Source organism: Rhincodon typus, chromosome 26 (genome assembly GCF_021869965.1).
Source record: "Rhincodon typus isolate 14 chromosome 26, sRhiTyp1.1, whole genome shotgun sequence".
Lineage (NCBI taxonomy): Eukaryota > Metazoa > Chordata > Chondrichthyes > Orectolobiformes > Rhincodontidae > Rhincodon > Rhincodon typus.
The window spans coordinates 23,354,806-23,498,984 of record NC_063357.1 but is presented as its reverse complement, the minus strand read 5'-3'; the positions used below and the strand labels follow the sequence as shown (position 1 = coordinate 23,498,984).

At 39.7% G+C, this 144,179-nt stretch overlaps 3 protein-coding genes and 2 long non-coding RNA genes across 18 annotated transcripts in view; 2 read left to right on the top strand and 3 right to left on the bottom strand.

The window, feature by feature from the left end:
- LOC109937108 (protein-tyrosine sulfotransferase 1) overlaps window positions 1–8,153 on the bottom strand; it is a 95,262-nt gene extending 87,109 nt beyond the window's left edge. For 4 of the 5 annotated variants that reach the window (XM_048612454.1, XM_048612456.1, XM_020535718.2 and 1 more), the window contains exon 1: window positions 8,044–8,151. The gene's annotated coding sequence lies outside the window, so the exon portion shown is untranslated. Of the gene's footprint in view, window positions 1–1,316; window positions 1,488–8,043 lie in introns of all 5 variants that reach the window. The other variant, XM_048612455.1, reaches the window with a different exon arrangement.
- Window positions 7,316–9,708, top strand: LOC125486136. Its single transcript, XR_007264811.1, has 3 exons — window positions 7,316–7,692; window positions 8,432–8,709; window positions 9,590–9,708. It is a non-coding gene; the product is annotated as an uncharacterized LOC125486136 (long non-coding RNA).
- Window positions 9,709–30,781: 21,073 nt separating this feature from the next.
- On the bottom strand, window positions 30,782–109,309 carry LOC109914538 (calcitonin gene-related peptide-receptor component protein). 2 transcript variants are annotated; one of them, XM_020514132.2, is made up of 6 exons: window positions 109,222–109,309; window positions 94,995–95,031; window positions 94,021–94,119; window positions 84,726–84,820; window positions 37,319–37,376; window positions 30,782–31,502 (listed from the first exon to the last, which is right to left on the bottom strand). In XM_020514132.2, exons 1-6 carry the CDS (start codon window positions 109,227–109,229, stop codon window positions 31,347–31,349), a joined length of 453 nt encoding a protein of 150 aa, XP_020369721.1. In that variant the 5' UTR covers window positions 109,230–109,309; the 3' UTR covers window positions 30,782–31,346. The 2 variants fall into 2 exon arrangements, with proteins under 2 accessions (XP_020369721.1, XP_048468609.1); XM_048612652.1 differs by lacking the exon at window positions 109,222–109,309 and adding an exon at window positions 108,619–108,635.
- LOC125486159 lies at window positions 109,308–113,985 on the top strand. Its single transcript, XR_007264847.1, has 2 exons — window positions 109,308–109,428; window positions 113,381–113,985. It is a non-coding gene; the product is annotated as an uncharacterized LOC125486159 (long non-coding RNA).
- Window positions 113,986–121,974: 7,989 nt separating this feature from the next.
- usp32 (ubiquitin specific peptidase 32) overlaps window positions 121,975–144,179 on the bottom strand; it is a 201,969-nt gene continuing 179,764 nt past the window's right edge. For 7 of the 9 annotated variants that reach the window (XM_048612806.1, XM_048612808.1, XM_048612807.1 and 4 more), the window contains 11 exons: window positions 143,087–143,238; window positions 142,605–142,716; window positions 141,658–141,869; window positions 138,601–138,785; window positions 135,954–136,040; window positions 134,579–134,699; window positions 134,153–134,344; window positions 132,770–133,013; window positions 132,007–132,479; window positions 125,414–125,506; window positions 121,975–124,105 (listed from right to left, as the gene is read on the bottom strand). In XM_048612806.1, the coding sequence (XP_048468763.1) occupies window positions 123,932–124,105; window positions 125,414–125,506; window positions 132,007–132,479; window positions 132,770–133,013; window positions 134,153–134,344; window positions 134,579–134,699; window positions 135,954–136,040; window positions 138,601–138,785; window positions 141,658–141,869; window positions 142,605–142,716; window positions 143,087–143,238 (2,045 nt within the window). In that variant the 3' untranslated portion in view covers window positions 121,975–123,931. Of the gene's footprint in view, window positions 124,106–125,413; window positions 125,507–132,006; window positions 132,480–132,769; window positions 133,014–134,070; window positions 134,345–134,578; window positions 134,700–135,953; window positions 136,041–138,600; window positions 138,786–141,657; window positions 141,870–142,604; window positions 142,717–143,086; window positions 143,239–144,179 lie in introns of those variants that run through there. The other 2 variants (XM_048612813.1, XR_007264892.1) reach the window with 2 other exon arrangements.

Below are 144,179 nucleotides of genomic sequence, written 5' to 3'. Positions count from 1 at the left end.
AGCTATCGTTCAGTCACTTGGCACTTCACCTGTGACCAGCAAGGTATTAAACAGTTCCAACAGGGCCCCAGCAATCTGTTCCCTTGCCTCCCATAATAGCCTGGGATACATCTCATCAAGCTCTAGGGATTTGTGAACCTGTATGCCTGCTTAAACATCTAATACTCAGTCTTTATTAATGGGTTCTAGAACCTCACCACCCCCAAATTAAATTCCAGGCTATAATGTCTTTCTCCTCTGTGAATACATATGAGAAGCATTCACTTAAGACCTCACCAGCGTCCGCTGGCTCCAAGCACAGGGTGCCCTTCAGCCTCTAATAGGTCCCACCCTTTCCATGATAATCCTCTTAAAATACTTACAAAAAGCCTTGGGATCTTTCTTAATCCCATCTAACAAAGATATTTTGTGGCCCATCTTTATCCTCCTAATTTCCTTTTTAAGCAACTTTCAACACTCTCCACACTTTTGAAGGGCCTGCCCTGCATTTAATGTACTGTACCTGACATTGGTTTCCTTCTTTTTCTTTACAAAACTCTTGATTATCACTTAGAGAATTCCGAAATTTGACTTGAATACCATGTCAAAGGGCTATGGAGGCTCGCACTGAGTATGTTCCAAGGAGACATTAATATATTTCTACACCTTAAAACTGACAAAGGATACACACACTGCTGGAAAATGGTGTTGAGCCAGAAGATCAATATTGATCCAGCTGAATTGAGAGGCAGGCTTGAAGAGTCAAAAGATCCAGTCCTGCTCCTAATTACTACGCTCCGACTAGGACAATGTAGCCTACATGATTCTTGCCCCATGCACTACTTTAAGCATTGACTTGCCTCACCACTGATGCACAGTGGCAGCAGTCCGTACTATTTACAACTTGCCCTGCAGCAACTCATCTTTTTCAACAGTCCCTCAAGCGTTGGGTTCTGTGGTTGCTGAACAGTCAATTCCTGAAGAAGCAAACTCTGCAACAGGTGGGGCAGGTGGGGAGGACTCTCTTTTAGCTACTTGTACTTGGCTTCTACGGACTCCGCTTGGTGATGTTCAAAGTGGTTGGCACCTTCACGGATGCTTCTTCCCCAGTTTTTGCATTCTAGGGCAAGCAATTCCCATCTGTTGGCAATGTCTCAATTGCTTCAGCTTTCAGGGTGCCCTTACAGCACTTCATGGGCCCTCCTAGTGATCGTTTACCATTAGAGAGTTTGGAGTAGAGCTCTTATTTAGGGAGTTGCATGAAGCATGCAGACAATGTGGCCCATCCATCACAGCTGGATGTTTATGACCAGTGCCTTGATACTGGAGAAACGAACCTGGGAGAAGATGCTTCCATGGCCAATTTTCTGCTCATCCTATAGGTTTGCTCAACTCTGGTGAAAGCTTTACAGAGATGGAGTGGAGTGTTGCAATAGTGAAGGAGAATGTTGGTGTGATGGCGTGGCCTTGCCTGGTCCCAGTTTCTACTCTTACTGGATCTGGTGAATCTGTTGGTGAGGATCACAGTTTGCATGTCATCTGCATCCAATTTTAATCTTTGTACCTGTACCTTACCCAGTAACTATCTCTCTTTTAAAAGTCTATAACTTTAAGCAAATGTCATACAATAAACTAACCTTGGTCTTGTTCAACTAATAAAGATTTGCAGTTGATTATTTTTAAACAGGAACACTAAAAACTGAAAAAGGGCTTAAGGGGTTATTTTAACTTACAGTTCATAGAGCATACTCTGGACATGCCTGGCAGTCACGATACATGAAAAAGCATTTCACAAATTAGTGTTCTATTTAGTGAATGACTGCTCAAAGTATGGGTCATTTCAAAAATTTCTAAATTAAAGATTATCCAAATGAAAATTAAAATTATGTACAACTAGCCCCCTTTCAGTAGAGGCAGAGTTTGATTCAAATTTTAGAGCAGATACTGTGCAACTTTCAAGCAAAAATTTCTGTTGATACTTACGTTTCCCTTCATACAAAACTAACAATTCAAATATTATTGAGGGAGCTAAATCATTTCCCAGCCCCTCAAAGGGAGAGAGAAACTCAATTTTCTCACTGCTAGGCTTCAGAAGATTCTTTAACATTTTTACTCACTTTAAGTTACATGATGCAGTCATGTAGTGATATTACTTGCATGTTCGTTGAATTGTTTGTAGGGGCTGTTTATTTAGAGAAGTAAGCTAGCAGAAATATCAAATAAAAACAGAAATTGCTCGAGAAATTCAGCAAGTTTGGCAGCACCTGCGGAGATAAACAATCAACATTTTGAATCCAGTATGACACTTCAGATCTGCAGTGTTTTGGTTTTATTAGCGCAGATTTCAGATTTCAGGTTTATTCCTCATGGATAATTAAAGTTGCGCAAACTGCAAGATATTTTTAAAAATTCACTAATTGGATGTGGGTATCACTGGCTGGACCATTTATTGCCCATTCCTAGTTGGGCAAGAAAGTGGTGGTGAACTGCAGTCCATGTGCTGTAGGTAGACTTAATGTCGTTAGGGAGGGAATTCCATGAGTTTGACTCAGCAACACTAAAGTAATAACGAGAAATTTCCAAGTCAGGACAGAGAGTGGTTTGGAGGGAAGCTTGCAGGTGGCGATGTTCACATGTATCTGCTGACCTTGTCCTAGCTGGTTGTGCTTATGAGTTTGGAAGGAGTTGTCTAAAGATCTTACGAGAATTTTTGCTGCACATCCTGTAGATGGTACACACTACTACTACTGGGCATCAGTGATGGAGAAGTGGATTTTTGTTGATGTGGTGCCAGTTAAGCTGGCTGCTTTGCCCCGAATGGCGTCAAACTTCTTGAATCTTGCTGGAGCTGTGCTCACCCAGTCATGTGGAGAGCATTTCATTATACTCCTCACTGGTGTCTTATTGATGATGGACACCATGGTTGACAAGATTAAAAACATGTTTACTGAGGTCTGAGGTACCAATAACAGAACATGACTTTGTTGGGTTAAGAACATCATTGGCAGGGAAGTTTCAGTAAAGGGGTAAAGTATCACCAGCCATGAATTAAGGCTGCCTGCAATCTTAAAGTCTCTATTAATTACCTACTTCCCAAATTGCAAGAACAAATCAAGATCAGATGCTTCTCAGTTTCTAAATATATAGCACAATGAAACAGACAGATAGAAGAAGTAGATTAACAATTGACCAAATGAATTTTTTGCATGGCTCATCATTTCTCTTTGCAATTACCATTAACTTCCCACCATATAACCACATGATTGCAGGGAAATTAAGACACAGCAGACTTTCTCTCCTCCATCTGCTGCTCTTGAAGGCATTCTTGTCACAGGCGACTCCACAAGCTTGTTCTTGACCTGGCCACACATCATCTATCTCCACCCTCTTTATTTTCCTGATTCTTTGCAGCCTCCTGTAGGACAAGTGAGTCAGACTAGTTGTCAAGAATAACTACTTTCTGGTCTATTATCACAGCTTCAATCCCTCCTGCTCTGGCTTTCCTACAAAGCAGATTTTCTCTTTCACAGAACCATGTGTGGGAAGGAGAGAATAGCTAACTGGGACACAGAATGTAACTGAAACAGCTCCTCAAATTCTGTCTCTCACTCGTTGATCCAATAAAGTTCTATATTATTTTCCTGCTCTGAGATGCCAGTACGTTTACTCAGGCCCTTTTGGAATACAAAGCGGTCATACTAAAAGCAGGAGATATATGGAAGTGACCTCACTTGAATTTTTCACCTTGAGTATGGTGGTTCAAAAAGATACCTCATTACCATCGTCAAGAGCAAATTAAGGGCTACAGTAACTGCTTGCTTTGATAGAGATGTCCAGAACCCACAAACAAACTCAATTTGTTTCAGTTTCAAAAACAAGTTATTCACCATGTCATAATTACTAAAACTATTAAAATGGCAGTAACCACACAAGTGCAGTGCAGATGCCAAATACAAAAGCTGCCAGCAAGATTTTTAAATATCCAACAAGTACGTATCAAGCTCATATAAACTAACAAACCTTTCTAAACTCCAAACCATCTGAAAGTATATCAGACTATTTTCACTCCTAAGAAACTATCATTTATTCCCCAAGCCTTCAATTTTGTTCAAGAATCCTCAATCCATCTGATACATACCAGAATACTCATTCCAACTTATAAAATGAACCATAGCAAGTGATTTTGTGCAAAAATGCAGACTTGCATAACTCAAACAAAGCCAAACTGGACTTTTTTTTTTAGAAAACGTTGTTACCATTGCAGCTGCAAGAATGCATTGTTGCTGTAGTCCCATGACTCCATGGGTCAAATCTAAAATAAAAATGCTTTTTCCAGTTACTAAGAAGATCAATTAAATAATTTACTGATATCTAGTTTTGTGCAAAAAGACCTATCAACTAGATTTCTTTAAGAAATTCAATTACTAGTTAACTGATTAACATTCATTGTCAGAAACATAAATTAAAAGCAGAACTAAAAAAGGTAAATTGACACAGGATTGACAATATTTAAGACAAACATGTGGTTCAAAGATAGTGTCAGAGAAACAGGTTCGAATTCATGGGACATTGGCATCAGCACTGGGGAAAGAGGAAATTGTTCCAATAGGAGTCTTGGCAAATCATATAACTAGGGCTAAATAATGGGTTTTTTTTGGGGTGGGGGGCAAAGTAGAGGTTATTAAAGTTTCCAAAACAAGTAATAGGATAGAGTATGGAGTGGGTCAGGAATCTAATTTCAGGCACAGTAGATTAGGGCACAAATATGACAGGGGAGGGGACATTGTACTTAAATGCACACAGTATACAAAACATGGTAAACAAGCTTGTAGGACAAATTGAAGTTAGCAGGTATGATGTTGGAGGTAACACAAAAGTGGATGCAAGTGGATCCAGGCTGGGAACTCAGCATCCAAGAATATATATCCTATTGAAATGGTAAGCAGATGGACAGGGGGAGCAGGGTTGCCTGTTATATGAGAAATGAAGTTAAATCAAGAGCAAGATGTGATATAGAGTTGAAAGCAGAGAATCTGTGAGCAGAGTTGAGGAACCACAAAGGAAAAAGGTCCTGATGGGAGTTATGCACACGTGTCCTATCAGGTGTCAGGATGTAGGGACAAAAACATCTCAGAAGATAGAAAAGGCATGTTAAGAAAGACACTATTATGATAGTCATGAGGGACTTCAATATGCAGGTTGACTCTGAAAATTTAGGTTGGGTAGCAGTCCTCCAGAAAAGGAATTTATGGGACATCTAATCAGATTTTTTTTTTTGTTTTTAATAAAAACAGTAGCTTGTGGTAGAAACCATGAAGGAATAGACAGTTCTGGATCTGATGATGTGTAACAAGGCAGACTTGATTAGGGAGCTTAAGATGTCCTCGGTGGCAGTGACCATAATACAGAGTCATACAGCACAGAAAGGGAGCGTTCGGCCCAAACAGTCCTTGCTGACCGTAATCCCAAGCTAAAACTAGACCCAACTGCCTATGCTTGGCCCATATCCCTCCAAATAGGTCTTATTCATGTGCTTATCCAAACAATCGCATTCACCCTACAGTTTGAGGAGGAAAATCTGGAATCAGATCTAACTGTATTGAGTACTACAAAGACATGAGGGAAGGGCTGGCCAGCATTGACTGGAAAGGGAGTCTAGCAGAGATTCATCCCAAAGAAGAAGAAAAATACTAAGGGGGAAAAGCAGGGCAACCATAGCTGACAAGGGAAGTCAGGAGCAGCAAAAGCAAAAAACAATATGATGAAGATTAGTGACAAGCCTTTAAAAGTCAATACAGGACAACTGAAAACGCAATGGGAGGTGTGGGGAATGAAATGAGGCGAACCTAGTTAGTAATAAAACAGAAGGTTGCAAGAGCTGTTTTTAAGATATAGAAATGGTAAGAGAGGGGCAAGCGTGCACATTGGACCACTGGAAAATGAGGCCAGAGTAGTAGTAGTGGGAAACAAAGAAACTGCAGAGGAACTGAATAGGTACTTTGAATCAGTCTTCACAGTGGAAGATACCAGCAACATGCCAGAACCTGAACAGAGTTTCGGGACAGAACTGAGTATAGTGGTCATCATGAAGGAGAAAGTGCTGGAGAAGTTGAAAGGTCAGAAGATGGATAAATCACCCACAGATGGATGACACCCCAGAATTCTGAAGCAGATAGCTGAGGAGATTGTGGAGAAATTGGTGGTGATTTTTCAGTAATCACTGGAGTCAAGGAGGAGCCCAGAGGACTGGAAGTTGGCTAATGTAATACTCCAGTTTATGAAGGGAGGGAAGCAGAAGACAGGAAACTATAGACCAGTCAGTCTGACCTCATTTGTTGGTAAGGTTTGAGTCCATTATTAATGATGAGAACCAGAGACTTCAGGACAAAAAAGAAAAACATGGCTTGCTCTCTGTAGAGGTTCATTTTAAAAACTCATCCAGAAGGCTAAAAGGATAAGTTGCAGACTGTTCTAAAGTCCGTAATTTTGATGTTATAACACAGGGTGAAGTCACAGCCTGCTCAGGAAACAATATTGAGAGGTTCCCTCAATCACTCTGCCAGATGAACGAACAAGTTTCACCCAAAGCTCAAGAGGTTCATTTTCAGAAAGTGGAAAGATCAGTCAGATCCTTCCTCGTCGGCTTCTTGCTCCCCAACTAATTTCAGACACCTAAACATTATTTAAACAGCTCTATACAAGGGTCTATAGCAGAACAAGCAGTTATCAGCATTCATGGGGTTTCTAGGAAACTTTGTTCAAAAGAAACTCTACTTCCACAATAAACCTTTAATTAACCTCTAATTAATAAACCACATTCGTATATCCACACTTGAAATATATCCACTCTTCCACAATCTTTCAAAACCTAATCTTCCAAGAAATAAAGATGCAGCATCTTCTGAACAAAATATATTTACACATTCAAATTAGATATCCTGATAATTTAATATCTTAGTCCTCCAATAAAAAGTTGTTAGTGCATTAAAATATCCTAAACTACTAGTGCCCATTGACTGTTAATGAATATGGCATTTGTAAAAATTAAGACAATTCCATCTACATGCAAATCACAAACACAAATGACAGATACATAAACTGCACTTTCACATATAAAATGAATGCTAGAGAAAAAGCAAACCACAAAAATAAACAGAGCAGCTGAGTTTCACTAGCATAAAGTACTCCCATCGAAATCAGGTGGTTTCACGATTTAAAAAAAACAAACCTACAGCAATGGCAGATATCAGAACATGCGGTATTATCCCTCTCAACTTATGGAACTGACAGTTAAGTCATTAAAAGGGCGAATCTCTCAAAAGGTGGGACCTCTAGTTGGTGCCGAAATGGTTAATCTGCAAGAAAATGGTGAAAACCGACCTCGACAACCCTGGGTTGATGAACCAGACTGGAACACCTACTAGATAGTTATCCAGACAAACGCATATTGGAGAGCAAGGAGACAGATACGAACAGGGTTCAAGAGTGATGCCCTCTACAGTCGAATTGCGTAGTCAAGTTAGAGTTACGGCTCGTACATAGAAGACACCTCAAAAGCCGCATCACGGCGCGCAACGAAAACACAGGCACATACAAAATGAGTACACAGAAGAGAACGTGCGAGTGAGTTTGTGTTTCGGTTCTTAAGAGGTGAAGGCAGCAGAAGAAAAGGAAACCGGGTGGGAAGGGAAGAAAAAGCACAGAAACCGCCAGGTAAGCCGTTCCCAGCTCCAGCTCAGGGACCCCTGCCCAAAATGCATACAAACTAGACATACAGAGTGACCAGGACATGAAGCCGCTCCAGCCCAGGCGGTCGGGGATAACAGACGGAGCTTGGTTAGCTGGTCTGACTGTGGTGGGCGGCGGCTCCCAGTCATCTCAGCACCAGGGTTTATTTATTTTGGAGGCGGGTGGGAATAAAAGAAGGAAGCGGCACACTCCGCCGTCTCGAGCTGTCGCCCGTTATCATCACTCAGAAAATAAAAGGACCAACGGTCGATTGACAATTCAGCAATCGTTATTCGGTTATCCGTCGGCCACCAGTTCGACTCTATGTTCACCCACCGGGAACAGCCGATGAATCGATTCCGATTTATCGTCCCCTGCCTCCCCCTGAGTGAGCGGCGACTCTCCTGCTGGCCGCCATTTTCCACCGGTTTGCTGGCCCCAACAACCGCCCGTCCTCTGCTGACTGACAGCCAGGCACAAACAACCACGGCCTCCTATTGGCCCAATGCCAAGGCCAAATATCATTCGGCTGCTGATTGGGCGAGATGTACATAGGGGCGGGACCAATGTCATTCCCCCCTCCACCCGCAAAACCACCGGAGTTTAACTCTTCGAAAACTGATGAAACTTCAATAGAGAGTTATCTAGACTCGAGAGGTTAGGTTGCTCTCTCTCCGGGCATCGTGCCTGGCCCGCTGTGATTTCCAGCACTTTTTGTTTTCAGTACAGATTCCAACATCAGCAGTTATTTGTTCCTACGTTAATTCTTCGAAACCTGCCTCCCGAAAGACTCGTCTTTGTGGTAATCGCCCTACCTCTCGACCAGGAGGCTCAGGTTCCAAGATCCATCTGCTCTAGAGGTGTGCAACGGCGTTGATTTAGAAAACATCTATCATACTTTTCTCCACGACCCACCTTCCACGTATATCTGCGCAATTTACTTTTTGGAGTTTAATTTAGGAAATGTGGCAGCAATCAACCACAGACATTAATGTGTTTATGGTAGGTAATCCCTGCTGTAATGTCAGTTGAGCATTTGGGTCATTTACACGCGGAAGAAAGGCTTTTGTATTCATATAATGCCTTTCATGATCTCATAAACTCATTGCCTGAAAGAGTGGTAGAGGCAGGATGCATCAAAACTTTTAAGGGACACTTAGATGATTACTGCTAACGCCAAAGCATATAAAAGATTATGTGCCAAATGTTGGAAAATGGGATTAAACTTTGATGACTGCCACAGACATCATGGGCCAAATGACCTCTTTCTGTGGTGTAAAAAGCTACGATTCTTGATGTCCCAAAGTGCTTGTCAGCCAGTAAAACACTTTAGTCACTGTTGAAATGAAGGAATAGACCATGTGCTATTTTGTTATCAGTTGTGGCTCAGTCAGCTGCATTCTCACCTAAGTCGAAAAGATTGTGATCGAAAACCCACTGCTGAGACTTGAGCAAAAATATGTAGGTTACCCCTGGGGAACTGCTACATCATTAGAGATGCTGTATTTTGGAGACGTTAAATCCAAATCCCAACCTGACTTTCATAAGAGATTCCGCAGGACTACTTCAAAGAAAAGTATAGGAATTATTTCTGGACAATATTTATCCATCAGTAATTATCACAAAAATGACATACATGGCCAATTTCATATTGCTGTTTGTAGACACTTACTGCACATACTAGATAAATAAAGTCTGTGAAAATACATGCTTGTGAAAGGCACTATATGTACAGTACAAATCTTTATTATTTTAGTTAAGCAATTCAGTGTTAATTGGAAGTACTAAACTTGTCAGAAATGATTATTCTCATTTCAAATGCTTTGAAGTTAATTCAATAAGGACTTAACAATAAATAAGATAGCTTTTCATTTTTTTAAAGAACAGAAACTATAATGTACAATTGATACTACACTGGAACATTGTTTACTGGAAGGAAGATGAAAGATGTGCCTCAAGATTTCTGTTGTAAAACATCTGCAATAAAGGTATTCAATGAGACAAAGAAATACTCTGATTACTGCAATACTATACTGGTGAAGTCATATGCCAACTCACTGCAAATTAAATAAATCTTTGACTTGGATATTTGCACAGGGTGCTTTTTTGTTCTCAGATCAAATACTTTGCTCAAAGTTGTTGCAAGTATATTTTCTTTTAGTTCTACAAAAGTAATTGAAACCTCCTTTCTACAGTTAGTTGCTAACTACTTTGAAATTCACTTATGGACTTAATATGGCAGATATTACTAACTTCTAAATCTGCCAAACACAGTACAGAATAATTCCAAAATGACCATGCCAGCAACAATAACAATTATTTTACATTACTGTACTTTACCATTAAAGGAGAAAGGTATTTGACATTCTGAAAATCTGTAATAGTGTACGAATATTCCCTGTATGCTTCTTAGTTTCCCATCAAAATGTATATGCTTTAACAGTCTAGCAACATCTGAATAATGTTCCCTTTTTTTTGCACTCATCTTGTAACTTATCCAAATGAATTTTCTTTATATATGACCCTTGGCAGTTAGCGTCAATGGGTTTTATTGACAATCGAGAACATCATCATTACTGCCACAAAAGGTTTCCCTGCGCCAATTCTTTTCATTGGCCTGCTATGGATTTGGCTGTTTTTCAGGGTCAGCATTTAGAGAATAATTCCTACTTGAATAATAGGACCCAGCACCATGGGTGGTTGAAAAATTACTGCTAAACACCTCAGGCGCTTGCAGCAGTGGACTTAAGCCAATTGTTTTCGTGGCAGCTGAAAGAAGAGCTTTTTAAATTTAGGACTTAAATTTGGAGCAGTATAATTGATCACTCTCTGTTTCTCACCGCAACATGACATGCTAACAATATGGTATTAATGAAGTGTGGTACATCAATATGTCATTTTAACACAGAGATACATGTTGAAGTGGGAAATCCCAGATGGGATACTGAGCATTGGGAAACTTCCAGTATATTTCCCTGGTCATAATCACTCCAAATCCACAGAAGCTAGTTTTGAAAAATGGACAAAGTCCTTCAGAAAATTGTCCCTCATGTTTCTTTATCATAAATGTATAAATTTACAGAAAGGCTTTGAATTGTCTTTGAGCATTTACTCATCAATTTAATGCATTTTAGTTCACTAACTCATTCGAAGTTTGCTTTGTTCAAATAACATATTGAAGTTTTAAAATTTGGTCATCTATTATTTTTGATTCACATATGTGAGTGTCGCTGGCTCGGTCAGCATTTATTGCCCATCCCTAATTTCCCTTGGGAAAGTAGTGCCTTCTCAAACTTGTGCCATCCTTTGGGGTTAGGTACAGCCACAAAACTATGAGGAAGGGATTTCTAGAAGTCTAACACATTAGCGATGAAGAAATGACAATCTAGCTCCCGAGTGAAGATAATGCGTGGCTTGGAGGGGCATTTGCAAGTGGTGGTCATGCTCTTCTAGGTAGTAGAAGTTGCAAGTTTGGAAGGTGCTGTCAAATGAGTTTGTGGGATATTACAGTGCATCTCTTACTGTAGATGATACATTGCTACAACTGTATGTCAGTAGTGAAGGGAGAGACTGTTAAAGAGGGTGAATGAGATGCCAATCAAGTGAGCTGCTTTGTCCTGGTTAGTGTTGAACTTCTTGAATGTTGCTCCTGCTACACTTGTTCAGGCAATTGGAGAGTATTCCAATATAATCCTGACTTGTAGATGGTGGACAGACTTTAGAGAGTCAGGAGTGAGTTACTTGCCACAGAATTCCTAGCTTCTGACCTGTTCTTATCACCACCATATTTATATGGCTGCTGTAGTTAACTTTATGATCAAAGATAACATCCAGGATATTGTTACTGGGAGATTTAGTGATGGTAATGCCATTAAATGTCAAGAGGGCATGATTAGATTCTCACTTGTTGGAGATAGTAATTTCCTGGCACTTACCTGGAATGAATGTAATTTTCCACTTGTTACCCCAAACCTGGATATTGTCCAAGTCTTGCTGCATATTAACATTGATAGTTTCAGTATATGAAGAGACCCAAATGGTGCTGAATATTGTGCAATCATCAGCAAACAATCCACCTCTGGCCTTGTGGATGGAATGAGATTAATGAAGTAACTGAAGATTTTTGGTCCAAGGACACTCCCCTGTACTGATGTTCTCGGACTGAGATGATTGACTTCCAACAACCAGAACTATCTTCCTTTATGTTAGGTATGACTTCAAGGCTGCATCTTTCCAACAGAAAGTTAAACAATTAAACAAAGTCCAAATCCATCTCATTCATCCTGGAAGTGTGTTGAAATTAAATTATCTCTGGCTTCTCAGGCTCTACAATGTGTCAAATAACATCAAGCAATGTGGTTGTCCTGTCATGCTGTCTTGGACATTCTTTCTGGTCAACATGCTGATCGTCAATCTCATAAGATCGTTAAAAATAAAACAGGGAACTGTGGTCTCAGCAGATTGTCCTTGTTCCCCCTTATTGTCTGCATTCAGTTGCTCATTGAAATGAGCAATTGGCATAAAATGTCAGAGCAGCTGTGACCTGATAGCCACTGGGATTGGATTTCCATCTTGTTCTTTTGAACCCATGTACTCCAACAAAACAGGAAGAAAATGACACTGAGGCCTATAGTATGAGGAGTCTCATCATAGTCCTCCACCTCCTTGATGGATCTTCACCTGCCTTAGAGTAGCACCAATGTCACAAAGACTCCACAATAAACCCTCTGCCACTGCACCGTGATCTCCATGTAAGAAATGTAAGCAAAAACATCCATGGGGAATTTCAGAAAAGTAATACATTTCATTGAAGAAACTCCTGAGCCTTCAGAACCAATGCATTGAAGCATCATTTAAAGCCTTGACACAGTGTGGAATAGAGGCTTCCCAAAGTGGTAATTTTCATAACTCCAAAATGATCACCCATGTATGTCACTTTACCCAAATGTACATTGTACAATCTAACTTATCATGCTACGTTAAGGGAGTAGACAATTAGTATTTTGTTTTGACTTGATATTTTGGTTTTATATTTTCTCTGACTTTCTGCTTTAACCTTGCCTTCTAATTTCTCTGTCGTCAGCCTTGTCACACTCTCTTCTCTTTATGCATTGTGTGTACATCTCTTTTCTCGCTCTTTTCCTCACAAATGTATTCATCCATGCTATCTGAATAATATTTCATTGGATTCAGTAATCCTGGTCAACTGGAGCTAGGATAACAATTACCTCATGGTGCGTCAAGTAATTTGGGAGTATAGCTAACCTTGCTTAAACCTTTGACTCGTCACACTTCCTACACGATTTTTCTTTTGACTCCTCTCACTTCCTACAAACCAAAGGGGTGGCTATGGGCACCCGCATAGGTCCGAGCTATGCCTGTCTCTTCGCAGCTCCCCCCAACAACAATAAGGATAGAGTCCCCTGGTCCTCACATACCACCCCACCAATCTCCAAATCCAACTCATCATTCTCCACCATTTTTGCCACCTGCAATCAGACCCCAACACCAAAAGATATTTCCTTTCCCACTCCTGTCTACCTTATGTAGGGACTGCTCACTCTGCAACTCCCTCGTCAGCTCCACACTTCCCACTAACCACACCACAACCGGCACCTTTCCCTGCAACTGCAGGAAGTTCTACACCTGCCCCTACACCTCCCCTCTCACCTCCGTCCAAGGCCCCAAGCAATCATTCCAAAGCCGGCAGGGATGCACCTGTATATCTTCTAACCTGGTCTATTACATCAATTGCTCCCGATGTGGCCTCCTGCATATTGGAGAGACCAAACACAGACTTGGTGACTGATTCACAGAGCATCTGCGCTCTGTACGCTCTATTCAACACCACGTTATCGTTGCCAGCCATTTCAACTCCCTTTCCCACTCCCTTGGCAACACGTCCATCCTGGGCCCCCTCCACTATCAAAATGAAGCCACACATAAACTGGAGGAACAACACCTTATATTCCACATTGGGAGCTTACTAACCAATGGCCTCAACATAAGTTCACCAGCTTCAAGATCTCCCCACTCCCAGCCCTCCCTCTCATTCCCATCTCCTTTACCTGACACAACCTGTCCATCTTCCTTCTCATCTATCCGCTCCACCCTTCCCACTGACCAATCTCTACAACTCCCTACTTGCATCCACCTATCACCATCCCACCTACCTTTCCCACAGCCACACCCCGCTCCCTTTATTTACTTCTGACCTTCCCTCCCCCTCCACAGTCCTGATGAAGGGTCCAGACCCAAAATGTCAACTTTCCCATTCCTCCGATGCTGTCTGACCTGCTGTGCTTCTCCAGCTTCACATTTTATCGACTCATAACTTAAGCATGTTCATCACACGTTTTCAATGTATGCAGAAAACACAATGTTTGGAAAGAGTGAGGAGTTACAAAAATACTGGCTTTTAAGAACTTTACGCTCTATTTCAACTCAATTTTTTGTTTTGGTGCAGAAGACTGGCAAAGATAAATAAAAGTATCTCTACATTATGAAGTCCAAAATATAGTCCATTGTCTTATCAGAGAGAGTTGACTGGCGGTGGTTTAACCGGGGGTTCACCACAGGCGAGAGGAGAGGTTGGGAAGGAGAGTCCTTTATGGTAAGCTCAGCCGGCATGGCAATTGAGCCCATGCGGTTGGCGCCACTCTACATTGCAAACCAGCCAATTAAGCTAACTGACTCCTACAATAACCACAGACCTGCTGCAGAATTCTCCTCTGGCCATAACAGCATACATAGTAAGAGGTAGGTGAATGTATTAACGATGTCCTCATAACCTTTGGAAGCAGAAATGCAAGAAATTCGTAGGCTTAAGGATGGCTCTCTGCAGTCTGATTCCACGGGTCACATTTAAATATGTACTATACATGCTGTAATCATCATTACATAAATATTGTGATGCCTTAATATCAGAATTTCTTGCATCTATCATGCCTACATTTTCCTATCCACAATGCTTCAGATTTAAATTTGTGACTGATGCTTAATGTCATGCAGCATATTGTAGCAATCATACTACCATCAGAAACTACTTGTTGTTTGTCAAGTGTAGTACTTTTATTGAATAATGTGAACTATAGGTGTGCATTTGTCAACTCTTAATGTTCTTTAAAATGTTAAAACCATATGTTTTGTCTCTCTTTAAAGAATAACAGGAGTGAGACAACGTAGACTGATGGAATTGAGCCAAGAGACGTTCAGTGAGAGATATCTTGTGGCCTGTTGGTAGGCCAATAAGAAAATGTTTTTTTCTTAACTATTGCCTCTTCCCCACCAAACTTACTTACTAATTTGAAACCTCCTGTGCCGCAGAAAGACAATATTCAATTAACTATTACCGTTTGTGTGTGTCTATTCCATACATGCACCGTTGCAACACAGCTTCCTTTTCTCTACGTATAGAGATCACCAAACATGAATAGTAAACTGGATTATCTCCCAAGAATGCTTCATATAAAGCTTTCGCTCAAATATATACCTTTTGGAGAAATTGTACCAAGTAATGAGGAAAAACTGATAAAGGACACTATATATAAGTTAGATCAACAAGAAGTGGAAGAGCAGCAGGAAGAGGAGCCCTCTAAATTGTTCCTCTGTTCTTGTGGAACCTCAGGCAGTATTTTGACAATGTTCATGTGAAAGCCATGTAGAATGTCAAATACTTTTCAGAAATACTATTTTATCAGAAATGCAAATATGTTTGAGAAACCTGCAAATCACCGCAGCAACAGGCATAAATTTATCCATTAGGCAGTTTCCAAGGATAGAGGTCATTTGGTTAAAATCCTGGAATTCCCTCCCTAACTGCACTGTGCACCTATAGCACATGATCAACAGCAGTTCAAGAAGGCAGCTAACCACCACCTTCTCAAGGCCAACTAAGGACGGGCAATAAATACTGTCCCAGCAGCAACACCCAGGTTCCATGAGAGAATAAAAAAAAGGACAGGATGGAGTATCCATTGAAAAAGCAGCTAATAGGGACTCCAAAACAAAAACTCCTACCTTTGGTGTTAGATTGAAGGATCGCCTCAAGGGAACCTTGACACTGCTAAGTAGCAAAAGGTTAGGTCCCACACAAATCCATGGCCTTTGGGAAAGGACATTCAGGAAAGTGGATTTTGGAAGATTAAGGCCAGTGTGGTCTTCAGTTAGACTACCCATTGCAATATATATTTTTTCCTTTATTCATTCAGGGGATGAGGGTGTCGCTGGCTCAGCAGTATTTATTGCCCATCCCTAATTGCCCAGAGGACAGCAGTTAAGAGACAACCACATTGCTGTGGGTCTGGAGTCACATGTAGGCCAGACCAGGTAAGGATGGCAGTTTCCTTCCCTAAAGGACCGTAGTGAACCAGATGGTTTTTTCCCAACAATCGACAATGGATTCATGGTTATCACTAGATTCTTAATTCCAGATATTTATTGAATTCAAATTCCACAATCTGCCATGGCAGGATTTGAACCCGGGTTCCCAGAACATTATCTGGGTCTTTGGATTAACAGTCCAGCGATAATACCATTAGGTCATCGCCTCCCCTGTACATTTCTTATATCCTGTGCTCATTCTCATGTTATATAAATATATTTTATCATTTTTTTCCACTGCTTTTTGTCATTTATATAAATGATTTGGATGTGAACATAGGAGGTAGGGTTAATAAGTTTGCAGATGACACTAAAATTGGAGGTGCAATGGGCAGCGAAGAAGGTTACCTCAGAGTACAATGGGATCTTGATCAGATAGGCCAATGGGCCAAGGATTGGCGGATAGAGTTTAATTTAGATAAATGTGAAGTGCTGCAGTTTGGAAAGGCAAATGAGGACAGGACTTATACACTTAGTGGTAAGGTCCTGGGGAGTGTTGCTCAAGAAAGAGATTGCAGGCTCATAGTTCCTTGTAAGTGGAGTCACAGGTAGATAGGATAGTGAAGGTTTTTGGTGTGCTTGCCTTTATTGGTCAGTGCATTGAATATAGGAGTTGGGAGGTCATGTTGTGGCTGTATAGGACATTGGTTCGGCCACCTTTGGAATATTGCATGCAATTCTGGTCCCCCTCCTATAAGGATGTTGTTGAATTAGAAAGGGTTCAGAAAAGATTTACAAGGATGTTGCCAGAGTTGGAGGGTTTGAGCTACAGGGAGAGGCTGGGGCTATTTTCCCTGAATCATCGGAGGCTGAGAGGTGACCTTATAGAGGTTTATAAAATCATGAGGGTCTTGGATAGGGTAAATAGTCAAGGTCTTTTCCCCAGGTTGGGGGAGTCCAAAACAAGACAGCATAGGTTTAAGGTGAGAGGGGAAAGATATAAAAGGGACCTAAGGGGCTACTTTTTTGCGTAGAGGGTGGTGTGTGTATGGAATGAGTTGCCAGAGGAAGTGGTGGAGGCTGGTTCAATTACAACAGCTGAAAGTCATCTGGATGGGTATATGAATAGGAAGGGTTTAGAGAGATATGGGCCAAATACTGGCAAATGGGACTAGATTTATATAGGATATCTGGTTGGCATGGATGAGTTGAACCAAAGGGTCTGTTTCCGTGCTGTATATCTCTATGACCCTATGACTCTATCCTCCATTGTAAAATCTACAATACTGTTAAGAGGGTGCTTTGAGTTGTAGAATAATCTAGCTTGGTCTCCATTCCTCCCCACCATCTGAAAACAAGGCCTGGTGTGTGGGGGATTGGGGTAATGATATGGGAGACCTCAAGCCTGAAAACTGTTGAACTCAATATTGATCCCAGAAGGTTGTAGAGTTTCCAAGCGGAAAATAAGATGCTGTTCTTCCAGCTTGTGCTGAGCTTCACTGGGGCACTGCAGCAAGCCTGCAACAGAGATGTTGGCCAGGGACCAAGGTGGTGTGTTGAAGTGGTGGGCAACTGGAAGCTCAGGGTCATTTTTGCAGACAGAATGCATGTGTTCTGTGAAGCCAGCACCGAATCAACGCTTTGTTTCACCAATGTAGAGGATACCGCATTGTGAGCAGTCAATGCAGTAGACTAGATTAAGTGAAGTGCAGGTAAAGCACTGCTTCCCCTGGAAGGTGTGTTTGGGCCCTTGGATGTTGAGGATAGAGGAAATAAGGAGATTAAAGTAAAGAGTAAGGAAGTAAGCCTGAACTTTATCCACTCCTTTCTCTGTCCAACTGTTCTTCCCTCTCTTTGGGCTCTATTTCCACCTTTTGTTTGCTCCTTAAACCCTCCCCCTACCCTACATTCTGCATAAAAGCCAACTTTTTCCTAGCTGCCCCAGTTCTGAGGAAGGTTCACTGGACCCAAAATGTCAACTCTGATTTCTCTCCACAGATGCTGCCAGTTAGTATAGTTGGTATATATTATTTTGTTAGCCATTTCAATAAAGTTACAATTAAGCCAATTCTTTCCTTTTATTTTTACTTTGTATTTTAACTGTTGTATGAAAATGAAATATGTTTTGCTTAAAGTCGAGTAGTTTGACCAATCGATTTGCATCAGAATGTAATGCCTTACATTCTCCTTTAAAATAAGAAAAAAATTAGGGTCTACGCTATCTTCTTCATTTGGCTTGAGGGCATTTGGTCTGGTTGATAACAAATCCCCATTTATTTTTTCAGTGTTAGGGCTTTACTAGTTTGCAGATTAGTATTAAATTTGCCAGATTTTAGTTTTGTTTCTTTTTGTTGGAATTAGTAAAGAAAAGAATGTTTATATTAGGATTTCTTTTCAGCTAGAATTAAGCTACATCTGGCATGAGTTCCAAAACCTACGTACCAGCCAACAAATACAGAAACAATGGAAGATTGCACTGAGGCTAAGAACAGAGATGAAGAGTTACACAACAATTAATGCTCACTCAATATCAATCTATGATTTAGTAGAATGAGTTGGTTTGGGGGGTGGGGGTGACAGTAGGAAAATATGATTAGATTAATTTTGCTAAAGTTCTTTTTTGAGTTATATTCATGAGGGCTTGATCCTCTCTCAGTGTAGAGGACTGAATTAAGGTTGAGATAACAGGATGAGAAAGGTACATGAAGTGAAACCACAATGTTCATGCAAGATACAAAGGAAATATAATTCTCAATTGTGCATTTTTTACAACAGCTTAAATACTGTAAAGTAGTCATGTTCATGTCTAAATGAAAGTTATGATGGTTACCAATATGAGTCAAAGCCAGACAGCATGCAGTGATTAATAAATTTCAAATTATGCGGTATTATTTAAAGCATTAATTAACAAATTATTAACTGCTTATGGTAGATTTCTTTAACTTAATTAATACATTTAATTTTGTACAAGTGGAATAATTTGTAGAACAGCGGAATTTATAGCAAACTGAAAATGGTTAAGGTCAAAGAAAATTATGAGAATATACATATAAAACAATCCATCATATATTAAAGGACCAGAATTCAAACTATCTAGGACAAAGCAGCCCACTTGATTTGCATCCTGTCCACTATTTTCAACAGTTACTGCCTTCAGTACAGCAATATATTTTCTAACCAACCTGTTCACTGACGTTATTTCATTCCTCAAGAGTAGGTGGGACTTGAACCCAGGTCTCAAAGCTCAAAAAGCAGGGATACTACCAGTGTGCCACAATTGGAACAAAGTATACAAGAATAGCATTCACCTGTGTGACTTCAGTTGAACACTAATCACAGGTCTCATATACCAAGGTCAATCAGCATAAGTGGAAAAGCATAATTTGGATTCTAAAATGTGCTATTAGTCAAATCGGCATATTGGGAAGTTGAATCTGCAAGATATTAAGCAATAACTTACCAAGTCTTCTTCGACAGTACTTTCCAAACCCACAATGTCTACCACTTAGAAGCACAAATGCAGTAGATGAGACTGGATCAGCACTACCTGTAAGTTCTCCTCCAAGCCATACACCATCATGACTTTGAACCATATCGCCATTCACTCATTGTCACTGGGTCAAAGTCCTGGAACTCCTATCTTAACAGCATTGTGGGTGTACATATACACCACCACCACCACTGCCCATCACCCCCACCCCCACCTCCCCCTCACCCTGCCCCACCATCCCACCTCACCACCACCATTACCATGGACTGCAGTGGTTCAACAAGACATCTCACCAGCACATTCTCAAGACCATAAATATTGTCCTAGCCAGCAACACCCACATCCCACGATAATGAAAAAGCTAAATAATTAAGCTTTTAATGACATTGTGGACACCCTGGAGTTGTGAAAGGCATACTAACACAGTTTTTTCTAAATCCTTGATTAGTGATGACAAACACTTTTTCCAAATTATGGTTCCACTAACAGAGGCTGCTCACTGATATTTTGTCCAAGTTGTTCACCAGCTTGTACAATACTGCTTGCCAGAGGGAGAGCCGTTTGCCCACGAGGATATTCTAGTAAAACTCATTCTTATCTTCATCTAATGTTTAGACAGGTAAAATCAGTGGTGGCTACTAGTGAAATGCTCTTTTTTTTTGTCATTTTCCTCATTACCACTGAATGCCAAGACCAATCAGCTTTTACAGCCAATATTAAAGATCAAGTCTCAGAAAGTACTGTCATGTTTGGTTTACTACAATACCATTTACTGCTTGAGGCATCATCTGGGCTGTAAAGTTCAGTATTTAAAACAAAAAGCATTCTGATCAAAGGAATTAAGCATTCTGCCAATATTCATATATGCTTTGGATTGTTTTGTCAGCTACCAGAACAAATAATGTGCAACCAAGGAGCAAAAATAACCCAAGAACTCTTAACTCCGTCTTTACAAAGCGAAGGCTAAGCAAAGAAAAAATGTTAACATTTAGATTAATATGAGGATTCTCAGTGACACCTGTAGTAAAATAATGGATATGATCGGGGTTTTTTTTATTCATGGGATGTGGGCATTGCTGGAAAGTCAGGCCCATGCCGAATTGCCCAAGGGCAGTTAGGAATCAACTATATGGCTGTGGGTGTGAAGTCATTTGTAGGACAGATCAAGGGAGGACAACAGATTTCCTTCTGGAAAGGACATCAGGGAAGAGAGAGGTTTTTACAACAATTGACAGTGCTTACATGATCATCATTTGACTAGTTTTTTATTCCAGATTTTTGTTCAATCTAATTCCACCATTTGCCATGATGGGATTCAAACTCATGTCCTCAGAACATTAGCCTGGGTTTTGGGATTGCTAGTCCAGTGATACCACCACTACAACATGGCATCCCCTCTGAATAAAGTGGAAATTCTGAACACTCTGATGGGGTGGAGTATAATGCAGTTTTGGACAATGAGACAATTCAGGCAGGCTGTAATTGGAATCTGACCCAAACTTCTGAAGAAGACCTGTCTTTACCTACCTCTTGTTAACAATAATTAATATGTCTAAGAGTTAATGTAACCCATTCTGAGATGTAATAACCTGACTTATTTTGTGTAAGATAAGGGCCTGTTCTGTGAGACTTATTTGTGGTTCATCCTTCACCACAGACTACTAAAAAGCTCCTAGACTAGTACAAGTAGGATTAGTGACAGCACTATACCCCAGCCATAAATGTTTGGTATCTAGCTTTCCCATCACTCTTATTACAACAATCAGTTTTCACTGCTTATTTCAACCATGCTGCTCCTTAGCAGTTATTTGTACTTAAACTCTGAAAGCATTAAAAGATTATTTTTTGCAGTTGTAATAACTTAAGTCAGAATCCTGTGGCTCAGGACAAGAAAATGACATTGAATATGACCTCCAATTCTGATGCTGTTTGAGTTTCCATCACAGCCTTTGCTCTAAATTCAGCTATTAAATTGAGCTTTAAAACCCTCAAGTGATTTATTTGAGCAACAGATAGCAAGCTCAGTCAGATTTTCAGCTCTGTGGACAAAACAATTAGGAAACGTATCCTGATGAATATGCACATCCAGAAGGCAAAGAGCTGAACTTTCTGTACATATGGCTAAACTTACCAAGCAATGGAGAATTATCAAAACTTTTAGGAAAGCAGACAATATAGAAAACAGAAAGAGCAAATAACAGTCTGGCAAATTTGCCTGAAAGCACTCAGGGTAATTTCTTTCTTTATATCTGTGATTACTAAGCTTGTAGCCCTTAAGGAGTTGTCTGGGTTGGAAACAGACTGTGCTTATTATGCTCTTTTTCACGTTCTGGCTCAGGCTACATTTATGTATCTGAAAGCAGAGCGTGCAAGTAAAGATAAAAACATTGACATTGCATAGAAGCACTTGATTGTTTTCTAAGCCTGTCAGCAGACAAATTCTAAATAAGTTGAAAAGTTGGGCATGCGCTATTTCATACCCAGAACAGATTCTATGTTGAATTCTTCTTTTGCAACTCGAAGCCTTGAAGTTTGTTGAAATTGTTTGAGAGGGAGAAAGCATAATTCCTCTTTTGTTCTTTATTTGATTTCTGCTGCCTACATTACAATATCAGAAGCAGCCTACTTTGCCCAAGTTAATGGTTTTAACTGGATGTGACTATAAATTTTTGAATGGGAAGGCCAACATAAATCTTCAGTGAATTTAATTAATTGTTTGCTTATTGATATCAAGGTGAACTAAAATTCCATGTCTGGAACATAATTTGGCTATATTCCATAATAACGTCACACTAGCTCATAACCAGTATCTGCAAGGAAGATTCAAAATGTAGGGTTAAAGTTAAACTGTACAAATGCTAACAATGGTAGTTATTGTTTATTCTAAAATGTATAATGTTGCTTGAAGATGAAAAATAGAATTCTGCACCCTGAATTTGCAGTGTCTCCCCTCACCCTTCATCTTGGAAAAGATGTTGCCCCTACTGCAAGTTTCTGGAAATTGGATAAGCAGCTGAAGAGAAAAAAAATCTGCAAAACTACAGAAACAAAGGGTGGAGAGAGGGAGCAGCTGAATTGCCTTTCAGACAGTTGGCATGGTCATGAAGGGCCTATTGGCCTAGTTCCATCTTGGAATCATTCTATGTTCTACACGCAAATTGGCAATCACATAGCAAGGGCAATGGGCAATGGGAAACCTGACAAGCAATGGAACCTACAGTCTCTCTCTTTAATCAATCAGGCGGAAGAATTGAGAAAGAAACAGGCAGGGAGAGTGAATTACAGTGAGTGAATTAGAACCAAATCAGGTACACAAAGTGAAATAAAGAAGGGGTAAGTACGTTTAGATTAAGTGGGAAAAAGCAAATAAGGCAGAGAAATTTAAAAATACAAAATTTTAAATATCTCAAAATATCTATCACTCACAGGAATGTAACTGCTTTCTCACCTGGAGATGTCAAGTGAAATTGTAGGTATTTGAATCTTGACATTAAAAGAGTACTTATGTTGGAAGTACTAACCTTAATTTTTGGATGAACTTAATTTTTATTTACTGTGCAGAAATTTCGTGAGATTGATAATTCCATGAGGCTAAATGGAAAATGATGCAAATTGTTTAGAAATCTGTGGCAATTCAATGGACAAGATATTTCTTTGCCAATTTAGTGAATGACTTACAGATTAATAGAAACAGCTTTTTAAAATTCTCCTTAGCAAATTCAGGCCCAATATCACTTTGACAATTAATGTTGGACTGTACAAATGCTAACAATGTTAGGTATTGTTTATTCTAGACTCATAGTCATACAGCATGGAAACAAACCCTTTGGTCCAACTGATCCATGCTAACCAGGTTTCCCAAACTAAACTAGTCCCATTTGCCTGTGCTTGGCCGTATGCCTCTAAATCTTTCCTATTCATGTTCCTGTCCAAATGTCTTTTATATGTTGTAACTGTACCTGCATCTATCACTTCCTCTGGCAGCTTGTTCCATATACAACTACCCTCTGTATGAAAAAGTTGTCCCTTACGTACCCTTTAAATCTTTCCCTTCTAACCTTTAACCTATGCCCTTTAGTTTTGAATTCCCCCACCCGAAGGAAAAGACCTTAGCTATTCACCTTATCTATGCCCCTCACGATTTTATAGACCTATATAAGGTCACAACTCAATCTCCTACACTCCAGGGAAACAGGTCCCAGCCTATTCAGCCTCTCCCTATAACTCAAACCCTTCAGTCTCAGTAACATGTTTGTACATCTCTTCTGCACCCGTTCCAATTTAATAAATCCTTTCTGTAGGAGGGTGACCAGAATCATACACAGTACGTCAAAAGTGGCCTTGTCAATCAATCATAGATCATAGAATCCCTACAGTGTGGAAACAGGCCCTTTGGCCCAACAATTCCACACCAACCCTCAGAGCATCCCACCCAGGCCCATCCCTCTATAACCTACCTAATCTACACATCCCTGAACACTATGGGCAATTTTAGCATATGCACATCTTTGGACTGTGGGAGAAAACCAGAGCACCTGGAGGAAACCCACGCAGACACAGGGAGAATGTGCAAACTCCACACAGACAGTTGCCTGAGAGTGGAATCAAACCCCAGTCCCTGGTGCTGTGAGGCAGCAGTGCAAACCACTGAGCCATCATGTCGGCATGTCCTACGTAGCCTCAATATGACGGCCTAACTTCTATACTCAATGATCTGTTCAATGAAGGGGAGCGTGCCAGAAGCCTTCTTCACTACCCTGTCTACCTGTGACATCACTTTCAAGGAAGAATGTACTTGAACCCCTAGGTTTCTTTGTTCAACAACATTCCCCAGGGCCGTGGCTGTATAAGTCCTGCCCTGGTTTGTCTGACCAAAATGCATCACTCACATTTATCTAAATTAAATTCCATCTGCCACTCCTTGGCCCACTGGCCCAGCTGATCAAGATCCTGCTGTATTCTTAGATAATCTTCTTCACTGTTCACTAGACCACCAATTTTGGTGTCATCTGCAAACTTACTAACCGTGCCTTCTGTATTCTCATCCAAATCATTTATACAAATGACAAGCAACAATGGACCCAGCACCAATCTATGCAGTACACCACTGATCACAGGCCTCCAATCTGAGGAACAACCTCTCCCACCATCACACTCTATCTCCTACCATCAAGCCAATTTTGTATCCAATTGCAAGCTGTCCCTTAATCTCATGTGATCTAACTTTACCAACCAGTCTACCATGTGGAACCATGTCAATGCATTTACTAAAGTCCAAGTAAACAACATCTACCACTCTGCCCTCATCTATCTTCCTGGTCACATGCTCAAAAACTTAATCAAGTTGGTGAGACACCATTTTCCAGGCACAAAGCCATGCTGACTATCCCTAATCAGTCCTTGTCTCTTTAAATTCATGTAGATCCTATCTCTCAGAATCCCCGCCAACAACTTACCCAACACTGAGGTTAGACTCATCAGTCTATAGTTCCGTGGCTTTTCTTTGCAACCTTTCTTAAATAAAGGCACAACGTTAGCCACCCTCCAGTTTCCCAACACCTCACCCGTGGCTGTGGATGATACAAATATCTCTGCTAGGGGCCCTGCAATTTCTTCCTGAGCTACCCAGAATATCTTAGGATACACTTGATCAGGTCCCAGGAATTTATCTACTTTTATGTGTTTTCGATCCTCTTTTCTTGTCATGTGGACTGTTTTCAAGACATCAATATTTATTTACCCAAGTTCTCTAGCTTCCTTGTCTTTCTCTATAGTCAACAGTGATGCAAAATATTTGTTTAATATCTCACCCATCTCCTGTGGTTCCACACACAGACATCTCATGTCTATTTTATTTGAATTCTATAAGGAAGTCTTGGTGTGAGTGTTTTACTAAAACAACATCAGGAATCCCTGTGGACCTCTCTCATCCTCAGACAGACTGTAGAAAGCTTCTGTCTGTATCCTCCATCTCTGTGTGATGTGTGAGTATATGTCACTGAGAGACATGCTTTTATGTTTGTGTGCATTAAACTACTGGTGATATTTATTGAAATCATTCTTTACTTATTAACTTCCCTTGTCTTCTATTTAATAAATTTATTTACCTGTTTAAAAATAGGCAATATTTACATATTTCAATCCAGCAAGGCAACAAGTGATACAGTACAGTTGGTTTCCGAGGATTTGAACAAAACTGATGTTTTGACAAGGTTGACACTTTGAATAGAACTCTTATCTATCTAAAATTCTTCATTGCACTTCATGTATTTACATGGAATATTATTCCTCCAGAAGTATTTGTACTACGATAGTACTGGTAACCAAATCTTGGTTCATGTACTGTGGGAATTTCATGATCACTGTTAGAATGCTCGCTACATTCTTTATTTAAATCATTTTTGATTTAAAGCTGTACGTTGACCTTCAGCCTGTGATCAGCAGTTGTTTGAAAAGGGGAAGAACAAACAAACTTATATTTGTTTATGAGGTCTGGCTTAGGAGGCTTATTGTTGTTAAAGCATAAAAACTGAGAGGAGTAGGTAATTTAGCCCCTCAACCCTGCTCCATTATTTGATACGATCACAGCTGATCTCATCTCAGCCTCAAGTCCATTTTCCTACCCACTCTCCACAGCCATTCAACCCATTACTAAATAAAAACCTGTCTATCGCCTTAAATTGACTCCTCATGTCCGCTGCACTTTTAGGGTAGTGAATTTCATAGATTTGTGATTCTTTGAGAGAAATAATTCCTCCTCATCTTTGTTTTAAAACTGCTATCCCTTATCCTGAAACCATGACCTGTTATACTCATTATTCAAAGAACACTGTAGACATTTCAGTCTCAAGCGCAAGTGTTGACAGATGCTTAGATGTTAACAAGGGGCCATCACAGGGATGCCAGTGCCAATTAGTCTAACAAAAAGCATGTTGAAAAACAAAAACCAAAGAGAAATCAAATGTTGAATTGGCTTTTAGCTGTGTTTTTTATTGGTTAGAAAGGTGTGGCTATGAAAGCTGCGGTACAAAGGTTTGCTCCCTGGTTATCCTCCCAATATCAACTTATTAAAATGCAGAGAATAGAATCTCAGTCATAAGAATTAAATGAATATTCCTTGGGGCCTACTGGAAGCTATTTGGATTGTCAGAAATAAAACAAGATGTAATCCCAGGTGTCTGTGATAATTTGCATCACGGAAACTGCTTAAGTGAAGTTACAACTCTTCTATTTTTCTATTACTTTATCCCTTAACTATGTCAGAATGGGGGCTAGAATCAAAAAGATTGTATTTAAACCATAGACATTATTAGATTACCTTGTTGTTTAACTTTGCTCTGTAAGGCTACTGTATTAATAACATAGTTAATTTTTGTTTAAACTATAAACTTGGTATTTGATATCTGTTATTCAGAAAGTCTGATTAGGAACCATTGGGGCAGTTTGAGAGTTATTAAATGCTTTAATTTTACTGTGTTGTGAATTCAGGGATAGGAAGGCTGATTTGATTTGGCTGTCTGTCTCTGTGTCACAACAACTAGGTTCTGCTGCAAGGTGAGCGATGTGTTACAGCATGGTGTTGCCATATGCACCCCATATGTTCTGTGGTTATGATGATCAATCTGTTCTTAGTGTCCTTGGTTCTGACAGTTTTTAATCAAGGAGTCTTTTGACTTGGAAAGAATATATCCTGACAGTCACTGTTTATTTGCCAGATAAACAAAAACAATGAATTTCCTGTAGCTTAATCATGTCCACAGAGCTAGCTAGAAATATCTAGACTGTTTTGAAGAATTGGAGGCACGCAGCCTCCTCCAGCTATACATCACGACAGTTCCATCATTCTCCATTTCTTGTTTAAAGTCCAACTACTCTGGAGGAGGGAATACTCTGCTGTAGTCCCCACAGCAATAATGAAAGCATTTCTATGCCACATGACACAATTATAAATATAAATAAGAATTTCTTAATTTGTGTTTGAAAAAAGGTACCAATACCTTGTGTTAGATTTCCCCATCAGTGTAGAAACAACACAATTTGATGTTGGCCGCAAAGAAGCTTCTTACAAAGATTTAGTGATTTCAAGCATATGGACTTCCTCTTTCCCAATGACAGTTTAAATCTGGCACCAAATCAAGGAAATCTCCATGTGTCCAGCAGCAGTGATTTTAGCAATCAGTCATCATAGTCAAACATTCTCAAAGATAGCAAGCCTGGAAATTAGTAACACTGATTCTCTTTTTATTTATATGTTCAGGCAGTGAACTAAATAATGAAAGATCTAAATTAAAGTTAAGTTAAAAATGTGGAATTTTATAATTGAGAAGTTTGATTTTTCACAAATATACAATTAGCTTTCTAGAATCAATGAGGGTGTTTTGTAGTAATTATGAATTTAGTACTCTATTACACCTAGTTATAACTACTTATTAAGGTGCAACCTTATTGGACCACTTTATAGCAAGATTCAGTGTACAAGTGGAAATTTCTGTGGATGAATTGATTACTTAGAGATTGCAGTCTAGAGGGACCTCAACAATGCATCTTCGGGAGAAGCACAGTATCACTGAAAGCAACTTCTGGATTTCCACATTTTTCTATGCATTATGAATGTCTTAAGTTGCTACTTCTGTTGAGTAACGATGACCATCAAAGAGCTTGGCTTACATTGTCCCTCCAAAATCCAGGCCATGGCTCAGAAATTGAGGTCAGCAGATGACCCTCATTACTGTACATAACCTAAAGTGTCCACTTATGTTATCCAATGGTGGGGGCAGGAATCTCCTTTTGAAGCCAAGAAGATTTCCTCATGGCATAGTCCTTAACTTGGCTCTGCAATGTTCTCTAACATGTACAGATCACTCTATAATAATTTGAAGCAATTTTAGAGAATTTAATCAACTGCGATACTTGGCACATGTAAGTAAATACGGTTTTACATAAATTTGAATGAAAAAGTATTAAGGTATATTGTAACAGGATTTTAAATTGAGATAGACGAGCACAATTATTTTAAAGAAAGACATATGAAGTAAATCAGTGAAAAGATCAAATCAATATTCAAAATCCCTGCCTCAGCCATTTTGAAAGTTGAAATGTCACCAAGTACTAATTTCCTCATTGGGCTAAATTTTAAAAAAAAATTGTAAGCTGACTCCAGACATTTTCCATTGGAAAACACCAACCTATAACATTGACCAAAAAATCTTCATTAGTGGTGAATTTGCCTACAATTCATGCTACATCAGGATTTCTGAACTCTACTGTGCACATATATGCACTCCGAAATTGTGGGTTATAAAGTGTCATAACAGCACATATTAACAGTCCATCATGAGCGCAGTAAAGTCTGGGTTAATATATTTTCAAAGTTCTATTGATAAGAAAATAAATATTCAAAAGCAGATTATATTGAGAATCTATGATACTTGGTTACCTTTGACTGCATGATCCTTTCACATAAACTTTCTTTCTGTATTCTCAATGAGGAACTTACTTGAATAGCTAAATATTCTATACAATATTCCTAATGGAAGTATTCCAAGTATAGTTAAGCACAGTGTAATCTTAATTTTCACATTATTTTGCCACAAAGAGAGAGTGAAAGTTACTATCATAATTCCAGATTAGCCTCTTAATTCTACTGATACATAAGTATGATACCGCTGATGGAATGACATAGTGTGAACAATCTTGATTACATGGTAGACTGATGCATCTGCCATCCAGATTAATGCAGAATCAAAAAAAGCAGAATTCCGATTAGTTTTGCTTCTATAATTATTTCTAATTTGCTCCGGTTTATTTTGCAGACTACTATACATCAACAATGTTCTGCAGACATTAAAAACAAGAACAGTGTAGAGGCCAGTCTTCTGTTTCTCTCTCTCCACCATGAACAGATGTTGAATGATTGCCTTTCCATGAATGGAGCTTAATGCAAATGTGAATGGTTAGTTCAGGTAACTTCTCTACTCCTTTCACATAAAGCAAAATTGGAGACATGCAGGGGATTCTTTACCTCCCATCTGGCCCTGCACAAAATTTGCAGCTGTTTCTTCCACTCAACATGGATGAATGTTGTAAACAGCGATAATCATATAATTACATTTTCAAGTGATTTTGTGCAATAAGCACCAGATGCTATTGAACGCTTATCTTCCTTAAGGATCACGGATTTTGATAGAATATAAATAAATGTCATCATTATTTATTTGCTGAAGTTGTTCACCCAAGAATGAAAATTTGTTTCATAATTTATAGAGAATTTATATTCCAAGGTTGCTGTTACTCAGAAAATAGGAGCAGGAGTAGACCATTCAGTCTTTCGACCCGGTTCCTGCTTTCTCCTCATACCCTTCGATCCCTTTATCCGAAGAACAATATCTAACTTTTTCTTGAAAGCATTCTATGGTTTGGCCTCAACAGATTTCTGTGGCAGAGAATTCCATAGGCTCACCACTCTCTGGGGAAGAAAAGTCTCAGCTCTGTCCTAAATGCTCTACACTGTACCATTAAATTGTGACCACTGGTTCTGGACTCCTGGTCATCAGGACTATCCTTCTTACATTTATGCTGCCTAATCCTGTTAGATTTCTATAGGTTTCAATGAGATTTCCCCCCACATTCTTTTAAACTCAAGAGAATAGTCCTGACCAATCCCTATCACTCTTCATTCATCAGTCCAGTCATCCAAGGAATGAGTCTGGTAAACCTTTGCTTTTCCTCTGTAGCCAGAGAATCCTTCCTCAAATAAAGAGATCAAAACTGCACTCAATACTCCAGATGTGGTCTCACCAAGGCCCTGAACAAGTGGAGCAAGTCATCCCTACTCCTGAACTCAAATCCACTTGCTATGAAGGCCAACATACCATTTACCTTCTTCACTGCCTGCTTCATCTACATGCTTACTTTCAGTATCTGGCATACAAGGACATCCAGGTTTTGTTGTATCCCCCCACCCCCCTTTCCCAATCTATCACCACAGTAATAAATTCAGATAATAATCTGACCTCCTGTTTTTGCTACCTAAGTCGATAACCTCACATTTATGCACATTATACTTCATCTGCCATGCACTTGCCCACTCATTCAACTTGTCCATATCACACCTCAGCATCCTCCTCACAGATCACGCTCGCACCCAGCTTTGAGTTGTGTTGCAAACTTGGCGATATTACGTTTAGTTCACTCTTCTAAATCATTCATATATGTTGTGAATAGGTACTTTGAACTAATTCCTCCTTGATCTTTAAAAAAAAATTGATATAACAATGCACATTTATTTTAGCAGCTTTACAAAATGCTTTCAAACTTCACTTTTTGGCAGAATATTTTTAGGGACTTATACCAGATGTGTTGTTTCAGTTTATTTAACGATACAGTTTCCAATATAGAATCTTTAATATGTTTATAAAATGCACAATTAAGCATTTCTTTCTCAATTCTGCACATATGTCCCTTTGTAAGCTAGTTTAGAAAAATTTCTTTCATAGACTAACTATAAGTGTGTAAGGTACACATTTAGTCAGTTTTAACCAAATTTATAGCTATGCAGGTTTAAGTATTGTGGTTTTTGCACTATTTGTAAAGTAAAAACATTAGTTCTGGGTTAAGATAAACACTCATCAGTCATAGCTTATGTCTCATACTGGATAGTATGAACATAACTGAAAACATCTGTACAGTATCTGAAATTACTATTACGGTATGCTTGAATCCAAGTACAGTCAATGGGGTTTAAATACCAAAGCCAAGGTAGATCAATCATCAAAACATTTCCTGAATAGGAATAGTGTGTATTGACTGGGTTCTGTTAAGTTTCTGTCTATTGGTTTCCTTTCTCTTCAGTGACCATATCCACATCTTCCTGCTGCCGAGTTGCAGCTTGCTCATCAGGGTCCCCTGGCAGAATGCTATTGATTGTCTGTAGAAGCTCCTCTATCTGTTCTTCCGTTAATCTTTCTTCACTCTCTTCTACCATCTGGAATATTAGAACAGATAATCTGACATTTGCTTATGAAAATTATTAAATTTTATTAAATTAAATTTTAATTTATTGTCAAGAATTTCTACAAGCACTATCTGGCAACAGGAAGTCCCAAAATACATTAATTTAAAAGTTCAATATCTAAAAAATTTAAACTATGTTGAAACAGTTTATTTTCAGTAACTAAAGTATTTCTGAAATGTTAGCAAAACCAATTATAATATTTCATAATTATTTTGAGCTATCACAGACTCCTAGATATGGTCAAGTAGAAAAAAAAAGTGCTTGATTCCAAGATCCATTTGTACAATAAAGGAGTCGTAAGGATTAATGTGATTTTCTGAAATTCCTCTTGCAACAATTTTCATTAAAACATTGACTCATTCAGGAAAGTATAAGGTAATGCAATCATTAAAACAGTAGAAAGGGAACATCAGACATATGTGATAAATTTCTGTGACTTCCCTGTCACTGAATTTGTTTATGGAATAAGTGCAGACCTAGTGTAAGAATATAATGGAGGTGGAAACAGGATAAACATTTGCTCACTTTTCCTTTTACTTGACTATTTGGCAGCCAAGCAGAAGAGCAGTAGGATTTGTGCTAGGACCTTCTATAGACCAGACAGTCTGTTGGGGTTTGGGGCAGAAGGAGAGTCTAAGACTCAAATAAGAAAAACACACTCAGTCTTTGTACAGTATTTCCACATTTAAAGAGCAGCAGTAAAATATCCCGACATCAGTTGCCAGGAAAATCCAGCTTTTCTTTAAAATTAAAGTTTTGTTTAAAGATTCTGAGGGCTCAAATCAGCAGACTGATGTGCGATGGAAAAGGTAAAAAAAAAAATGTGGTGAGTAAAAAGGGGCATGAAAGAATGATTGTAGGTAAAATAAAGGAAAATCCTAAGTTATTTTACAAGTACTTCAAGGATAAAAGGACAACTAAGGAAAGAGTAGGGCCCATTAAGGACCACAGTGGTAATTTGTGGATGGAGCCACAGGATGTAGGTAGGGTTCTAAATGAAGACTTGGTGTCGGTGTTCACAGAGAGAAGGGCAGTGTGATTATAGAAATCTGGCAAACGGACTTTGATATGCTTAAAGAAATTAGTATAGACAGAGAAGAGGTTCTGAGTGGTCTGCAAACACTCAAAAATCTCCAGAGTCAGATGATGCATATCCCAGGCTGTTGAGGCAAGGGAGGAAATAGCAGGGGCATTGGGAATAATTTTCAATTCCTCCCCGGTCACGGGAGAGGTGCCAGAGAACTGGCGGGCAACCAATGTGGTACCAGTATTCAAGAGATAAAAACTACAGGTCAGTCAGACTAACTTCAGTGGTGGGGAAATTACTGGAAGCAATTCTGAGGGTCAGAATTAGTCTGCATTTGGAGACGGAAGGATTAATTAAGAACAGTCAGCATGGTTTTGTTAAGAGATGTCAATTCTGTCCAACTTGATTGAATTCTGTGAACTGGTAACCAAGAACACAGATGAGGGCAATGAATTCAATGTAACCTACTTGGGTTTCAGCAAGGCTTTGATAAGGTCCTGCATGGGAGACCGATAGCCCATGAGATCCAAGGAAATTTGGCTAACTGGATCCAGAATTGACCAAGTAGCAGGAATCAGAGGGTGATGATTGAGGGCTGTTTGTGTGACTGGAAATTGTGTCCAGTAGGGCTCCTTAGGGATTAGTGCTGGGGCCTTTGTTGCTTGTGGTATATATAAATGATATAGACTTGAATGTTGGAGGGTTGATCATCAATTTTCAGGATGAGACAAAACTTGGTGGAGTGGTAAATGGTGAGAAGGATAGCTTTAGGTTACCAAGGATGTGGATGGGCTGATCAGTGACAAACAGAATTCTATCCAGGTAAGTGTGGTGATGCAATTGGGCAGGACAAACAAGGCAAGGGAATGTGGGGTGCACCGAGAATCAGCGGGATCTTGGCATGCATGTTATACGGTTACTTAAGGTAGCAAAAAAGGTGGAAAAAGTGGTTAAGAAGGCATATAGATACTTGCCTTCATTAGCCAAGGCAGAGATTTTAAGAGTTAGGATGTTATGCTGGAATTGAATACAAAATTGGTTAGGCCACAACTGGAGTACTGTGTGCAGTTCTGGAATCACATTATAGGAGGGATGTGATTGCACTGGAGAGGGTGCAGAGGAGATTTACCAGGAAGCTGGAAAATTTTTATTTATGAAGAGAGATTGGACATACCGGGATAACAAGGATAACAAGGATAACAAGAAATCATTTCTGAAGAAGGGTCCAGACCCAAAACGTCAGCTTTCCTGCTCCTCTGATGCTCCTCGGCCTGCTGTGTTCATCCAGCTCTACACCTTGTTACCTCAGATTCTCCAGCATCGGCAGTTCCTACTATCTTGGACATACTGGGGTTGTTTTCCCTGTAGCAGAGGTGACTGAGAGGCTACATGATTGAGATATGTAAAAATTATGAGGGTTATAGACAGCAAGAAACCTTTCCACTTGGTGGAGGGGGCATGATCAGGGGACACAGATTCAAGGTAAGAGCCTGGAGGTTCAGAGGGGATGAGAAGAAAATTGATTTCACCTGGAAGGTGGTGGGAATCTGGAGCTCACTGCCTGTAAGGGTAGAGGCAGAAACCCTCATAACATTTACCAAGTATGTGCACTTGCGATGCCAAGACATCCAAGGCTTTGGGCCAAGTGCTTAAAAATGGGATTAGAATAGTTAGGTAATTATTTTTGACCTGAGTTGATGCGATAGCTGATGGGACTTTTTCTGTACTGTAGATATCTATGATTTTAATCAAAAACCAACAAATGATTTGATGTTAACGGCATTGACAGCACTTTAAAAAAAAGTCAAAATGAAATTATTTTCCACAGAGATACTATTCACAAGAAATGTAGAAAGAGATAGAATTTTTATAATACGAAGATAAACATAAGCTACAGCAGCAGTGTACATTGTACCACATTTTTTAATCTACCCATATCAGACACACATGCACACAAATATAGACAAGCTTTATACCTAAACCAGAATAATAAAATTTATCCTCAAGTTTTCTTCAAAATTAGTTTAAAAAATAACATAATTAATATAGCTGGAAGCTTATGAGGAACACTAAAGGCAACTAAATGCTGCTAATGATCCGTGGAAACTGCACATTGTACATGCTCAGCTTTGGCACTAGAGCTGAATCATAAGAAATGCAAAAGTATCACATTGAAGCCCAGATGTTTGTGAGAATGTCAGATCTTCAAGTACAAATATCAATGAGATTATTAAGAAGCACTTAGACAATTTATGATGTGTTATGACGAAGCTATTTCTTTTAACATTTATTTGGTTTAAAACTTCGCAAAACAAGCTCCAAGAAATGACTGATAAATTATCTTCCAAAAAAAAAACTATTGAATGATTTGATTGGCACACAAATTTTTTCTTTATTAATATTGTTATGTTTATGACTTCTTCAGACTGGTTGTTCAAGAATTACTGTTTCATAAAACCTAATTGCTAACCATCTTCTTAACTGAATTTATACATATCCTTCCTTTACAATCTGATTTAATGCTGTTTTACTCAGCCAAAATTGTCATGACAGGGTATGTCTGAAGGGCTTAAATCAAAGACAGAGATTAATGCAGCCAGTCGCTATTTTTCACCACACCAAATGTGGGCTGGAGTTCATGCTTGGATTGAAGAGACCGTAATTGTGAGGGTCTTAAATACATCCGGAAGATCTATCTAACTATGTCTAGAGGGAGGGATCTTCAGCGTAGCACACGCTATGCAAGTCAGTTCAAGTAATGAAGTTAGCTAGCTGGAAAAAGGATACGGAGTTAAGAATTACTTCAGACTGGCTCCTGCACAACAAAATGCCCACTCAAATAACAGAGTAAAGCATAACTGCAGGGGGAGATTTCTGATCTAAAACATTAAATGGGAAATCTTTTCTGTAGTTACCTATTGAAATTAACTAAGCATTAATACAGTAGACAACTTATGTAACACACAAATGAAATGCAACAAGAAAGTCTTAAAACTTGAAATGTTATCATATGATCTTTAGCCATTCCCTGGACGTTTGAATTTTTTTTTTTTAGAAGTTATCAGTCTCTTTGGATGGACTGGGGAATGATTCAGGATGAAGAACCAAGACTGCCATGGGTCAAATTAAATTGATGTTACAAAACAAGAAGTTAAGAGCACATGCTGAGTACAAATGATTGCACAAAAAGCTGAGAGGATTGACTATCACAAAATGAACGAGTAGATCTGAAAGAAAAAGCTGAGATCAAAGTGGAATGTATTTGAAGTCAAAGCAGGTGCTGAGAATGGAGATATGGCTGTAAAAGTAGATCTTGGCAAGTAGACACAAGCAAGAGAACGGAATAACACTGATGATGAATAGAATAAAATAGATGTGATGTCAAAATATAAAGCATGAAAAGCTAGCACTTGAGGACTAAAGCTCCTGGAAGGCAAATGTTATGCTAAAAATGACAAAATGAAAGAAAAAACAGCAAATTCTGAAAATACTAGACAGTATAAATCCAGTTTCTATAAAAAGTAAAGATGAGGTAAAGTTTTAGATATAAATTCTCACTGGAGTGAAAACTGAAAACATGCACGGCTCTCAGAAAGGTTGAATAAATGTAGGGTGAACAGAAGAAACACAAAACACTGCACTCTGTGAGAAAGTAAATGAAAGTGCAGGCAATGCAATCTAAGCTGTCTTCAATTCAATGAACCAGACAAAAGTCAAGAAAACACTCTTGCTTTAGCTTTAAGAATGTTTATTCTCTGACTAAGAGAAAAGTTGATCATTGTCATTATTTTTGCATACCTTTGATTTCTTGTCCAGTCCTGTTGAATTCTTACCAAATTGAGTTCAAAACTAAAAGTCCTGATTTCACAAATGAGTGAAGGAATTAAAAGACTCACCTCCTCAGAGGATTAAGCAACTGCATCATCTTTATAAAACTCAGACTGACCAGTCCGCATTTACAGTTTATATTATTTTAATATAGAACATACAGAAGCTACTGATTAAAGTGGGTCATTTAGCTGACAATTTCAAAACTTTCCATCAATAGTCAGGTACTCTATTTGTTATCATTTTCAATATACTGAACTGAAAAACACATCCTTTGAATCTATACGCTTTCTAAAGTTTCGAATTGGAAAACAGGCCCGAGAGGTCATTGAACTGGCTCAATGCTCACTGACTTTGCTTTCGAAAAACAGATGTATCTGTCATAAAATTGTAGGAAAGCTTCCAATTTAATTTTCTGAAAACAGTGACACAGGATTCTAGAAGTGGCTTGAACCCCTATTGCAGAAATCAGTAATAATAGCTCAAAGTTGTGCTTCCTTTTCGGAAATGTAAAGGAACTGATACACATAGCAATTAATTTGACTGTAGATTTATCACACCCTCTTTCCTTAAAGCAGTGTCTTATTCTGGAGGAATGTCTCACATGTACTCTTTATTCTCTGATGCAACCAAACCTTGACATTCTTTTTCTAAAAAAAATCCATCCAGAAGCTGTTTATGGCTTTGTTTTGGAGCAGGAACATGACTTAGATGAATACCATTATCATCCTCAGTGATCTGTTTTCATTATGGACTTCTGGGGGCCATCCTGTCTTATGACTCAATATGACACTGAGTGACACATGTATATACCGATCCACTGTGTGAATTTCACTTTCTTTTCTCATAGTCAAAGAAGTATTTTTTCTGAAATTGTGAATGATTTTGCATTTTTTCTATCTTTTGATGAAATTAAATAAATTTAATTTACCAACTGTATCTCCACTGCAGTTAATGGTCTGTGATTCAGCAGCTGAAGCTTTTCTGCCCTGAAAGATAAATGACAGGAAATGAGTACTATGAAAGAATAACGCTAAAGATATTCAATAGTTCAAGCTGTTCAACAATGTGACATTTGATTACAATGTCAAATAATTGAATTAGTAGGATTTTTGAAAACACATCTCCCTACGGTCTTGTACTCAAATAATGGGTTATTAAACAGGATAATATTTACATATAAACTGGTGTCTCTGCATTTTAATAATATGAATTAGAAGTCTTTGCATAATGAGTTTGGCTGAGAGTGACTCATCCACTAGAGTGTTGAAACAGTTGGGCCACAGGGGAAAATTCCTGGCTAGCTCTCTGACATGTTCTGTCATTAGTGCAATGTTTATTCATACAAGATAAAGAGGTTTTAGGTGCTTATAGTTTCTGTTATTGATAAATGAACTGGTCTGGATGATTGATATTTTATTAACTATTGTAAAAATAATTTTTGTGGATTAATGAATTTAAAAAAATTACCTTTTCAATACATCCTACAGTCACCATCGGGATTATTGGTTCTATAATGTGTATACTGGCTGAATGGAATGGAACTGCCATAGCTTGGCATGAAAACTATGAAGGGCCAAGAGGGGTGGATAGTGTGCACAAAGTGGCATAGATGGGACATGAGGATTCAAAGAAGGCTGAGGGATGTTAGGAGCACTGAGGGTTAGAGGACATTACTGTTTTATTAAAAACTAAGATCAAAATCCAAAGGCCTAAGGTTGGCCTTTTAAACAGTTAATTTTGGTACCCAGCAGCTCTGTGGCAGCCTCCAAATCTTTCTGGAAGCACTGGGACCAATTCCTACTTACATTCCCCTCCAAAATCCTATCCTTGCGGGCACTCTCCTGAAATTTCCTGACTCTGTCTGCCCACCTCAAAGATGAAAATACTGTTCATTATAATTTCTACAGAAATGGAACATAAGAGCATGGGTAGTCCATTCAGCCTCTCGAGCCTACCTTGGTATTCTAAGTCATGGCTGATCATCTACCTCGACCCATATTTCTGCAGTATCTCCATATCCCTTGTTATCATTATTAACTGGAAATCTATCAATCTCGGTCTTGAACTTAATGCTTGAACTTCCACATCACTCTAGAGTAAAGAATTCTAAAGATTTTCCACCCTCTGAGTGAAGAAATCCCTCCTCATCTCAGGCCTAAATGGTTTGACTTTTATTCTGAGATTGCGTCCTCGGCTCTAGACCCCACTGCCAGGGTAACATCCTTTCTGCACCTACTTTGTCTATTCCTTTAAGAATTCACTAATGTTCTATGAGATTGGATTTCATTCTTTCTAAATTTGGTGAATACAGGCATTTAAAGAAATACTCTGCACTTTTGTTCCTCTTATCAAATTTGATAACCTCATATACCCAAATTATATTGCATCTGTCTTGCTCTTCCCACTCACTCAGCCTAAATTATTTTGAAGTCTCTTTACAACTTACATTCTCACCAAGTCTTGTATTAACCGCAAACTTGGAAATATTACAATAGGCCTGACATCCTTATCATTGACATAGATTGTGAACAGGCAGGGCCCAATACTGATCAGTAATGATCCTTGTGTTATTTCATTGGTTACAGCCTATCAATCTGAGATTACTACTCCCCGCTTTCTATCTGCTAATCAATCTAATTAGTGCTTTGTACATCACCATGATGCCATGTGCTTTAATTTTGTTTATTAACCTCCTGTATGGAACTTTATCAAAAAATTTCTGATAATCTGAATACACCACATGAATGAGTTTTTCCTTATTCACTCTGCCAGTAATACCTGCAAAAGCTCAATTAGGTTTCTCAAACATGATTTCCTCTTCGTACATCAAGTTGACTCTGTTGAATTGGACCATGTTCAGCTGCTGTAATTTCATCAGAAAGTCATCACTACCCACTAAATTATGTTAAAAACTTTTAAGGTGATGTGTTCAAGTTATTGTTCAACACAGTTGGTTTCAACATAAATTCCAAATGTGTGGAAGATACTAAACTTGAAAGGATTACAAACCCCGAGGAGGATTGTGTAAAACTTCAAATGGGCATAGACAGTTGGTGGAATAGGTCAATAAATGGCAAATGAAATTTAATGCAGAGAAGAGCTAAATGATTTATTTTAATAGAAAAAAAAAAGACACAACACTGTTTAAAACAAAGGGTATACATGTGTGTAACTCATTAAAAGTGGCAGGTCAGATTGAGATGCACACAATATTTTAGGTTTTTTTTAATTCATTCATGAAATGTGGGTGGCTCTAGCTAGTTCAGCAATTATTGCCCATCATTAACTGCCCTGGAGAATGTGGTGATGACCCGACTTCATGAGCTGCTGCAGATAATGGGGCGTAAGGGCATTGAAACTGCTTTTAGGAAGGTAGTTCTGGGATATTGAGCCAACAACAGTGAAAGGAAGATTGATGTAGTTCCACTTCTGGTTGTTTGAATGTGAGAGTTAGAGTGGAACTGGCAGGTGGTGGTCTTCCCATGCATCTACCACCCCTGTCCTTCTAGCTGACTGGTTTGGAAGGTCCTGTTGAGGGAGCCTTGGTAAGCTGCTGCAGTGCTTCTTGTTGAGTATCTCTGGGAGAATCCAAACTGTTCATCAGTAAGCAGGTTATTCGTTTTCAAGTGCCACTTGATAGCACTGTTGATGACCCCCTCTACCACTATCCTCAAGATAGATTAGATTGGTAGGACAATAAATGGCTGCGTTGGATTTGTCCTGCTGTTTTTGTTCATGTACTTTCTTTGGTTCATCCTTTCTGTAATTTTCATTGTCATATTTACTTCAAGTTATTTGTACAATTTAAAAAAAAGCCATGTCCTAGTAAGTTCATTTACCCCCATTTCTAAGACAAATTACACTGTTGTCTACAGCAACAAGTTCCTCAGATTTGCTCAGATTGACTTATTCCCAATTGATTGTCCCAGTCATGGTTCTGCCATTGACCCAGCAACCCCCTACACATAACACTGCATTTATCATGGATAAGCTACCTAACCTGCACATCCCTGGACACAACGGGCAATTTAGCATGGCCAATCCACCTAACCACTACAGCGTTAGGCTGTGGGAGGAAACTGGAGCACTTGGGCAGAAACCCAAGCAGTCAAGGAGAGTATGTGCAAACTTCACACAGACAGACAGTCATCATTGCCTGCAAGAGCTTCTGCCAAACAGAAAGGCTGACTTCTTCCAAGAGCAAGACTCCTCCTCCTCACAGGAATTCTGTCTATCCCCCTTTCTGTTTTTGTTATTTGTTTGCTATCATCTTCAGTCTTCAGCTCTCCTTTTCAAAGCTGTCCTGTGTGTCTGACCAGTCAGTTCATGTGGCATCAGTACCTTTACTACTGATGCTGTTTCTAGGTCAAATGTGATCAGGTCACATTGACCAACATTTCTTGTTATCCAAGAAAATTACAACTGATCCCTTTACAACGGATGCAAATTATTAAAGACTCCTTTAAAACATTCTTAATACATATTAAACAAGTTTCTAGCCATAAACTGTCACATCAAGAATTTTTAAATACCAAGCAATCATCAAATCTCTCAGCAAAAACGAACTGAACTCTAATTACCATCTGGCTTATGCTTATTTACAGCAATTACACATTGCAGTCATAACAGAGGCTGTTAGTTTTAACAACTTAAAGTTAGCATAAAAGTATATTAGACATGGTATAATACTTTTCAACTGGTCTGTTATTTAATAAATAACCCCTGTAAAATTAACAGTTTTAGATTTGAACATTATAAATAACCATTTATTTCTATTCTATTACTTTGCAGAGAAGAGTTTAATTTGTAATATAGGATGCAAATTTCAACCCAGTGAGTCAGATCAGCTCCAAGTACAGCAAATTCTTTTGGTGTTTTGTAATCCCACAGTCTATCCCTCAAAACTGTGCATTTCCTTTACAGAGTTGCTACATCTAGTCAGTTGTATGTTTTTGCTGAACTTTCAAGAATACTTCTGCATGTTCTCCTTTCCTAAGTTTATTTCTAGAGTCTGGATCAACATTTTGTTTACATTAGTCCAGTCACCAAATTTCTCCTAGTTTTGCACATTCACACACAGATTTTCTTTGTTGCAATATTTGTTACATATTAGTGTAGAAATTGAACGACCACATACGCTTCAACAGTCTGAGACTCCACTTTAAATAAATGCATTCACTTAAAGGGAAGTCATCATTGAGGGGGATAAAAAAATGATAGGACCTTTACAAACACTCAAAATGACTTTTCAGCTTATGCAAAGACCACAAACAAAGTGTAAAACTGGAAAGTTTTGACAAGCCACCCTCTTTCAACTGTCCACTGTTTCAAACATCTATCAATGTATCTTTAAAAGTTTCTGTGTTACCTGACTCCTGGGCCATCTGTTCCGTCTCATCACCCTCAAGTAGTTATAAGTTATAACATTTTCTGACTTTGAAATTCCAGAATTGCAACACGTGTAATCCATGCTTCAGTGTGGCACAACTTGACGATACCAACTTGACGTCAAATTACTGATACAACCAAAACATGCAATCACTCAGTGAGACATGGCTCCACAGGTCAAAATAATTTTTCTTTTTTGAGGGGTCCTCTTAATATTTTATTGACATCTTATTCTCAATAACCAATTAGGTGAGACTGCAACACAGTAACAAAACCTTTTCTTCTTATGTTTACGTATAGAGTATTAGGCACCAACGACATAGGTAGGAAAAGGGATGGGGACGTAAGGCAGAAATTCAAGGAGTTAGGGTGGAAGCTTAGAGCTAGAACAAACAGAGTTGTTATCTCTGGTTTGTTACCCGTGCCACATGCTAGCGAGGCGAGGAATAGGGAGAGAGAGCAGTTGAACACGTGGCTACAGGGATGGTGCAGGAGGGAGGGATTCAGATACCTGGATAATTGGGGCTCATTCTGGGGTAGGTGGGACCTCTACAAACGGGATGGTCTACACCTGAACCAGAGGGGTACCAATATCCTTGGGGGGAAATTTGCTAATGCTCTTCGGGAGGGTTTAAACTAATTCAACAGGGGGGTGGGAACCTGAATTGTAGCTCCAGTGTACAGGAGGTTGAGAGTAGTGAGGTCATAAATAAGGTTTCAAGGTCGCAGGAGTGTACCGGCAGGCAGGAAGGTGGTTTGAAGTGTGTCTACTTCAATGCCAGGAGCATCCAGAATAAGGTGGGTGAACTTGCAGCATGGGTTGGTACCTGGGACTTCGATGTTGTGGCCATTTCGGAGACATGGATAGAGCAGGGACAGGAATGGTTGTTGCAAGTTCCGGGGTTTAGATGTTTCAGTAAGATCAGGGAAGGTGGTAAAAGAGGGGGAGGTGTGGCATTGTTAGTCAAGGACAGTATTACGGTGGCAGAAAGGACGTTTGATGACAACTCGTCTACTGAGGTAGTATGGGCTGAGGTTAGAACCAGGAAAGGAGAGGTCACCCTGTTGGGAGTTTTCTATAGGCCTCCGAAAAGTTCCAGAGATGTAGAGGAAAAGATTGTAAAGATGATTCTGGATAGGAGCGAAAGTAACAGGGTAGTTGTTATGGGGGACTTTAACTTTCCAAATATTGACTGGAAACGCTATAGTTCGAGTACTTCAGATGGGTCAGTTTTTGTCCAATGTGTGCAGGAGGGTTTCCTGACACAGTATGTAGATAGGCCAACAAGAGGTGAGGCCACATTGGATTCGGTACTGGGTAATGAACCAGGCCAGGTGTTAGATTTGGAGGTAGGAGAGCACTTTGGTGATAGTGACCACAATTCGGTTACGTTTACTTTAGCGATGGAAAGGGATCGGTATATAAAGCAGGGGAAGAGTTATAGCTGGGGGAAAGGCAATTATGAGGCGATGAGGCAAGATTTAGGATGCATAGGATGGAGAAGGAAACTGCAGGGGCTGGGCACAATTGAAATGTGGAGCTTGCTTCAAGGAACAGCTACTGCGTGTCCTTGAGAAGTATGTACCTGTCAGGCAGGAAGGAAGTGGTCGAGCGAGGGAACCGTGGTTTACTAAAGAAGTTGAATCTCTTGTCAAGAGGAAGAAGGAGGCTTATGGAGAGATGAGGTGTGAAGGCTCATTTAGGGTGCTTGAGAGTTACAAGTTAGCCAGGAAGGACCTAAAGAGAGAGCTAAGAAGAGCCAGGAGGGGACATGAGAAGTCTTTAGCAGGTAGGATCAGGGAAAACCCTAAAGCTTTCTATAGGTATGTCAGGAATAAAAGAATGACTAGAGTAAGATTGGGGCCGGTCAAGGACAGTAGTGGGAAGTTGCGCGTGGAGTCCGAAGAGATAGGAGAGGTGCTAAATGAATATTTTTCGTCAGTATTCACACAGGAAAAAGACAATGTAGTCGAGGAGAATACTGAGATACAGTCTATTAGACTAGACGGGATTGAGGTTCATAAGGAGGAGGTGTTAGCAATTCTGGAAGGTGTGAAAATAGATAAGTCCCCTGGGCCGGATGGGATTTATCCTAGGATTCTCTGGGAAGCTAGAGAGGAGGTTGCAGAGCCTTTGGCTTTGATCTTTATGTCGTCATTGTCTTCAGGAATAGTGCCAGAAGACTGGAGACTAGCAAATGTTGTCCCCTTGTTCAAGAAGGGGAGTAGAGACAGCCCTGGTAATTATAGACCAGTGAGCCTTACTTCAGTTGTGGGTAAAGTGTTGGAAAGGATTATAAGAGATAGGATTTATAATCATCTAGAAAGGAATAATTTGATTAGGGATAGTCAACACGGTTTTGTGAAGGGTAGGTCGTGCCTCACAAACCTTATTGAGTTCTTCGAGAAGGTGACCAAATAGGTGGATGAGGCTAAAGCGGTTGATGTGGTGTATTTGGATTTCAGTAAAGCATTTGATAAGGTTCCCCATGGTAGGCTATTGCAGAAAATACGGAGGCATGGGATTGAGGGTGATTTAGCGGTTTGGATCAGAAATTGGCTAGCTGTAAGAAGACAGAGGGTGGTGGTTGATGGGAAATGTTCATCCTGGAGTTCAGTTACTAGTGGTGTACCGCAAGGATCTGTTTTGGAGCCACTGCTGTTTGTCATTTTTATAAATGACCTGGATGAGGGCGTAGAAGTAAATTTGCGGATGACACCAAAGTCGGTGGAGTTGTGGATAGTGCGGAAGGATGTTGCAGGTTACAGAGGGACATAGATAAGCTGCAGAGCTGGGCTGAGAGGTGGCAAATGGAGTTCAATGCGGAAAAGTGTGAGGTGATTCACTTTGGAAGGAGTAACAGGAATACAGAGTACTGGGCTAATGGTAAGATTCTTGGTAGTGTGGATGAGCAGAAAGATCTCGGTGTCCATGTGCATAGATCACTGAAAGTTGCCACCCAAGTTGATAGCGTTGTTAAGAAGGCGTACAGTATGTTAGGTTTTATTGGTAGAGGGATTGAGTTTCGGAGCCATGAGGTCATGTTGCAGCTGTACAAAACTCTGGTGCGGCCGCACTTGGAGTATTGCGTACAGTTCTGGTCACCGCATTATAGGAAGGATGTGGAAGCATTGGAAAGGATGCAGAGAAGATTTACCAGGATGTTGCCTGGTATGGAGGGAAGGTCTTATGAGGAAAGGCTGAGGGTTTTGAGGCTGTTTTTGTTAGAGAGAAGAAGGTTAAGAGGTGACTTGATAGAGACATACAAGATGATCAGAGGATTAGATAGGGTGGACAGTGGGAGCCTTTTTCCTCGGATGGTGATGGCTAGCACGAGGGGACATAGCTTTAAATTGAGGGGTGATAGATATAGGACAGATGTCAGAGGTAGGTTCTTTACTCAGAGAGTAGTAAGGGCGTGGAATGCCCTGCCTGCAAAAATAGTAGACTCGCCCACTTTAAGGGCATTTAAATGGTCATTGGATAAACATATGGATGATAATGGAATAGTTTAGGTTAGATGGGCTTCAGATTGGTTTCACAGGTCGGCGCAACATCGAGGGCCGAAGGGCCTGTACTGCGCTGTAATGTTCTATGTTCTATGTTCTATGTACTCAACACCGACACAGACCAAAATAATTTATTAATGCTCTCAATGATTATCAACTCCCATTTAAACTTAAAACCATGACATGTAAGGGAAGCTTTAATTTTACAGTCATAGTATTCAGAACAAGACAAGAGGCATAAGTTAACAGAAGTTATTTCCAAAGTAACTGACACACACCTCTACACACCAAAAATCACCAGCTGGACACACTTGCGGGACAGAATGAGTTAATGCATTTCAATCGTACATGCACAAAGCTGAAAATTTAACTGGGCGGTTATAACCCTATCTATTGCATCTTGGATCTCAATTGCAGACTTATATGTACCAACTGACAGTATTCATTACAGTAAGTTCCACTACTTCCCCCCCCCACCCCCAAATATAATTGCACCAGAACTTATACTGCCCTTATTTGGAGATTTCACATGAAAAGCAATTCACATTATCTCAGCATTTTAAAGCATTTCAGGTAGTTGTTTCATTATTGATGCTTTAAAAATTATTCTGTCTTTTGCACCCTCCCTCTTCACCGCCTTCTTTCTTGCAGCTGCCTCCTCCAAACTCATTACACGACCTGTAATCTCCTCTTTTGCCCATATTCCTCTTGCAAGCATTCATTCACCACAATCCTCTTGCAACTCCTCCATCTTGCCCCTCGAACTCCCACCAGCCTCCCTTTCCCTCACACCCTCCCTTGCTGCCCCCTTTTCTCCAAAATTCCTTCTTAGACTCCTTCTATCTCACAGCCCTATTGCAGCCTCCTTCTCCCTTATATCTGTCACAGCCTACTTATATCCCCTCACATCTCTTGCAACCTTCCTACCTCCTATATATGTTGATTTTTTTTTGGCTGAAAATTGTTAATGATTGGAATATTTATTCAATGTAGAGGCATTATCTTTTATAAAGAAAAAGGGAGGTTATTTATTATTATGTGTGAAGAATTACACTGACAACCAATTTAGAACTGTCAGTTGGGCTTGCAATGTGGTGCACTTGTGAGTACTACAAGTTGCATACATTAACACACAGGGCTTTGTAGACAGAAAGAATGTGTACACGCACTATTTCATCCTGACAAAAACGGGTGACGGCAATTTGCTGGTTTATTTGTCAGGGCAATGCCTGACCAATCAGAGTCAACCTGCTTGGTTTGAAATCTAAATAAGAGTCTGGCAGTTAAATGGCAATCATTATTAATTGTGGCAGACTCCATGGTAATGTGTCTACAAATCAGAGTCTATTTGCCAGCCAACCAGCATTCTCCTCTTACACAATATAAATATTGGTTTCCCCCTTTATTAGTACGCTTGTGAATTGTTCTGAGTACAAGCCAAAACTCTTGATAAAGTGTCTTTTCTCAGCAATACTATTGTTTTCATTAACTGGTAAATGGGCATGTTTTTGGGCACCAAGTGAATTGAATGATATTGATATTGAAAAGTAGGCTGGATATATAAGTTCACAATCTTATTGAATGGTACAACAGATTGGAGGACCATTTGGAATTGTCCTTTTTTTTGTATATTCATATTGCAAAGTGATCAATAATGGGATATATAGAAAAATGCAAAATGGCATTCTGGTTCAATCTATGACAGCAGTAAGGGGGAGGACTCAATGGCAATGTTTATAATATTTATGACTGAAGCCAAAGACAGCGGCTTCAGTCTTCTCAATATTTAACTGGAGAAAGCTGCAGCTCATCGAAGACTGGCTGTTGGATAACAGTCTCACAATACAGCCAGTGTGAAGGAGTTGAGGCTGGTGATACAGAGATCGGATTGGCTATTCCAGAGTACATACAGAAGCTGATCCCATGTCTTCTCACATAAGATGTAAACATTTTAAAAAGGAGGGTTCAAAGATAGACCTTTGAGAATTCCAGAGGTGATATCCACTGGGAGAAAATATTAAACACTGGGAAATGCTGTATCTATAGTTGAATAGGTAAAAATAGAATTAAGCAAGAGCAATCTCACTGAATTGGGCAATGGTTGAGGGCTGCTGTCGAGAGAAATCTAACTGGAGCAATCCGAACAGACTTAAGGAAAGCTAGGTATAGATTTCTGAGGTGCCAACATATTCAGTACTTGGCAGGAAAGGCAAGTACAAAGATGGGGTCTGCCAAGGTTGGGCTATCTAATACAAAAGCAAAATACTAAAGGTGCTGGAAATCTGGAATAAGAACAAAAAAAAGCAGCTGGAAAAATTGATCGAGTCAGGCAGGATCAGTGGAGAAGAAGCGGTGTTAATGTTTCATACCTATGACCTTTCATCAGGACTGAAGAGAGATAGAAATATAAGAAAAAAAACACATAGAAGAAGACAGAAGCAGAGGTTAAGATCTACAGTTCTGGCATAATGTTGAATCCAAAAGGTAGCACAGAGTGGAATTGAAAAGTAAGGTGTTGTTTCTCAAGCTATCATTCAGCTTCAGTAGAACATCATAGCAAGGGATGGATTGAAAAGTCAGCATGGGAGAAACGCGAAGAATTAAAACCACAAGCAACTAGGAACTCACGGTTGTGCTTGCAGGTCAAATGGGGTGTTCTGCAAAGTGGTCACCAAACTAACTTTGGCATGGAGATTGTACTTTATGGAGCCAAAGCATTGTGAATCAGTGGAAAAGCAACTTTGTGCAAGAGAGAAACATATTTGAACTGATATATTCAAGTTTGACTCCCTTGTAGATCAGAAATATATCTAAGGTTATGGGGAGGGCAGGCAGGAAATGGAGTTAATGCCATAATTAGGTAAACAACGATTTTTACTTTTTGAAAGCAGAGCAGACTCAGAGAGTGGGGGAGTGGCGAAATGGCCTATTTCTGCTCCTGTTTGTTATATTCTTTTGTTTGGGAGTAATATTTGCAGGATTGTTTCAGTCCTATCTTATTTATTTTACAGATCTTTTCAACTTTAATGGATTTTTAAATTAACATTAATTTTTGAATTTTGAGAGAAGCACAAGGCATAATATAAATTGCAGGTTCCTTCGTTACTGGCCCATGTTCATAATGACTGAGTTTAAATGGAACCTAAAATACAGCACTTAATCAATGAAGAGAAACAAGAAGAAATAAGCGTACCAAGAAAACAAGCCCTACCTACTAGCATTCCACATAGTATGCCAAATAAATGGCTCCTTGGTGTTGAGTCGAAACAATGGTTCCGCTGATTTTGTTTAAAATCTTCTGAATTCAGCCAACATGCAGTTTTGAACTGCATTATTCTAGAAATTGATATACTTGCAACTAGCAAGATCTCACATTCTCAGCCACAGTCCTCACACGTTTCCACTAAGTTCAATTTTATTTAATTAAAGCCATTACTGTTAGCGAAAGAAGATCAAGAAAAAGTAGCAACATCATCTTGGACAGATGTCCAAAAAAGTTAGAGATGCAATTGGAATTAGTGCAATTTGTTACAAGGTGTTATGCAATTTTATTTTTCAAAGAAACTCCTAAATAATGCACCTCTTTCAAAAAAAATTCTCAAAATCTGGCATCTTTTCTGGCATCAAGTTTTTCAGAATCAGAATTTTCAGAAGCCTGCAGGCACAATTGAATAAACATTTTAACTATCTGCTGAATCTAATGTTTTGAAGATCTGAAATGAAATAGCATTATCCCAAAAAATTTAGTTCCATGCTTCAAGTCACTGTTTTAATCAAAATATTTCAATGCAATTCTAACAAAAATTATGCTTGTAAGAACTCCATTCCACATGGTGTTCGGTTAATGAAACATCAAAGGAAACAGTCAAAAACAATTCATGATTGAAAATAGCTCTAGCCCTATTTAAGTTCCACCAAAAGAGAATGACAAAACACTCATACATATTGCATATGGAGATCAATGATTATTAGTAAAAAGAAAGGAAAACTGACATCCATTGCTTTCAGTTCCCTCATCATTAAGGAGATGACGTAGTGAAATCAGAAATATAATCATTAAAGATTTGTTTATTCAGTGAATAACTGGGGCATATTAGCAAGGAGATCCAAAGTTTGATGTCCGATCTGTGCTGAGTCAACTGATCTCAGGTGTGACTTCAGGGGGTGTTAAAACCATTCTTCACATGTCTGTTTTGGAGGAATGGGACAATTAATTAGGGTTCCTGCGTATGACCACCTCCAGCAAGAGCAACCAATTGTCTGCATGAGGGGATATCAAACAGAGATAGAATTGGATTTGCAGTTGAAAAAGGTTTTCTGTAAAATAAGTTTTGCAAGTGGACACTACAGGCAAGCACTGAATATTTGAAGAAAATAAACTGGGATTGTGTAAGGGCTGATTTTTGCTCCTATGATGCTGCTTGGCCTGCTGTGTTCATCCAGCCTTGCACCTTGTTGTCTCTTAATCTCAGCATGGTTGGTTGGGTTTTAAATGAGTTAATATTGTGCCCACGCAGTCTATGAAACATCTAAGGGTAAATTTTAAAAGTCCTTTGGGAATTAGTAGATTTGTGGCTTTTACATGTCAAAATAGTGAAGCAGCAAACACTAAAACAAGAAGGATATAAAAATCAGTCAGCCGTGTTACAAAGAAAAAGTGTAGAAACATGAAAGCTTTGTGGAAGTAAGCGACTTAAAAATATACAAAAATAACCTAGATGTTGGGAGAACTAAATCCAGAGAACTATTCCAAGTTGAAACATAAAGAAAACCATAGGTCTAAACTGACAAATTTAGGACTGTTGTCAACAATCATGTGGAATTTCTACATAAGAAAATATACGTCTTATACGCAGTATGTTCAAGTACCTTCAAGAGACACACCCATGATATCATCACTGTATCTTAGCATTTGGCTTGAAGGTATAAAGATCTCATAATCCGTCTTACCTCTAATCACTTGACTCATGCCACTCTACAAGAAGCATGCAACTCTGTTTGCAATGAATATCTTAATATTAGCCAAGAAGCATATGTCATAGAGTCACAGAGCTGTACAACATAGAAACAGACCCTTCAATCTAACTCGTCCATGCCGACCAGATGTCCTAAATTAATCTGGTCTCATTTGCCAGCATTTGGCCCATTTCCCTCTAAACCCTTCCTTTTAAATGTTGTAATGTACCAGCCCCCACCACTTCCTCTGGCAGCTCATTCCATGCATGCACCACCCTCTGCGTGAAACAGTTGCCCCTTAGGTCCAGTTGAAATCTTTTCCCTCTCACCGTAAACCTATGCCCTCTAGTTCAGAACTCCCCCCCACCCAGGGGAAAAGACCTTGACTATTTACCCGAACATGCCCCTCATGATTTTATAAAACTCTTATAAGGTTACCTCTCAGCCTCTGAAACTCCAGGGAAAATAGCCCCAGTCTATTCAGCCTTTCCCTGCAGGTCAAATCCTCCAACCCTGGTAACATCCTTGTGAATCTTTTCTGGACCCTATCAAGTTTCACAACGTTCTTCCTTTAGCAGGGACACCAGAACTGAACTCAGTATTCCAAAAGTGGCCCAACCAGCGTTCTGTACAGCCGCAACATGACCTCCCAGCTCCTATGCTCAGTGCACTGACCAATAAAGGCGAGCATACCAACTGCCTTCTTCACTATTCTGTCTACTTGCAACTCCACTTTCGAGGAACTATGAACCTGCACTCCAAGGTCTCTTTGTTCAGCAAACTCCCCAGGATCTTATCATTAAATGTATAAGACCTGGCCTGATTTGCCTTTCCAAAATGCAGCACTTCACATTTATCTAAATTAAACTCCGTCTGCCACTCCTTGGCCCATTGGCCCATTTGATCAAGATCCTATTGTACTCAGAAGTAACTTTCTTCGCTGTCCACTACACCTCCAGTTTTGCAAACTTACTAATCATATCTCCTGTGCTCACATCCAAATCATTTATATAAATGATGAAAAACAGTGGACCCAGCACCTATTCTTGTGGCACACTCACTGGTCACAGGCCTCCAGTCGGAGAAGCAACTGTCTACTAATGCTTGCTTGTTGTTAATGCTTAATGCTTGTTAGTTGTAATAAATGTTTGTTGGATTCTTCAATGCCATGATATCCACACCAAGATTCTTATGTTACATAACACAGAAAATCAGCAAAGACATCATGTTTGAGGCAAACTCACACCAAAACATAGAAGGAAAAAAAAAGAAATTGTTGAAAAACTTGTAATACTGTTTTACCTAGAGAAATGAGCCAAGATAGAATAAATAACCTTCCTCTTCTATTTTTTGTGTTGGCATCAACACCATTCCACCAATGCTTACATTTATATACTGCCTTTTAACAACATAGTATCTTTTGAAGTACAGTAAGTGACGATAAGTTTTCAACCATGTCGCCATTCTGATGCTTGACAGTTGGGTATAACTAATTAATTTATATTTTATGTGATATTGAAATCAACTACTCCATTCCAACTGCATGTTACAATTACTGGAAAGAATCCAATCTGATCAGAGGTCACAACAGCATGACAAATTTTGCCTTGACTGAAACATTCATATGTGTCAACATCACTTATATTTGTCTACACAGATTTGATTGCAAGTAATTTGTCTCAACAGTCAATTTTATTTTACAATGTTGATTTATTTTTGTTCATTAAATAGCGAGATCTTTGTTCTTAACATCAAGAACAAACTGTTGGGCACCATTTATAGTTCAAGCAATTTGAAATCAGATAAGCATGTTTCTAAGATTACCCTGGCAAGTGCAATATAAAGTACTAAAATTCTAACTGTGTTTGGATGGTTCATATTTTACCTTCATGTAACAAGCTATTTTTGCTTTGGTCAACAATCCTAATTCAAACAGACTGTTTTGGATATTGCATTCACATAGCTTAATGAAGGTTTGTCATTTCTCAGATACAAATTTCAGTACTACATTTAATTCAACTTAAAATGACAGAATAATCTTTAAACTTAAGCCCGTGGCGGTGTACCACTCTGCCAACCCGCGAGCCTTGAAAGGTTACCTTAAGTCTGCTCTAGGCGGCTACTTTAGGTCAAGCAAAAGAGGTTGGATGACAGGGCAATATTTTTCAGGCCTTATTGTATTGTTTTGGAAGATGTTTTTAGAAAGTATTGCAGGAAAAAAAATTGGATTTCAAGATTCTCCTCATCCTGGAAAATGCGCCAATCCATCCTCCCCCATTGGTGAGCTGTCTGAAAACATCAAAGTACTATTTCTACCCTACAAACACAACCTCTCTCCTTTAATCCATGGACCAGGGTGCAATAGCAGCTTTTAAAGCTTATTATTTAAGGTGCACATGTAAGAGGCTAATTGCAGCCACTCAGGGGGTTAAGGACAGCATTCTTCAATTTTGGAAGAGCTTTAACATCAAGAATGCAATTGATATTATTGTGGAGGCCTGGGTAATGTCAGTTAGGACTGCTTACATGCAGTTTGGCAGAAGCTTCTCCCAGATGTTCTTCCAAGATTTTCAAGGCTTTGATCTGTCAGAGGAGCTCCAAGAATCAAAGAACACTGCGTTGATTTTGCAAAGCAAGCTGGATTTGAAGAGCTGCTCGAGTCCCACTGTGAAGACCTCTCTACAGCTGATCTACAATTTGTTGCTGAGGGGCAAGTGGAAGCTGGAGATGAAGATGAAGAAGTAGTATTCCAGGATGCAGCACCACGAGAGCTTTCCACTTCTGTTTTGTTTTCTATCCTGAGTGAAATTGAGAAGCAGTTGCAGCTCTTAGAGGACAATGATTCCAATGCAGAATGCAGCAGGGTAGCAGTTTGTGGAACTAGATCTTATTTGGCACCCTATGAACGGCTTCTTCACGAAAGAAGAAAAAGGGCAAAGCAGCAAAAACTGGATGTCTTTTTTAAGTAAATCCCAAGAAACAGTCAGAAGACAATGAACTACAACCATCCACTATTGGATTAACTACTTTCCCCCCTAATCCTGCAACCATAACTGCACCTGAAGGTAGTGATGATGATGACCCTCAGCCCCTGCATTAACAACAGAGCAACCTCAAAAACTCCTCCCCCATCAAGTCATCTTGACATTTTTTCAAGGTAATGTGTTAAATTTACTTTTATTTCATTATTAAATATGCATTAAATATTTATTCAATCTGTATTATCCTTTGTGTTAGGCTTTTGAGTGATTTTTGAGCAATTTTGGAGTGATTTTTTTTGGTGGTCTGCCCCAGATCTGCTTTTCCCATAGGCCCCATTATTTCTATAGCACAATGTTGCGCAGGAACACAACTATTGCGTTATAGCAGAACCAACTAGTATATCAAAATTAATTTTGATTTGCTATAAATGAGACAAGAGTTATTTTGTCTTGATACAGGGAGAATAAAACACAATGCTATTTAAAGATAGCCATTTATTTTGCAGAAGGTGACTAGGCTTTATGTTGTTGCTTGACCAGAAACCCATTATGGTTAAATTTGACTGGCTAGTTTTCATGTTGAAAAATTAATGGCAAAAACCTGCAAATTCATACCTGACATTAAGAATGGGTTTTGTTGTAGTCAGTTGTTATAAATAGGCAACTATACAGAGAGATGAGACTGCTATTCATACTTAAGAAAAATTTCTCATGCTTGTATTCAATTCCTTCCATTATCCTATCTCTGTCATCTCCATTAGTCATATAATCCTCCAGGAACGGTTTGTTCCTCCAATCCTGACTTCTTATATATCCTTGATCTCCTTCGCTCTACTACAGACAGCCATGCCTTCAGCTATCAAAGCCCAACACACTTGAATTCAATCTCAAAACCTCTCTAAGTAAACGCATTCCTAAAACTTCCCACTTTCGCTAAAATTTAGTTACCACCCTAAATGTCTCCTTCTTTTGGCTCAAAGTCAATATTTTTGTCTAATTATTTCTGATTATACTCAAGTGAAGTAGCTTAGGATATTGTACTATGTTTAAACATAAATATATTCTGTTCAACAAGTCATTCTTCTGACCCTAACCTCGTGCATTTTGATTGCTCCTAGCATTAATAGCTGTGCTTCCAGCTGCCTTGGCCCTAAGCTCTAGAATTTCCTTCTGAAACTCTCCCCCTCTCTCTTCTGCTTTAAGGTGTTCTTAAAACCTACCTATTGGTCATCTGTCCTGATTTCACTTTCTGTGGCTCAGCACCTAAAATGTCAAAAATCTTTTTGTCAGTATGACTCATGTTGAACAATTTGAATCGTTTTACTATTTAAATGGACAATATAAATTTAAACTGTTGTTGCTGAGTCAAAGATGCTAAAATAAGCGCAAGTTATTACCTATTTGATTAATAATCTAATCATCTAATATGGAAAAGCTATGATAACTAACTATGCCTGCATAAAAATCAACGTTCGAACAAGAATATAAACAAACTAGGACACAGAACTCGTTTATTCCCTATTACATACACCTTTACAATTAGCAGTGTCCTTGTGGGGTTCTGTAGTATTTTGGCAACATAGTGGTTCACTAGTTTCAGTCTTGCTTCTGAAACAGTTGTTTCATGATTATGCAAATATTGAGCTGTGACATTATTACTTTGTGTTTTGCTCCTGCGTAACATTGCTTGTAAATAAATCCAACTTCTAGTTAGACTTTAATGGCTGACAAGTGTGCTATCTTTAATCTGCTAGACAGGACAAAGAACCAGTGCTATATTTGGTGCAAATATTGATCTTGCAGCATATATAAAGCTGTTAATTTTGATTTGGTAGAGATGCATTTATTTTCTTTTTTAAGAGTTTTTTTTATTGTATCTACCCAACTCCTTCTCCTGAGATTTGTTAAAAGTAAGGCCCAAAGGGTTATTGATCTCTGGTTCTGTTCAATGTTCTCTGTTAACTAGCCACTTCAGACAAATATGAAGTGACTTGGAACGGTTATAATTTCAGATAGTGAAGCATCTGGTCTCCTATGTATCATTTACCAAGCTGCCTGCAAAATCGTAGACATGAACCCACTTGTTCTACATTTTTTGGATATCCAAACCATAAAGCGTGTTTTTAAAGGGAGGACTTTCTTCTGAAAGACCACAGGTAACTGTCAAAATCCTAAAGCTTTAAAGTGCTACGTCCTTGTTGGTGTACAGGAAATGCATATTGTATCAAACAGCTGTACAGTAATTCTTTACTCAACACAAAGTTGTACCTGTACGTTATGTAAAACAACATTAAGCAAATTAGATTTTCTCATCAAAATGAATGTAACAGCTGTAATTAGATTCTGTAGGACTTTTCATGTCAGAAAAAGGCATTAGGTCATTGGTGCAGACCATCTGTTCGATGTCAGGTCCAGCAAGTGTCAGTGGGATGTCGGATCAGGTCTGGTGAGTCAGGAAGTGATGTCAATGGTGAATCAGGTTTCAGCTTAATAGTTGTTCAGGATATACAGCCAGATTTCACTCCTCTAACTTCTCCTGAGTAATTATTGCACTTTACAGAGTTGGAATTTCTAAAATCTCCCACTCTTGCAGAAGGTTCCCAGTAATTTATCACAAAGAATTTTACATTCCTTGGGAAATTCCCACAGAGACAATTGCATCAGGATCCCCTGTGTTTAAGGAGTTATTTGCAGCTTGGAAAAATAAGTGAAGCTAACTGATGTATATGAAACAAAGTTAGTTTTTGGGGATATCGAACCCAGATAAACTGGCACCATTTGTAATGGGTTCAGGAGATCAGCACGGCAACAAATCTGATGGGTCTTGTAGTTTAATGCAGAATGCATAAGAGGAATGGAAAAGAGAGAAGCAAGGAGACCTCTAGAATTTAGCTGCATCAATCTTTTTCTCTCCCTTTTCTCTATTAAGGTGTCATTTTCTGTTGGAACAGCAGAAAAAAACTATATCTGGAAACACAAAGAAATAGCTCAAACTGAAAGACAACTTGAAAGGCCTCAGGTTTAACCAAGCAACCTGTGAACTACAGACTGATCAACACTGTAAAAATAACATCAAAGTATCATTGAAGAAAGATAAAGAGATTGTGTAACCAACCATCTAGTTTTGGTAATTTTGGACAAGTGACACAGAATTGTGTTCCCCTAACTTTTTTTTCCTCTCCATTCACAAGATTTGTGCTTTTTTCTTGTGTGTCTGTGTGCACATTCTTTTAAAATTCATTAAACGGGATGAGGGCATTGCTGGCTAGACAGCATTTATTGCCCATCCCTAATTGCCCAGATGGCAGTTCAGAGTCAACCACATTGTTGTGGGTCTGGAGTCACATGTAGGCCAGACCAGGTAAGGATGGTAGTTTGAGATGACAAGGCGTAGAGCTGGATGGACACAGCAGGCCAAGCAGCATCAGAGGAGCAGGAAGGCTGATGTTTCGGGCCTAGACCCTTCATCAGAAAAGATGGTTGTTTCCTTCCCTAAAGTGCATTATTGAACCTGATGGGTTTTTTCCGACAATCGACAATGGATTCAAGGTCATCATTAGATTCTTAATTCCAGATTATTTTTTATTGAATTCAAATTCCACCATCTGCCATGGTGTGCTTCAAACCCAGGTCCCCAGAATGTTATCTGGGTCTCTGGATTAACAGTCTAGCAATAATACCATTAGGCCAATGCCTCCCCATGATCTCAATGTCAGAGATTTATAAAGGGTAAAGTCTAAGCTGTGTAACCAACCATCTAGTTTTGGTAATTTTGGACAAGTGACACAGAATTGTGTTCTCCTAACTGTTTTTTCTCTCCATTCACAATATTTGTGCTTTTTGCTTTGTGTGTCTGTGTGCACATTCTTTTAAAATTCATTAAACGGGATGAGGGCATTGCTGGTTAGACAGCATTTATTGCCCATCCCTAATTGCCCAGATGGCAGTTCAGAGTCAACCACATTGTTGTGGGTCTGGAGTCACATGTAGGCCAGACCAGGTAAGGATGGTAAACTAAAAGTCCTGTTCTTTCACTGTTCTTACTAAAATTAAGAATGTTACAATAAAGTTATTATTTACGTTTACCGAAGAAATCAGTATGGTTTGCTTTTATCCTAGGTAGCAGTAAATCAGACACAAAGTGGGATTTGTGGTAGTTTCACTGAATCTTCACATTTGTCGTGATTCCGGGTATACTGGGGCTTGATTGCCAGTGCACTACCTCAAAGGGTTTTGACAGTTAAAAGTATTGTACATTTCCAAACTCCCATATTTGCAAATAAATACACTAACTCTTTAAATTTATAGCTTGCCAACCTTCCTGCTTTTTGATTCCCTCTTTGACCCACTTGCTTGCCACTTCCTTCCTGACCCTCCTACTCGATGTTTCTGTTCTTAATGCTCCAACTCATATTACTATTATTGAGAATGTATTCTTACAATAAGTGGCATAACTGGTTATCATCTAAGCTGCAGGATTAATCTACATCCTCTTTCATTGCAAACACACACACACACATTACAAGATGACATAGCTCTGCTCAGTATAATGGATGGGGCAAAATACATAAGTAAGAACAACACCATTGTAGAACAAGGGTTTGAGTGAAGAAGATAGAATGAGTTGACTTTTCATAATTACTTTCATTTTCTTTGTGATGAAATCTGGTTGTTGTTTGTAAAGCAATGAATGACACTCAGTTTGGGTAGAAGATCAGTCACGCCCAGGTCTTTGGATTAAGTCAACTGCACAGCTTTCAGAGTTTATTGCTGGAACTTTCTCCGATTTCCAAAAAAAAACACTTTACTGAGATATCTCTTCAGTTGGTTCTCTTTAAGGGCTACAACAGAATTTAGTTCAGTTAGAGATAAATGAATAAATTGTTACTTGTTACTTCTAAAGTGAATATCAGTGATTTTCTTTCATTTAACCACTCTTTTTATTAACAGATTATAAAGGTGAGGTGAAGTGAGGTGAGCTTCTTTGGGTGTTTCAGGTTTAATTATTAGAAGGGAAACTCTACTCCCGCCATAACAGATTTGGGGCTTGTGTTTCGATTTAATTAGCAGAGGGGTTCAAACTCCTCGCCGTAACATATTCTGTTAGCTTTCCTAATTACTTGTATCACCTGCATTCACATACATTCTGAAGCATCTCTGAGCTCTGTAATCTCTCATAATTCAGATAATTTTTAAACAAATCCTTCTTGCCAAAATCAACAATTTCACATTATCCCATATTGGTAGGCAAATCACTTCACCCATTTGACACCTTATCTATCACACTTGTATTAAAACTCTTTCATAGTAGTGACAAAGTGTCTGGCTGTGCTGCTGGACATTTAGATCTCAGAAAATGGCACACTGACTACTGCATAAGGGGCATGGTTTCCACAAAGATCTTCTGCACTGTTGAATATTGTGGATTCCGAGGAGGGTTCATAACAGGAGGCCCCTCACCAAGAATCTCCAGTACATCTGGAGGACATCTAAAGGAGAGTGGGTAATTTGTTAATCCAATCAGGGTCAGATTGGAATATCAGGCCAATAATATTTAACACAAAGTACTGCCCCTCAGAGATGGTCCCAATAATTCTTAAAAAGGAACAATATTATTCAGATCATCTTCAATCTATTTTAAAATCAGTAGATACATTAATATTCAAAGGAAGAGGAAAAGAAAACACTGAAATGTTAGCTGGAAGTGAAAGACAAAACAACATGCAAGCAATCAATTATAATCAGCTGTGATCTCCAACTCTGTTCCAACAAAGCTCCACAGAAGGTTGAGGAACAGCACCTCGTTCTTTGGCTTCGGCACTTTATGAGCTTCAAGGCTCAGAGTTCAACAATTTTGGGTTAGAATCTCTACCTTATTTTTTGGATAGCGACTTTTAGTAATGATTCTGTTGTTCCCATTTACACCTCCCCAGGACTCCTATTTTTGTTTCTCATTACAATGTTATCCTCTTGTGCCTCCCAGCATTCTCCTTTTGTCATTTCATCAGTCTTGCCTTCTACCCAATGCAGACTCACTTTTTTTTCAAATCCCTTCCCTTCTATTCCTGCCTTTCCACTGCTTGAAACTGGTTAGATATTTGATTTTCTCCAGTTCTGGTGAAAAGTCATTTATCTGAAACATTAACTGTCTCTCTCCTTAAAGATACTAACTTTTCACAGCAGTTTCTGATCTTGCTTTAGAGTCAGAGTGTCTGCAGGATTTTGTTTTTCAGCGATGAAGAAGTGTGGTACGGACAATGTGGTGATCATTACTTCTGGTTTGAAAGTACAACTGGTTTTATGTAAAACATAGCTGCTAGCCAAGTAAGTTTTCCAAGATAACGTCATTTAAAACCATTGATGTTCAGATTTAGATGCAAATGCTCTAATTGATTTTGTATTTTTCACATAACATTTCTCTCTTTCTCTCTCTCTCCCCCATCCTTTCTGGAAGCTTTAACTTCTTGCTGAGGTAGTGTCATACAGGAGTCAACCACCCATGATTTGTCATCTCTGGATTAAATTCCAAGAACAAAATCTGATTCTGACCCCCAAGTTACTCCTATCACGATAGCCATTTTCAGTTGTCATTCAACCTAATTTTATCTTCCTTAATCAAGTGATATTAAAGCCCACTTTTAACGTCTTCACCACTGGTATCAGCTAACTAAATAATCAAACTGGGGACTTTCATTCCACTAGTTGCCACTTGCCTTGTTGAAAATATGCACGTTGAACAACTCAGTACTATAGTGATGAATCAAGAAGAGGTGCTAAAAAGGCTGGCGTCTATAGATGTGAGGCTGGAAAAGCACAGCAAGTCAGACAGCATCCGAGATGCAGGTAAGTCAACATTTCGGGCCGAAACCCGTTGTCAGGACTGCTAAAAAGGCTAGCAGCATTCCAGATACAGAAGTTGCCAGCCTCAAATGGGATGCATCCTAGATTGCTGAGAGGTGTAAAGGAGCAAATTGTGCTGTCGTTGTTCGAATCTCCAAACATAGAATTACTCCCAGGAGACTGGAGGTTTGCAAATGTGACACTGTTGTTTAAGAAAGGGGCAATGGATAACCAAGGAAACTACAGACCTACCTATCAGCTTGATGTCAATGTGGGAAAACTGATGGAGTCCATAATATGGGATAACGTAAACATACATGGAGAAAAATAAGTTGATGCGAGTCAATATGGTATTGTCAAGGACAGGACACGTCCAACAAATTGAATCCAGTTATTTGGCGAGGTGATACAGGTGAGGGTAGTGCTGTGGATGCTGTATATTAGGACTTTCAGAAAGCATTTGACATGGTGCCACATGGCAGGTTGGTTAGCAAATTGGAAATGTTTGGGTTTGATAGGTCCTTTGCAGCATAGATTAGAAGTTGGCTAAAAGAAAGGAAACAGAGGGTAGGTACAGATGGGCATTTCTTAGATTGGAGAGAAGTTGATAGTGGTGCTCTGCAGGGATCAGTGTTGGGACCCCTGCTTTTTCTGATTTGCATGAACGATTTGGTGATGGGTGTTGAGGGCAAAATCTCTAAATTTGCAGATGATACTAAGCAAGGGAGAATAGTGAATTGTGAGGATGATACTGAGCGACTTCAGAAGGGCATTAACAAGTTGGCCAAATGGGCAGACACCTGCAAGACGAATTTCAACGCCAACAAATGTAAGGTAAAGCATTTTGGAAGAAGAAACATGGAGATAAAATAAAGGCTCAGTGGTACACTTGAGGGGGAGTACAGGAGCAGAGGGACATTGGGATTCACGTGCATAATTCTATGAAGGTGGCCATGCAAATTGAAAAGTTGTTAGGCAGGGTTATAGGATCCTTGCGTTTATAAATATAGGCAGAGACTACAAAAGGACGGAAGTGATGCTACACTTTTACAAATCACTGGTCAGGCCATATTTAGTGCTGTGTTCAGTTCTTGGCACCTTGTTGAGGGAAGGATGTTAAAGCCCTGGAGAGAATGCAAAGGAGATTTACTAGAATGATACCAGGGATGAGGAATTTTAGATACAAGGTAAGATTTGAGAAATTGGGCTTATTCTCTTTGGAGCAGAGAAGATTAAGAGGTGACCTTATTGAGGTGTTCAAAATTATGAACAATTTTGACAGGATAAAGGATATTCTGTTTTCATAAGTTGGTATGTCATTAACTAGAGGTCACAATTTTAAGATTGTGATTCTTTACTCGGTTGTTTGGATTTGGAATGCGCTGCCTGGGTGAGTGGTGGAGGCAGATTTCACAGTCATAGAGATAAACAGACCCTTCGGTCCAACTTGTCCATGCCGACCAGATATCCTATATAAATCTAGTCCCATTTGCCAACATTTGGCCCATATCCCTCTAAACCCTTCCTATTCATATACACATCCAGATGCCTTTCAACTGTTGTAATTGTACCAGCCTCCACCATTTTTTCTGGCAGTTCATTCCATACATGCACCACCCACTGCGTGAAAAAGTTGCCCCTTAGGTCCTGTTTAAATCTTTTCCCTCTCACCTTAAACCTATGCCCTCTCGTTTTGGACTGCCCCACCCTGAGGAAAAGACCTTGACGATTCACCCGAAACATGCCCCTCATGATTTTATAAACCTCTGCAAGATCAACCCTCAGCTTCCAACACTCCAGGGAAAATGGCCCAGCCTATTCAGCCTCTCCCTATAGCTCAAACCGTCCCACCCTGGCAACATCCTTGTAAGTCTTTTCTGAACCCTTTCAAGTTTCACAAAATCTTTCCTATAGCAGGGAGACCAGAATTGAACACAATATTCCAAAGGTGGCTTAACCAATGTCCTATTACAGCCCCAACATAACCTCCCCACTCCTATACTCAATGCACTGAACAATAAAGGCAAGCATACCAAATGCCTTCTTCACTATCTTATCTCCCTGCGATTCCACTTTCAAGGAACTATGAACCTGCACTCCATGGTCTCTTTGTTCAGCAACACTCCCCAGGACTTTACTGTTAAGTGTACAAGTCCTGTCCCGATTTACTTTTCCAAAATGCAGCACCTCACATTTATCTAAATTAAACTCCATCTGCCACTCTTTGGCCCATTGGCCCATCTGATCAAGGTCCCGTTGTACTCTGAGGTAACCTTCTTCACTGTCCACGACACCTCCAATTTTAGTGTCAACTGCAAACTTACTAACCATACCTCCTATGTTCACATCCAAATAATTTATATAAATGACAAAAAGCAGTGGACCCAGCACTGATCTTTGTGGCACAGGTCTCCAAAAGCAACCCTCCACCACCATCTTGTCTTCTACCTTTGAGCCAGTTTTGTATCCAAATGGCTAGTTCTCCCTGTATTCTATGTGACGTAACCTTGTTAACCAGTCTACATGAGGAACGTTGTTGAACACCTTACTGAAGTCCATGTAGATCACATCCAACGCTCTGCACCCCATCAATCCTCTTTGATACTTCTTCGAAAAACTCAATCAAGTTAGAGACACAATTTCCCACATACGAAACCATGTTGTCTATCCCTAATCAGTCCTTGCCTTTCCAAATATTTCTAAAGTATTATGGATACATGTTTGAAAGTTGAAGAATTTAGAGGGCTATGGAGATGGGGCTGGAGAATGAGACTAGCTGGGTAGCTCTTTCAGGAGCTGGTACAGACATGGGTCAAATGGTCTCCTTCTGTACTGTAAATTCTATGATTTTATAAAGCTTAAATAGACAAATGCACTTGTTCAAACAGGCACAGGATCAAAAGGGCTGGGCATTCCGTGCAGATTCTTTTTTTAAACAATATTGCTACTTAAATGTCACATAATTGATCTCTAAACCTAATCTAATCTGTCTCCCTTGGGAGAAGAAATTAATTCAACATCCTTCCAAATTGGGTCAAGAGAAAGGGAGGAGAAGAAGAACAAAGTATTTTTAAAAATAGCACTTTTGAATATTCTGGGTCACAACTCATCCAGACTATTGCTGCTGTGTCCCCATGAAGTCAGAAGTCACATGTCACATGACCCCACTCCCGGACTCTAACTCAAAGCGATCATAGAGTGCTATAGCATAGAAACAGGCCTTTGGCACACCATGTCTATGCTGACCACCAAACACCAAACTACACAAATCCCATTTACCTTGCACCTGGTCCACAACCCACTATGCCCTGGCATCTCCTCCAGATGCTTTTTAAATATTGCAAGAGTATCTGTCTTAATGAGACAGTTTGGGGCGGTGGCAGAACATGGTGCAGCATGAAAGCAGTGTTCACAATCGTCAGGAAATGTGTATAATGCAAAATTAATATTCACAATTACATAAAAGATACCAGAGCCGCAATACTTTGATAGCCCCTTGCTCCTATGAGCAGACCTTAACACTATAATAGAACATCTAGTACAGTCTAGCAGGTTTACCAGAGACCAAATGGAACTAGGGAGCAGGTGATGGTTATGCATTAAGTAAGAGATAATTGGAGAGCACTTCACTAGGTATATATACTTTTATATATGGGGGACAATAGGGGCTCAGTGGTAATTTCCCTATCTCTGTGACAGAATGTTCAGGTTCTAGTCCCACATACTACACAGACGTGCTATTACATGACTTAACAGGTTGATTTTAGAAATATATGAGGGAAACAAGTAATCAGAAGTGTCGGACTTTGTAGTTTGTTAACTAAAAATATATCCCTGACTAGAAAAGTATGAGACTGGATTGTCTAATCAGTTTTTAATCTGATATTTATCATAATTTAATGGATACCATGTCTGGCTATCCTATACATCTTACAACTGACTTCCCCTTACAAAAATTTCACCAGATAGTTTGTTTCAACTCAAAATCAATAAAAATAAAGTGGAAGCTAAGTTAGCTATGTTAATCCAGATCACCCAGACCACTCTGGGAAAGTTGCTCAGTGGTTGTGACACATAGTTTGAAACAAAATATCCTTTAATGCGCAATGTTAACAAGAATTTTTGTATGACTATATAACATCTAATATATAAAAGATCCAAAGGTACAATTAATTATGAAATGTTGAAACATTTACAGCAATTGAACCATGTTTATATAACATACAAAATAAGTGCTCTGTTGCATGCAAATACCTTTGAGGGAACACAAAGCTAAGGTGAGGTTACACAAATAAGCATAGGGTGGCTTTTAAAAACATCTCTAAAATATTTTTAAAAATGGACCGCAAGTACTAAAAATCAACTGCAAATAATTAAATGCAGACAAAATGCATACTGAAACTGAAGCCCAGCAACACATGTTTCATATGCTCACACAAACACTGGCTTCAGAAGAAACATTGTTCCAGGCACTGACACGAATGTTCAGATAATTGAAAGTAGTAATTTCAGTAAATTGTTAAATATTTTACATGCCAATTAGTGTTATGTTCAGCTGGATCAGGAACAAGAATATCAGGAGCTACAAAAAAAACATAATTCAAGGAAATTGTAGACTCTAAGTAGAGGTTGCATTTCTTTGAGAAGTTGTGGGATCCATTTCTCAATGATTCAGTGGTGGTTACACTGTTTATTTCAGCTAATTAATAAATCATAAGACTGGAGAGCCAACTTTGCAATTCTGGCAAATCTGTGATTGTATACAGCCGTGGCATGGGTTGTGCTGAACTTTGAGATTATTGGCTTTGCCTTTTCATTTGAACATGGCTCTTAGCAAAGTGGAAAAAAGATGTTCAAGGAGTCAAGCATAAAATATGGCTGGTTGCCAATTGAAAAACTAGGTCAACTAAGCTGCATTTATGAAGGCAAATCCTCATCCTTAAACAGCAAACAGCTTTTTCACCAGAAAACAACATTCAAATTGAAATATAATAATGTAAGTAACTATATGGGCATAACCAATTCTTTCTCCGAAAATCCTTTTAACCTCTGCTGCATCAAGTACACCAGAGGAGGGTGGTTCAGCTGGACTCAAACAACAGAGAACACTACTGGGGAGGCATGAGGTTTAAACATAGTCTTGGTTTAAGAATTGGCAGGCTAGAGGAACAAACAAGGGAATCTGAGAAAGGGATGTCTCAGCAAAGTCAGAGAACAAAGGGGGTCATATTGCGATAACGTGTAGCAGGAGGAAGTTTATAGAGTAAATATTTAACCCATTACTTGAACAGAATTGGAAAACCAAGGGATAAGGTCATGTGGGCCTGAGAACAGTAACAGAGGTGCAGCAGCAAGAGACAGGAAAGTTATAAGAAGAAAATTCCTGATAATAGTTTTCAATCGAACACTCTGGAGTTAAAGGAGCATTAGGTGACTGGCACATTTTTGTCTGGATCAGGGAAAGGTATTGTTTTATTTATGGTAAGTTTGGATTGTAGTCTGAGAAATGGAATCATAGCAGAGCACTTTGGTCTCATTAAATGCATGTCCTATGCAGTAAAAATTCCTGGTAAACCCCATACTTAGGTGGTGTCATTAGCTGGAAGAGCTTGACTCCTGGTTTTGAGCTTAATCAGCACTGTTCAAAGGGTAGTGGAAGCAGACATCCTTATTGCCTTTAAAAGCTATGACCTAAAAGTTGGAAAAAGTGTTCAGGCTGGAAAGCTCCTTGTCAGCTTGTGTGGACATGATGGGCCAAATGTCCTCCTTCTTTGCCATAGATTTCCATGAATCACATTCCTGTAAACTTTACAGTTAAATCTTCTTGGAAAAAAAGACTGCGCTAATCCCAAAAGCCAGAGATCCAGGTGCAAATCCAGAAGATTATTCAGCACCTGCATAAATGCCAGGTCAAGAGATTCTCCTTTGCAGATCTGCTGCCTTTTAATTCACAGGCAGTATTGCAGGAGAAATTATCACTCCTGATTTTTGGAATTTTTGGGGGCAAAACTATAATCATCCCATTCTACAAGTCTTGCATATAGAGCAATGCACCATATAGAGTCATAGAGTAATACAGCATGGAAATAGGCCTTTCAGCCCAAACTGATCCATGCTGACCATGGTGCCCACTCAGCTAGTTCCAATTGCCTGCATTTGGTCCACATTCCTCTAAACCCTTCCCATTCATTTTTTTTAAATGTTGCAATTTCACCTGCCTCAACCACTTTCTCTGGCAGCCCATTCCTTACACACACCACTCTGTGTGTGAAGAAGTTACCCTCAGGGCCTTCTTAAACCTTTGTCCTCTCAACTTACACCTATGCCCTCCAGTTTTTAATTCCTCATTCCTGGGAAAAAGACTATATGCATTCATCCTACCAATACCCCTCATGATTTTATACACCTCAATGAGGTCACCCCTCATTCTCCTACATTCCAAGGAATAAAGTCCTATCCTGCCATCTTTCCCTATAACTCAGGCCTACTAGTCCTGGCAACATCCTCATAAATCCTCTTTACACACTTTCCAGTTTAACTATGTCTTCCCTATAACAGGGTGACCAAAACTGAACTGTACACAATGCTCCAAGTGCGGCCTCACTAATGACTTATACAACTGTAACATAACATCCAAACTGCTATACTCAATGCCTTGACTGATGAAGGCCAGCATGCTAAATACCTTCTTCACCACCCTATCCACCTGTGATGCCACTTTCAACAAACTATGCTCTTGTACTCCTTGCTCCCTCCGTTCCACAACACTCCATAGGATCTTACCATTGTCCTACCATGGTTTGACTTTCCAAAGTGCAACACCTCACACTTATCTGTACTGAATTGCATTTGCCAATCCCCAGCCCACTGCCCCATCTGATCTAGATCCCACTGTAATTTTTGATAACCTTTCTCGCTATCAGCGATACCTTCTAATTTTGTCTCATTCGCAGACTCACTAATCATGCCTTGTACATTGACATCCAGATCATTTATGTAAATAATAAATAACAAAGGTCCAGCACCAACCCCTATGGCACACCACTAGTCACAGGCCTCCAGTCCGAGAAACAACCTTCAACCATAACCCCACTTCCTAACATTGAGCCAATTTTGAATCCAATTAGCTAGGTCCCCCTGGATCCCATGCAACCTAACCTTTATGACTAACCTGCGTTGCAGGACCTTGTCAAAGGTCTTACTGAAGTCCATATAGACTTTTTCTGATGAAGGGTCTAGGCCCGAAACGTCAGCCTCTCTGCTCCTATGATGCTGCTTGGCCTGCTGTGTTCATTCAGCCCTGCACCTTGTTGTCTCCATATAGACAACATCCACTGCCTACCCTCATCCATCCTCTTGGTTACCTCTTGGAAAAACTCTAGAAGATTTGTCAGACATGACTTCCTGCACACAAATCCATGCTGACTATCCCTAATCAGACCTTGACTATCCAGATATTGGTTGATCCTGTCCCTGAGTATCCTCTCCAATAACTTACCTACCACTGATGTCAGGCTCACTGGCTTGTAGTTCCCTGTCTTTGCTAATTTTCTTAAATAATGGAACAACATTAGCCATCCTCCAGTCTTCCAGAACTTCACTAGGAGCTAAAGATGAAGCAAAAAGCTCTGCGAGGGCCTCTGCAATTTCTTCCCTAACCTCCCACAATGTCCAAGGATGGACTTGATCAGGCCCCAGGGATTTATCCACATTAATAAGCCTAAGGGCTGCAAACACCTCCCCTCTGGTGATATGTATGCAGTCTAAAACATCCCCACTTGTTTCCCTTATTTCCTTAGTATCCATGATTCTCTCGTCAGGAAATACTGAAGAGAAATGCTCATTAAAAATCTCCCAATGTCCTAATCATCAGTAAGATTATGTTTGCCAACTCTTCAAAATTGCTCATCCCTCAGCTAATCTGAGGATGAAACTCAAAAACATTTTTCTTCTCAAACCAACTATTCTAATGTGCAGCCTGGCCGAGCTCCCCTCTTCCACTCCCCATAAATTTAAGTTCACTCAAAACTCTGCATCCCAAATTGCACTATGTCTTATTCTTTGCTTGCTGACCTACAATGACCCGTTAATTAACACATCAATTTTAACATTTTTATTCTTGCTTTCAAATCTCTCCTGGGTTTTATCACTTCTCATCTCTGTGATCACTTCCATACATATACCTTAAGAAATTCACCCTCTTCCTATCTTGGTTGCTTGCTCATTCCCACTTTTAACAGCACCACCTGTCAACTAGGTTTTCAACTGGCAAGCCTCAAAACTCTACAGTTCCCTCCTTAAAGCTTCTCTGTGTTCTTCTTTAAGATTCCTCAAGACTTATCACCTTATCATTTTTAGTGTAAAGTTTTGTTTGATAACACTCCTGGGAAGCATATTTGATGTTTTGCTTATTAAGAGTGGTACTTCGATGCAAATGGTTATGTTGTTGCATTAAACTTCAGGCAGTTTCTTCAAACTAGAAAATTAAGATTCAGGATTATTTCAGGGAAACTTGAAGGACCTTTGATATCACTCAGCGATCACCTTCCTGTCTTTTGCATCCTCAAAATATTCTTGTAATTTGCTTCTTCTTAAGTTGTCTCAAAAAACAATGCCTGATGTATTTATGTTTTTGAACGTTTCATCTTGTGCGATGCATTCTAATGAGCTTCTGTCTTCCTTGGGCCTCTGCTATGGACCCAAAACCGAAATGCCGGCGGAGAATGACAACTTACGGCAGGTTGCCTCCCCACATCCAGCACTAGTTCTGCTCAGTAAGATCACAGTACGGCTATTCAGTGAGAATGAGGAAAGTGGTTTAGAAGAAGCACTAGGTTATAGGTGGGAAGGAGCAAATGGACGAGGCTAGAGAGAAAACTGTAAAGCTTGACATTAGCCCACTTCATGGGCTTGATCTTCTAATGGGTCTATCACGAGACATAGAGAAAGATTTCAAAGAGCAAAGGTTTTGAGGGACAACTTTTGTGTAATCCATTCAACAATACTGGGCAGCAGGTACCTCAGATCACTGTATGCTGGTGAGATTTGTTTTTTTCACAAATACAGAAAGCTATGAAGGAAGTAATGTCTTCAAAGGCAACTTAAAGTTAGTCCAAAGCAATGAGGGAGCAGGCACAAATATGATTCTTTCACTAGTATGAGCAATGCTGCAATGAAAACTTTGAGCACTCTGTTACGTAACATTGTCACTGCTGCTTTGGACTAATTTTGATTGTGATGTGTATATGACATCCGCATCTCATGAACGAAAAAGTAATATGTTAAAACTGAAAGCAAAAGTCTGCATCTTGCTAGATCAGCATTAAATGTTTGTGTAGTGCCTACTGATAAGAATAGAGGAAGAAATAGAAAGATATTAGCACTTATATTACACCCTTCATAACCACAAGACTGCTTCCGAACTGTCATAGAGTCACAAAGCTTTACAGCTTGGAAACAGGCCCTTCGGACCAACTCGTCCATGCAGACCAGATATCCTAAATTAATCTAGTCCCATTTAGTAGCATTTGGCTCATTTCCCTCTATACCCTTCCTACTCATATACCATCCAGATGCCTTTTAAATGTTGTAATTCTAACAAACTCCAATGACCAAAGATACTTGATACTAGACAGCAAAGGCAGCAGCTGTGCAGGTTACTGCTGGGTCAAATTGCAGTGTAGGTTTCTTTCTCAGTTTGAATCACTGCCCATATGATCATTGTCTTTGTCTCTCTTGCTTCTTTTTAAAGTGACGTTGTTTTGATTTTGTTTTCCTCCCAAAGTTCCAAAACAATCTAACAGCTTAAAGAACACTAATTACTGCTCCTAGAATTTGAGGAAATCAGTGCCAACACTGAAAATACCTCAAAAAGGGAGCAGCTCTTACAGCCATAATTTTTTTCCCGGCCTCCAACTGTGTCAAGACTGATATAATGATAGGTGGATGATAGATGTGGCTAAGAGGAAGCTGTTGCCTATATCAGTACTTTGCACTGGTCTCCTGATTCCCATGTTAGTGAACCAGCTGCTCCTCAGTCCTCATTGCGCTTGCTGTGCAGCAGGGGTGGTGACCAAACATGATCCATCTTTTTACCCTATATTCAAAGTAGATAGCTACAGATTTGGAAATTTACAGATGGATGCTGTGTATCAAAATTTTTATCATACGCATGGGCTATGAGCAAAGAGAAAACAGCTACACAGAAAAGAGCATGAAAATATTTATATGTAAATACAGAAAATGTTGCAAATACTCAGCAGGCCTGGGAACAACTATGCAGTAAGAATTAGAGATAATAATGATGGATGTTGATCATTAAAACCCTGAGAAATATTAGGCGAAGAAAGAAATGACTATTATAGACAACAAAATATTAAATCCAGATTGTAACCGCTTTAGTTGTTGCAGTGCACAATATTGCAAAATGAGTCACTTAGGACCTCATCTGCATATGATTATGAGACTCAGACATGTCTAGGCTTAAGCCTCAAAATACGCACCAAAATCCCAAGCACAAAATTAGGGGCAATGTGCACATTTGAGATATGTGTCAGATTCTGTTTGCTCACATGCAAAATGTGAGGCCCTGTAGGCAAAAGCAGCTTCACAACATTAGAACAATGTGACATAAGGTCTTTAACTAACTAGATAATTTAAGCATTGTTTTTGGTTTAGATTTCTGTTTAATTTAGTTGGGATTGAATTGCATAGAAGTGCCCTGCAAACAAATTACAGACATATTATTATCCAGACTTTGAAGTGGAGTTAGTTCCAGCAATGATTTAAGATACGTGCAGTGTTTTTTTTTGAAGAAAATGTTGTGAGTAAGACAACACTTTATAACTGACCCTAACAAGTTAAATAGGATATAAGATTAATACGAAAGTAAGTATGTTCTCCCTGAGAAGTAATCAGAAAACATTTCAAGCTTGTTCAATTACTGCTGACAAAATGTCTTTAGGATTACCCTCTGTGAACAATCCAGTTGGACTTTCTTTTGCTGCATTTTCTTTTGTATCACTATTTTCATTTGGTTCCATTACCCACTTGCAATTAAATTTTCTCTTTTCTCATCTGAATAGTTCAATTTTAAACCAGTCAACTGATTTTCTTTTTCATTCACAAACTGAGGAGTCAGACTATTAAAGAGAGACAGAACTGTGAAGCAGTCAGGTCCTGGCAGGAACCAAGGGAAAGGATGGGAATAGCTGGAAAATATGACTGATGACTAAAAATCTAAAGTATACCGGATGATGTCATCTTGAAAACATTTCCGAAATTAAACACCAACAATATTATGTAAATTACGCAAAAACAGATGTAATCAAACACTGATTTTCAGGAATTGATATTTAATAATACCATGTTTAGTGGACTTTCCTTACTGCATACATCTCTTCAGGTCTCCCAGCTGCTATGTACCTGTTCCCTTCAGATATTTATTTTAAATTCTGTTTGCTATTTGCAGCTGGTTTGTTGCAGTCAATTTTGTGTCAGTTCAATTGGTTTACAATAATGTGTGACACCAACAGTGTGGATACAATTTCTGTGCTGGCTGAGTTCATCAAGACAGCCCCAGCTTCTCAATCTCACTACTGGGGACCCTCTGGTTAAGTTCGCCACATGTTGACTATCTCTAATGAAAGAGCAGCCTATCATTGTCTAGGATGATATTTTGATTTACTTCCAGTGATTGATTAAAATCCATTTTTATGCAGTTAAATTGTAGCAATTGGTACCAAGATCAAAACCTCCCACAACAATGACAGGGTCCAACTTGTCCTCAATTTCCATCTCACCAGTCTTCACATCCAAAGGATAAAGCTGCCATTTTAGCCACATCAAGCAGGGTGGCACTGCCAGGCACATTCTCCTCCCCTCATCAATGTCCGCAGGGTCTGTTCTGTCCAGGCATTCCTGGTCCACTCCTCCACTCCCAACACCATCCCATGCAATAGTGGTAGTTACAACACTTGCCAGATTAACTCCTCTCTCTGGACTCTAAACATTAACTGTCTTTCTCTTCTCAAATGCTGCCAGATCTTGAGAGTTTCTCCAGCACTTTGTTTTTGGTTCCAATATTTTGACAGCATACTGACTATTTGGGAACTGTACACATGTAGTTTCAAAGCTCAGCCAGCTGGTTTAGTAGGACTTCAATGTTAAGCTTATCATCAGTTGAAATGTTCATGCAATTTGCTTGTTCTTTTACTGGTAAGTCTTGTGCCACAGGTGCTGCAGAAATTTGTGAAAATTCTGCAGACCTGCCTATTTCACTGGGCATTGAATTGACCTCTCTTTATAGTACCACCTAAATCCAGTATGACAGATCCGTCAGTCGAATTAGTCTGAATCTACCATTAAATAATTAAGCTCCCATTCTAATAATGTACAGTGCTTACTAATTGATATTTCCAAACACTGCAAAGATCAAGAATGTGGAGGCAGAAACAAACTTGCCCTAAACCTTTTCTAGTCAATGCGATTTTCAGCACTGGCACTTGCTCTTTTAATCTCTAAACTTATGAAACATCTGCACAAGGGAACATTTCACTTCCTCCAGATGCATTATTTTTAAAGTATTCTGTCCACACAGAACACTATATGGATCAAGAAAACATAATTTTGTTTTGCATACAGGATGTGGTTTCCTTTAACTCAAAATTTTAGTTTAGTTTAATTTTAATAACTTTTTGGGTCAAGTCGTATGATGAGATTTAAATTGGGATCAGTTCCTATGTAAAAATTCAGCAGTTTTACAAGGAGATCACTTCATCTGTGGAATTGCTGAAGGTAAGTCAAGAAGTCACGATAAATTAGGGATGGGCAATAAATGCTGGCCCAGCCAGTGATACCCTCATCCCATGAATGAATTTTAAAAAATTACTCTTTCCAAATTATAATATACAAATACTTGTCAAAAGATGACCAGTATAAAATTAGCAATTAGTAATGAAACTAGTACAATTCAACTTTGGGGAAAGGGTATTACAAAAGGAAAAAAACCTTGGGCAATAACAAGCAAATATTTTTTCTTAATAGGTAAACATATTAATACAAAGAATAGTCCAGCATACTTATGACCCGCCTCTGTGAACTACAACATCTGTGGTGACCTTGGTAATATTCTTTACTGTAAATTATTGTTTTATTTTAAATTGCCGTAAAATAAGCCGGAGCTCTTTTTACAATAAAAGTTTAAACCTAAATACTGCTAGTAAAACCTGAAGATCCTTCTCTTTAGCAATGCCAGTGACTGAAAGTCCACAGCTTCTAATTTATGGTAAATGAGAGAAAATAAATGTCTGCCTCCCCACGAGCAAACAATGTGCACAATTTTTCAGACTGCTTCACTGTGACTTAAAGTTTTGGAAAATCGCATTATTATCTTATAGTGCAAATCACCCAAAGTCAGAGTGGCTGCCATAATGCACACCAATGTAACTGAAATTACAGCATGCCAGCAGTGATAGTAAGTGCAAAGTACAAGCGCGAGAGGAAGGAAAATGAATTGAAGGTGCTTGTGAGAGCATGTGAAGGGGATGCCTTCACTCAATTTCTCCTGTGTAACCATCCCAGTTGTTATGACTACCCCAAGGGCTAGAGTACCAGAGTTTGGGAACTTCTGTCCTAATAGAAGTCTTGTGGCATGGCTCATTTTAACCCTGGAGATATGTTATTTCACAATAAAGGTATCGTGCCAGGTATGCACAATTGATTTCCTTCAGGAAATCAATCTCCATTATTCCAGGTGTTGTCAGAAAAATTAAAGATTTCACCAAAGTTCACAAAATTCCTCAATTTGACTGTCTTGTTAGACCCAACTTAACACATAGTACAGACTGGATTTCTGTACTTAACAAGAACTAATATATATTATAAATGACTAGATTCTAGCTGCAAGTAGACATCTATGAACCATCAACATGTAACATTACCTGTTAAAACTCCATCAAAATTTCTCCTACATATAAATACACACACATACATACAGGAAAAAAAAGGTGCTATGCATGGAGCGGTAAACCTGGGAAGGCAGTTCAATGGCTCCTGTCTGCATGGTTAATTGAGATGATCCGTTTGCTTGTCAGGACTGTATTTTTGATTGTGGACCGAAAGGGGAAAATGATTATCTTAAAAACCAAGCATTTTGGAAGGGATTACTGCACTTTTTAAAAGTAAGCCACAAACAAATATTATAACTGGTGTTTACACTGTTGGTGTTTGTTCCATCAGTGGGGAAGACATGTTGCAAAAACCAGCACAGAGAGTGTGTACAAAGTGAGATTTAGCTGGCAAGGAGCTGATTGGTCTGTAGAGTAGTGATCAACTGTTATTGACAAAGGGCTTCTGCCTGTCAACAACTGTGGGATTGGCTTCTAAGCAGATGAACTGCTTGTGGGTGTGAACATTAAGGACAGAAGCTTTTGCACCTCTGAGAAGGTAGCTAGTGTTTCTCTTTCATTAAAAAAAAGTTATTTTCCCTCATCAGTTACTGTAAGCTGTCGCTTTTAACCAGTAATTAAGCATCTTTGCAATTTGTGAACCAGATGCTCTGTGCCTCCTGGAAGAGAGCGAAATGTTACCAGAGGAGAGATTGATGAACAATTTTAAAAAATATATATTATGACAGGATGAGGGCATCACTGGCTGAGCCAACTTTTATTGCCTATCCCTAATTGCTTAGAGAGTATTTAAGAGTCAACCAAATTCCCGTTGGTCCAGATCACACGTAGTCCAGACCAGGGAAGGAAATCTGCCATCTTTATCTAAAAGACATTACTCAACTAGGTGTTTTTTTTTGACAATTGACAACAGTTTCATGGGAAATTAAGTCCAATGATGACACATCTGTCTCCGCTATGCCTGTCAATCATCTGCAAGGCACAAGTCAGGAATATGAAGAAATAGTCTTCATTTAGCTGGATGGGTGCTCCAACAGCACAAGCAGCTTGACTCCACTGGGAAAAACAACCCACTTAATTGGCATTCCATTGACCAACTTCCACATCCACTCACCACCAGCAATATACAGAGGAAGCAGTGTTTACCATCTACAAGATGCACTGTCGTAACTAGCCAAGGCTCCTCTGAGAGTACCTTCTGAAGCTGCAACCTCTACCACTGAGAACAAAGGCCTTGGTGAAGTCAACAAATTTGGTGTGGAGGTATATTTTCTGTTCTCCCCTTTTATCTGGACCTGTGCAACTGCAAACACTACATCAGTGTTCCTCATCCCCTTCTGAAATCACACTACCTGGCAGCTGATTCTGGTTGAGTTGTTGCACTAAGATGTTTTAGCAAGCTTTACCAGCATTAGAGAGGAATGATATTCATCCAAATCTTGCCAGGTTGGCCAGTTCCTTTCCACATGCACAGGTGAACAATGGAAGCATCTTAGTATTCTTGTGTTACTTGTTAGCACATAGACTGAGTGTGTTCAGGAAGCTTTTTAACAAGGCATTGACCTCTGTATCCGCAGACCTCAGCTGAGTGAACATCAGTTGCTGGAGCTTTGCCACTAGACAGATGTTCAATTGCGTTTGTCATTTTGCACAATATGTGGGTGTGGGTATGGTGTTATCAAGAGAGCAGTCGGAGACCTGTGGCAGTTTGTCAATTGCTTTATTGATTGATTAAGGCCATCTGAGGATATGGTTAAATGTTTCGTCCAAATGATGATGACTCAGTAGTTTAGGTCCATTGAAAGATTTTAGAGCACTGTAGTACCTCTTCCAGTCGTCACGGTCGACATACAAGTGAGCTTCATCTGCTTTCTTATTTAGCTAAGTATCTTTTGTCTCAGTTTACAATGGACAGATCTATGAATGTTTTGGTAGGCAGCGTGTTTGGATCATGATAACTTGTCACTGACATAAATTCTGGAGAGACAAGGTTTTCCTCCAGTAGATTTTGGATAACAGTTGTTTTCAGTGAACTTATCTTTATTTTATGAGAGGTAGAACTGAAGGCTGTACAGCAATCCTTATTGCAGCAAGTGTGTATTTTCACCACACAGAGGCAACTCTTAAATTTCTTGGATAGAGATTCCTTCAGGTGTGCTTAATTCTTGAAATGTTGTAATGCATCTGGATTTTCATCCCCTGGCGGCATGTAGGAGTATATATTTAGCATTGAAATGAGAAGACACAAAGTTCAGCAGTCAGCCTTGCAAGTGGATTTTGTTGCATATACATGTACATGTACTTGTCCTTCTGCTGAAAGGTGACTTTGTTGATTCTATGCCAAAGCATAGATTGCAAGTGTATCAAAGACATCTTATTCAGATCGGAGTAACAGAAAATGGTCAGTGGTTAAAACCTCATGCTTAGCACATTTGTTCAGTAAGAGGAGACCACTGCTGATAGAACTGCCTATTTTTCCTGATGACCCTTTGCCATGCCTGGTTATCTGTCTCAACTCTTGTACTGATGCCAAATGAGCTTGCCTGACATTGGCACGGTTGTATTAAGGATTGAGATCATTATAGAATTTTTTCCTTGTCTTCACCACGATTGATCATGGTAGTGGTGGTACACATCGAGAGTTAGTTGCTGTTGCTATGCAAGGAAAAGTTAAGTATCATCAAGCAATCGTCAACAACTTTAGGAAGGCAAGCCAATTTACTGGTAAGATGGTTTATGACAACAAAGTCTGTGCTGGATTCATGCCATTTTTCTTTTCTGTGGCCACACCTAAAGGTTGACAAGACACTGGGATGGAATAAATACATCCAAAGGTACTAGGAAAATGAGGATGAACATTTCAGAACACTGATAATAATGTTTTGTCTCTCTTCGACTCGGGGGTAGTGCTAGAGGACTGGAAGATTACAAATGTTATACTTTTGATCAAAAAAGTTATTCACAGCAGTTTAACATTAGTTGATTGGGAACCTCTGGAAAAAGGTTGCACTCAAGTAGACAGTCAGCATGGGTTTTTCCAGAGAACATCATATTTAACTAACTTACTGGAATTTTTTGATGAGGTAACAAAGACAATTGATGAGGGGCAGTATTGTTGATATAGTGTACATGGACTTCTGGAAGATACCTGATACGGTGCCACTCAACAGTTGGGTGAATAAAGTTAGACGTCATGGAATGAAAATGGAAGCAACATGGATACAAAACTTTCTGCGTGATAAGGAACAGTAATGCTCTAGACGTGAAACGTCAGCTTTCCTGCTCCTCTGATGCTGCTTGGTCTGCTGTGTTCATCCAGCTTTATACCCTGTTATCTCAGATTCTCCAGCATCTGCAGTTCCTACTATCTCAGTAATGCTTACAAGATGTTTTTTTGGGCTGGGCAAACAATTTGTAGTGGAGTTTCCCAGGGTTGGTATTAGCATTCTTGCTTTTCCTGATAAATATTAATGATCTAGACCTTGGGGTACAGGACACAAGTACAAAACTTGTAGATGACAAAATTTGGAAGCATTATAAACAGTGAAGATCATAGTTAGAACTTTAAAACTACATAGACAAGTTGTTGGAGTGGGCAAATACTGCATATAAAACAAAACTTTTCACTGTACCTAGGTGCACATGACAATAATAAATCAAATCAAATAGGTTGCAGATACAGTTCAATGTGGAGAAGTGAGGGGTGATAAATTTTGGTAGCAAAGGCACTTAAAGGGTAAAACTGCAAAAGGGATTTGACGGATTTGGATGTATATGTGCATAAATCATTAAAGGTGGCAGATAGATTGAGAAAACAGTTAATAAAGCATACAGTATCCTAGGCTTTATTTACAGGGACATACAGTAGAAGTACAAGGAGGTTATGTTGAACTTGTGTAAGACTAGTTTTGCCTCAGCAGGAGTACTACATCCAATTCTGGGTATCACACTTTAGGAAGGGTGCGAAACTATTGTAGAGAGCATGGAAGAATTTATGAGAAAAGCCCCAGGGATGAGGGATTTCAGTTATGTTGATAGATTGGAGAAGCTGAAATTGTTCTCCTTGGCAAAGAGAAATCTCATAGGTGATCCAAATGAAATATTCATGATCATGATCATGAGTTGTTAAACTTGAGAGGGTGCAGAAAGGATTTGAAAGGATGTTGTCAGGATTGGAGGGCCTGAGCTATAGGGAGAGGCAAGGGCTTTTTTCACTGGAATGGTGGAAACTGAAGGGTAATCTTATAGAGGTTTCTAAAATCATGAGGGGCATGGATAGGGTGAATAAAAGTCTTTTTCCCAGGATGGGGAAGTCCAAAACTAGAAGATATTGATTTAAGGTGTCAGGGGAAAGATTTAAAAATTCCTTTATTCTTTTATTCATTCATGGGATGAGGCCGTCACTGGTTAGGCAGCATTTATTGCCCATCCCTCATTGCCCAGAGGGCAGTGAGAGTCAACCATATAGCTGTGGGTCTGGAGTCACATGTAGGCCAGACCAGGTAAGGATGGCAGTTTCCTTCCCTAAAGGACATTAGTAAACCAGATGAGTTTTTCCAACAATCGACAATGGATTCACGGTCATCATTAGATTCTTAATTCCAGATATTTATTGAATTCAAATTCCACCATCTGCCATGGCGGGATTTGAATCTGGGTCCCCAGAACATTATCTGGGTGTCTGGATTAACAGTCCATGATAATACCATTAGGTCATCACCTCCCCTGATAATCCGATGGGTAACGTTTTCACACAGGTGATACGTACATGGAATGAGCTGCCAAAGAAAGATTGGTGGCAGGTACAATTTCGACATTTAAAAGACATCTGAATGAGTATATGGATAATAAGAGATCAGAAGGATAGGAGCCAAATGCTGGCAAATGGGACTAGGTCAGATTTGGATGTCTGGTCAGCACAGATGAGTTGGACTGAAGGGTCCATTTTCGTGCTGTATGACTCTTTGAATATACAGAATAAATAGGGAAAAATTGTTCCCACTCATGAAAGGATTGAAAACAAGATGGCATGGATTTAAATCAGTAAAAGCAACAGTGATTGGAGGAAAATACAATGAGTGGTTAGTCCTGAGACTGTGTTGGAGGCAGGTTCAGTTGAGGTGTTCAAAAGGGAATTAATGCAGTTTTATGGAGAAAAGGCAGAAGAATGGCACTGAGTCAGACACTTAGTTGAAGAGCAAGTGCAGACACAGAGACCAAATGTACTCCTGCATTGCAACTATTTTCCAGTTCTATGAAGAATATATAACCTGCATTTATTTCCTTGAGCTGACTCTTCTTTGTTAATAAATCCCACTGAGGACAGTGACCTAGGCATCATACCTAACCAGCTCTCTGCTGTCAAGAGGAGTCCTACATTCTAGTCAGTCAGCTGTGGCGTTGTCCTTGAGGAAGGACTGAAGGGTCTGATTCCGTGTTGTATGATGCTATGACTCTATGTTCCATGCACCATGTCATCATTACTTTATCTTTTGGAAATTATATACCACGGTGGTGATGGGATGCCTGCCAGCTTCGCCTTGGCTACAGAAGTGAAGCAGATCATGTTTAGGAACATTTTCTAGCCCCTTATTTAAAGATGTTTCATGGGATGTGTGCATCACTGGCAAGGTCAGCATTTATTGCTCATTTTTAATTGCTCAGAGGGCAGTTAAGAGTCAACCATATTGGGTCTGGAGTCGCATATAGGACAGACCAGGTAAGAAAAAGAACAATATAGCACAGGAACAGCCCCTTTGGCCCCCCAAGGTTGCGCCAATACATTTTGCCCTTCCATACTAAAACTGTCCTCACTTACAGGATCCATATCCCTCAACTCCCTTCCTATTCATGTATCAGTCCAGGTGCTTCTTGAATGCTGCTATTGTGTCTGCTTCTACCACCTTCTCCGGCAGCATGTTCCAGGCACTCACCACCCTTTGTCAGAAAAACTTGCCCCGCACATCTCTTTTTAAACCTCCCCCTCCAACCTGCACCTTGAACCTGTGTCCCCTAGTAATTAACCCCTCCACCCTGGGAAAAAGACTCAGTTTCCATTCCATCCATGTCATTCACAATGTTATAAACTTCTATCAGGTCGCCCCTCAACCTCCTGTTCCAGTGAAAACAAACCCAGTCTATCCAATCTTTCTACATAAGCTAAAATCCCCTATACCAAGCAACATTCCAGTAAACCTTTTCTCTACCCTCTTCAAAGCATCCTTCTGGTTGTGTGGTAACCAGAACTGTACGCAATATTCTAAGTGTGGCCTAACTAAAGTTCTATAAAGCTCCAGCATAACTTGCCTATCCTTATACTCAATGCACCTTCCAATGAAGGCAAGCATGCTATAGGCCTTTTTTACTACCTTATCTATCAGCACTGCCACCTTCAGTGATCTGTGGACCTGCACACCCAGATCCTTCTGCATATACTCCTAAGGGTTCTGCCATTCACTGTACAATTTCCACTTATACTTTACCTTCCAAAATGTATCACCTCACATATGTTAATGTCATCTGCCATTTTTCTGCCCACGCCTCCAACTGATCTATATCCTGCTGTATCCTCTAACAATCCTCCACACTATCCATAAGTCCACCAATCTTTGTATCATCTGCAAACTTACTAATCAGACCAGCCACATTTTCCTCCAAATCATTTATGTAGAGGATGTTTCCCTTCAGGGGATAGCCTAGGGCCAAAGGGCACTTATTTAAGACCGAGATGAGAAGGAACTTCTTCTCTCAGAGAGTTGTGACTGTTTGGAACTTCTCACCACAGAGAGCTGTGGGGGCAGAGCCCTTGTGGAACAAGGCTGAGATAGATAGATTCCTGCTTAGTAGGGGAATCAAGGGGTACGGGGATAGGGCTAGAAAGTTGATGGAAGGAATGTCAGATCAGTGATATTCCTATTGAATGGCAGAACAGGTTCAAAGGGGCAAATGGTCCACTCCTGTTCCTATTTCTTATGGTCTTATTTACAGCCTGGAGGCGAACGATCAGGTGACGGTGTTCCCATGTTTTTTTTCTTTATTCATTCACGGGATGAAGGCTTTGCTGGCTAGGCCAGCATTTATTGCCCATGCCTAATTGCCCAGAAGGCAGTTAAGAGTCAACCAGATTGCTGTGGGTCTGAAGTCACAGGTAGGCGAGACCCGGTAAAGATGGCAGTTTCCTTCCATAAAGGACATTGATTGATTGTCACATGTACCGAAATACAGTGAAAATCTTTGTTTACAAGCGGTACAGGCAGATCACAGCAAGCAAAGGATGTACAGATCAAAAGACTTAGAGGCATACAGGTTCCATTGAAGATTACATTATTTGAGGCTAGAGTCCATTCAACAGTCTGATAACAGACGGTAGGAAGCTGTTCCTGAACTTGTTCGTGCATGTGTTCAGGCTTCTATATCTTCTGCCTGCTGGAGAGGTTGTAGGAGGTCATTACCAGTGTATGATGGGTTTTTGATGATGTTCGCTGCCTTTCTGTGGCATCAAGCCATGGATGGAAGGCTGGCTTTCATGATGGTCTGGGCTGCGTACACCACCTTCTGTAGTTTCTTACACTCCTGGGCAGAGCAGTTGTCATACCAGGCCGTTATGCACCCAGACAATATGCTTTCAATGGTGCATCTGTGGAAGTTGGTGAGGGACTTTATGTACATGCCAAATTTCCTGAGCCACTTAACGAAGAAGAGGTGTTGTGCATTCTTGACTGTCTTATTCATGTGGGAAATTCAGGACAGGTCATCGATTATCGTCACTCCAAGGAACGTGATGCTCTTCACTCTCTCAACCTCAGTTCTGTTGACATAGATGGGAGCGTGTTTTCGTCCTTTCTTTCTGAAGTCGATGATCAGTTCTTTAGTTTTGTCAACGTTGAGACACACTGTTTTCATTGCACCACATCATCAAACCCTCTATCTCCCTTCTATATTTTGACTTGTTAATGTTAGATATCCATCCCACTATGATGGTGTCGTCAGTGAATTTGTAGATGGCGTTTGTGCGGAATTTGGCAACACAGTCGTAGGTGTTCAGGGAGTACAGTAAGGGGTCGAGGACACATCCTTGGGGGGCTTCGGTATTGAGTGTTACTGTGGAGGAAGTGCAGTTACCTATCCTTACTGATTGTGGCCTGTCAGAAAGCCGAGGATCCAATTGTAGAGGGCGGAGCCAAGACCAAGCTCACACAGTTTCGTGAACCAGATGGGTTTTTCCAAAAATCGACAATGGATTGTGGACATCATTAGATTCTCAGTTCCAGTTTTTTCAAAAAATTGAATTGTGATTCTACCATCTGCCCTGGCAGGGTTCAAACCTGGGTCCTGGATTAACAGTTCAGCAAAAATACCATTAAGCCATCCAATCCCCCTTCCTCTCGTGGATCTGCTACTGTGGTCTTTTCAGATACCAGGTTTGGAAGGTGATGTCATACTTTAGAATTGTAAGGTGTGATCCTGAAAAGAGCTACTCAGTTGATCGGGGAAACCAAGTTCCATCTCTGATGCCTTCCAGTGAAAAGTGACTCTGTGGCTAAACAGGCTTGTATGCAGATTCACCACGGTAGCTCTCAGTGAATCCACATCTGCTATATCACTCAGCCATTGCCACAGGACTTCTGACAGATGGCTGATCGATGAACATGACTTGCAAGTGAATTGATTATAGGGAGGGAAATAGGCACATCATCAGCTTCACTCTTCTGTTCCAACCTATTTTGGTCAATAGCAAGACATGTCTGCTGAAAATAGATCTGAATGCATTGTGGGACCTGGACATCCTCTGTGTCTTGTTGAGCTCTACACATTCCACAACGTAGGAGACCTGATAGTTACCTTATTCGATTTAGCTTGCTCTTCAGAACAGTTTAGTGGGGTGTGGCTACTGTCACATGCTAACAACTACTTTGAGCCACAGATGACAGCTAGGTGGAGGTGAAGACCAATACAAGATAAATCACTCCAAACAGTGCATGAGCCTGTCTCGGAGGTGCTACCTTCCATTATATTGGCACCATCTATAAAACAGTTCCAAAGTCAATATTATCAGTGGAAAACCTTCTTGATCACTTCAATACTTGATCACTAAGCCAGACAACTATCTTTTTAGATCACATAAGATGGTTCTAAAAGAATGTTAGCCAGATTACTTGCAAGTCTTGTCACTTACATCATATTGAATTTTACTAAGTTATCCAGTAGCAATCACATCTGTAAAGTATAACTTTGGCTGGCTGAAGAGCAACATTCATCTAACAGATGGCAATAAGCCAACACAATGTCTCAAAAAACAGTAATACTTTACTGCACTGTATTTGTCAAAGTAAAGCTGCATCACACTCCATGTTCCCAACCACCATTCTCCAATTCAGTTTTGTGTCCAAGACCATTCTCCATTAAATGTTGAGCTGATAATCATGGATAGTGTTTTGAAAGACAATGAAAAGTGAGACTCCGCCATAGTTGGAACAATTTTAGTTATGCTGTTTACATCGTGTACTACAGCCAACAAGTGGAAAGAGCTGTTTGTCAGCAGCGTTCTCAGGTCTAATGAAGATTGTAATCAGGGCCTCAACCTTTTCGTCTAGTATGACAATTAGATCCTATCTTAGCAACTCAGAAAAAAATTATATACAAGATACTATCTGCCCAATATTTTCCTTTTACTTTTTTCATTATATGTCAATATGCAATATCAGAACAAGACTGGCAATGTTGTAGATTTATCTACAATTACAGGATAGTAGGATGAAGTACAACTGAAATTGAGTAAATTGAACTTTATTTTAAACTTTTTATTACGTACTGCATCCAATTTGGAACCTATCAATTCTATATGGTTCCAATTCTTGCTGTGTATCTTGGCATTTTAGAAAAGTGTCAGCTTAAAAATTAAATGCATGTATTCAGGAACATGCAAACCTCACGCACATAGATTTTAGTGTCCTACAGAGAAACAGCCATTCATAAACTAAGCGCAACATTAGGATTTTTTGTCCTCCTTTTGGTCAATCATACACTGTATCAAACTGCCCTTCTCACTGCCAAAGTACACTCATTCTCAACTTTCCCTAAAGAATGCCTAACAAGTTGATGTGATGCCTTTAGTGCCCAGGTGAATTTTCATTTCATGGTTTTCATTTTTGTGCAAACCACAAGGTACACTGCAGCAACTCACCACAGCGCTCTCTCTCTGCACCTTCTAAACATTAAACAGCTACCATCAAGAAGGATACAAGCCTGCAAGTTCTATTCCAAGTCACAGTTCTTATTGAATTGGATTTATATCTCTGTTCCTTTCCTGTGACTAAGTCAAAATCCTAAAACTTCATCCCTAACAGCACTGTGGTGCATCATACCTCTGAGGCCACAACAGTCAAGAAGGTATGTTCATCATCATCTACTCAAAGGCTATTAGGGATGGCCAATAAATGGTGGCTTTGCCAGTAATGCTTACATCCCCAGAATATAAAGAATGCAAACTTCTCATTTCTTATTTTTGTTTAAGTTTCTTAGCCAAATTCAATGACCAAAAAAATACCCTTAGCTGGACTGCCAGAAACCTTCAAAACAGGATGAACAATGAACAACGACAAGAATTCTTTGTCACTGACTAAAATAAACTCAGTCAGTGTAGAATCATACAGACTTAGGAACTTCCCTATAAAAATATTTGTTTACTTTGACATAATTTACTTAGATAATCTGATGGAAAACAACATAGCATGAAGTGGATAGCTGTACTTACTTGGTCAGTCTTTGCGGAAGCATGGCTCTAAGAAACTTGGTTACAATTTCTGGGGTCTGATGTTTGCATGGTGTTTTGGACAAATATTTTAAAGTCTGTGAACGAAATGTAGTAAACAAAATAAATACTCTGTCCTCAATAGTGCAGAAGACTCCAACAAAATTGTTCATATTTTTAACACCTCAGTAAGGTCACTTCTTAATCTTCTCTGCCCCAAGGAGAACAAGCTCAATTTCTCTAAACTTTCCTTGTACCCAAAATCTCTCATGTCTGTTACCATTCTAGTAAATCTCCTCTGCACTTTCTCCAGGACTTTAACATCCTTCCTTAAATAAAACAAAAGTGTCCTAAACATAACACAAAATGTGGTTTGACCAGATCAAAATCCTGGAATTTTCTCCCTGAGGGCATTGTAGGTTAATCTAAAACATGTGGACTGCAGCGGTTCCAGAAGGTACCTCATCACCACCTTTTCAAGTACAACTCAGGATGGGCAATAAACTGTTTCAATTTGCCTGGCCACCTTAATAGAATTATGTACATGAACCATGAGGTCTCTCTGATCCTGTACTCCCCTCAAAGTCGTACCATTCAGCCTGTATTGTCTCTTTATATTTCTTTTCCTAAAATGCATGACCTCACAGTTGGCTGCATTGACATTCATCTGCCATGTGTCTGCCCATTTGGTCAACTTACCAATGTAATTCTGATGTCACTCAACATCATCCTCACAATTCGCTACTCTCCCTACTTTCGAGCTACCTGCAAATTTAGAGATTTTGCCTTCAATACCCATCTCCACATGATTTTTCTGATTTAGAAAAACAAAGGGTCTCAACACTGATCCCTGGGGAACACTTTCAACTCATCTGTCGGAGAAATGCCCATCTGTACCTACCATCTGTTTCCTATCTTTTAGCCAATTTCTAATCCATGCTGCCAAGGGCCCATCAATCCCAAACGTTTCTAATTTGCTAATGAGCCTACAATGTAGCATCGCACATAATGCCTTCTGAAAATCCAAATATATAACATTCACAAAACTAGCCTCATCCACTACCTGTGTTACCTTGTCAACGAGTTCAAATAAATTTGTTAGACACGACCAGCCCTTGACAAAGCCATGTTGACTGTCCAGTATCAACTTACTTTTCTCTAAGTACATATTATCTTACTCGGTATTATGGTCTCCAGTTTTCCTACTATTGATGTCACGGTGACAGATCTGTAATTTCCTGGGTATTCCTTTGCCCCTTTCTTAAACAAGAGTCACACGTGCAATCCTCCAGTCCTGATCCTGTGTTCAGAAAGGCCTGGAAAATTTCTGTCAACGACGCTGCAATTTGCTCCCTTACTTCTCTCAGCAATCTAGGATGCATCCCATCCAGGCCTGGCGATTTCTTCACTGGAGTGCTGCCAACCTTTGTAGCAGTTTTTCTTTATCTATCGTTATACTGCTCAGTTGCTAACACCCACATTTTTCAACCAGGCCATTAGCAAATTAGAAAATGGTGACAAAGACAGATGCAAAGTACTCACTTAGTACCTCTACCATTCCCTTACTTCATTCAGTGAGCAGCTTACCCTGCTTATTCCTTCTGGACCCCACTCTATCCTTCAATAATCTTTACTTTTAATATATTTGAAAAACATTTTACTATTTATTTTAGAGCAGCCAGGCATTCTTTCCTCTTAGCCTTCCTTATTCCAGCCTTAGCCTCTCTCCTGTATTTGTGAAACTCTTCCGGATTTCTATTACTATTATTATTCTGGTTTGCGTCTTATGCCTCTTTTCTCTTCCTTATTTTCTCGTCAATATCTTTAGCCATCCAGGGTTCTCTAGCTTTAGATACCCTGTATTTATTTCTCATAGATTTGTACCTAGCTTACATCTTATTCAGAAATAGTAAGAACTGCCAATGCCGGAGTCAGAGATTTCTGAAGAAGGGTTCTGACGTGAAATGTCAACTTTCCTGCTCCTCTGATGCTGCCTGTACTGCTGTGTTCCTCCAGCTCCACACACTATTACATTCTATTCATCTCTTTTTCATCCAACAAAATGCATTTCCAATCAACTTGCTCCAGTTCAACCTTAGACCCCTAAAATCTGCACTTTTTCAGTCGAGGATCTTAATCCTTGACTTTTTTTTAATCCTTTTCAAACATAAAATTTAACCTTATTACATTTTGATTGCTATTTACCAAATGCTCCCCCACTCTGATGTTCTCCACTTGGCCCGTCTTATTTCCTGGGACCAGATCCAGCATAGCTACCTCTCTGGTAGGACTAGAAATACACTATTACAGAAAGTTGTCCTGCACACGTGACAGGAATTTCTTCCCTTCCATGCCCCACACTCTACCTATTATCCACTCTACCCTAGGGTAATTGAAATCACCAGCTTTCTCAACCCTACTTGTCCTGCAGGTTTCCATAATCTGCCTACAAATGCTCTCTACGACTTCTACCTCACTGTTTGGAGATTTTTAATAAATTTCCAACAATGTCACCGCTCGCTTCTCATCTCTAACCATATGGATTCTAAATCAGGTATCTTGTTCAAGGACTACGGTACTTTGATCAAGACTGCTTTTTACCCACCTTTTTTCTACTAGAAAGCTTATAATCTAATAAAGTAAGTTCTAATCACATTCTGGCTTAAGCCAAGTTTCTGTCAATGCAGCTATGTCATACCCCGCTCAAGCAATTTCTGCTTCCAGTTCCCCAGTTTCGTTCATTATACTTCATGCACTTACATACATATATTTAGCCCTTAGTTCTTTCTTGCCCACTGGAAGACAGCCATTTTTCTGTTCACAGTCAACACTCAAGCCTTCCCTCACTTCTCTTTTCCCCATTCCCCAGCCTCTTCTTTTTTTCTCTTCCAAAACTATGCCCATTAGTCAACCCACTCCCCTGCCTTTTCTCTGGCATCAAAACATAGAAGGTGGAATGCACCAAAAGTTGGGATGTCAAAACTGCAGCAAGAGATTAAAAGGAGGCTGCAGAAGGATTTAAGAATGAGGACTGTTAATCGTACATGAATTATATTGTTAAGATACACAGGTGAATGGCTTTATTTAATGAAGCATCTCTGAGCCAGGAGGCCCAAGTTCAAGTTCCACCTGCTCCAGAGATGTATAATGATATTTCTGAACAGTTTGAATTGAAATATCTTCAAGAACACCCATCAGAGAATGAAGGGAGCCTTGAGGTGCAGTGGGAGCATCCCTACTCAGAAAAAGCAGCTGCTGTAGTCCCACCTGCTCCAGGGATGCATCATAACACATCAGAACAGGTTGATTAGAAACATCTAATGAGAAACGGATGGGAAGGTGGTAGCATTGTGGTAATGTCTCTACACAAGTACTCCAGGCTATTGTTCTGGCTGTTCAAATCCCAGTAGCCACTGACATTTAATTTTTGTCCCTTTAAGGGACTTCCACCTGTTTAATTTTTGCTTAATTTGGTTTCACTGTTTCAAGTAATATATTAAAACAAAATAAAGAGGGATAACAGGTTGGTTGGTAGGGAGTAGATATATGAAATGCCACTTTCTGTGAATAAACCTCTTTGTGAGAAAGGTACCAGTTTATAGTTCCAAGCTTCATCAACTGGCTTGGGATTCAAGGAACAGGGACAAGGATTCTGACTAGACAAACTGATGGACGAAGAAACTGTGGAGCAGAACTTACCACAATGTATATTATAATATAATATTATATAATATTATATTATAATATAATTAAGTGCCTAAATTCTGGATGAGCTTAAAATTAATAGAATGCAGTTAGGTAGGGCTGGTTAAAATTGCATTAAGGAGCTGTGCCTTCAATTAACAGGGATGGAAGTGGATTTTGACTGCAGTGGATGAGATGGTATTCTTTAGCTAAGTCACACAAGGACGAGTATTGCCCTCCCCTTTTTAACTGAACAGAAAGTGCTTCCGTGCTGCATTAATCATAAATAACTGTATGAGTAAGGCCTAGCCAGAACACATCCCAGAGAAGTGGTGGCTGGGGAGCAGCACTGATCTTGCAGCTGCTTGTGGGATTGCACTTAAAGATTTACTATAGTTTTATTAGTTATTACAGTTATTACATCTAAAAACATTTGGATAAGTGCATGAATAGGAAATGTTTGGAGGGATACGGACCAGGAGCAGGCAGGTGGGATGAGTTTAGTTTGGGATTATGTTCAGCACGGACTGGTTGGACTGAAGGGTCTGTTTCTGTGGTGCTGCATAAATCTATGACTATGACTTAAACAAAACCTCCATGACAATTCCATGTGTTTTAATTTTGCTCACCTACCATGTGAGAGACAGTGCGAGAGACAGACAGAGTTGAGGGAGGGGGGTTTAGTCTTTATCAAAAGAATTTTGAACGTCCAAATGTACTAAATCCATAATGTTTTTTTAAAAAATCAATTTTGTTACTAACACCCTCACAAAAACTCCAACAAGTTTATTGAATATAATTTTCCATTTGAAAATTCATGCTGACTATGCCCAATCAGATATTTTTTGTCTGTGTGTCTATTTATCATGTCCTTTATGATAGGGAATATGCTACAATCTACTACTCGTGCTGAAGGGTCCGTAGTTCCATTTTTCCTTTGCTCCTTTCTTAAATAATGCAGTCATATTTCCAAGTTTCCAATCTGCAGGAATCATCACATAATCCATAGACAATATCAAAGCAGAACTAGGCCATTTGATCCATCAAGTCTGCTCTGCCATTCGATCATGGCTGATATGTCTCTAGACCCCATTCTCTTGCCTTCTCTCCATAACCCTCAATTCCCTCACTAATCAAGAACCTATAATCTCTGTCTTAAAGACACCCAATCACTTGGCTTCCACAGCAGCATTCCACAGAATCACTACCTCTGCTGGAGAAATCTTTCCTCACCTCGGTAATTTGGAATTTTGGAAGTTATCCATGCATGTTCTATCTCTATAGCAAACGCGTTCCAACACTCTGAGTTTGTAGACTATCAAATTTTAGCTCCATTAATTTCCCCGGTACAACCTTCTGATGCATACTCATTTCCTTCACTTTCTTTGTCAGCTACGGTTGATGTTTGAGTTTGTGCACCTTGAAGGATTAGCTAATTGGTAAAGGCCATGTAATAAGTTCTTTAAAGACTGTCCATTGCTGATATAGGGTCTTTTAAGGTGTTTTTCCAATCCAAGTCAGCCAATTTGCACCTCATGCTTTCACAATTTCCAATCATATTTAACTTGCTTACTTCAGACTGAACTACCTCACTTTTAAATATACTGCATAATTAAATCTTATTGCCACTCATTGTCCTCTCTGCGCAGATGCCTGGTTCATGGCCTTTTGCCAAGGAATCCAAAGAGAGAACAGAAGTAGAAATGATCCCATATCTAAAATATAATAAGGTATTTAATTAGAGAAACCCCGTGGTTCAACTTGTTAAATTGAAGAACTAAAAATGCATAAATCACTATATATTAACATTCTGAGATGTACTTAGGGTTTGGTTATATCAGAAATAGCTGAAAAAAAAATCATGTTAGTGTGGTCACCCAAACATTTACTAAATAAATACTTAGTAGGCACCCCAAAATGCACAAGTGAGATTTTACAGTTAGTGATATGTTATGTTTTATTTGAAAAAAAACATGGAGAGAAGATATGCAGGAACAAAAATGAAAATTGAAAAAAAAAACTGAAGTAGCAGTCAGCAGAACAATGCACTGAATTATGATAGGTAGCAAATAAACAAATTATACTAAACAGCAGATTAATCAACACTTATGGAGATGATATCGAAACAGTGGTATAAATTCATGCCATTTAACTGTTGCTTGGTGTAATTCTGATCCTTAACTGTCTTCAGATTCAAATTCTGATTTACATGACCATGCCTTCTTAAACAGACTTGCAGACCAGACATTCACACTACTTCAGTCCAGAATGAATAAATGAGTAAAGCAATCTACTGCCTTGCTGTACTTTATGGAAACCATCTCCACGACTGCTGAGAAGATGCAGAGAGTATTAGCTGTAAGGTTTCCTAGGCAACAAGCTGTTCAATCTGGTGTAATAATGCTGCTGTCTGTGAAACGCTGCTGAGAAACTCAAATTTTTGTTTCATTTCGAACAGAACTCTATATACTTCTCACAACCAACACCCACAAAAGGTTAAAAACCAAAAGAACTGCAGATGCTGTAAATCAGGAACAAAAACAAAGTTGCTGGAAAAGCTTAGCAGGTCTGGCAGCATCTGTGAAGGAGAAAACAGAGTTAACATTTCGGGTCCAGTGGCCCTTCCTCAGAACTCAAAAGCACAAAAAGATTTCTGATTGGAAAAATAATAGGCAAAGGATAAGGATGAAGCCCCAAAAAGATACTAAAAAGAAATCATGGTTGTAAGACCCTCACACAGTTTGTTAAAAGTTATTACTTTACATGAAAGTCCTACCAAATATTCAGAAACATAGCTTGAATCAATTTGATTTCAGGAAACTTGTCCGAGTGGTAATGTAGATGCTAAGGCATATCCTAAAACTTTATATGTTAGACCATTAGACAAATAACGAGGTAATTGAAATTGCAAGAACAAAAACTCAGAAGTGATATCCAGAAAAAATGCCAGTATTTCAGTCATTTGATCAGAGTTGAGAAGTTAGAGGGATCTCTTTGAAAGTGCAAGCAGAAAGAGGGGTCAAGCTAGGCGTAGATGGATGACAGATGTCAGAGTGTTTGCAGATGAACTGCAAATGAGTGTGAGAATCATAGAATCCTTCCAGCGTGGTAGCAGGCCATTTGGACCATCGAGTCTACCCCAACATCTGAAAAACATCCCACCCAGACCCACAATCTACTCTATCCCTGTTACCCTCCATATTCTATGGCTATTCTACCTAGCCTACATATCCCTGGACACTATGGTAACTTAGCATGGCGAATCCACCTAACCTGCACATCTTTGGATTGTGGAAGGAAACCGGAGCACCTGGAGGAAACCCACGCAGATATGGGGAGTGTGTGCAAACATCACACAGTCACCCGAGGGTGGAATTGAACCTGGGTCCCTGGTGCTGTGAGGCAGCAGTGCTAACCACTGAGCCGCCTCAAGGATGGCACAAGTCAGATCAGTATGGCATCATGACAGCAGCAGTGGTAAGGTGTTTTGGGCCCCTTTGATTGTACTGCTTTTAGATCACAACAGTCACCTCGTGCACTGAAATTATTTTGTTTTCAAAGGCCTATTTCATCCTTCATACAAGAATGGTTTTAAGGGATTCTTCTTTTCCTCCCCACCATGATTCCTCTAGTTTCTATGGATGGACCGACCGTCTTAAGCAACCTAATTAGACAGCCGTAGTTGACACTTGACTGATGGCTACACATCTCCCAGACCACTCTACCCCAAACACCTGAACTAGCCATGACCCACTCCCTGGACTGCAGAGGCAGTGACTCCCTGACCAAGAATACCTCGACCAGATGACTGACAGCCAGTTCCCTCGACTTCCTGCACTCCAGAAGCTAACATCCTGTGGAGGTTTTATCAAAAGCCTTCTGAAAATCCAAATAATACATCCACTTGCTCTCCTTTATCGATTCTGCTAGTAATTTCCTGAAAGCAATCAACAGGTTCCTCAAACCTGTATGCTACCTTCCCAAGTGTAGCAACAGAACCTATAGAATTTGGGAAGATGATCAGGTATCTCCATAGCTACTCTTTCAAGATGCTGGAATGTACAATATCAGGTCCAGGGGACTTACCTGCTCTCAGACCCATCAATTTCTCCAGTACAGCTTTCTCACTAATATAAATTCCTCATTCTTCCTAGTGCCTTGGATCTCTAATTCAAGAGAATTTCTTCTATCTTCCTCAGGGAAGACAAATACAAAGTAATAATTTAGCTTCTCTGCATTTCTCTGTTCTCTTTTATAAAATGCTCCTGCCTCTGCTTGCAATGGGCCCACATTTGTATTAGCTAAATATTTCCTTTTTGCATAGTCACAGAAGATTTTAGTTTGTATTTTTCTGTAGTTATTTCACATTCATATCTTATTCTCTCTTTATCAGTTTCTTGATCCTCCTTTTCCGAGTTCTAAAATCCACCCAATCCTTTGGTAATATTTCTAATATTTCTAAAAACCAAAGAGACTATAAAGACTATGTAGACTTCTTGAAGGACTATCCACTGCCTAGGTATCATTATATCTTTTTAATATATTTCCCAATCCACCTCAACCAATTTGCTCCCCATACCTTCATAATTTCCTTTGTTCAAAATAAGCACCCTGGCTTTAAACTGAACTACCACACTTTAAAACATAACATGGAATTCTATCATATAGTCATTCATCACTAAAGGTTATCTTACATGAAGATTACTAATTAGCCCTTTGTTGTTACATCGTACCAGACCTTAAAACAGTCTGTTCTCTAGTCAGTTCTTCAGCATTCTGTTGTAGAAAACCATCCACAATACATTCCAGAAACTCACGCTCAACAGCATTAGTGCTGATAAAATTTATTCAGTCTATTTGTAGTTTGAAGTTAGGCATGATTACTGTACTGCTAATGGTATATGCCTTTCCAATCGCCAGATCTAAAATTAGGCCTGACACCACCCCTACTGTTTGGTAGGAGTTGTTCACAGTCCAAAGTTTGCTACCCATTACTGCTTCTTAGCTCCAAGGAAAAAGTATTCACATTTCATTCTTCTGATCTGAGATCCTCCTTTATGAACGAACTGATACTGTACATTGTTTTATTCTCTTTTGTTCATCTATCCTTTGTTCCTATTCCACTTTGACTCTCATACTCTTTCTATCCTTACTTAGCTCTAGACAACAGAACTTATTCTGAACTCCATTACAGTAAACATCCCTCGACTCTGACTTAAGTACAATCCTCCGACCAACTCTACTTGTGCTAAAGACTGTATTTAATTTTGACATCATGTGTACAACACCTTCTACACAGAAATGTAGACAGTGATGGCTTATGATATAATCATGGAGATAAAGAAACAACATACATTTCTTTCAAAATTTTCCAGTACTTTTGGTTTGTTTTCTTTACAGCAAAGTATGTAGAACTACTTGTATTGTTTCTAATGAACTCAATCATGATTCATATGGGAACAATGAGCTAATTATTACAAGGTACCTTGTTATCAAAATTTCATCTTCCACCATGAAAATTGCACATGAACTGAATTGCTTTTCTGTATATGACAAGAGAGTGGGTGAAAAGAGTGCAAATCTTGGCAACACACAAATATTGTATTCGACCCACCTCATACATTATTGTGTTGAGATTTTGCTGACCAGCACTATGCTTCTTATTTCCACTTTCTTTCCGTTGCTCTTTAAGATCAGTCAGAAGCTTAAAGACCTAAAATGGATAACAAAAGGATGAAAGATTACCAATAGGGCTTTCAGCTAAGATTTCAATGTAATACATAGAAATGGTCCAGCAATCCCATTATTCCACCAGATGAGCTACATCCATAGGGCATACAAACTAGCAACCGATTTACAATCCTAAAGCTACAATGCTTCACCCTATACTCCTACCATGTAAACCATGTACTCTTGCAAATACAATAAATACAGTTTGAACTAAGAAGCAAAATATATTAGCTTAAAGGCTCTTAACAATAAAGAGAAGCAAGGAAAATAAAATGATAAATTTTATATACTTATTTTGATGAATAAATTCCCATACTTTGTTTACCACACTTGGGACAAATGTTCTGCAGAGAAAAACAACAGAATGCAGCAAAATTTACATCAAAAATGACACTTAAATTTCTTTCAGAATGTGGGCATAGGTGGATTAGGCAACATTCATTGCCAATCTCTAATTGACCTTGAGAAGAGAGTGGTAAATCTGCTCCTTTGAACTGTTGTAGTCCCTGAGTGTGGGGACACCCATCGTGTGTTAGGATTGGAGTTCCAGTATTTTTAACCCAACAACAGTGAAGTAACAGCAATATAATTCCAAGTTAGGAAGGCGTATGATTTGAGGGGAATTTGCAGGTGGCTGTACTGCCATGAATCTGCTGCCCTGATCCTTCTAGGCGCTAGAGGTTGCAGCTTTGGAAGGACTGAGGGACTTTTTTTTGGAACAGGAATCATATTGGACTGAAAATGTTAATCCTGTTTCTCTCCCTAGAAATACTACCAGACCTAAAATTTTGCTGCACTGCTTTTATTTCACAGCTTCTTTATCAATCATCAAAACATGCACAAAGTTGGAAACTTTACCTCATAATTACTCAGCATTGCAGCATTTGCATCTTTTCTGAAAGAGAAAATGAAAGGATCAAGTTTTGATTTTAAAAAAATTATAGAAAGAAAAGTAATGGAGTACAGAATATATTGCTTTTGAAAACTTCAAACTGCTGTAACTCATTCTCAGTGAACACACTCAAGTACTGATAACGTTCTTAATTACCAACAAGTCACTTTGACAGAATTTCTGACCACAAGGTAAAATTCCCATGACCTGGATTTGGCTGTCATTGATAAAGTGCGACCTTTGCATTATGGATTGCACTGTTCCTAACATTTGTTCTAGAGCCAACTCATTAGGATCTTCAGCAGTCCAGCAACAGTGATGCTATAAAGCAGAGAAAAAGTGTTCAATAACACTGAAGTAACTCACAGACAGTAACAAAGTAAAATGCTGATTAAAACGGATTATTCTTTACTTTATACATTTTTTTCCCCCACAGAGCACATTAAAGTTTGGACAAATACATTAGAAGCTGAAATATAAAATCAACTTTAGAAGAAATTTAAATGTTGAAAGATCAGAATGTAGAATGTTAACATAAGACGAATACTAGTTTTGAAAATCTAGAGATGTTTCTCAGCAGTACTATATGATACAGAATGCAAATCCCAGTTACATTTATTAGCATGGCAGAGTTTCTTTAAGGTGTTTTAATGGAAATATCAGTGTAAAAAGGGAAGTGCTCATAAAATCTATGATTACTAATTACATTCTGTGGGAGATTCAACAGTGCATCCAATGAGGGCGCATAGAATCACTGACAACAATTTTGAACTTCTGTGCATCACTGAATGTCTGTAAACCAGAGGTTAAAGATTGGTTAGACAGAGTCCAGGCATATGGATTTCAAATCAGAGTTTTATTTCAAATTGCACATCACAAAGCTCCCACTCCATTTAATACTTGTTCCCCATATAATGATTGATTTAAAAACAATCTGTTCAGACATGTTATGACACATTGTCTAGGGCAGGTGGGACTTGAACTCAGGCCTCCTGGCCTAGGTGACAGGGCATTACCACTGTGCCACAAGAGCCCTTTCTATTCCCTATATATACAGCAAGTCAAGTTCTTATCTAATTATCCCTAAATTAACATATTGTCATCACCTGTTCCCTAGTTCCATTTGGTTTCAGGAATATCTACCAGACTGTACTAGATGACAACATGGACTCCAGAAACTAATGCCAGTTTCAGAGGACTAATGAACTTAAATTCAGACAGGTTTGCATCACCACTATCATAAAATCCAGATTAATATCTTGATTTTACTTTACAGTCCGATATATAATTTTACCTTATGCGCAATACCTTTATTACTAGGTCAAGTGCTCATGTCATTTAAAGTTATGTTTTTATTACAGCACATTGTGGGAGTGTTTCTGGCAGTTTCAGTTTCAGATTCCTTATTGTGAGCTAATTTACGCCTTGTCTGATAAGGGAAGGTGAATTAAATAATCTAGTAAATAATGTTGTGTTGTACAGGTATATTTTAGGTGCTGTTGGGATAAAATCAATGTTGGCTACAAATAAAGTCATGAAAATAGTGTAAATGTTAAGGGAAGTTATACAGAATTCAAATGAAATTAAGGCAGGGTTTGGTGATGCCGCAACTGCTCGTGCAGTTCCGAAGGCTGTCCATGTTATCGCCAGTGAGGTCCCAGACAGCTATCTGCATTAAAGATGGTGCAGACCATTTCCTCTGTGTTTAACAGATGCTGTAAATGCAGGAAGGGGGCAGTGGCTGAGGAGCAAAAATCGGGGATAGCTCAGGCAAGAGGCAGCAAGAATTTGGGCAGGAGCAGTGAGTGGCTGGTGAACACAAAAAGCAAGGAGTTTGAGAGAGGGAGTTAATTGGGGGATTAGTGAGGACTCAGGAAATAAATGACAAGTGGGGATAGAGAGCAATACAGAGTGTGAGAGCATATGCTTGACCCAGTGGCAGACAGGGCAGCAGGAGTGCAAATGAGCACCGCCACTAGCAACGATATCAGCTATGAGAGAACCTGCATGAGTCAGTGGATTCAGTGGGTGCTGAGTACACATGCACAACTATTCTTGTTCAGGAGCAACAGTGTAAAATTAACTTCATTTGAAAATTAGATGAAGTTGCATGTTGAAACTTAACACATAATTGTAGAGATTTATGAATAAAGAGATAAAACAAAATCGAAATTGTGGACTATATTAAAATCTATTTGTTCTATATACTTATCCATGATGTGCAGATTAATATTATTCAATGGATAAATTTGGTGTAGACGTGTTAGAATAAACATATTACATTAAAAATATTTCTCAAATTTTATACGCACGCAAGCAAGCGCCACCTTGTGTTCTAAGGCAAGGTGAGTTAGTGAGTGTGTGTTGATACACGGGGCTGAACTTTACCATGTTAGGATCCCAACAGTGGCTACCTGCTAATTTATTGTCCCCACTGACTCTACCTCCATTCCCACTGAAGAATAATACAATTCTGGCTAACGTAATGGATTGGTTTTCGAAAGCAGACGTGCTATTTGGAGAATGTGATTTGATTTGTAAAAGGTGCAGGTTGTATGTTTGAGATGCACGAGCTGAAAGGTCTGCTTATGGCAAAGTGGTAGTGCCCCTACCCTGGACCAGGAAGCCAGGGTCAAAGTCCCACCCTCTCCAGAGGTGTGTAATATCACTTCTGAACAGGTTGATAAGAAAAATAGGTTAAATTAGAAAAAAAAACACTAGCTGCTCCCCACCTCTCCCTCACCTTTTTTGGTTTTGTATTGCCCTTAATGAGCTTTGTTTGTAAATTATTTGATTGGAAAGATGGGCAATTTGCTGATGGTGGTTAATAGACGAAAACTATTATGGGTGATTTTGTGATGGAAAGAAAACCTCTGAGTTGTGTGTAAGAGCACTTGTGAATATGAAAAAGAGAGAAGAAAACACTAGCTGGAGTGCTGTTGTGGTGCAGTGGTAGCATCCCTATCTCTGAGCCAGCAGGCCTCCAGATATGTCATAACATGACAGTAAATGTTGATTTAAAAACATATGAAAACCACTAGCTCAGCAAATAAGTGTAAATATGGATAAGTTTTTGACAGTGAATGATAAAGAAGGAATTTCAGTTGAATGACATGGAAGTAAGTTAGGATTTGCAAAATTTGGTGGTTAGTGAAAGGTATTGTTTGGAGGAGATATAGTTGATTTTGAAAAGAGAAGTAAAAGTAAAAGTAAAATATATATTAAAAGGGGAAGTATCTCCTTTAGGTTTGGGAGAAGGGAATATCAGGTATTGAAAAACTAACAAGCATGGAAAAAGAGTTAAGCTACGGTGGGTATAGTGAATGTGGAAAGAGGAAATAACTTAAAATTTATTCATGACTTGTGGGCACTGCTGGCTGGGCTAATATTTGTTGCGCATTCCCAGTTGTCATTTGGAAGGGGCCAGTGAGCTGCTTTCTTGAACTACTGCCATTTATTTGATGTAGGTACATCCACAATGCTGTTAGGGTGGAAGTTCACAGAATCTCAATTGTCACTGTGCAGAAGGGGCCCATTTGACCAATTGCGTCTGCACCAGTTCAATTCCCGAGTGGCAATCTCCTGACTTTTCCCCATATCCCCCACACTATTTCTATCCAAATAATTATCCAATTGTGTCCTCTTGAATGCCTCAATTGAACCTGCCTTCACTACATTTCCTGCCAGTGCACATACAGTGACTATTCACTGTTTGAAAACATTTTTCCCTCACATCACCTGTGCTTATTTTACACGTCACTTTAAAGCCATGTCCTCTCATCCTTTTTTCTTCTACAAGCAGGAACAACTTCGTCCTATCTACTCTGTACAGCCCTCTCAGGACTTTTAAAACCTCTAACAAATTTCTCAGCTCTTTGAGAAGAGTATCAACTGCTTCAATCTATACTCATAACTGAAGTAGTTCCATGATTTTCACCTAAGAACCGTGAAGAAATGATCATATATTTCCAAGTCAGAATGACGAGTGGCTTGGAGGACAACTTGCATGTGGTGGTGTTCCCATATATCTGCTGCCTTTATCCTTCTGGATAGTAGTGATCATGGGTTTGGAAGGTGCTGTCTAAGGAGCATTGGTGAATTTCTACAGTGCATCTTGTAGATGGTACACACTGCTGCTACTGAGCGTCGGTGGTGGAAAGAGTGAATGTTTGTGGATGTGGTGCCAATCAGGTGGGCTGTTTTGTCCTCAATAGTGTTGAGCTTCTTGGCGTTGTTGGAGCTGCACTCATCCAAGCAAGTGGGATATATTCCAGTTAACTACTGACTTGTGCCTTGTAGGTGGTGGACACTCTTTGGGGAATCAGAAAAAGAGCTACCCACTGCAGGATTCTTAGCATCTGACTAGCTCTTGTAGCTACAGTATTATATGGCTAGTTAAGTTTAGTTTCTGATCAATGTTCACCCCCAGGAAGTTCATAGTGGGGGATCCAGTAATGGTAATACCATTTAATAAATGGTGATGGGTGGATTCTCTCATTGGTGATGGTCATTTCCTGCCACTTAAGTACAAGGCAATGGAAAGAGAAAATACAAAAGTGGCAAACGACAGCAGTACAGAGCAGGAACTGGGCGGCATTGTAGAGGAGATGACGATGGGTAGAATGAAAACAAATACTTCCCCTCCATTCCCCAAAGGAATAAAAAAAAATCAACACTATCTTTTCCCATATGAGAAAACCCAGTCCTGTAGAAAATCCCTGAACTTAAACATAGCATTGGAAATTCCCAAGTGGGTTTTACCCTGTACTGTCAAAGTCTGGGCTGCAACTGTGAATAAAAACATGCTTTAAGTTCCTCTAGTGTTCTTAAAACTTATCAAATCATGTAAAGCCCTTTAAATTCTGCAGCAGTTTGACTGTTTGAAAAGTATTAAAACATTTTAAATAGCATTAATAACTTGAATGGTTTTTAAAGTGCTTAAAAACAGGAATTTAAAACCAGTTCATACTCACAGCAGGATCAGCAACACAAAAAAAGCACCCCACAGTGCAATCAACCTTAGTGATCGGAGTATTCAAAGACAAGTACAGGTACAGTGTGTCAAATCTGGCTATCAAAGAAACCAGTGATGTCTGAAAATGCAATTATTTTAAGCTGCCATACAGGAATTCGAATTATTGTTAGATGAGTGAAATAACTTATTGGTTTAATGGGCGTGGAACTACTTTGGTACGGAAGTAGGCTGTGTACCCAGCTTTCCTCATTCTCGAAATTGTCTGAGCCACCCCGACCCGACCTGACCCACCCAAGCTGAATCACGTGACTCAAAAGACCCGCAGGGGCCCAAAACCACCAATGGACTTAGTCCCAAGGTTGCTGGTTTTGAGATATTGTTACTATACAGTACATATCATTTAAAAGCAACAGTCAGTCTAAGAAAAAGAACACCTGAATTAATTTCTGTGATTAAAAAAACACAGTAAAGCACAGTAAGAGCTTCAGTACTTCAGTTATTTCTGAATAAAAATGTAAATAGAGAATTGCATGTACATGCTTCAATCCAACCACATGCAATTTATATAGTCCCTTTAACTTCAGAAAACATTTGCCATGCATTACTGTTGCAAAGACAGACTAAACAAAGCTAAATAACATTAATTCAAAAATATATCAGGAGGGGGTTACTAAAAATACAATCAAAAGAGCAAGTTTTAAGGAGAGTAGGAGTAAATTACTGCAGATGCTGGAATCTGAATTGAAAACAAAAAAATGTTAGAGATCACAGCAGGTCAGGCAGCATCCATGGACAGATAGCAAGCTAACATTTTAAGTCTAGATGACTCTTCATCGGAGCTGAAGTGAAATGTGGGGGGACAGTTTTTATGCAATAGGTGGGGGGGGGGGGGGGGGGGGGGGGGGGGGGGGGGGAAGAGGACGTTAATAGTTTAAATTAAGTGATCGGAATGTGAGCAGGGCAGAACAATGGTGTGTCTAACTGCCAAACTGGAAAGAACAGACAGTCCCACTGGGAAGAGGGGAGGGGAGGGGAGAGGATGTGACAGAGAATGTAACAAGTAAAGCTAAAAGAAAGAGAAGAAATGGGTTCACAATTTGAAGGTGTTGAACTCAATATGGAGCCCAGAAGGTTGTAAACTGCCTATTTGAAGATAAAACGTTGCTCCTTTAGTTTGCGCTGTGATACACTGAAGCACTGCAGCATGCTGAGGACAGACAAATGGGCATGTGAGCAAGAATTTGTGTTAAAATGACTGGGTACAGGACGGTTGGGGTCATGTGTCCACATGGACCAGAGGTGTTCTGCAAAACAGTCACACAGTCTGCGTTTGGTTTCTCCAATGTACTATAGGCCACATTGGGTGCAGCAAATACAAGTTTTGAGGAGGTACAGGTGAAATGCTTCTTCACCTGGGAAGAGTATTTAGGCCCTTGGATGGTGAGCAAGGATGAAGTGAAGGGGCAAGTGTTGCACCTTCTGGAAAGGGGGGTGGTGTTGGTGATTGAGAAATGGACTAGGGTGTCCTAGAGGGAATGATATGTGTGAAATTCAGACAGGGGAGGGAGGGGAAGATGTGTTTGGAGGTGGCATTCTGCTGGAGTTGTCTGAATTGGCAGAGAATGATCCTTTGAATGTGGAGATTTGTGGGATGGAGAGTGAGAACAAGGGGGACCTGATCACGCTGTTGAGAGTGGTGGGAAGGGGCAAGGGCAGGAACATGGGTGATAGATCAGATGCAGTTGAGGGCCCTGTCAACCACAATGGGTGAGAAACCAGTTATGGAAGAAGGAAGCCATGTCAGCAGTACTTTTTTGGAAGGTGCATTGTCCTATCAGATAAGACGTAGGCAAAGGAATTGGGAGAATGGGATAGAATCCTTGCAGGATGTGGGGCAGGAAGAGCTATAGTGAAGCTATAGTCAGTGGCTTTGGAAGAAGGAGGGAGTGGGTCAGAGAGGTTTAGAGAAGTGGAGTTTGTGATGTCATTAATATGTTTATGGCCCACTTCAGGCATGTATTCATGCACATCAAGTAACATGTCTGAGCTGTCTAGGGAGCTAGGTGTAGGCTCCAGTCTCTTGAGGTCTGGGTTCAAATCCCACTATTGACAAAATGGTTCCTTGTGGTGTAGTGGGAGTGTCCCTACTTCTGAGCCAAAAGGCCCAGTTCTCCAGAGGTGGGTTATAACACATCTGAACAAGTCAATTTAAAGAAAAATTGAAAAGTTTCATAACACACTGAATTGTCAAGAAGATTTGTTTGTGTTGGAAGTTCTTGATAATTGGACAGCCTGCCTCCTAATAAAAGCATCTGGGTAATCAGCCTTGGTTGGTCAGACAATGAAAAGCAGGGCTAGTAGATCACTTATGTTTGTAGCATCTATAACCTATACCTCAAACCAGAGCAAATAATTGTTGATCCCAAGGCACTACTCAAGAAGAGGAACGTATACAACTACAAATAAGGAAAAGGATACAACTCAATACAGTAACTCTAAGGTGACAAGAACAGAGGAAAAATGTGCAGGATCCACGGATCTGCCAGCAATTTGAGGAAAAGCAGCAAGTTTAGACAAAGCAAAATCAATTGCTAAAATTATGGGTACAGCATTTGAATTTTCTAACAACAGTGATATTAGTTGCAATGGAGTTCACATTTTGTTTCATCATTGACAACCAGCTCTTTAGCTGCCAAGGCCCTCTCTCCTTAAACCTCAAATCACTTGTAACGTTTCTTTCTTCCTTTCAGGGTAGAACACAAAAACTACCACCTTGATCAAACCTTTGGACATCTTCTCTAATGTCTGAGAGAGCATGCTGCCCTCTACAGGAAATTTGGGACCTGTGCGAACAAGTCAAGCAACAACATGTCATAGAGTGATACAGTAGTACAGCATCGAAACACACCCTTCAGCCCAAACTGATCCATGCTGACCATAGTGCCCACTCAGCTAGTTCTAATTGCCTGCATTTGATCCATATTCCTCTAAACCCTTCCCATCCATATACTATATAAATGTTGCTATTGTACCTGCCTCAACCACTTTCTCTGGCAGCCCATTCCATATACACACCATTCTCTGCATGAAGAAGTTACCCTCAGGTCCTTCTTAAACCTATGCCCTCTAGTTTTCAATTCCCCATCCCTGGGAAAAAGACTATATGCATTCATCCTATCTACGACCCTCATGATTTTATACACCTCAACAGGGTCACCCTTCATTGTCCTACGTTCCAAGGAATAAAGTCAATCCTGGCCAACCTCTCCCTATAATTCAGACCTACTTGTCCTGGCAACATCCTTGTGACCAAAACTGTACACAATAATCCAAGTGTGGCCTCACCAACCATTTATACAACTGTAACATAACGTTCCAACTTCTATACTCAATGCCTTGACTGATGAAGGCCAGAATGCTAAATACCTTCTTCACTACCCTGCCCACCTATGACACCACTTTCAACGAACTATGTACTTGTACTCCTAGGTCCCTCTGTTCCACAATATTCCTTAGGTCTCATTAGATTTTAGAATCCTCACTGGCACATGGAGAAACTGAAGCAAAACATATAAGGCACAAATGATTCAATGCAAAGTTATGTATAGAAAGCAAAAAAAGGGGGGCAACACATGAAAGGGACAGGAAAAATGTCACTCTGTGTGGGTTGGGGTCTAATTTTCATTTTATAACAATTCTGTGAAGTGTCTAGGAGCATTTTATTATGTTAAACAGGCTAATCTAAATGCATGATGCTTTATTTATGGTCGCTTCTTTGTCTTGACTATGTTTATTCTTTCTGAATATCAACTGAATGATCCTCATAAAGAGAACAGTTTTCTTTTTAATAAAAACTTCCTTAAATAGTATTCTCCCTTTCAAGTGTTATGGACCAGACCAGACCCCCTCAAAATATTTTAAGAAGGTAGCCTAGACCCTAACATTTTCCTATTTTAAGGGTAGATGTGAAATGGGTGTTCCAGATGTGATGCAACTGGTCAAACCACTCGAAGTTAAGCAAAACACAATTTATTTAAACACTACTGTTAAAATACAAAAGAAAGAGGAATTTAGAATAACTTAGCTATTGGAAAACTTAACCGAATAATAGATACAGTACATATTACTAATAAACTGTTCCAATATAGTAACATCGCATAAAAACTCCCCTTAGCAAAAACGTAAATTCAGACACAGATTCTTACATGCAGTTTCCCAATCCAGGAGGGAACAACATCAAGAGAAAGTCACAGTTAGGGATCATTTACTGAAGTTTGCAACCCTTCTGGGGCATAAACAGCTTCCAACTGCTACACCTAAAGAAAAAACTAGAAAGCCTGATCTGGAAGAACTGGCCTTTCCCCTTCCATTGCTCCAACTGCTTTAAAAAAGCCTAAAGGCCTCTTAACCTATTGTCTTAGGCCGGATCGCATAGCCACTTCGGTACCTCTGCTTTTACAAACTCTCTTCAAAAAACCTTGGACAAAATAACCTTTTTAAAGTGATGGCATTGTCACACAAGACAACATATCCTAAGTAATCTATCAAAGAGGCAAATTTCTGTCACACGTGGTGGTAATCAGTATGAAGTTGTTCACTTAGGAAAACTAAAAAGTTATTTCTGGGACAACCATTCTTTTGAAACCAACATGAAGCAAATTCCAAAGCATAAATAACCTTAACAGTGATTTCTGTGGCTGACTGGGGCATCTTGATGATGCAACAATTAAAATATTGTAAGTGGTCTGGTCACCTATAAGGCAATTCTTACTGTGACAAGTGCTGATTTCTCTGCCTCAAAATAAAATATAATTAGTATAGTTAGAGGTGTTATTACAAATTTCAAAATGTTATAAGGGAGCAGACTTGTAGATCAAATTCGATGTCATTGGTCATAAAAGAGGAGTAAAAAAACTTAATCTTCCTGGTACAATACAAGAAACTAGGCCACAGCATTAAGTAAATGAAATTTGCTCATTTGATGAAAGAAAACCCATTGGTCCGAATTTTCTGATCAGCAATGGATGAGAGGGGCATAATCATAATTAATATTTGCCCACAGACATTCTTTGGGCTTTAAAACTGCTATTTATGGTATCTAGAAAACTAAGACAACACGTTGCCCTCTATAAGATATTTGGGATGTGTCAGCAAGAAAAGCAAAAACATGTTTCTTTTATCAGGTTTTAAAATCCTTACTAACACATGCAGAAACTAAAGTAAAATGTATAAGGTGGAAGTGATTTCAATGCAAAGTTTATCTGTAGAAAGAAAAATAAAAAGGGACAGAAAAAATGTAATTTTTAAAAAAATCTCCAATAATAATTAAAATTTAAAGGAGTTAAATTTCACATTTATGAAACTAAATTTTCAGTTATAAGTAACCCTTATCCATTCACTAAAAATTCACTGACACTTGAATCCACGAGCCTCAACCTTCTTCTGGCATGTTTGATGAGTAACTGATGAAGTACGGTGCAGTGAAGCTTGAATAGGAGCAGCATAACTTGGACAGCAACTTCCTCATTTTCATGTTTATTAGCATCTGTGTGAATGTCTACATTATCAATCATAGAATCATAGAATCCCCACAGTGTGGAAACAGCCCCTTTCGCCCAACAAGTCCACACCGACTTACACCGACCCATCCCCCTATAACCTACCTAATCTATACGTTCCTGAACACTATGGGCAATTTAGAATGGCTAATCCACCTAGCCTGCAAACCTTTGGACTGTAGGAGGAAACCGGAGCACCTGGAGGAAAGCCATGCAGACACGGGGAGAATGTGCAAACTCCACACAGACAGTCAACCTAGGGTGGAATCGAACCTGGATCCCTGGCGCTGTGAGGCAGCAGTGCTAACCACTGAGCCACTGTGTGCAAGGCCAATGTGTGCAGCCTCTGTCTGATTTGCCCTTTATAAAAGCAAATGCTGATTGATGAATCGCTGAAATTTGAAATCCAATGTCTGCTCCGTGATCTAATTTCTACAAAATTAACTATCCATTGTAAATGGTCATCTCTCCTCAAGTGCTGTCTTCCTCCATTACAAAGCAACTGTCATCAACACCTGCTGAAAAAAAAAAATCACCAGATCACTTAGCCATAGGGGAAAGAAGAACCATTTGGGATTCTCACAAGAACGGCATTTTATTGCCAATAATAAATGAATTTAAATTGTGGATGTTGCCTGAGTTATTAGTTCAGGCTTCTGGATTACTAGCCCAATGGGATATCCATTACTGAAAACAACAAATGCTGGAGATCACAGTGGGTCAGGCAGCATCCATGGAGAGACAGCAAGCTAACATTTCGAGTCTAGGTGAATTTTCATCAGAGTTCCATCATATTGTACAATTACATATCCTCTTGGCTTTGACTTTACATTGGCTCCCAAAGCCTCAAGTTTAAAAATCTTCTCATATTCAGATCCCTACGTGGCCTTGCCTCTCAAAGTTAGAATCAATTCCGATCATATGATACATCCCTGAAATGGCTACTTGTATAATCACTCCCAATTCTCTTGATAAAACATCAGTAGCCATGTATTTCAATTGTCCAGTCATCATGTTCTGGAATTCCCTCCCTAAACTATGCCTCTTTCTCTTTTTTTTTCCTTTAAATCTGACCCACTAACAATCCTTTTAAAATCTCCTTCAGCTTAACATTCATTTTTGTTTTATTATACCACTTAAATTTGTTAGACCTTATTTTGATATTAAAGCACTATAAAGAATTGCAAGGTCCTATTACTCATCCATCAACATTTAATACAAGGGGTGGCATTAACAAGTGGAAGCCAAACTATGATAAAAGATTTCAAATCTCTGCTCTTTAATTTTAGCATCTTGTATTTAAAAAGGGGATTGTTTTGTTGTAAGGTATAACTTTTGTTAACTTTAGTGCTTGTACTAAATGCCATATTATACAGTCATAGAGTTGTAGGGCACGGAAACAGACCCTTCAATCCATCTTGTCCATACAAACCAGATATCCTAAATAAATCTAGCGCCATTTGCCAGCATTTGGTCCATGTTCCTCTAAGCCCTTCCTATTCATGTACCCATCCAGGTGTCTTTTAACTGTTGTAATTGTACCAGCCTCCACCACTTCCTCTGGCAGTTCATTCCACACATGCACCATCTTCTGCATGAAAAAGTTGTCCCTTAGGTCCCTTTTAAATCTTTCCCCTCTCACCTTAAACCTATGCCCTCTAGTTTTGGACTCCACTACCCTGGGGAAAAGACAAATCACCCTATCAATGCTCATGATTTATTAAACTTCTATAAGGTCACCCCTCAGCCTTGACACTCCAGGGAGAATTGCCCCAGCCTGTTCAAACACAACATGACCCCCAACTCCAATAGTCAATGCACTCCTTTTAAAAGAAAATCAGAATTGAAAATTTTTAGGTGGAAATTGATGTTCATCAAATATAGGATTCTCTACATGACATTTTAAAATTTTATTGTGGATAATTCAATAATCAGGACAGTGTATAACTGTCAGCTGGTTATTAATACACTTGTTAAAAAATATATTGTGTATAAAAGGGTAGAAAACCCGATTGTCACAATTGAAATTGGTGCAGTTTACAGTTACTCTCAGTAATCAATTCCCAATACAATTATAATTGAACTTACTTTATAAACATGAAAGGTCTAATTTATCAATAGAATCATAAATGAGATCAAACATTGGAGAGATTTTCTTTAAAATATCATGTTGCAAACCATCAGTCCCCTAACGTTCTTCACTTTTAGCTCCACAAAACAGCTGTAAGATTGTCTCTTTTCTCAGAAAAAAAAACTCAATTTTTCATGTGCACTTATCCCCGATATAATTTAAGGATAGGAGCGGGCACGGTGGCTGTGATCCGCACCGCTGCCTCACAGCACTAGGAATCCGAGTTCAATTCCAGCTCTGGGAAACTGTCTATGTACAGTTCACATGTTCCCCACGTGTCTGCGAAGATTTCGTCCCCACAGTCCAAAGTTGTGCAGGTTAGATGGCTTGGCCGTGCTGAAATGCAGGGTTAAAGGGATAAGGTAGGAGGATGCTCTCGGTAGAGTCGGTGCGGACTCGATGGGCCGAATGACCTGTTTCCACGTGGTAATGATTCTATTCTAAGCTTCCGTTTTGCTATCTGAGAAACCCCTTAAATGCATCCACACAGTGTATAACTTGCATTTCTACATTATTCCTCACGTGGACAGACACAAATCAAGAAAAACGGCCTTGGACAGAGCGATGGAGAAAACGGAAGTAGCTGACAGATACAAAAATCATGCTCCCTTTTAAAAAAGGGAGCTAAGAAAAATGTATGGGAAGTGAGTGACTGTCACTAATACTGCGATTACTACAGAAAGGTGATGTGAGGACGTTGGGAGACGTAAGCAGGTCATGATGAGGATATTCAAATTAACGGAGTTTAACTCCCTTATAATATGGTCAACCAGATTAATGTATCGTCGACAGATACCCGCCACCATCCAGCTCCCCGTTCCCCAATCCCTTGCCTCCCTTCCACAATTATGCGAGACAAAGTAAATTATTTATATGGAGAACATTGCAACTGAAGTCTCATCACACTCCCTGTTCCAAACTCTCACATTGACAGCTGCTCTAAAGTCTCTATTTTCCACACCTCCTGCTGCACCATCTCTCCTCTGCGGCCCATGCTCTTTCTGCTTTAACGTGTTGCAATACTGACATTGCTTGTCCCTTCAACCACACGCATGGTCTGCAACACGTTGAATATACTGCACCAAAATAAAACAAACGGGTATTGAGTCCAACCAGACTTTTCCTGTGTTTCGTTCTTATTTGCCGCACAATTCATAACCTCACAAACCATCACTGCTTGGCCAAACTTCCCGAGCTGCATAAATGATTTATTCATTCAGTAGACATAAGAGACTCACACCAAAACAAAAATCGGGCTATTTGCACAACATACACAGGACAACCAAAATGAACAAGTTTTATCTGTTGTGAAAGAAAAGTGTTGAAAAAGACAGAAGACGGGTTTTCTAAAATCGGCGAGAAATCCAAAAGAGAGACTGAAAAACAATGAAGAGGAAAATCTAGGAAGAGAGCCGTAGTTTCTGTTTCTCTCCCCGTGCCGGACACCCGACTCCGTTTAAACGCTGCTAGCGATTTTTATGAGGAAACGTTGATTTAAAAACTGGAGCAAACATTTGAGGAGAACTTACACCTCCATCCTGTTCCCGCTCTTGGGCCCTGACAGCCGCTCTGCCGCCGCAGTTTGGTTCCGACCTCTCACCGGAGGAAGAAACTGGCCGCACAGGGCCGCGTGATTTCCGGTCCTGAATCCCAGCCACGTTCCTGAGCGGGAGCTGGCTCTGGGCCAGGGAACCGCTTCAACTGAGGTATTCGAGCCACATGGAAAGAAATAATGTGTAAGAATATGGTTAATGGCTGGGTGTCTCATCAGTGTTCTCCAATGACTTTAGAGAGAAATGGGCACCGCAGGGGATACACTCCTTCATTTCTTCCAGCAACTTTATTCCCCTTTCCCTTTCCCTTCCCCTTCCTGGTGTCCCTTCCACCTCCGCTTTGATGGTTTGCATCACCAATAATGGCCTTTGCTTGTAAACATCTAATATCTAAAACGGGTGTTTTACTTTACTGGTGGTGGTCGTCGGTAAATTTAAAAAAAGACAGTCATGGTGATTTTAGTGGTGGGAAGGTCACTTAGTTGTGTGAGATAGCACTTCTGGGTATAAAAAAAGTGCAGGGAAAAAGAAAGTTATGGTAATTTGGTTGTGTGTTTGTTTGTGTGTGATAGCACTTCTGGAAGTGTAAGGAAAAAAGTGTCCCTATTGCTGGACTAATAGTCCCAGGTTCAAGTTCCCCTGCTCCACAGGTGTGTAATAATGTCTCTGAACAGGTTGTTTAGAAAAATGTTATGTAAAGATATAATTGAGAGACTTGTAGTGCAGTAGTAATGTCCCTGCCTATGGACCTAATGACCTGTGTTCAAATCTTACCTGGTGCAGACAGCTGCCACCTCAGTACCAGGGCTACCATAACACATCTGGACAGGTTGATTAAAATCTCTATCAAAGATAATTGAAGGAGAAAATAACATTTTACAGGATATGAGGTGGGCTCTTGAGCTAGGAGGCCTAGGTTGAAGTCCCCCCTGCTGCAGAGGTGTACAGTCACGTCTCTGAACAGGCTGATTAGAAAATCTGTGCAAAGATATGGGTGCTCTGTCGTACAGTGCTAGTGTTCCTGCATCTGGGCAGAAACCTTGGGTTCAAGCCCCACTTCAGATGTGATTTTTAAAAAGTTTTGTTCAAGGTTATAGGGGTGTGTGGGGTGTGGGGAAGTAGGAGATTAGCAACAGGTAATGATGCTCATTTGAAGAGCTGTCGCAGGCACCTTGGGCCATATGGCTTCCTTCTGCACTGTGATAATTGTGTGATTCAGTTTCATTACTACTTCTCATTAAGCTTCTTGCCTTCTGGGCCAGGAGGATTTAATCAGAATCTTCTGCCCCAGAGGTAGGGACACTACCACCACAGCCTAAACATTTTGTTTAATCGTAATGACTTGATACCTCCAGCTCCAGTGGGATTTGATCCTAAACTTCCTAGCTTATGCATCACAATAAGAGTTAGCTGCAAGGCATAATGGTCAGTCATGGAGATGAAACAATTTAACTTTGCATAAAAGGTGGAAGGGTTAGTGAGGTGGAGTGGCTATAGAGTATGCAGCCTCATAGTGTTAATGGGGAGAGTGACCGAACAAGGGTTAGTGCGGTTTGGTGGCAGCTATGATCGTCCTTCTGAAGGAAGGAAAAGCCATCTTTGGATATTGAGCTAAGCAGCTTAGATTTGGAGATAAACAATGATGATGAGCAGCCATTCCTGCAGTAATTATGAGCCTTTGGTCCTAAGGCATATCGAGCTGTTGTGCACAAGGCAGGGAGGGAACAAAGGTGATGCTGTCCCTATTTGGTACACCAACACAACTGGGCTTCCTGAATCCTATAGTCCAATGTTGTTGAAGAATCACTTAATAAGGCAGATAGCCCTCATTTCTCCAGCAGCAATCCATTAAATAGATGTCTGCTAACAACTATTATGAAACCAGTTGAGGCACAGAAGTGCTTCAGTAGCCTTCCATCTCAGTACCAGGGCTACCATAGAGCAGGCATTGTAGTCCTCAAGATTTGGTTCTGGTAGACAGATTAGGGGATGTTTTCCAGTATAGTCACTCAAGGATTCTTGAATTGGAGTGGTCTGTTGCACTCTTAAAAGAATAACCCTCCTATCAGGTGGGATCTTGATGAAGGAGAGTTGGAGGAGAGGTACTGCCTTGGGGGTTAAGAAGGACCAGGGTAATCTAACCTTGTGAAGTCCTCCACGGGTCTGGCTGAGTCCTCAACACAGCAAGGGGGATGGAAAGGGAGCTAGGCCCACACGTGTTCAGCCAATTTTCTCTTCGAGCCCTTCAAACTGGAGGTCAAATGACCATAAACTTACTTTTTCCAAAGTGAATGAGCAAATTTAGGAAGTGCACAAGGCATAATGTTTCCTCTGTTTCCCCATTGCCTACATGACAATTCTCAAACTGTTCTATTTCAAAAGTGTCCATCCCTACTTCGTTATTTGTGAATCTTAAAGCCATCAATTGTTAGAATTGTGGATCTGACATTAACCATTTCATTACATTGAATTCTTTTCCATAATCACAACCACAGTAAAGATCAACTAAGTGTGCCAGTACTGCTGACATGGCACACTTTTCTCTTGACTAAACTAACTGAGTGCACTTCCTATGGTAGAGGTTGAGATGAAGTCAACTGGGATGCTCATGGCAGTTGTCCTCATACACAAACACCACAACAGACTTCCTCACATCTTGATGGAAGGGCAACGATGGTTACACATCCTTTCTGTGTTGATGTTGAGTCAGTCAGAGGGGCTGGCAGGGTTAGATTGTAACCATGTTCTTGACTACATCAACCTCATCATTACGTGTCTCAGCCCCTTCATGTGCTGCTTGAAAGTCAAAGGGAACATGGCACCCATGCCTTGTATCTTTGCAACATGCAAGCCCTCCACAGAGCAGTTCAAATCACTTCCATTCCCCAACTCTACCTCTGTGGCCATGCAAATTTATTTCCCTCAAAGTGTTCATCCAGTTTCCTTTTGAAATGATTAACTGGCTGTTCTACTAACTTCATTGGCAAAAGTCCCAGGTCATTATCATTTGAGAAGTAGAACAGTTCTTTCCTATGTCTCTCTTTGAATTTCTTGCCCCAAATGTTATTCCTTGTGTCATCAGAAAATGGAAACAGCCTTTAATTGTTTGTCTTATTCAAAGCTATAGTAATACACCTCTGCCAAATTTCTTCTCCTCCAAGGAGAACAACCCCACCATCTCCAATCTGACCTTGAAGCTAAAATCTCTCATCCATAGAACCACTGTGGTAAATCTCTTCTGACATCTTCCAGGGATCCTTACATCTTTCCTCAAGTGTAATGTCCACAAATTGATGCAATTGTGACCTAACCTGAGGTTTATAAAGTTTCAGCATAAATTCCTCATTTTTGTACAAATTTTTTATTAATGAAGCTGAAGATCTCATAGACTTTGCTAATCACTCACAATATGTCCTTTCATCTTCAAAGATCTGTATAAATGGACCCTTAGACCCATTTGCAGTTTGGAACTGTGTATCGAATATATAATTGGCACTCCCTGTTATTCTGCCAAAGTGCATCGTATCTGATTTTCTTTGCATTAAATTCGATCTGTCACTTGTCTGCCATTTTGCGAGCCTACGTCCTGTTGTAGTTACAAAAATAGAAATTGCTGGAAAAGCTCAGCAGGTCTGGCAGCATCTGTGGAGAGAAATTAGAGTTAGCGTTTCAAGTCGAGTGACCCTTCCTCAGAACTGAGGAACTGTTGTAGGTAATCATTTCATCCTCATTCTTTGCCGCACTTCCAACGTTAATATCGTTATTTTGAAATTTTATTCAACATTATAGATTTAAAAAATTTGGATATTATAAAGAAACTGTGGTCTTAGCACTGAACCTTGGCAAACACCACTTTGTACCACCCTCCAGTCTGAAAAAGAACCGTGTACCATGATCTGTTTTCGGTCCCTAAGGGAACATCTTTATCCTAGCTTACAGTGACCCTACTATTCTGAGTCCCGGTTATATTGATCAGATTATTATATGGTATGTTTGACAAACACTTACATAAAATCTTCTGATAAGATGGCGGTGGAGTCGGGCTTCTGACCCCAGGGCTCGTCCGCTCCGTCTACTTTTCTTCTGGTTTCTTTTCTTTTTCTCTCTCTTATTTGTTTTTACTTACCACTTGAAGAGCTCAGTCATGGTGGCAGCATCGGAGGCGAATTTGGGTTCCTGTGGATTCTGCATCATCAAGGTGGTCCTAGCACTGACTCATGGCTGCTGCGGCGGAGGCAAGTTTGGGTTCCTGGCAGCATCTGCGTCCGTGTCCAGGGCAGATTCGTGGAGGTGGTGCTGGAGGTGAGTTTGGGCCCAGTAAGAGACCCGGCTGCATTGGCAAGGTGGGCCTGAAGTGGATTTGTGGCAGTGGTGGAGTCAAGTTTGGGGTGGTGTGGTACCTGCAAGCATCAGTGGCATCTGCATTAGCAAGGTCCATCGAGGATTCATAGTGGCCAGGGCATCAGTGGAGGCGAAATGGTATTGAAGACTTTCATTTCAGCAGTGGTGCAGCGAGGAAAACTTGTGCCTGATTATCAGGCCCATGATGGAGCAGTTAACAAGAAGGACTGTAAAGTTGAACACTTTTTCTTTGTTTCTTCATCTTTCTGCCTTTACGTTCGATGTTCTTGTTTATTTTTCTGTGTTTTAAGATGGTGCTGTAAAGTGGCAACGCTATACAACACATTTCGCTGTATTTTGTAACAAAATACATGTGACAATAAATAAATTAAAATCAAATATATGTAAAATAGTTTATGACCTTACTTCAAAGAGGAGGGGAATTCACCCTGGGGATCTAAAAGTGGCAAAAGAATAATAACATTTATTAGTGGGAGTTTTCTGTCTCCAAATTGCTGTAATATCTTCAGTTCAACAGTGTTCTACACCAAGAAATTCTCACTGGCTGTAAAGTGCTTCAATATGTCTGATAGTCTTGAAACGTGCTAGCTAATGCTTGTAATGCAGTGGTAGTATCTTTGCACCGGGAGGCTCAAGTTTAAGTCCCACCTGTTCCAGACAGTAAGGACTACAGATGCTGGAAGCTAGAGTCAAGAAATGTAGAGCTGGAAAAGCACAGACAGCACCCAACGAACAGGAACGTCAATGTTTTGGATTGAACCCCTTCGTCAGGACTGGGAAGGAGGAGGAGAGCCCAGAAAGAAATAGAGGGAGGGGTGTGGGGTTGGGCTGAAGGTAGGTGAGATGGAGATAGGTGGATGCAGGTAGGGGTTTATTGTGGTTGGTCAATGGGAAGGATGGAGTGGGTAGGTGAGTAGGAGGAATGATGGGTTGGGGGGCGGTGAGATTTTGAAGGTGATGCAGGTGGGAGTTCATTGTGGTTGGTCAGTGGGAAGGGCGGAGCGGATTGGTGAGTCAGAAGATGGATAGTTTGGGGGCAGAGAGATTTTGAAGCTGGCGAAGTTGATATTTGGGCCATTGGGCTGTAAGTTGCCATGACAAAATATGAGGTGTTCTTCCTCCAGTTTACATTCGGCCTCACTCTGACAGTGGAGCAGGCCAAGGATGGACATGTCATCAGGGGATTGAGAGGGGTAGTTAAAGTGGATTATCTCAAGATTAACTGAAAAACCAGGGAAAAAATAACAATAACAAAAGGAGACTAAAGGTAAGGAGAGTTTCATTTTAGATTAATTGTTTAGAAAAGTTAGTTAGAAAGACTAAGTTTGAGTTCAAATCATCACAGGTGAGGGCAGCCAAGTGGAAAGCGTGATCTGTCATATGTAGGAAGTCATGGATCTTATCTGAGTCTTAGATGACCACGTGCATGAAGTACTGCCTACTGCAGAACTGTGCACTTTGGCTTTCGGAGCTCAAGGCAGCTGGTGACACTGTGGCATGTCAGCAAGGCTGAGACTTAGCACATTGAGACAGTTGTGGCACCACAGATCAAAGGTCTGGAGGAATGAAGGGAATCTGTGAATACCAGGCAGTCAAAGAGAAACAGGTAGGCAGTGCAGGAGTCCCACTCATAAATTGGTTTTCCATTTTGGAAACTGATGAAGGGTTTGGTTCCTCAAGGGAGTGAACTCTGAGCCAGGCTTCTGGCACCATAAGACATAAAGGCAGAAATTTGGCCATTCGGCCCACTGCGTGTGCTCGCGATTCAATCATGGCTGATAAGTTTTTCAACTCCATTCTCCCACTTTCTCCCCATAACCGTTGATCCCCTTGACAATCAAAAGCCTTGCTATCTCTGTCTTAAATATACTCAATGACCTGGCCTCCACAGTCTTCTGTGGCAATGAATTCCATAGATTCACCACTTTCTTGCAGAAGAGGTTTCTCCCTATCTCCATTCTAAAGAGACTTCCTTTTACTCTAAGGCTGTGCCCTCGGTCCTGGTCTCTCCTGCCATTGGAAACATCTTCCCAATGTCCACTCAGTATTCTGTAAGTTTCGATTAGATTCCCCCCTCATCCAACTAAACTCCATTGAGTATAGACCCAGAGTCCTCAAATATTCCTCATATGTTAAGCCTTTCATTCTTGGGAACCTTCTCTGAACCCAGGGCCAGGACATCCATCCTGGGTATGGGGCCCAAAATTGCTCACAATACTCTAAATGTGATCTGACCAGAGCTTTGTAAAGCCTCAGAAGTACATTCCCGCTTTTATATTCTCGTCCTCTCGAAATAAATACCAACGTTGTATTTGCCTTCCTAACTACCGACTCAACTCGCAAGTTTACCTTAAGAGAATCCTGGACTAGGACTCTAAATCCCTTTGCACTTCAGATTTCTGATTTTTCTCACCATTCAGAAAATAGTCTATGTATCTATTCTTTCTACTAAAGTGCATGACCTCACACTTGCCCACATTGTATTCTATCTGCCATTTCTTTGCCCACTCTCCGCACCTGTCTAAATCCCTCTGCAGTCTCCCCTCCTCCTCAATACTACCTGTCCCTCCACCTGACTTTGTATCATCTGTAAACTTAGCCAGAATGCCCTCAGTTCCTTCATTTAGCTCATTCACGTATAAAGTGAAAAATTGTGGTCCCAACATGGACCCTTGTGAAACACCGCTAGTCACTGGTGCCATCCTGAGAAGGACCCTTTTATCCCCACTCTGCTTTCTGCCAGACAGCCAATCTTCTATCCATGGGCCCTTATCTCACTTAGCAACCTCCTGTCAAAGGCCTTTTGGAAATCCAGGTAAATAAGATTCATTGGTTCTCCTTGGTCTAACCTGCTTGTTAACTCCTCAAAGAATTCTAACAGATTTGTCAGGCATGACCTCTTCTTGATGAAGCCATGCTGACGTTGCCCCATTTTACCATGCACTTCCGAGTATTCAGAAATTTCATCCTTCACAATGGACTCCAAAATCTTGCCAATGACTGAGAGTCAGGCTAATCAGCCTGTAATTTCCCATCTTTTGCGTTACTCCCTTCTTAAACATGGGTTGGGGGGGTACATTAGCGATTTTTCCAGTCTTCTGGGACCCTTCCCGATTCCAGTGATTCCTGAAAGATCACCACTAATGTCTCCACTATCTCTTCAGAACTCTGTGGTGTAGTCCATTTAGTCCAGGTGATATCTCCACTTTCAGACCTTCCAGTTTTTCTAGCACCTTCTCCTTGGTGACGGCCACCATACTCACCTCTGCCCTGACACACTCGAATTTTTGGGATGTTACTCATGTCTTCCACTGTGAAGCCTGATGCAACGTACTTATTCAGTTCCTTTGCCATTTCTTTATTCCCCATTGCTACTTCTTCAGCATGATTTTCCAGCAGCCCACTGTCCACTTTTACCTCTCTTTTGCCCTTTATATATCTAAAGAAACTCTTGTATTCTTCTTTTATATTACTGGCTAGCTTACCCTCATTATTAATCTTCTCCCTTCTTATTTCTTTTCTCGTTGTCCTCTGTTGGTCTTCGTAGGCTTCCCACTGCCCTTCGCTGCATTATATGCTTTCTCTTTTGCTTTTGTGTCGTCCCAGACTTCCCCTGTCAGCCACAGTTGCCTCATCCTTCCTTTAGTATGCTTCTTTCTGCTCGGGATGAATTTTTGTGTATCTCCAGAATTATTCCCAGAACCCCTGCCATTGCTGTTCCACTGTCCTTCCAGCTAGGCTCCTCTCCCAGTCAGTTCTGGTTAGCTCCTCCCTCATGCCTTTGTAGTTGCCTTTATTCAACTGTAATACTGTTACATATGATTCCACCTTCTCCCTCTCAAATTACAGATTAAATTCTATCATATTATAGTCACTGTCTCCTAAGGGTTCCTTCACTTTAAACTCCCTTTTCAAGTCGGACTCATTGCACAGCACTAAATCCAGAATTACCTGTTCCCCTGTAGGCTCCAACACACTGCTCCAAAAAGCCATCTCATAGACATTCCACAAATTCCCTTTCTTGTGATCCACTACCAACCCGATTTTCCCAGTCCTGGTTCACGAATGTCCTTTAGGGAAGAAAACTGCCATCCTTATCTGTTCTGGCCTACATGTGACTTCAGACCCACAGTAATGTTGTTGACTCTTAACTGCCCTCTGGGCAATTAGGGATGGGCAATAAATGCTGCCTAACCAGCAATGCCGTCATCCCATGAATGTATAAAAAAAAAAATTCTGGGCTGAAGTTCCTCCAGCAACCAACACTTGCTGCAGATGTGGTCACTGCAGCTCACAATGGGATCGGCCAGCTCCCAGATTGTACAGCTACAGCCATCCCTACTTAGATAAATTAATTTATTAGTAATTTCTGGTTAGTTAATTATTTATTCATTAGTTTTACAGTTTTTTTTCAAATTTAGGACAGATTTTCTACCAGCCAATAAGCAGCCTCACTGTACAGAGGACAGGAAGAAGAAATGAGGAGTGATAGTAATAGGGGATTCATTATTTAGGGGAACAGGCAGGCGTTTATGTGGCTGTAGATGTGATTCCAGGGTGGTGTGTTGCCTCCCCGGTCTCAGGGTCAGGGATGTCACTGAGTGGGCACAAGGCATCCTGGAGGGAAGGGTGATAAGACAGGTACACGTTGGTGTCAACTATATAGCTGGAATAAGGGATGGGGCTTTGCATTAAGAGTTCAGGGAGAAAAGCAGCAGATTTAAAAAGCAGGGCCTAAAAGGTTGTAATCTCTAGAATACTCCCAGTGCCATGCCCTAGCGAGCACAGAAATAGAAGAACAGGGCAGATGAATGTGTAGCTCAACAGTTGGTGCACAAGGGAGGGTCTCAGATTCCTGGATTGCTGGTACCATTTCTTGGAAAGGTAGGACCTCTACAAGTGGGATGGGCTGCACCTGAACCACAATGGGACTAACGTCCTTATAAAGTCATAATCATGCAGCATGGAAACAGATCCTTCAGTCCAACTTGTCTGTGCCAACCCAGTTTCCCAAACTAAACCAGTTCCACCTGCCTGTGTTTGGCCCATATCCCCTCTACACCTTTCCTATTCGTGTCCCTGTCCAAATGTCTTTTAAATGTTGTAACTGTACCTGCATCTACCACTTCCTTTGGCAGTTCATTCTACATACACTTTTGATTAAGGAAGACACTGCTACTGTAATTACAGAATCCCTTTCTAAGGGATCATTTAACGAAAATACATGGGTTGAAATAAGAAAGGGAAGATCACCTTGGTGGAATTGTACTATAGGCCTCCAATAGGCAGAGGGAAATAGAGAAGCAAATATATTTAAGAATTACAAGGTTGTAATAGTAGGGGATTTTAATTTTGTAAGCATTGACTGGGACTGCCATTGTGTTATAGGTTTGGATGGTGAGGAATTTAAGTGTTCAAGAATATTTTCTTCATTAACATGTAAATGTTCCTACGAGAGAAGGAGCCAAACCCGACCTTCTCTTGGGAAACAAGGCAGGGCAAGTAACTGAGGTGTTAGTAGGGGAATACTTTGATACTAGTGATCATAATATTATTAGTTTTAAAATAGTTATGGAAAAGAATAAGTCTTCCATAAAAGTTAGAGTTCTTAATTGGAGTAAGGTAAATTTTAAAAGTATGAAACAAGAACTTTCAAAAGTTGATTGGAGTAGACTATTCACAAGTAAAGGGATGACTGACAAGTAGGAGACCTTCAGAAGTGTGAATAACAAGACTTCAGAAGCATTATATTCCTGTTGGAGTGAAAGGCAAGGCTGGTAAGATTAGACAACAATGGGTGAATAAAGATATTGAGATTCTACTCGAGAATAAAAAGATTCATATAATAGATATAGACAACTGGGATCAAATGAATCTCTTGAAGGTTATAAAGAGTGCAGGGGCATTCTTAAAAAGAAAACCAGGAAGGCAAAGAGGTGTACGAGATAACCTGGTTAAATAAGGTTAAAGATAATCCAAAAAAATTCTACAAATACATTAACAGCAAGAAAGCAACTAGAGAGAGAGAGTAGGGCCCCTTAAAGATCAATGAGGTCATCTTTGTGTTGAACCTCGGGAAATGGGAGAGATATTAAATGAATATTTCCGGTCACTTTTTACTGTTGAGAAAGAAAGGGAGGCTAGAGAACTCAGGGAAATAAATATTGATGTTTGGAAAACAGTTCACATTACAGAAGAGGAAGTGTGGAAGTCTTAGAAAATATAAAGGTGGATAAATCTCTGGCACCTCATATAGTGTATTCCAGCACTTTGTGGGAAATTCGGGAGGAAATTGCAGGGCCTCTTGCAGCAATATTTGTATCATATGTAAACATGGGTGAAATACAGGAGGACTGGAGGCTGGCTAGTGTTGTGCCTTTGTTTAAGAAAGGCTGCAAGGAAAAGCCTGGAAGCTATAAACCGAGGAGTCTGACATCAGCGGTGGGTAAGTTGTTGGCAGTGATTATGAAAGATACAATTTACATGCACTTGGAAAGGCAAGAACTGATGAAGGATAGTAGCATGGTTTAATGTGAGTGAAATTGTGTCTCACAAGCTTGATTGAGTTTTTTAATGAAGTAACCAAAAAGATTGAAGGCAGTGAAAGATGTTGTTTACTTGGACTTCAGTAAAGCCTTTGACAAGGTTCCACTTGGTAGATTATTTACTAAAGTTGGATCACATGGGACAGAGGTGGTGGCAGAGGGTTGTTTTTTGGACTGGGAAGCCTGTGACAGCGGTGTTCCACAGGATTAGTGCTGCGTCCACTTTTGTTTGTCATTTATATAAACGATTTGGATGAGAATATAGGACGCATGGTTAGTGTTTGCAGATGACGCCAAAATTGGTGGTATAGTAGACAGTGAAGAAGGTTTTCTGAGAATACAGAGATCTTAATCAATTGGGTCAATGGGCTGAGGAGTGGCAGATGGAGTTTAATTTGGATAAATGAGATATTGTAGTTTGCTAATACAAACAACAAGGACTTAAACAATTAAAGGTAGGGCCCTGGCTGAAATTTCTGAAGGTGAGAATCAAACTCCATTTAGAAAAGCAAGGTTTGGTGACGGATAGTTGCATGGTTTAATCAGATGGAGATCATGCCTAACAAATCTGGTGGAACTTTGAGGAGGTGACCAAGTGTTTAGATGAGCGTAATGCAGTTATAGTTTTTATGGATGTCAGCAAGGCCTTTGACAACCTCCCACATCAGACACTGCTAAAGAAAGTAAAAACAAATGAGATCCAGGGTAACTTGGCAAGTTGAATCCAAATTGGCTTAGTGGCAGGAAACAGAGGGTGGCAATTGAAGGCTGTTTGTGTTACCGGAGGCTTGTATCCTGTGGCATACCACAAGGATCAGTTCTGGATTCCTAATTGTCATTATATAATGATGTAGATGAGAATGGGGGGAAGCTGGGGTAAAATAAGCAAGTTTGCAGATGACACGGGTGGTTGACAGTAAGAAAGAAGGTCTTAGGATACAGACAGATTGGTCATTTGGGCATGTTCATGACAGAGAGAATTTAAGCCTGAAAAGTGTGAGGTGATGCAGTTTAGAAGTAGTAACAAGAGTACTAAAATCAATGGCAGGACATTAGAAGCTCAGAGGAACACTGAGATCTTGGGGTGCTCGTCCACAATCCCTAAAGGCGGCAGGGCATGTTAATAGGGTAATATTGGTCAAGACATACAAGAGCAGGGAGGTTATATAGTTGTACAGAACTTCAGTTAGGCCACACCTGGAACACTGTGCAGTTCTGGTCACTGTAGGAAGGATGTGATTGCATGGGAGGGTGTGCAGAGGAAAATCACCAGGATATTGCTGTGAAGAGAGGCTGGATTAGCTCGTTGTTTGCTTTGGAACAGAGAAGGTTAATCATAGAATCTGTGGAAGCAGGCCATTTGGCCCATCAAGTTTACACCAATCCTCCAAACAGCATCCCACCCAGACCCATGGCCAATTCACTTAACCTGTACATCTTTGGACTGTGGGAGGAAACCTGCAAACTCCACACAGACAATTAGCCAAAGATGGAATTGAATGCAGGCCTTTGACACTGAGGCAGCAGTGCTAACCACTAAGCCACCGTGCTGTCCTAATATAGATTCCCCAAATAGCCATGTAATTGATGGCTAGTATATTAGATAATATTAACATAGGATGCTTGCAGTACCTTATGGTAACTGTTTACTATTCAGTATTAAAATAGATGCCTTTTTAATGCATGTTTACGCTTCCTGTGAAGTTAGCCCAATTCATATGAATTGACTATCAATACAAAATTTTTTATAGGACTTGCTTTTGACAAATTTCCTTAAGTTACAAGTTCCTGTTTTCGCAAAATAAATCTATTTACACACTTATTCAGGTCAGTTACTCCAGCCACTGTATTTATTGTTTTTAATAGTTACAGATGAACAAGTTCACTCCATATACAATTACCAGTACAGTTTTTACAGATCGTATTACAATACATCACTGCTATTTGTTTATTTACAAAGCACTTATGTACATAAAAATCTTCCAATTAATTCAGTGCAATGTCTTTTTTACAATTTACAAAATAAGATGTAATGTAGTTACTCAGATAAATTAATAAATTCTGCAGTTAATGATTTAATTTAATAAAAAAAATATTTTTCAATCATTATATCTATAACAGACTTGTAAGAACACACAATACAGCAGTAGATTGCACTACCGGCCCTTATTTCAGGGCTGTGGCTGAAAGGATGGTTTAAAATATTATTAATTTCTCACACAATCACTCAGGCTTTTTGTTTTAAACTCTTGTAGAACATAAAAAGAGGAACAGTTATAGAGACAATGTAAAATTGTTGCTTTTGTTCTAATCATAATGTGCATCTGTGTTTGTCAGGATATTCAAAATGCACAACACTGTTAAGTGCATGATCGCTGCTTCAGCGTTATAGTGTAGAGAAAATATGGCTAGATTGATTTAGAATACCAAGCAATGAGGCACTGAATTTAGCCATCACTTTTAGAATTACTATGTCAAAACTGTGTTACACAGACTGTAACAGCGCAAAGGAACCAGCAGTTCCACATTACATTGTATTTGCCAAAGTTCCTGTTTAATAGAGCTTAATTAGTAGTCTTTACATGAATACACACATACATATATATATATTTAAGACCGTCTGAAGTAGCTGTAGGATTTTGCAGGATATCAATAAAAGTCACATTGGGCGGGAATTGCGATGACCTTTAAAAGGTAAAACACTGTTCAATAATAGTACCTAACTCTGGCTATCAAATGTTTGTTCCAGTTTTGAATATAATAAAATAGATCACAAATTATCTGTTTCTGCTAACTAGGTTGTTTTTATGATGCCAAAGAAAAACAGCACTGCTTTAAAATACATCTAAGTTATGGACACTGAAGTAATGACATCAATTTAAAACTCCAAACCAATATTAAAGTGAAAAAATTCTGTGCTTAAACTATTTGTAATATAAGAGCAGTGCTGAAAATATGGGAGAAGTTTAAATGCAACACTAGCAAAACCTTCAAAATCCGGTTTCTTTAGTTTTAGCCTAATGAAAAACAGACCTGAAGATAGTTTGCTTCAAATTCATAAAAAATATGATTATTAAAAGAACAAAAAGTTTAGCTTAACCTAATAAGTTATTTCTAGGTTTAAGGAACATGTAAAACAATAAAACTGATGTGAGGAACATTCAAGAAACACAACCTCATTTTGCATTACCTTTTTAATTGCTTGAATTGGTTCAGTTCAATTCACCTGTTTCTTGGTGAAGAGATTTAAATAATCATGGCACGTATTTTGTAATTTCTCAGGATTTTACCTTGAACAAAAAGACTGATTCCAAAACATTTACACAGGTTTTAAAATATTAATTTTTCTACAACTATATAACATTAAAAAGGTAACAAATGCAAACTGTGTTTCATGAACTATTCACTCCAAATTCACTAGGGGGACAAATACAGTCTACTCAGAGTTAAATGCTGTAGATCATGTTTTAGGAAGTTTAAACTTCTGGCATGCTACCATTCTGGTCTCGTCAACACAACGCATGAAACTCAGTTTAAGAAAAGGAGGTAGCAGATCATATTGGCTACTGACATGTTGCAATTAACTACTGGAAAATCAGTATTACCATCTGTATTCAAATTCTACATTTTTTTTCTTATGCTTCATAATCACAAAAGATATTTGCAGAAGCAGTACATTTTGAGAAGAAATCCTGTCCAACTCTGGAATTCTCATTTGGAGTGTTTTGTTGCTCAGTCATTCTGAAATCTCATGGCATTTTGCAAACGGAAGAAAACATTCACTGCAGAATACAGTACTTTCTGTAATCAGATTCAAAATCTTCATCCATACTGCTAGTGTCTGCCATCTTCTTGCCTTCTGTCTTTGGCAGGAACTGTGCATAGTTCACACCTTGTTGTTCATAGAAAAGTATGTAGGCTGAATCAGTATCAATTTCATCAGGACATACCTCCTGGAATGGAGAAAGAAAAAGAAATTAGGAGCATAGTAAATTGTTACTGGAATTACAAGAGAAGGGTTAAGGGGAATAAACCAGGATATCATTCTCAGATAAGAAATAAAAAGTCATAAAACAAAAATATTATCTAATAAATGTACAGTGTTTAATCAGTTAAGATTGTGGTCACTGGAACTGGAGTAAGGAGGAAATTAGAACATTCTGTGCAGACCTTTCTCACCACTTCCACCATAGATGTTTTGTCCTGGAATGACAAGTTCAATCTTTATTTGATGCAATAAAGCCTTTCTATTCATTGTTGTACCCATAACTTCGAGTTAAGCGTTGATAAAATTGGAGCTATCCCCTTTTGCTCATCCAACACTTCTATCATTCCTCTGAAGTCTATTCACTATCTTGGTTGCCATCGTTTGCTTAATTTGGTATTAAAAGCTTTTCCCTCTTTGAAGCAAAGCAAAGATGACTGCCCAGATCTGGTTACCAAGGGCGTATTTAGAAACGCTGGTGCACTTTTGCCAAGCCCTCCAGAAACCAGTAGTTAATGGATTTTGTACTTTAAGGCTCTACTTTTCTAATATCTCAATGGTCTGTGCTTTTTCCATCATTCCAGTACCCTCCAAACTCAATTTCTTAAATTTAACCCAAACACCCCATAAACATAACCATCCACTTCTGTCAGAGTTACACAAGATTACTTTTCTCTCTCTTACCTGCAGTCATTCTTTCAGCTGTAGTGTTTCTATCTAACAGCCTTATCACATCTATGCAATATAATGAGGACATCTGCTTATCTCACCCTCCTAGATTTCCAGATCTCCCTACTGTGTGAGAAAAAAACCGGTGATTCCCCTTTAAATTTCTGCCTATTATTTTAAACCTGTGTGCCTTGGTTGTTGACTGCTGCGCTATGGGAAGTAGGGCCTTACTATCCACACTATATAGAACCCTCAATTTTTATTAATTTCAATTAATTCTTCACAAATTCTTTTCCAATGAAAGCAACAACCCCTCCAATTGTTCCACAGTTAAAATTCTCATTCCAGATCCCTTTAAAAACCCTTATAAACTTTACCTTTGACAGCATTTTTTTTAAAACTCCTTGACTACATACTTTTTAGATTACTTATTCTATGTACAATAGTGAGAAGTACCATAAAAATGGAAGTTGTTGAGTTAGCCAAGTATGACATATTTTGGACACAGGCCACAAAATATACACTGCGATACCAGAACGACTATGTTCAATTTACACAATTTCTACATTTTCACAATGACAAGAATAAAACTGCTCCATTAACGTACCTTACAGCTACTATCATTGTAGCAGTACCACTTTTCGTTGGGGTTTTTGGCATATGTTACGTAGTGGCCTCCTCCCAAAATTCCTGAATGGCACTAGATGAATAAAACAGATTTTTTTTGACAATGGATAACATTTTACTGCTTTTAATATATTACATACAGTTTTTTAAAAACAATTATTCACAGGATGAGGGAATCACTAGCTAGGCTTGCATTTATTGCCCAGAAGAAAGGGAACAGTCAATCATGTTGCTGTGGTCTGCAGTCATAGGTCAGCCAAACCAGGTAAAGATGGACCAGGTAAAGATGGCAGATTATGCCACTATTTGCCATGGCAGGATTTGAACACAGGTCCCCAGAACATTACTTGGGTCTCTGAATTAACAGTCCAGCAATAATCCCACTAGGCCATTGCCTCCCTTCTCTTCATCTTCTGTAAATGATTTGCCATTAAAATAGTCAGCAATATTGATGTATTAAAAAAGTGAAGTAATATATTAAATGACAGCAACAGACAGCAGTAAAAAGGTTCAAGCAGATTTTAAAAAAAAAGTTGCATTTTTATAGCCTTTTTAGTTAGAGATCAAATATGCCCATTGGAAAATTTGTTTCTCAGATCTAAAGAAACACTGTAGAAGAGAGAAGATTAATAAAGATGGAAATTAGAATGTCATTCAAAATTTATGGGAGACACCCAAATGACTTTAGAAGAGACACCACCTGAGATAAAACTGATCTAGGAGTTTGAAGACAATAGTGAAGGGGAAATCCAATGGATATCTTGTTACATTTCTAAAAGGGTTAAGTGCACCAAAAATAAATTTTTAGTAGTGTCATCGGTGATTGATGAGAACTTATTCACACATCAACTACAGCACAATAAACAAAAACGTTTTCCAATTAGTTGTTGGGTAGGGTGTAACATTTAGAGTCTTGCTGAAAACACATTTTGTTGAAGCTTTTCATCTTACACTCTTCAGGACAATTATCACAACCTCTTAACATAGAGAAGGAACCATTTATTCAAATTGTAAACACAGTGCTGTAGTACAGATGCACCGATGTCATTCTGCAGGTTAATGGTTACCTAGATCAGACAAACTCATGAATGGACATGAGGGCATCACTTTTGGTCCTAAAATGTGCCGTTTACCTCAGACTACTTTGGAAGGGTAAGGTATTTCAAAAGTTTCAGCAACAGGTGAAGCTAACTGTTTCACGCAATGACTGTACAGTAACAACACGAGTGGTATTCACCACTGACAGGATGCTGCCATCAAGCCAAAAAGACACTGTGCCTGCACACAAACAACGTGGTACATGAATTTAAGTACTAGTGTGATGCTAGGTACCAAGTCAAGTCACCATACTCTTACCAGACCATAGGACTGTTCTCTCATTAGAGAGATGACCGGTGGTGATTTAGCCTGAGGGCCACCAACCTCAGGCAAAGAGAGAGTCCTTCATGGTAACCTCAACTGTTATAGGGATTGAACCCAAGTTGTTGGCATCACACTGCTTCGCAAACCAACTTTCCAACCAACTGAACTAAACCAACCCCCAGTGCTAGGTATGTAGTCTGTACGCCCCAAATACTGATCCCTTCTGCTGTTCATATCAAGGTACTAACCATACCCAACCAGCCCATGCTTGCAAAACTCAGTGTCCAACATTAGATGGGATTCTGTGATAGGATTACTCAGCAAAGGCTGTTCAGAGTGAAGAATTATGTTGACTACTTGTTGAGAATTATCACTCAGGCATTCTGGCACTCCTGGTCATGCTAGAAGCTACAGATAATACACAGGGCTTGTTTTTGCAGACAGGAAGAACACATACACAATGCCCTGACCAGAGTCAACCTGTCTGGTTTAAAATGTAGACAAAACTCAGCACTTAATTATCAAACATCATTACCTGGTGCATTCCCACAGAAACACTTCTACCAGGAGGCACTATACTCTCAAAAAAAAATGTTGCTTTCCCTCATTGTAGTACTAATCTAAATTGTTTTGATGAAAAAGCATTAACAATGTGTCTTTTTTTTCTTCAAAACTCAAAAGTCTTTTAAATAACAACCATCTAATGGAATATGCTCACTAGTGGTACACCAGGCTCAGACTTGGGTTTTAGTTATAATGTGCAATGAAAATCTGGAGCAGAACATCAATTATGCAATTTTAACTTTGCTAATGACACAATACAATGCACTGGATTTTGAACCTCAAAATGAAAGAAATTAAGCATAACTGGATTTTGGATAATGTGTGAATGTGCAGTCAAGACCAATAAACATCTTTCAACGTAAACGTGCAGTTACATACACAAATAAAGCACTAGTGAGTATAGGTCAGTAGCGAAAGGCAAGTGATTTGGAGGTGATTACTGCTTACTCCTCAAAGGTTCAAGTACAGTGTGAGGAAGATGCAAGTCAAAGGAAGCAAGGTCCTGGGCTGTCTAACTGCAACTGTTCAGTACAAAGCTAGAAACATAGTAGGGTTATTTAAATTTTAATAAACTCTCAGTTAGAATATGGCAAACTATTTTAATCCCCACATCACAAAGATGACATGCTGGCTCCTCAGGCAATACACAATGACCAATAGCCTAACAGCAAATAATTTGTATTTATGTGTTGCTTTTAACACAAAAGCTTTCTAACCCTTCACCGCAGCTTTATCAAAAATATTTGACACAGCCATTTAGGGAGTTTTGGAGCAAAAGGACATAAAAGCTATGTTCTAGGAGTGTCTTAAAAAGAAAAGGGCAATGGAAAGGTAGAGAGATTTAGGGAGGAAATTCCACAAGTTAGGGCATTAGCAGCGGAATGCATGGTCACTAATGGTGTAGCAATTAAAATCAGGGATTGAATGCATTCAGTCACATTTTCAGTTGAGCTTGCGAGAAAGCAAATTTGTTTCAGGGTTTTAAAATAGAAGCTATAGATAATATGCAAGTTTATTGATTATTGCACATTAATAGACTGCGTAAAGTTATGGATAGATTATTCAAATTGAGAAATCGGAACATATAGTTGGATCTTTGGAAATTTACTTTTCTAAGAAGCACTTAATCTGTGGAACAAGATTCCAGAGGTGGTAATTAAATTGAATCCTTGCAGTTCTTGTTAACAATTCTGGACACAGTTTTTGAAAAAAAAAAGTGATTACATCAGAAAGACAACAGCTTATTCTCAACAGAGATAACAGTGTGGAGCTGGAGGAACACAGCAGGCCAGGCAGCATCAGAGGAGAGGAAAACTGGCGTTTCGGGTCGGGACCCTTCTTCAGTAGAAGGGTCCCGACCCAAATGTCAACTTTCCTGTTCCTCTGATGCTGCCTGGCTGCTGTGTTCCTCCAGCTCCACACGGTGTTATCTCGGACTCCAGCATCGGCAGTTCTTACTAACTCTGAACTTATTCCCAACAGTTTTGCACCCGGTGAGGCTTATTTAATATTTAACTAATTACTTTTGACGTGTCCAAGAGACATTAGTGATGGATGAATTCTGAATTAAGAGTTTAGTTTATGAGTTCTTCAAGGTTATGTGCAGACAAATAGTCAGAATAAATACATTGCTGAGTCCACCAAAATACAAAGTTAGCACATATGGGTTTAATGGCTATTCCTGACTTATGGAAATCCCTGAATTGCCGGTCTTCAATCTGCTGTAATTTAAACTGGCTTTTGATATTATGAAAGTATGAGGTAAATGCAGTGAATTACAGCTCGAGCATGGGAGGGCACTAGTTTAATTCCTCCTGGTTCAATATGCACTAAATGGGAGTGGGGTGAGGCCAGAAAAGGCAAAGTGAATAAACATCCTGCTTGTGCAGTTGTGTGTGCTTCCCTACATTGAATTAAAAAAGGAGCAAATATGTTCCGTGAGCAACCCGTCTGAATGGAGTAAAGGCATATATCTAGGTTCATTTGGAAAATCGGAAAATGAATTAAAATTAGGCCTGCCTATGAACACTTTGTATGTTTGTAAGAAAAATAAATATTTTTGCTTATAATTATCTTGGTATTGATTAATTTCTTTAAGATGGTTCATTAAGGATCAAGGAGTGTTTTTTTTATTCACAGAAAATAGCCTAGCAGATTTGTCATTCTCAGACTTCAGATACCTATAACTAGGTCTAGACACTAGGGATAAACTCACTCAATTCAAATACAAGCATCTTGTGGTTTCATTTGAACCTTATAAAAAAAAGGGCTTTCAAGTCAGAGTGAATAGTTAGATTTTAAAATCTATTTTTTTTTTGAAGAATTTCTTAGTGTCCCTGGTCCAATTTGGAAAGTCGATCTTAACAAGTAGGATGAGGCAGAGGGAAAAGAGAACTTCATGAATAGTCATCAACAAGCTACCATGTAAAGATTAGAATTGAATCAGAGATAGTAGGAACTGCAGATGCTGGAGAATCCGAGACAACAAGGTGCAGGGCTGGATGAACACAGCAGGCCAAGCAGCATCATAGGAGCAGAGAGGCTGACGTTTCGGGCCTAGACCCTTCATCAGAAAAGGGGGAGGGGAAGGGGGTTTTGAAATAAATAGGGAGAGAGTGGGAGGCGGATAGAAGAGGGATAGAGGAGAGGATAGGTGGAGAGGAAACAAACAGGTCGAAGAGGCGGGGATGGAGCCAGTAAAGGTGAGTGTAGGTAGGGAGTTAGGAAGGGGATAGGTCAGTCCAGGGAGGACGGACAGGTCAAGGGGGCAGGATGAGGTTGGTCGGTAGGAGATGGAGGTGCGGCTTGAGGTGGGAGGAGGGGATAGGTGGGAGGAAGAACAGGTTAGGGAGGCAGGGACGAGCTGGACTGGTTTTGGGATGCGGTAGGGGGAGGGGAGATTTTGAAACTTGTGAAATCCACATTGATACCATTGGGCTGCAGGGTTCCCAAGCGGAATATGAGTTGCTGTTCCTGCAACCTTTGGGTGGCATCGTTGTGGCACTGCAGGAGGCCCAGGATGGACATGTCGTCTGAGGAATGGGAGGGGGAGTTGAAATGGTTCGCGACTGGGAGGTGCAGTTGTTTATTGCGAACCGAGCGTAGGTGTTCTGCAAAGCGGTCCCCGAGTCTCCGCTTGGTTTCCCCGATGTAGAGGAAGCCACACCGGGTACAGCGGATGCAGTATACCACATTGGCAGATGTGCAGGTGAACATCTGCTTGATGTGGAAAGTCTTCTTGGGGCCTGGGATGGGGGTGAGGGAGGAGGTATGGGGGCAGGTGTAGCACTTCCTGCGGTTGCAGGGAGAAGTGCCGGGTGTGGTGGAGCTGGAGGGGAGTGTGGAGCGGACAAGGGAGTCACGGAGAGAGTTGTCCCTCCGGAAAGCAGATAAGGGTGGGGAGGGAAAGATGTCTTTGGTGGTGGGGTCGGATTGCAGATGGCGGAAGTGTCGGAGGATGATGCGTTGGATCCGGAGGTTGGTGGGGTGGTACGTGAGGACGAGGGGGATTCTTTTTTGGTTTTTATTGCGTGGACGGGGTGTGAGGGATGAGGTGCGGGAGATGTGGGAGACACGGTTGAGGGCGTTCTCGACCACCGAGGAGGGGAAGTTACGGTCCTTGAAAAACGAGGACAACTGAGATGTACGGGAGTGGAATGCCTCATCCTGGGAGCAGATGCGGCGGAGGCGAAGGAATTGGGAATAGGGGATAGCATTTTTGCAGGAAGGTGGGTGGGAGGAGGAGTATTCTAGGTAGCTGTGGGAGTCGGTGGGCTTGAAATGAATATCGGTTTCTAGGGGGTTGCCCGATATGGAGACAGAGAGGTCCAGGAAGGGGAGAGAGGTGTTAGAGATGGTCCAGGTAAACTTAAGGTTGGGGTGGAAGGTGTTAGTGAAGTGGATGAACTGTTCGAGCTCCTCGTGGGAGCACGAGGCGGCGCCGATACAGTCATCAATGTAACGGAGGAAGAGGTGGGGTTTAGGGCCGGTGTAGGTACGGAAGAGGGATTGTAACTGGTTTCTAATCCTATTTTATAACAGGCATTCACGCTATTTAAATGATTAAGCATGCAATCTAATCAAACAAGGGTCATTATTGAATGCAATTTCCAATCGGTATTGATGATGACAGTGCTTTATAGTTCGCAGATCTTTGGTAGGAATAATGCAAATTGGTCAGTAAGGCCATTAACCAGCCTGTCAGTTGATTCACAAGTGGAATTTAACTGGTGTGATGATCATTGCTAACTTTCACTAGAAAGCCTGAGAAAACTGACTGGCAGTCAGCATTGAACAGTTCCAGTGAAGACAAAAAGAAAATGTGAAAGTAGTCAGTATACACGTTTGCTTTCAAGAAGGTCATCTCATTGAATTACTTAGAGTTGACAATAGAAAAGGATGAAGCTGAATTTTTCAAATTCTGAAATTTTGAGCTCATTTCATGAACAAATGTGCTTGGAAAATAGTTTGTAAGTCAATGATTTTGGTTGAATTCCTATAGATTAATTTACTGTTAATGTTGCAATATAGTTAAAATTAAAACTTGCAGAATTTGTCAGAAGAGTTTAAAAAGATTTTTTATGTTGCAATGTTCATGAAGCAACTAAAGAGTTTACTCTGCAACAATCGTAAAAATACTGTACTTACAGAAATTGCATACAAGTTATATAGAGGCTTCAAGAGGAGTGGAACTCTTTGGTCATCTGCAGTTACATTTTCATTCGTGTGACTTTCACACTCTCCATTACAATTGCAATTTCTAAATCCATTCTGTGGCTTATTGTGACACACTCCATTGACTACAATCAACTCATTGTCCTCAGCTGTTACAACCTCATGCATTATTCCCTCATTGTCGCCTCTACAGCAGTTTGTCTTATCAGTGACATCTACCATTTGGTCAAAATGAGCATTTCTGACATTCTTCATCTCCAATATGTGATCTATATCACAGTTATTCTCCTTGCTGCTGTCCAGATTTTCTTTACTGTTTGATAGTTTATTCTTGCCAAGTTGCGGTAAGCGGAGTCGACCTCTGTTTTTTCCTTGTTTGGGGCTGTTGGTAGGGCTGCTACTTTTGCTTGATGAATTATGATTTTTTCTTCCTGAAGTTGGAGATGCTGTAATTAAAGATAAATACTGAAAAATAACACAATGTTTGCTTGGTTGATCAAAAAAGTATCTTATAATGGAACTGTATACTTAAACATTATGACTAGATTAATTGACAAAATTTAATTTAGATTGCCATGAAAATGGCAGGGACTCAGTTGTCCTTTTAAAAAAAAACTGGTGATTAAATGATCTCTAAGATATTTTACGCTGCATTAGGAATGTCCAAAAATAATTCAAATTGAATTTTAAATACTAGATATTTGGAATTATGACACAAAAGCAACAAATTAAGTACCTTTTAAATTCAAAATACTCAAGTTTACACCAGCTTGTGGTTCAGGGCCACCAGTCCCTATTCCCTGGGAGCTTCTCAAATCTGATTTCTTCAATTCCATTTGTGTGATCTGCTGTTCAGTCTGTGTTAAATACCGTGGCACCAGAAATGCACTGGGGTCAAAACCTTCACGAGGAAATTTAACAATCTTCTGTGATTTAATCCAACGGCCATTAACAAATTGAAATCTTTTCAGGTGAATTATCTTAAAACAAGCAAACAGAAATATAGATATTACCAGGTTAATGTATAAAACACAAATGACCTGTTTTTGACATGTAAACGCCAGATGAGATCTGTCCTGGTCATCTCTAAAATTCTTCATTACAATTTAGTTTTGCATGTATTACAAAATTTTAGCAATAAATGTATTGAGTCACGTATATACATTCCAGCTTTCAGAACATCAGTACCTGCTGGAATGCAACATCCCAACAAAATAAATAATTAATGCTTAAATGCTGAATAACCTGAAGTTAAATTATTAGACCTCAGATCATTTATGTACTGGAGAGAAACTGGTATTTCAATTGTTATAAATGTAAAATTGTTATGAGAGACTGTCTCTACAATTTAGGATGAAATTGAGGAGTGAATGGGGTCATGTGACCTGATCTAAACCCTGCCCGATAAATTTGAGTGTCTTGGTTGTTAAAGATTGAAGGATCCAGATTGTTTTAAGATGTCTACATCAGTTGCCAATGATGAGGGCACCTGTGATGACTGTGGGTACGCTCTCAGGGAGTTGTTAGAAATGTCATAATAAACTTGCCCCTTTAATTTTGATATATATTGGAGTTGGAGGAAAGATAATTCGCATGTTACATGAATACACGGTCCATATTATGCACATAGCTAGGGAAATGAGCTTTGGAGGAAATAACCCATAGGTGGCTATTGTATGATTGCATTACAGGTTTTTCTTGTACAGTTGTGGGAGGTTTTAGGCAAGGTTGAAAAGTGAATATAGTTTTGTTGGAAGGAGGAATCTCCAATGTAACCCTCACTAAGTCAGTAATTGCAAGGATTACAAGCTGCCTGGATGGAAAAGGAAAAAAAGCACGTCATCAGAGCTGAAAAGGGACAGATAGGATGTAACTGTGGTGCTTTATTTTTGGTAGTTTTAAAAATTGTGTGGAAGAGCTTTTTTGTAGTTTTATGTTATCAGCTGCCTAAAGCAATTAGGTTTGTTTAGGACTATAAAAATCTTAAAACTTAAACTCTTGCAAGATCAATCAAGTTGGTCAATGCAATTCAAATACCTTTTTTAAAGTTATTGGTGTCTAGGTGGTGAGACAATTTTCCAGTTATCAATTAAAATCAAGTGACTTTTAAGCCCAGTACCAGAATTGGTGGAAGCCTCCAGAGATCAAGCTTCTTTGTTGCCAGGCGATGGGTCTTACATTTTGAACAATAATAGAGCTCATCCTCCCCCAACTCTTCTTCACTAGTGAATGCCCGGAGACAGCTGTCTAAATTAATGGGCTCTGCTTGAGCTCGTCGACTCTCCTCAACACTTTCATGCTCTTCACAGATCTGTAGGACAGTTAAAATGTGCGGTGACCAGTCATAGTCTTTGCAATAATTTTGCATTGTACAGTACACCACAGAACTGTCCATTTGATTATTCTGGCAGCATCATTTCTATGTTTACAATAACATTGGGTGAACTTGTTATTTGGAATACTAGAAAGACTTTAAATTCAAGAAAATAGCAGCAACAAGAAACACAGTGATAAAATTATTCAATGATTTTAGTGAAATATTTACCCTCTCCTGTGATGTTTGATAACGAAGATGTAGAGCAGTTGGATCCCAGTCAATGGCTATGTAAGCATTTCCAACAGCAGCCCGTTCATCAGAACAGTCGATCTTACATCCTCTGCAAAATCTATTTCAGAACAAAAACTACTGTTCAGGTTGAAATGTTACTTCAATTGGCAAAAATACTAGGCATCTCTAAGTATTTTTCTGAACATCTTATATTTTATCACTGAAAAGAGTGGAACTTGGGACAGAATTGGAAGGTTGATGTTTGTAAGCAATTTATGATCTTCATCAACAATATCCTATGGTAAATTAAAAAAAAAGAGTAAAGAAGTACAATTGACTTCAGAATACATCCAATTTGTCTGACAGTTAGCAAGGGATCTCGCCTCTGGATTGACAACTTAGGAACCATGTAGATGTCAGCCAAGATGTGGAGGTGCCGGTGTTGGATGGGGTGGACAGGGTCAGAAATCACATGACAACAGGTTATAGTCCAACAGGTTTATTTGAAAATACGAACTTTCGAAGCCTCACTCCTTCTTCAGGTGTTAGCGAGAGAGGTACTATCAGACACAGAATTTATAAGTAAAAGATCAAAGGGTCACACCACTGATGTATTAAAACAAAGCTAAGATGCTGTTAAATCTTCAATTAGTTAGAAGGTTGTAATTGATTAATATGTATATGTAAATCTCCAAATTCGTTACAAGTCACAGTCCTGAGAGAACTAAAGGTTTTATCAGTGTAAAGAAGCAGTGACATTTTAGGTCACACATACACACTGTCTGTCTCCTTCCCCCTCCACCCCCCAACCTCTCACACATATTCTCCCCCTCCTCTCTCACCCCCTACCAACCCTCCGCTACACACACACAAGCACATGTGAATCTATCAGTGAATTTGTATTTGCAGATACATTCTGTTTTGTTCAAAAGCACACAATTTGTAGACAATGTGGCGTTTTATAAATTCCTACTTCAGAAATAAAACCAGTCTGACTCCAAACCAGAACACAAGTAGATTCTGAACAAGGCCTCACACCTAAAATGCATTGACTGACCTAAATTGTCACCTCTTCTTTACAGTGATAAAACCTTTAGTTCTCTCAGGATAGTGACTCGAAAGGAATTTGGGGATTTACATATACGTTGTGTTTTCAAATAAACCTTTTGGACTATAATCTGGTGTCGTGTGATGTCAGCCAAGGCTGGGATGTAAAATAAAATTGTCTTGTTTGTGGAAGTAAAAAAAATAATTGAAGGCACACACACAATAATTTTTATGTAAAACCCGAGGTTGTAATAAACTTTTAGTTTTGCACGTTCTTCATTACAATTAAAAATAGCGATCAGAGTAAAAAGGGCTTTTTTGTTACCTGTACCATGAACACCATGAACAAGTGTTTCCGTCTTTATGAACAACTCGAAGAGTGAATGGATACTGATAGCCCATACTATCATCACTAGAATACAAACACAATATATTAGCCTAGCAAACAACGCACGATGCAGTGCACTGAAAGATTAGTTTTCACGTTACATTACAAAATATAAAGTTACAAATTTTTGACTCAGCAGCAAGAGTACCATAACCAAGCAAGGCTCATACCCTGGTAACTTTGACAGTGAAAATCAGACATATTTTCATTCTGCATGGCTAGTTTTTTTATTCACTCTTGGGTCACGAACATTGCTGGTTGGGCCAGTATTCATTGCCCATCTGTAGTTGCCCTTTTGAAGGTGGCTTCTTGAATTGCTGCAGCCATGTGAACAAAAAATAAAGAGTAGGGCATTTGGTCCTTCAGGCATGCTCCACCATCCAATAAATCTTGGCTGATCTAATCTTAATCTCAACTTTGCATTACTGCATATCCTCAAACGTTCATCCCCCTGCTAATAAGGAATCTACCAATCTCTAACTTAAAAATAGTTAATGATTCTGCATCCACTGGAATTCCATTCATCAAAAGGCAAAGAGACTCAACCTCAGAAAAACATGCTTCCTCAGTTTTCAGTTTTTAGTGGGTGCCCTGTTATTTTTAAACAATGACCCCTAGTTCTAGGTTTACCCCAAGGAGGAAACATGCTTTCAACAACCAGCAGTTTAGTCCCCTCAGCATTATATGTTTCAATTAAATCATCTCTAACTCTTCTGAACTCGAGGGTACATGGTTAGCCTGTTTAACTTTAAGGCAATTTGCTAATTCCATGTATTAGTCCAGTAAACCCTCTCTGAACAGCTTCCAATATATTAACATCTTTCCAGAAGTATGACGACCAGTACTATACAGTTCTCCAGATGTGGTCTCACCAATGGCCTGTAAAACTGAAGCATAACCCATCTACAATTGCATTCAGGTCACCTCGCAATAAATTAAAACATTTGATTAGCTCTTCCGATTACTTGCTGTACTCGCATATTACCCTTATGCGATTCATGCACTAGGACACCCAGACCTCTGCAACTTGTCATTATTTAAATAATATGTTCCTTCTTTATTCTTTCTGCTAAAATGGACAATATTACAGTTTTCCACATTGTACTCCATTTGTCAGATGTTTGCTCACTCACCCATCTATAACCCTCCATGTGATGTAGGTCGACCCACAATGCCATCAGGGAGGGAATTCCAGGATTTTGACCCAGTGACACTGAGGAACAGCAATACATTTCCCCAGTCAGGATGGTGAGTAGCTTGGAGGGGAGCTTGCAGATAGTGCTGTTACCCTTGTCCTTGCAGATAGTAGTGGTTGTTGGTTTGGAAGAAACGGTGTAAGGATCTTTGGTAAATTTCTGCAGTGCGTCTGAGTTTTAGTGGCAGAGGGAGTGAATGTTTATCAACGTGGTGCCAATTAAGCAGGCTGCTCTGCCCTGAATGTTGTCAAGCTCAAGTGTTGTTGGAGATGCAGGCATCCAGGAAAGTGTGGAGTATTCCTTCACCCTCCTGACTTGTGCCTTGTAGATGGTGGACAGGTTTTAGGGAGTCAGGTGATAACTCACTGCAGTACTTCTAGCCTCTGCTATGTTCTTGTAGCTACTGCATTTATATGGCTAGTCTAGTTGAGTTTCTGGTCAGTGGTAACGCACAGGGCTTTGAGAATAGTGGATTCAGTGATGGTAAGACCATTGAATGTCAAGTAGCAATGGCTGGATTATCTCTTATTGGAGATGGTTATTGCCTGCAATGTGTGTGGTGTGAATGCCAATTGCGACATTTCAGCCTAGGCCTGGATACTATCCAGGTCTTGTTGCATTTGAACATGGATTGCTGAAGCAATCTGAGGAGTTGAATGATGGTAAATATTGTGTAATCACCAGTGAACATCCCCACTTCTGACCTTATGATGGAGGGAAGGCCATTGATGAAGCAGCTGAAGATGGTTGGGCCTAGGACATTAGCTTGAGGAGTTTTGTGCAGCTGAGATGACTAACCTTCAACAATCATGACCAACTTCCTATCTGCCAGGTGTGGCACCAACCAGCAGACAGCCTGCCCCCATAGCTATTTATTCCAGTTTTGCGAGGGCTCCTTGATGCCAAAGTCCATCGAATGATAGAATTCTTCTCATAGATTCTGATATAATCAGAACAGCATACTAAGTGCCACCTCACTGCCCAAGTTATAAGGTGTTGCAAGGCCTTAGACAGTTCCCACAAAAATATCATGGGTACCAGCTGCCCTGCATCCAGTGGGCCTTCTAAGCTCCGTGGTGGCACACAACTTTAGGTTCATGTGTAGGTTGAACTCAAAGTTGGCTCCTTTAGGATACTGAATGTGCAACTACTCAAACAAAAACAATTAAGGGCTGAGATACAACAAGACATTTAGAAGTAACACAGGCTGTGCCATCTTCCATCTCCTCCACATTTCGTTGGTAAAGTATGCTACAACATAATGTATCCTTCTGCTGACAATCAAATAACAGTGTTACAAAATGGGAAGGATGACTGATGCAGACTGCAGCACAGAACACAGAGTTACTAAGAAACTGTTGTGAAAAAGAAATCATATTTCCACTGACCAGTCTTGAGCGTGGTTGCTTGCTTCCTGAGGTGGCAGAGGGCTGGCAAGTCGTGAAACCTGTATCCATACAGAGTCATAGAGGTCCTTCTTGCGAGTATGTACAGTGCAGGGTACAATAAGTGGCATACCAAATAAGCTGGGGCGATTTTTCTGTGAGGACAGAAAATACAGTTCCGTCCGCATCTGTAGAAAAGAAAAATATTTGAAGTAAAATTCATAAAACTTACATAAGTGATCAAAAGGATTCCAAAGTATAACTAGTAATTTTTTTTTAAAACAAGAAGAATAGAAACATAGAAGGAGGCGGCCATTCGGCCCTTCGAGCCCGCTCTACCATTCTTCACGAGCATGGCTGATCGTCCAACTCAATAGCCAAATCCTGCTTTCTCCCCATAACCTTTGATCCCATTCGCCCCAAGTGCTACATCTAGTCGCCTCTTGAATACATTCAATGTTTTGGCATCAACTACTTCCTGTGGTAATGAATTCCTCAGGCTCACCACTCTTTGGGTAAAGAAGTCATCTCCGTCCTAAATCATTTGCCACAAGTCCTCATACTGTGACTCTGGTTCTGGACACACCTACCAATGGGAACATCCTCACTGCATCTACCCGGAACATCAATACTTTATCAAAAATGTGTAATTAGGGTAAGTGATGCTGGGATGTTGTACCCTGATATTCAGGCTAATTTTAAAAAGAATTGGCTTTGCTTCAGTGGCCCATTTGATAGCCGTCTCACCCTTAATCATTCACATTCTCCACCATTGACACAATGAGGCAGCAGTGCACACGCCATCCGGAAGATGCAGTGCAGCAACTCACTAGAACTTCTTTGTCAGCACCATCCAAACCCATGACATCTACCACCTAGAAGAACAAGAGTAGCAGATGCATGGAAATGCCACTACCTGCAAGTTCCTCTGTAAGTCACACATCATCCTAACTATATTAGCTTTCCTGCACTGTCGCTGGATCAAATTCTCTTCCTAATAGCACAACAGGTGTATCTACGACACATGGAGTGCAGTAGTTCCAAAAAGTTGCTCATCACCACCTTCTTGGGGGAATTAAGGATGGCCAATAAATGTTGGCCTAGTTAGTGACACTCGTGACCAGACACTTCTGACAAGAAAGACTGCAGATCATGGAATGCAAGTGATTTTTCTAATGCCATTTAATTTTTGTAAGTAAAGGTGTCACACTTCTTGAATGTTTGTGAAGTTGCACTCATCAGGGCAAATGGAGAGTTTCCAATCATACACTTAATTTGTTCCTTCAAATAGTGGGCAGACTTCAAGAATTCAGAGGTTGGTTTACTCATCTCAGAATTCCCAGCCTCTAACTTGCACTGTTAGCAACTGTATTTATATGGCTGTTCCAGTTCAGTTTCCAGTCAATGGTAACCCCAAAACATTCACAGAGCCAGAGTCAGAGCACGGAAACAGATTCTTTGGTCCAACTTGTCCATGCCAACCAGACATCCCAATTTGATCTAGTTCCATTTGCTAACATTTGGCCCATATCTATCTAAATCCTTCCTATTCATGTACTCATCAAGATGGCTTTTAAAATGCTGTAATTGTATTGCCTCACCACTTCATCTGACAGCTTGTTCCAAAAAAATGTACCACCCTCAGGTCAAAAAGTTACTCCTCAGGTCCCTTTTAAATCTTTCCCCTCTCACCTTAGACCTATACCCTCTAGTTTTGGACTCCCCTACCCTGGGAAAAAGACCTATTCACCCTATCCATGCCCCTCATGATTTTATAAACCTCTATAAGGTCACCACTCAGCCTCCAACATTCCAAGGTGGGGGGGAACCCTAGTCTATTTAGCCTCTCCCTATAGATCAAAAACCACCTCCCTCCCTCCACCCTACCAGTCCCGACATCATCCTTGTACATTTTTTCTGCACATGCTCATGTTTAACAATATCCTTACTATAGGAGGGCAATTAGAATTGTACACAGTGAAGTGGCCTCACCAAAGTCCTATACAGCTGCAAAATTACAGCCCAACTCCTACACTCCGTATTCTGACCAATGAAACGTGTCAAATACCTTCCCTACCCTGTCTACTTGCGACTCCACTTTCACTTTGTTCAGCAACACTCCCCAGGGCCCTACGATTATCTGTATAATTCCTGCCCTGGTTTGCCTTCTCCAGTTTTCTTCCGTTTGCCCACAAGGCAAATGTGTCTTGTTGACTTTGTTCTGAGAAACGTGGAGATTTTCCCTCTTTCACATCATCATTAACACACATTTGATATCTCAATAACTCCTTCACCATTAGCAACCTCTGCATTTGGCCCTCAACATCTGTCCTCCTTGCTCTTACTCCCCCACTGTCTATATCATTAAAAACCATCATTTTCCACACCCTTTCTGTTCTGGAGAACAGTCATATCAGACTCTAAACATTAATTGTTTCGCTCTCCACACAAGTTTCCTGATCTGCTGACTTCCTCCAGCGCACTCTGTTTGGACGACAGTACCAACGCTGCCTTTAGAGTCCCATGCCTGCATAGTTAGAGCCAGCAGCTTGGTGTCAGGCAGAGGCTCAGCCCATAGGACCTGATGGAGTTATGGTTCTGACATGCACTCTGCGGTGGTTGGCAGTCAACAGCCGGGAGTTCGGATATGAGCATGTGGGAGCCCCCGAGCGGCTGAAATCACAGATGCGCCCCCGAGAAGGTCGGGGTTTCTACAATGGTAATACCATTGAATGTCAAAGAGAGATGGTTAAATTCTGTCTTGTTGGAGATGGCCATTGCCTGACATTTGTGGGGCAAAAACATTACCCGACATTTATCAACTCAAGCCTGGACATCATCCAGGTCTTGCTGCATATTAACACTGACTATTTCAGTGTCTGAGGAGTTGTGAATGGTGTTCATTAGTGCAATCATCAGTGAATATCTTCACTTTTGACCTTATGTTAGAGAGAAGGACATTGATGAAGCAACTGAAGTTGGTTGAGCTTAAGACACTACCTTGAGTTTAGTTTTCAATTTCATTTTAAACAGCAGCTCTGCTTTGAAGCATTATCTTACCATTTTTCTGTGAACTGCAATAATATATCCTATGAAAGGGCTTTCAGTAACTGCTGGCAAATGTCCATTAGGCAGTCCATTAGAGAGATTCTTCTCAATCTCTGTTGGCACAACAGTACTAGGAATTCCATTGGGAATGAGATTAGGTTTCATTGGATTAGCATTTGAAGACTGGTTATGTTTTCCATTAGTTAATGGCATCTGGGAGGAATCTATCAAAAGATAGATGGTTCAATAAGTTGCGAGAGTAATACATTAAAATAACTGGATTCAAACATTTTCTTCTTTCTACAAAAGAGAAATCAAAATGTGTCATCTGTAAGAGAAATGTTGTCAAATAAATCAAAAATTATTTCATTCTCTGAAGGATTAACTGGCTATATATTATGGTTACAGCTGATAGGAACTGAATGTTTAATGAATCTGTATGACATTCCTTATTGCTATTTTTAAGAGACATTAGCCAATTAACTAAACCGATTGCAGGTTCCATGAGAAGAGACATAAAAACTTAATGTTATCACATTAAAACTGGTGTAACCAACAGTAAGTTCTAGCCTACAAATGGACCCCATAACAAGTTGCCTAAATCAAAGCCAAATGAAAGAGATTTTTTAAAAAAATCACATAACAAATAGACCACAAAGGCTCTTGCACACTCTTGCCAGCTTTTGTAATATTCAAAGATCAAGAAATACTGAAATTTGTCAGACCACTTCAGTCTAAGGTTCACAGACCTGAAACATCAGCCCGGTTTGTCTTTCTCCACGGATAATGCTTGAATAGCTGAGGAATTTTGACAATTTCTAGCTTTTTGACTATGTGAATATTATTGGTATGTCACAATATATAAAAGCTTGCTCGAGTCTCTACCTGAATTTTTACTATGTTACATTTTAACACCTACAGTTTATCCATATTACATAATCTCTGTAGATTCTTATTACCTGTTTGTATCGGAGATGTGGCAGAGGTTGGCGATCCTGGAACAGGGATCTCAAAAGCACACAGAAAACCATTCGTTGACAGTCGCACTTTCTGGTTATCTTGAGGAAAATTCTGTTCAAAATGACAAAATTCACCATTTTTTAATCATTTGCTTGGTCACTGATTGATTCACATGACTATAATTCTACAGTTTTCCATTTAAAACTCAAATGGCTTTTTCACTTGTGAAGATTATTTGGAAGATTGCCTCATCAACAAATTTATATTATCTGTTTTAGTAATCACTCCTGTGTGCACTTTTTCTTTTACAAATCTGACCTTTTGTTTTCTTCCACATTCCCTAAATTTTACTTGTGTTAGCTAAACTCAAGTTATTAAGGCAGAAGGGATTCATCTATAATGAAGAAACAAAGCAGTTTATAAACAAAATACAAAGTCTGCTGCCCCATGGTGTAAGTATTTCTACAAAATATGTACTCACTTTTATATTAGAACCATGAACCTCTCCCAATAAGATCTGTTCTGACTTCAGTCCACACAACTCACTTAATTGTTTTTTCAAACCTGTGTATTTCTCATCCATATTTAATCGTAAACCATAACGAACTGGTGTGGAACCATCTAATTTGATAACTGAAAAACAGAACAAATTTCATATCTATAGGAGTACAACTTTTTATTGGTACCGTTCTCAGTTGTTAAATCTTGAGATGAGGTTAGTTCCTATGTGGAAGCTGATCCTTTTGAGGAAGAAATCATGACAATGAGAAAAAGAATGGGACAGAAAAATTGGGGGGAAAGAAAAAAATCAACAGATGTGTGACAGAAACATTAATGACAATTAATGGAAAAATTAATATGCAAAAAGTGTTTTACAAGATTGTATGTTTATCAAGATATTGTGGAATGAAATACAACATAAGTTTCAACACAAACCACATTTCGGATCAAATATAAAAATAGAAATACGCAAATCAAAATAAAGTAGTGTGTGTCACACATGACTCCACACTCCATATATTGCAATATTTTTCAATAGCCCACACCAGTTAACTTTCATTGCTGAGGCAATGAGGTCATGTAAAATTCTGGACAGTTCCACATCGTGGATCCCACGTTCAACAGAAATTGTCCAAACCTAATTCAGTCTGTATTTCTACAGCCACAAGAGATGGGAAATGTTAAGTCCATCAATGTTGGACAAGGCTCTCCAATGAAAAGGACAGGTGAATTCATCCACTGTGCTTTTCAAACAACTTTAGCAGCATGACATTTAAGAAGAGAAGGTACACGGTATAATAATTTATGAAACTAAAATACTGTAAAAACTCAACAGGTCATGTGTACTTGTGGAGAGAAGTATACTTGTATATTTCAGATCAGAACGGAGGAAGATTTAAGAGGTTTTAAGAAAGTGAGAGGAGGAGAAGAGAGGGGCTTAAAACAGCAAAAGAGTAATTCTGTATTTGGGTGGAGGGCAGGATAGATTAAATAAGGAAAAAGGTTTCATTTTGGAAAACGCCAAAGAAAATTGTATCGGGTATAGGGAGGGAACCAAAATTTGCATCCAGATG

Coding starts and splice junctions, on each gene's coding strand:
- LOC109914538 (XM_020514132.2), bottom strand. Junction 84,821..94,020: donor TCAACACAATAATGTATGAG/GTGGGTCGAATA, acceptor TTTCGTTCACAG/ACTTTAAAATATTTGTCCAA. Junction 37,377..84,725: donor CTTCCGCAAAGACTGACCAA/GTAAGTACAGCT, acceptor TTTATCTTTCAG/GGCAGAAAAGCTTCAGCTGC.